This window comes from Erpetoichthys calabaricus, chromosome 7 (assembly GCF_900747795.2).
Source record: "Erpetoichthys calabaricus chromosome 7, fErpCal1.3, whole genome shotgun sequence".
Classification (NCBI taxonomy): Eukaryota; Metazoa; Chordata; class Cladistia; order Polypteriformes; family Polypteridae; genus Erpetoichthys; species Erpetoichthys calabaricus.
This window is the reverse complement of record NC_041400.2, coordinates 26,568,291-26,688,298: the sequence shown is the minus strand read 5'-3', so window position 1 is coordinate 26,688,298 and position 120,008 is coordinate 26,568,291. Positions and strand designations below refer to the sequence as shown.

Genomic DNA, 120,008 nt, shown 5'->3' with positions numbered 1-120,008 from the left:
GGCCACAGGACCGAGGTTGGGAAACACTGATCTACATTACAGACAAAATGATGAAGTCTACAAGTGGTACGCAGAAACAGCAGTTTCTTAAAGTGGGCCTTCAAATCAACCCGGACACTTAGACAGACTGGGGGCCATTATGGGAAGATCTCTGTTGTAGCACAGACGTGTATACGGCTAAGCCTGAAGTTTGAGAAGCAGAATTATTAAGGGATTTCAAGAATGCACAGTAAGCCATATGATCTTTGATTCAAGGCTCTAGCAGCATTTTCTACCTACATCAACAGATTTACAATTTTTAATTTATAAAGGAATGGCAGAAATCCTGCCAGGAGTCCATAAAGACCTGGAAGGACCAAATTCAGTCCCTTGTTCTATCCATCCACTGCATCATTCAAATCATTTTCACAAGGCGCTAAACCCATTAAAACAAATCCCTATACATGAGATAGGTGCAAGAAATGAACCCAGTCCTGCACGGGATGCCAATTCCATTGCTGGGCACTTTGCCACTCAACATTACCTGCACATCTTTTTGGATGTGAGATCAGAGCCACTGGAAGAACAATGGATTGTGGGGGATTGGTGGACAGCATATAATTCTCAGTATTTTCAATTCACAACAAATATTCTCAGGATTAGTTCACACTGATACAGATATCTGAAAATGCCATTTTCATTTGAAGAGTTCTCTATCTATATTAGCAATTTCAGAGCATTTCCTTAAAGTTTATAATCCATACTGAAACACCAAAAATGAGTAAATGTTTCGTTTTGGGCCTACCCAGTTGACCAGCCAAGTGCAGCATTTGTTTATAAACAAAATAAATTCAAATGCAAAACAACAAACAAACCAAACTGACTTCTTTGTGTGGACAGACAATGGCGCACAACTGCCTTTAAAGGCTACAAACAATATAAGTATTTGTCAGAATTCAGTTTGAGTCAAATCAAAGCAGACTGCGCACTACGCTGTCAATATTCGTGTTTCTAAAACAGCAAAAATGAATTCTAATGTAGGAGAAGGAGCCAACAGGAATGATCGCGTCATTGTTTCACCAACTGATGGAAATCTGCAGGTGTTTAGATAAACACAATAGGCAAACTTTGTGCTAAATTAAATACTTTTAATAATATTAGTTAAAAAGAGGTGCAACATAGTAGTATCCATTTCATAAACAATAGAAAATCCAAAAGGTAAGAAATATTAGCAATAGTAAGAGATCCAAAACCTGTGACTTTGTTAAAAATATCATTATTCCTTAATAAAGATGTATAAAATGCGTTCTGTTAATATGAACAAATTTTAATCCTGTGCAACCGGTTATAAAGAGTTCAAGTAAAACATGATTTTTTCCCCCCCCTTTAACAAGAATGTGCATAAACTTTAAAAGTATGCCGATGTCTTGTGAAGACTGGAGCAGCACACAAGCTGAACCAAATCAACATCACTAAAACGTTACGCTTTAAAAACAGAAACGATCCGTCAACAAGTGTGCATTAGATCTAACAAGATTTTACATGTGTAAACATTATTTCAGGTGATTTAAAAAGTGAAGAGCATTAAAAATGTATCCGCATTGTGTTCTTTTATATAAAACAGTATACAAACAACAAAAAACATCCATTTGTGTGACTGTAAATATACTAATAAATATTTCATTTGGCCAGGTATTTTAAATGGCTTCCCCCCAGTGAAGGATGCAGGCAGCTGCTGTAGTCTTGTGAGGCTTCTGAAGTGTCAAAAGTGCAAGGGTCAGGTATCCCTTAAAACAAAAAAAACAAAAATAAAGATTTTTAGGATTCATTGTTTTTGTCACCAGCACAGTAATAATGCAGTAACTACATATACAAACATTAATTAAAATGGACTATAAAAGTACAAATGAAAGCAAAAAGATAATGAAAAGGTTAGAGCAAGAAGGGCTATAGCATGAATACTGTGAGAAAAGACCTAAGATGGCATGAAAAGCACCAGGCACTTTGCTATAATGGCAGCACCAGTAACAAATCTTCTACATTAAGGAGGCAGAAATAGAAGGCAGAGCCCCACTACATCACCTGTGTAAACCGACTGGTGTGGAGATGCTTCCCTAACGGAGCCCAGCAGATGTTAACAGCTTCATAGCCCACAGGTAAAAATGTCGAGCTTCCTGGTGTAACACTGAACGCTAGAATAATATTTCTGGTTGGAAGGGTGGTGTCCAACGTCTCATATGATGGAATGTTCTTTCTTTAGATACATCTCGTCATAAATCACCAGTATAGATGACATGACGACTCTAGTGGTGAAATGGGCCTTTTTTTAGCCACCCACTATAGGGTCCTGGAGTCTGCTATATAGCCATTGTCAAACCTCAATGCTATGAATTGGCATCGTGACTTCTGTGCATCTACAGAATTTACCAAATTCAGGGAGACTGGCTGAATTCTCTGAATGCTGAAACTTCAAATTAAGAAAGGTGGTGTTCAGGGACAATATGTATGACTGGAGGCTTACATGTCACTGTTTTAACTGCAACCCTGTAAGTCTCCGCATAAACAAGACCACCCACATTTCCTGAAGTCAACAATCTGTTCCTTTCTTCTGCAGATTTTGAAGGACAGATTGTTGTTATTACACTGTTGTCTTTTCATTGTTGATAACCAGATTACTAGTGCTGTGTCCTCTGGAGAGACACCAGTAAAGTTCACGTCAGGTATGGCAACACAGTCACATATACAGTAAACAAAGGAAACGGCATAGGGCTGGGATGCTCCTGTGTCCAGAGTGAGATTCTTACCTACACATTACCTAAACCTGACGGTCCGAGGTGAACTCCTCAATCCAGTTACACTTTGTGTTGACCACAATTAGAGCCCTGAAATGCACTCACAATTACTAAATTATGGTGTTGGATTCAGATTCTTAGCTACGGTCCACAAACTGCTTTCACATATCAGTATTCCTTCCATCAAAGCTGTTTGTGAACGGATGGCTTTGTATTTCAGTTTTGTACAACAGGTAAACAGATATGGGTCTAATGTGTCTGGTATACTGGAGATCAACACTGCAAAGCACTCCTGATGTTCAGCATAAATGATGAGCAGTAATTCAGATATGGGACTGTAGACATCTTTGGCACTGAAACAATTGTGGTTGCCTCAAAGCAGCTGGCGACTGTCGCCTGTACCAGGGACATATTTGACGTTTTTCAGTGGACTAGAGTATGCCACGACTATATAGCAAGTGACTGTCATCCGGATTTGCAGATTTGTCTTTTTATTCACTTCTGAGATTTTCCATATCTTATCTTAAAAATGCTGATATCTGTCTTGGATTACACAGAATTTTGAAAAGTTTTAACTTTCAAAACAGTTAAATGAGTCTTTGAACACAGCTAAATGTTACACCATGTGCATTTTTTCTTTATAGCTATAAACAAGACAGACCTGAGGAAGCATGGAAGTGTTTAGGTAGTGGAGTTTTTAACCAGATTGTTTAATGGAATCTTGGAAAGTGAGAGGTTGTCTGAGGAGTGGAGAAGAAGTGTACTGGTGCCGATATTTAAGAATAAGGGGATGTGCAGGACTGTAGTAACTACAGGGGGATAAAACTGATGAACCACAGCATGAAGTTATGGGAAAGAGTAGTGGAAGCTAGGTTAAGAAGTGAGGTGATGATTAGTGAGCAGCAGTATGGTTTCATGCCAAGAAAGAGCACCACAGATGTGATGTTTGCTCTGAGGGTGTTGATGGGAGAAGTTTAGAGAAGGCCAAAAGGAGTTGCATTGTGTCTTTGTGGACCTGGAGAAAGCATATGACAGGGTGCCTCGAGAGGAGTTGTGGTATTGTACGAGGAAGTCGGGAGTGGCAGAGAAGTATGTAAGAGTTGTACAGGATATGTACGAGGGCAGTGTGACTGTGGTGAGGTCTGCAGTAGCAGTGACGGATGCATTCAAGGTGTAGGTGGGATTACATCAGGGATCGGCTCTGAGCTCTTTCTTATTTGCAATGGTGATGGACAGGTTGACAGACAAGATTAGACAGGAGTCCCCGTGGACTATGATGTTTGCTGATGACATTGTGATCTGTAGTGATAGTAGGGAGCAGGTTGAGGAGACCCTGGAGAGGTGGAGATATGCTCTAGAGGGGAGAGGAATGAAGGTCAGTAGGAACAAGACAGAATACATGTGTGTAAATGAGAGGGAGGTCAGTGGAATGGTGAGGATGCAAGGAGTAGAGTTGGTGAAGGTGGATGAGTTTAAATACTTGGAATCAACAGTACAGAGTAATGGGGATTGTGGAAGAGAGGTGAAAAAGAGAGTGCAGGCAGGGTGGAATGAGTGTCAGGAGTAATTTGTGACAGACGGGCATCAGCAAGAGTGAAAGGGAAGGTCTACAGGACGGTAGTGAGACCAGCTATTTTATATGGGTTGGAGACGGTGGCACTGACCAGAAAGCAGGAGACAGAGCTGGAGGATGGATAGGATTAGAGAGTCAGAGAGGCGAGATTGTGTTGGTTTGGACATGTTCAGAGGAGAGATGCTCAGTATATTTGGAGAAGGATGCTAAGGATAGAGCTGCCAGGCAAGAGAAAAAGAGGTATGCCCAAGAGAAGGTTTATGGATGTGGTGAGAGAGGACATGCAGGTGATGGGTATAACAAGACAAGATGCAGAGGACAGAAAGGTATGGAAGAAGATGATCCGCTGTGGCAACCCCTAATGGGAGCAGCTGAAAGAAGAAGAAGAAGGAGGCAGTTTATGTAACCAGCAGAGACTGCTACTCTGAACATATTCCAGACTATGTGATCAAAACAGCCCTACAATATTATATGGCACATTCTCGCCACATTTCATTGTTATTACTGTTGATTTGACTTGTTTAAATGCAGTAATAACAAAGATGTATAGCCTCATTCACAACAGTAGAGGATTGCCTTACAATTTTTATTATTCCTGTAGCAGCCCACTTCAACAGCCAAGGACAGTGTTAGAGGAACTTTAAAGTCACAATGCTTATGGGCAACTTCAGAACACAGCAAGAAAGAAAAAAATGGGAAGTTAAACTCATGTTAAAATTTAACACATTACAACATGGTTTTAATAGAGACATGGGTCTTATGGCCAGATATGAGGATTGTTTGCATCTCCCAGACTGACATGGACAACCTGTCTACATACCCACATTGTATTGAAAAATTCATCAGAAACTTCAAAAGACTTTGTTGGACAGTTTTCTTATCCAAAGATCTTGTTCTCCTCTCTTGCTTAATGAATCTTACCCTGAAGAGGTCTATTAATATTTTACATTTAAGAAGTCTACTTAAAGGCTTTCCAATGTTGTATCTGTCCTGGTGTCTAGATAAACACAGGGAACTCCAGAAGAAGGGGCCTGAGTTGCCTCGAAAACTTGCATATTGTAATCTTTTTAGTCAGCCAATAAAAGACGTCATTTTACTTGACTTCTCGCTACACTCGTAATGGCTAACATGGTACAACACCGTAGTACTATACTTATTTGTATAAATGATTTCATAATTATTAGTAAAAATGTAATTCAAAATACACCCTGCTCTGTTAAACAAAATATTTATTGATTAAGGTTTGAGGAAACACTTGTAGCTGAGCCATAAGGCAAAGCTCTGAATTTACCGGTCGATCTATGTTCCTACCCTCACCTATGGTCATGAGCTATGGGTAGTGACCGAAAGAACGAGATCGCGAATACAAGCGGCTGAAATGAGTTTCCTCCGCAGGGTGTCTGGGCTCTCCCTTAAAGATAGGGTGAGAAACTCAGTCATCCGGGAGGGGCTCAGAGTAGAGCCGCTGCTCCTCCGCATCGAGAGGAGTCAGATGAGGTGGCTCGGGCATCTGATCAGGATGCCTCCTGGACGCCTCCCTGGTGAGGTGTTCCGGGCACGTCCAACCGGGAGAAGGCCCCGGGGAAGACCCAGGACACGCTGGAGGGGACTATGTCTCCCGGCTGGCCTGGGAACGCCTCGGGATTCTCCCGGAAGAGCTAGAAGAAGTGGCCGGGGAGAGGGAAGTCTGGGCATCTCTGCTCAAGCTGCTGCCCCCGTGACCCGACCTCGGATAAGCGGAAGAGAATGGATGGATGGATGGATGGATGGAAACACTTGTAAGACTTGTGGCAGTTGTTTACCACTCACCTTCACGTCACTCTGAATACCCCTGACTTAGATCAGATGCAAGACCTTTCAAATTTTCAGGAGACAACATAACAAAGCCAATAAAGTAGTAAATAAGCAGTGAAGAAAAAGAAATAGAGGCTTGACTTGAAAGTAAGACAGAAAGCAAAGACAGGAGGAAAAACAGTGATGTAGCATCATGAAAATGTTTAGAAATAGACATGCAACAAGTTAAATCCAATTAAATTAGTGAAGGGCTACTTCAGTGCGTCTCTTCAAATGATATCACCAGATATACACTGATGTGGCCCTTCACTGACTCTTACGAATGTCAACTGCTACTTTAGAACACTGTATTGGAGCATCATATCAATTACCAGAATAGGTTCATAGGCTCGACACAGTTAGTTTCAAACCACAAACCTGTCAATGTTATACAACGATCATTTGGTTTCTAAAGACTTTTACAAAAATAATTCAGGATTCATTTGAGTTTTTTTGTTTGTTTTTTTAGAAATTAATGATGGCAAAAAATAGGAGAACAGTTGGACAAACCATTTGTATGATATGAATGAAAAGATGGCCCAAAGTTCATCGAATCTAAACACCAGTATCAATACATTCTAAGAGATGCATTTTACACTTACAAAATCAGGCATATACCTTTTTGCTTAGAGGACAGAGCAGGACCGAGGCTCCCGGAAAGGGTTGCTCCCTGCAGGCACTCCAACCAGTAAAGCATCTTTGCAGGCATTCTGAATGCAGTACTGCTGTAGCTCTAAAGCTGCTTGAGACACCTACAGCAAAAGTAGAAGAATTCAAGGATGGGAAAAAAATGTAATTAGAATAAAGGAGCTAGACGTTAGTTTCTCTTATAACTTCATTTTATTTCAGGTACTGTACCAGCATAGATAATCAGCTATTGTTTATGATAAAAACAAACTGAGTACTTAATCAAAATGCAGTACAAAAAAGCATGTTTTGAACTAGAAATAATAACTAAAACACCAACTCATATTGCTCCTCTCATTAGATTAAGCAGCTCCGTACTTCCAAGATCCTCCTATATTGCAGAACCCCTCACACCAACATGCAGGTTGAGCTCAGCAATCATGAGAACGGCCATCACTTCAGCTAGAGATGGACCGACGGGCAAATTCTGGGTTGGTATCCACCATCAAACTATCCCAAATCAAATTTGTCAATTCCAAATACTGGTATTGAGTATTTCCTAATATTTTACAAGTGGTGTATGAGAGACTTATTTTTTTACTTTTTAGTACACTTTTTAACTTAATATAAGTGTGGTTTTTAAAAAGTATTTTTTTATATATATTATTTTCAACTTTTTAGTCTTGGGTTTGTTTTAGTATAATTTTGTAATCAATATTTTAACACTTCCTTTAATATTTCTATCCATTACTAGGGCCATCTATTGGTGAAATCTTTAACTATTCTTCATATGAAAATTTCATTTCTTAATTATCATGGATTAATTGATCAATTAGTAAAACTGATTATTGATTCATGTATTGTCATCGGAAAGTGAGTAAGTGTGCAAAATTTCAAGTCATTTGGACAATAGGAAGTGGGTTAAATATCGATTACAAGATTTGTACCAGACAACAAACAGTTAAAAGAAGCGCAGTAATAAAAATCACATACTTTTAAAATAAAGTAAATGATTTTACTTCAATATTTTAGACCATTGACAATAAGCTTAGTTTCAAACAAAGTAAAATATAGTCAAACATATTATATTTCTTACATTTACACTGTACTCGTTTAGCACATGCTTTTATCAAAAGAGATTTACAAAGAAGGCCAACATATTCAATTCACTATCAATTTAGGGACTGCTTTGAAACAAGTTACAAGACTAAGTTATAAAAATTGACCAAAACAAATAAAAATGCTCTAGACTTTATAAATAAGCAACTCAAACCAATTAAAGGAAAAGACTAATTAATCCTCCCTTAACTACAAAAAGAAAAAAAACTAGGATCAAGAGCTTTAGCAAAACACAAATGTTATGATTTTGTTCTTTTTTTATTTTCTTTTGGTAATTTCTACAGCTTTTATGGTGGGTTTTTCTGAAATCATTTCACATCTCACTGTGCTGCCACTTTCTGGAAACTTTTAACTCTTAAGTTTTTTAGGGATATCTGAAAAAAAATACTTTTGTGCAACAAAGTTTCAACTACGCTTATATCCCTTCTCTTGGTCCCTCTAATACTTCTCACTGCCTGTCATCATTGTTCCAAAAAGAAAGGCTCAATATATCCAGGCTGAAGGCAAAACTGAACACCTTACTCGGTAACTGCATTAGTTTGGCCTCAAGAGAAAGAGACATACCAGCATTAAAAATGCAGGGCAGAAATCAATAATTAACTAGCCAAAAGAAAGCCTTTTTACAATAGCCACTTCAGTTTATGAATTTAGACCTGTGTAATAAGAGTATAAGTTTAATATGTCACTGTACTCTGTGCAAATATATTTTATAAATCTGCCGTTTTCTACTCACATGCACAGTTAATAATAATTCATTCATTACATTTATATAGCGCTTTTCTCAGTACTCAAAGCGCTATCCACACAGGGAGAAACCGGGAAGCGAACCCACAATCTTCCACAGTCTCCTTACTGCAAAGTAGCAGCACTACAACTGCGCCACCTGTGAGGACCCAGAGCCAGATTTAGCACAGGGGTTCAGCATTTAGAACTGCTAGGCAAGCCTTATAATATAAGACAAGACAGACAGACAGACACAGCTGGGATACAGGCAGTCAGACTGAGGACTGTTGTATACTATTTTTGTCTGTCAAAGTCAGCATGAAACTGTATCCTCTTTTGCCATGCTTGGAATTGCATGATTCACCTAAGTGGGGGCCTACACATGAAGAAAGAGTATAAAGCTTTGGAACATTGCCCGGCACACCTTTGAAGCCAACGGACAGATGGGAGATAAAATCATTCTATGCTGAAAATCCTTCCACTGTAACGGCAAAAATGGCAGACTCTACACATTGGGCCCCCACTCCCAAACTGGGTTTTTGCCATTGGCTTCCTTCGTCTGTTATGTAGTGTAAGCTGTCATTAAACAAAGCTAAGTTATTTCTCCTATGTGTTTTCTTACTGCCATATCACTAAGGGAGGGGTATCACCTTTTTATATTATTATATCTATATAGTTTCGGGTTATGTAACACGCCACAATTACAAAAGAACTCATTCCAAGGGAGATAACACTCTCTGCTGGATACATCCTGACTGAAAAATTATGGTTTGAATTATTGAGTGACAATACTGACCCTATAAACCTATACAGAGTAGTCCAAAAGAACATACCTAAAATATCAAATGATCTAGAATATTTCATCATAGATTAGTACCAGATTCCTCCCAGTGTATTCTATGATATTCCTCAACATTACAGAAAATAATTCAAAAGAATGTGAACACAGTAGCATTAGCAGATACAAGAGAACCAATAAACTTTACACCTATATTTTTGACAGTAAAATTAATATTAAAACCTTTAAAGCTTTTGGTTTGTAATAAATACATTAAAAGGTCTGCAGTTTTCCTATTTAAAACAAAAATGAAGATGCATATATTGTTATTAGCAGAGCCAATTATTCTTGGGTATTCCTAGTATTCATACATTAATAGATTTGTCTAGCCTGTTTCAAAATATATAGTAATAATAATAATGCATTTGCAGACAAATACTGTAACTTTAATATTACATAAATATAACAAGTCAGAATCAAATAACAGCAAAACTGATATGTGGATAGTTAGGCAAATCACATGTAAATGTAAACTATGAAACAACAGATATTTTGTAACCAAAAGTTCATCACTAGGGTGACCATGAAAGATGGAGATTATAGCCTAAAAAAGGACTCAGTGATGACTCTGCCAACATTAGTTGACAAACCTGCATAAGGCAAGCTGTATTTTTTCATCTCAGTTAGTGAGGTGTAAAACCTGGATCCTACCACTTACATATCACATAAGAAGATTCCACTTATTTGCTTCCAAAGATCCATTAATTCACATTTAAGAATCTTCATTTTAATTTCAGCCTTAAAAAATTCCAGCCTGCATTATGATCACGTATTTATTTTCCCAGTCCACTTCATCCAGTATGCATGAGCAAGGCTGGAAGTGTCCGGCATCAAGGTAGGAACCAATGCTGGACAGAAGGGTTAACTGTTTTTACGAGTGACATGTTGCAAAGTGGACCTGCTGCCTGCTCTAAGCCAGTAAACACCTGATACTCTACTGTAGGTAAGCTACTGTATATTTCCCCCTAACTATTGCATCTTTACATACCTACATTTCTCTGAAAACAATTTCTTAATTTATTTATACCACTTTAATTTTATACAAGACTATTAAGACCATCTGTTTTTTCAGATGATATAAAAAGGTGCCTTTGAAGCTCACGTATATTTGATGAAAAGGCTGTACAGAAAGTGTGTGTAATATCTACAAGAAATTGCTCACTTTGACATATTTACTTTAAGATACACAACTTGTGTCTACTGTTTCCCAAACCTTCTCAACTTGTCCTATAGTCTTACTCTTTTGATGTTACCCATGTTGCAACTTTTTAGTAGTTTCAATATGAATTGTAGACATAATTATTTTAGTTTAGGCTTCTTATAAAGTCTAATACATCCTTCCATTTCCTAGCCTGCTTATTTACGGTAGGGTCATGGGGAAGATGGAACCTATCCCAGCAAGCATTGGCTGCAAGGTAGGAACAATTCCTGGACAGGACACCAGCCTATCAAAGGGTGAGCGCACACATACACACAGACCAATTTAGCATACAGATTTGTTTTACTGTTATTAACATTGTATACCACATAAAATCTTTTTTTTTTCTAGGAGATATAATTTAATATTTCATTAATCACCTTAATTGGCTCCTTGTAATAAATTAATTCTGCCTCTGTTTAATTGCTTTTATTTCTCTTTTTAAATTATTTTACTTTTCATAATATACATTTTTATATTTTACATATTGATATAAAAGGAATGTACATAACAAAGGAACACACATTCATCTTTCACGCTAAATACAGTACATCTGCTGAAGGAGAAGTACAACTGATATGTGGAAAGTTAGGAAAATCACATGTAAATGTGTACCATGACACAACACCACCTTTGTGATCAGGAGTTTATTGCTGGTAGTAACCATGAAAGATAAAGATTATATTCTAGAAATAACTGAACTTGCTGATACATTTCCTGTCATGCACTAACCAAACCTGCATACGCCAAATGATATTCTTTTGCGCCTCAGTTTGTGAGACTACAAAATAAATACATCTTTCAGTTGCAGAACCCTTTGAAATTACCTGGATTTCTGCATTGACTGCTAATAAAACATGGTCTTATCTCCATCTATCTCACAATTATAGACAATATTATCTGACTAAACTAATAAAACACAAACAGTTGTATGCTTCATGTCTTTAATGAGCACATTGACTAATCTTCCGCAGTGAAGGCTGAACAAAGTATGTGAACCCTTGATTTTAATAACTTCTAGATCCTCCTTTACCAAAAACAACTTCGACCAAATGTTTACTGTAGCTGCTTATAAGACTTGCACAATGTGAATGGTGAGTTCTGGACCATTCCTCCCTACAAACCTGTTTTACTTCAGTACTTTCTGGGTTGTCTTGATTGCACAGTCCCCTTCAGGTCACGCCACAGCATCTCAATCAGGGTAAGATTTGGCCATTCCAAAACACATATCTCTTCAGCAATTCTTTAGCAGATCTGCTTGTGTTTTGGGTCATTGTCTTGTTCCATCACTCAACCTCTGCTGCCCTTACATTCACCAGTAAAATGTATTGATACATTTTTAAATTCATTATTTCCTCAATGATTGCAAAACGTCCAGGCCCTGAGGCAACAAAGCAGTCCCCAACCACATTGCTTCTTTCACCATGCTTCGCAGTTGGGATGAGATTTTAGCGTCAGTGCCATTTTCCTCCAAACACAGTGCTGTGTATTTGTGACAAAAGGTTCATACAAAGTTTTCCCAGAAGCACTGTTTAATATCTATGTGGTCTTGGACAAAGCTGGAATGTGCTGTAATTTTTATTTATTTATATTTTTATGACAGCAGTGGTTTCCATCAAGGTGTACTTTTGTGAAAACCATTCGTGTTCAGTGTTTTCCTGATAGTGGACACATGAACAAAGACTTCTGCATTCTGTAAATTTTCCAGGAGGTCTTTTGCTGTTACCCTTAGGTTCATTTGTACATCTTTCAATATTACCCTTTGTGCTCTTGGAGTAATCTTTACAGGAAACCCATTCGTAGGGAGAGTAGTTGGAGTCATGCATTTTCTCCATTTGTTGACTATTTGTCTTACTGTGGATGGATGAATACCAAGGTCCATAGAGAAGGTTTTGTAGCCTTTTCCTAGCTTCATACATCTCTATGTATCTTATAAGACCCTGTGACAGTTGTTTGGATTGAAGCACGGTTTACATCTTTTTTGAGAAGAACAGACTTGTCAGTAACGACGTTTGAGGCCTGTGGGCAACCCACACTTCCAATCATCTCTTTAATTAAAACACCTTTCTCTAATTAGCTTTCTGAGAAAATATGTAACAGTTTCACCTATCAACAATAAATACACCTGTATAATTTTCAATAGGTTAAATCACAAATCCGAACCCATTCTGGCGAGGTTCTACAGATGTGTTTCTTTAATGTGGGAAGTGACATCCTTCACATCATCTATAACTCTATGATGGCCAGTGCGATTAAGCTGTGGTGTGCTGGGCTGGTAACATCGGTTCAAGAGAGGCTCACCAAATCAACAAGCACTCTGGACCCCCTGGATGTCGTAGCAAAGGAGAGAATTAAAACAAAACTGAGTATAATTGTGAACAATGCTGCTCATTGTCCAGTTATTCAACAGAAGTGTGTCAAACATTACTGGGACTCCTTTATTCCAACAGCTATATGTCTGCATAATGCCTCACTATGACTTTGACATACAAGTCAGAACTTTTCTTTGTTTTTAATTTTCTTGCTTTACAGTCATTCTGGCATGTGTCCAGACCAAAGTGTGTGTTTATTTCTTTATCTATTTAACCATAGTCATCTTGTTACATAATGTCCCAAGTGATCCCTGCGTGGATCTTATATGTTCTTATCATGTTGGTGTTGTTAAGTTAGCCCTAGATGTGTGTTTGAGTGTGTGCGTGTGTTCATCCTGAGATGGGCTGGCAGTAGGCACTGTGCCCTGGGATTGTTCCTTCCTTGCACCCAAAGCTTGCTGGGATAGGCAGCAGCTTCTCCATGACCCTGCACTTGATGAGCAAGTTAAGAGAATGGAAGGATGTTATAAAACACAATTACGGTTTCATATGGTGCTTTTCATAGTATTACACATCCTTTAAACATAACAAATACATAATATATTAGAAAGCAAAAATGCAAGTAAATCAGACTGGTCAGTAATACTTCAGCTAGAACTCCTACCACTTATGGAGCACAATGCCGACAGATATGATTCTAATAAAAAATATAAATAAGCTCATAATACCCATGCACTGAATTCACAGCCTGTACAGACTATAGTTAATGCCTCTGCTCCCCCTCCCTCTCCTGATTTCCAGCAAAAAATGAACTTTCAGCGGCAATTAACGATAAGGTCCGTTTGTCTCTGCAGTTGCCTGATTAACATACCATCTTTTTCATTTTAGAGAAGTAACCCTTTGTGCTAAATTGGCAAAATGACAGCTGTAAGCATTCATCAAAACCCAATGACCACCAAGAGCCAAAAGGCTGGCTCAAAGAAACTCGAGTTTCCTTCCTGAAAATATTTCAAAACATGTCACAGAGTTATTATAGCCCTGTTGCCACCTATTATTGTCTTTGTCTGTTTTTAGAATCTTGGTGTACTTTAAATAGAAACACAGAAAAACACCAAGTTGTTAAAATGCTGTTCAGAAGCTTGGATATGTTCCCTTTTTAGAGTAAAAGACTGCTGCAAAAATTATGTTTCCCCGATTCTCAAATATACTAAGTCAATTTAAGGATAAATGATAGTTACCACATTCAGGCTTTTCAAAAAAAGGAATATCTAACACAAAGTGTTAAAACAAAAGAATACAGTAATCTTCTTCTTCATTTGGCTGCTCCTGTTAGGGGTTGCCACAGTGGATCATCTTGTTTCATATCTTCCTGTCCTCTACATCTTGTTCTGTCACACCCATCACCTGCATGTCCCCTCTCACCACATCCATAAACCTTTTCTTAGGCCTTCCTCTTACTGGGCAGCTCTATCTTTACCATCCAAACCAACGCAATCTCGCCTCTCTGACTTTGTCTCCCAACCATCCAACCTGAGCTGACCCTCTAATGTACTCATTTCTAATCCTATCCATCCTCGTCACACCAAATGCAAATCTTAGCATCTTTGTCTCTGCCACCTCCAGCTCTGTCTCCTGCTTTCTGGTCAGTGCCACCGTCTCCAACCCATATACCATAGCTGGTCTCACTACCTATAGACCTTCCCTTTCACTCTTGCTGATATCCGTCTTTCACAAATTACTCCTGACACTCTTCTCCACCCATTCCACCTTGCCTGCACTCTCTTTTTCACCTCTCTTCCACAATCCCCATATTTGTTGATCCCAAGTATTTAAACTCATCCACCTTCGCCAACTCTAGTCCCTGCATCCTCACCATTCCTCTGACCTCCCTCTCATTTATAAACGTTTCCTGTCTTGTTCTTACTGACCTTCATTCCTCTCCTTCTAGAGCATATCTCCACCTCTCCAGGGTCTCCTCAACCTGCTCCCTACTCTCGCTACAGAACACAATGTCATCAGCAAATATCATAGTCCAAGGGGACTCCTGTCAACCTGTCCATCACCATTGCAAATAAGAAAGGGCTCAGAGCTGATCCCTGACGTAATCTCACCTCCACCTTGAATGTATCCGTTGCTCCTACTGCAGACCTCACCACTGTCACACTTCCCTCATACATATCCTGTACAACTCTTACATACTTCTCTGCTACTCCAGACTTCCTCATACAATACCACAACTCCTCTCGAGGTACCCTGTCATAAACTTTCTCCAGGTCCACAAAGATGCAATGCAACTCTTTCTGGCCTTCTCTATACTTCTCCATCAACATCCTCAGAGCAAACATGACATCTGTTGTTCTCTTTCTTGGTATAAAACCATACTGCTGCTCACTAATCATTAACTCCCTTCTTAACCTAGCTTCCACTACTCTTTTCCATAACTTCATGCTGTGGCTCATCAATTTTATCCCCCTGTAGTTACTGCAGTCCTGCATATCCCCCTTATTCTTAAATATCGGCACCAGTACACCACTTCTCCACTCCTCAAACATCCTCTTACTTTCCAAGATTCCATTTAACAATCTGGTTAAAAACTCCACTGCCATCTCTCCTAAACACCTGCATGCTTCCAAAGGTATGTCATCTGGACCAACGGCCTTTCCATTCTTCATTTTCTTTATAGCTGTCATTACTTCCTCCTTGCTAAACCATTGCACTTCCTGATTCACTATCTACACATTGTCCAACCTTCTCACTCACTCACTCACTCACTCACTCACTCATGGTACTTTTTCCATCTTCTCAACACACCTTCCTTGCTTGTGAAAACGTTTCCATCTTTATCCTTTATCACCCTAACCTGCTGCACATCTTTCCCAGCTCGGTCCCTCTGTCTAGCCAATCGGTACAGGTCCTTTTCTCCCTCCTTAGTGTCCAACCTCTCATACAACTCATCATACACCTTTTCTTTAGCCTGTGCCACCTCTCTCTTCACCTTGCGCCTTATCTCCTTGTACTCTTGTCTACTTTCTCCATCTCTCTGACTATCCCACTTTTTCGCCATCCTCTTCCTCTGTATACTCTCCTGTACTTCCCCATTCTACCACCAGGTTTCCTTTTCCTCCTTCCTCTGTCTAGATGTCATGCCAAGCACACATCTTGCTGTCACCACTACTACTATTGCTGTAGTTGCCCAGCTGTCTGATAACTCTTCACTGCCACCCAGTGCCTGTCTCACCTCCTCCCCAAACTCAACCTTGCAGTCTTCCTTTTTCAACTTCCATCATTTGATCCTTGACTCTGCCCTCACTCTCCTCCTCTTCTTCTTGATCTCCAATGCCATTCTATAGACCACCATCCTATGCTGTCTAACTTTCCCCTGCTACCACTTTGCAGTCTTCAATCTCCTTCAGATTGATTCTTCTGCATAGGATGTAATCTACCTGTGTGCATCTTCCTCCACTCTTGTATGTCACCCTATGTTCCTTCCTCTTCTTAACATATGCATTCACTACAGCCATGCCCATCCTTTTTGCAAAATCCACTATCCTCTGACCTTCTTCATTCCTCTCCTTGACACCATGCCTATCCATCACCTCCTCATCTCCTCTGTTCCCTTCACCAACATGTCCATTGAAATCCACTCCAATCACCACTTTCTGTCCCTTGGGTATACTGTCCATCACTTCATCCAACTCACTCCAGAAATCTTCTCTCTCATCCATCACACACCCAACTTACGGTGCATATGCACTAACAACATTCATCATCATACCTCCAATTTCCAGCTTCATAATCGTTGCTCTGCCTGACACTCTTTTCACCTCCAAAACACTCTTGACATACTATTCCTTCAGAATAACCCCTACCCCATTTCTCCTCCAATCCACACCATGATAGAAGAATTTGAATCCACCTCCGATCCACCTGACCAGTAAAAAAAATACAGTAATACTGGGATAAAATTAAATAAAAAACTAGGCAAAGTAAAAAGTTTTGTGAAATGTAACAATAAAGAAATTAAAACAAAGATGCAAGAATAAATAAATGTGTCATGAAATCTTTTTTGATTTTTTTCTTTACGTATTTAATTATTTCTTAATTTATTTCAAATAACTGTCATTTTCACCCTAGTGAGTACTGTTTTTTGATTGGTGAATATCTTTCAGTGTAAGATATCTTTTTAATGGATTTCACCTTGGATCCTAGTCAATAATGGAAAGCAATTATTTCACTCTCTGTCTAACAGTTGCAGTTTGATGGGTTTGAAACTTTTCTTGCTATAAATTGGTGGAGACTGAACATGCACTCTTAGATTTTACAATCCAACTCCTTTGTCTTTTTTTTTTTACTATTCTGAATTGCGGCTTTGCAGTTAGTAAATGATATAGTGCATTAAAATGGTTTATGTTGCTTTGAATGATTCCCTGCATGAAAATAAATAGCTTGAAGTTTATTTTATAAATTTGACAAAAAGTAGTATGGTTCAACAGTTACAGTGTTAAACTATAAACCCCAAAATAGGTCCAGTTCTTCTGTGAAATCCACACTGCACAAACCCTTGGCCTCCATATTTTAGCATGAAGGAAGGGTAAACCCATGAAATATTATTTTTACAAAAACTAGGGGGCTTTGCTCGCCAACCCCCATGGTCTGTGCTACACGCCAGCCACTTCACATCTCTGCTGCTCACATATGTGGATTTCACTTTCACCAAACAACAAATCTTTGAATTCTTGCAGATACACCACTTCATTGGGAAGAAACACTACTTTTCCCTGATGGCAACACAAATTAGACGATCTACAAGTCTCCGACTTAAAGTATAAATCCGAACAATATATTCAATCTCTTTTCACTGTTCCGTTATTTTACAGAGTAATAATTTCCGTTAGTAAAGTTCGCATTAGCGCTAACAATAATTTTTTTTGAGACTTCTGAATTTTAGTGCTTTCATTTTCTCTAACCTCCTCTGCATGTGTATCGCGCCAACGTTTTTGAATTCTTTACGAAGTTCTACTTTGTCATCTACTCTTTGTGTTTTATTTTTGGCCACGGGCATGGTTAAATCTCTTGGCACAAAGTCTCGTCTCACAGGACATGAAAGTATCTCTCTGAAAAAGTCTTGTCTCATCCCAGGAGAGAGATAATAGAAAGACAATCCAGTTACTGTGTTTTGCTTCAAAGCTAGAGAAACTTCTAAGGGTTTCTGTATATTTTATATTAGCTAAGAAAGAGAACAATTACAGTTAAAACCCAAGAACATTACCTGGTCCAACTTAATATGTGAATTTATCCAATAATGTTAACTTGGCCAAGTAACATGCTAAAAATGTCTTTGCAAGCAGTGACATTTACAGGAACTGTGTATTAATTTTTTAAAGGCAGTGTGGTGTAGTAGTTAAGGCTTTGGACTTCCAAGTTTAAACCTGTGGTTTTGGGTTCAAATCCTGCTACTGACACTGTGTCATTTCACCTGTCTGTGCTCCAACTTGAAAAACAAAAGTAATGGAACCAATTGTGTCTCAAATGTAAAGAATTAGGCAAATAAACGTAAAAGTGATATTACTAAATTGTCAAGAGTAACAACTACTACAGGGATAGCAACAACTTTGACTAGTTCCCTGAGTCTTACCTAAACATGAATACTTAATGATCGTAACATTTCAGCTCTACTGGAAAGTGAATATGAAATATTAAACTTTTTTTAAACATAACAATCCGTTGTTTAAATGACATGCTGTTTTCATTTATACATTAATTACCTCCAACATCGGACATATTTAGTCTTTTTTCTCTTACAGCCAGTTAATCGTTTTAAAATTATTAATCTAAGTACAAAGATTTGCAAGTACTGTATGTAAAATTTCACTTCACATGAATGCAATTTAGTTATCCAGAGCAACACGAAATTATAGGCGCCTGGAAACGTCCCATTTACATGCTTTTCACTTACATGTTGTATTTTCTTAAATTATTAACGACAACACAGAAATGTCTTTTACCACAAGTACTAGGAGGGTTTTGTTAGTTGCGTACCAGGTGTGTTAATTTTATTTATAATATATATATTATACCTAAGGAATCAAAATGTTGTTGTATATTTGTGCTTAGCATTGTCGAAATATATTTTACTTTTATTATACACAGAGACCTCGCTTACTGCCAGGATGGGAGAGGTCCGTACGTTTTTGGTGGAAACCTGAACCATATGGGGAAAACACAGGGTGCGGCTCGATGGAGGATGTGATTAAAATAGTTTGGTTCTTTTTTTGGTAAGCCACATCTCGATTAACATATTAAGACTAAAGGAGATTTTGGACCACCCTTGGGGTCCCCGCGGTCCATTCACGTTCACAAAAACGCTGAAGGGTCGCCACTACATGTAATACTTTTCACTCTTGGGCATTTGTATATACGAAGTGTATGTCGACTCTGAGAATTCCTCACGGTTTTTCTTTTCTTTTTTCATTAATTGTAACAGAAACTGTGTTAGAAATACGCTTAAGGATGCGGACGAGAAGCAATTAATCATACCTTGAACTAACTGAAGTCCAACGTGTTTGTTGCTTTTGTGAAAGGTCATCCATATGGTCTAGAGATATTCCAGGCAAAAAGAAACGACAAACAAGGGAAGCTAGTAGAAAATGTCAACACCCACCGCGGTCTTCCTCCGAATATCAAATTAGCCCAATATGAAGATATAACGGTCCGAGGAAACTCCACATTCACGGCTTTTAGCACTCAAGATACGGCAGCATTCTGATTTTTTTTTTTTTTCTATCAACATACACCTCATCTTCCCATCCGTGTAATTCAGTCGGTTTACAAACTGAGCAAATGAAAACAAGCCGACAGCGCTTGTTGCGTGACCGAAGGACTCGACTGTCTCGGACAAGTGGCTGCAGCGGCCTCTTGGAGACGAGCGTCCTTCTTGAGCGCATTCCCGCCAGTGCAGTGCGCGCGCGCGCGCCGACAGACACAAGACGCGGAGCGCATCATCCGCTTCTCTATCGTCCCGGTCACAAGCGCAATTGTGCATTCCAGCTACCCAAACACTGGTCCACGGTCCACTGTCCACGAACTGTTACCTTAATTCGCTCCACACTCGCTTCCAGCTTTAGTTGCTCCACCAGACGCCGCATTGAGCTCAGGTTCGAATTGGACGACATCTTTCCTCCGGAGAGTCGTAATACGGTCAGGCACTCAGAAGGGAAAAGTTCTAAGAGGAAACTGCAGCGGGAAGAGGGAAGGCGGCTCCTCAGCTCGGCCAGCCGGTAAATTCCTGCGTGATTTCACTGCACCATCTACAGGCGCGGGGTGGCTATGTTTTACTTGTTTTGTTTATTTATTTATTTATTTACACTCATTTCCGAGAATACACGCCATGTCCCTTTTGGGCGATGTGTGGAGCTCCAGAATAGCGAACTCTCCCACGGACTGCGGTTTGCCAAATTCCTGTCTTTAACTAAATGTCTGATTAGTGTGATTGTTTATATGGAACATTCATTTTAACGCACCACTATACAAATAATCTAATATTTGAATGGGTTCGTGAATTAAGGAACTGGACCCAGTTTGAGCTTGTATTGTCTTCGCCTCTCTCTTTTTATTATACCGGTTAAGCCTTGACTTGTGTCGCTTCTTCTTTGTGTCAAAGTTTCCTTACGTAGTGTGCCTTCAGAAAGTATTCAAACCTTTTCTCACTTTTTATATATTTGGCTATGTTGCAGCCTTATGCTAAAATCATTTATATTGATTTTTTTCCCTCATCAAACAACACCCAATAGCCCAGAGTGACTAAATGAAAGCAAGACTTTAGGAATTTTATTAAAAATAAAAAATAAGTGAAATATCACCTTGATGCAAGTGTTCAGACCCTTTTCTATGAAACTTCATATCTGGCTTAAATGCACCCAGTTCTGTTGATCATCTTTGAGATGTGTCTACACACGTCCACCTGTGGTAAATTCAGTTTGATTGGAGATGATTAGGAAAGTCACATAACTGTCTATAGAATATGTTGACAATGTGTATCTGGACAAAAAAAAACAAGCCATTGTGTCAAAGTAAATTGTCTGCCGAGCTTAAAGACAGGATTGTGTCAAGGCACATATATAGGGAAGGCTTCAAAAAAATTCTGCAGCATTGAAGGTTTACTAGAGTAAAAAAAACTCCATAATGCTTAAACTGAATAAGTTTGGAACAACTACATCTCTTCTAACCTGAGCAATCATTGGGGAAGGATCTTCACAAGAGAGGTGATTTAAAACCTGATGACCACTATGGATGAGCTCCAGAGAATTTGTGTAGAGATGCGAGAAACTTTGAGAAGGACAACCACCACTGCAGCACCGCACTAATCTGGGCTTTATGTCAAGGTGGGCTGATGACATGTAAAAACTGCTTGGAGTTTTCAAAAAGACACCTAAAAGACTCCCAGACTAGAGAAACAAGATTCTCTGGTCTGATGTAGGCAAGATTGAACAGTTTGCCCTCAATTCTAAGTAAGACATCTGAAGGAAAATCAGGTGTAATACCAAGCATGGTGGTGAAAGCATCATGATGTGTGGTTGTTTTCAGCAGTAGGGACTAGAAGACTACTCAGGGTTAAAGCTGAATAGAGCAAAATACAAAGATATCCTTATTAAAAACCTGCTGAAGCACACACTGGACCTCAGACTGGGTCCAAGGTCCAGCATCCAACAGGACAAAGACCCTACACACAAAGAAAAGACCACACAGGAGTGGCTTAGGTTCATCTATGGGAATATTTTGAGTGGTCTAGCCGAAGCCCAGACTTGAATCCAATCAAATATCTCTGGAAAGACTTGGAAATAGCTGTCCACTTACAGTCTGCTTCCAACATGACAGAGCTTGAGAGGATCTGCAGAGAAGAATGTCAAAAAATCCCCAAATCCTGGTGTGTAAAGCATGTCATGTCAAACAACCAAGAAGACTCCAGGTCGTAATCACTGCTAAAGGGGCTTCAATGAGTAAATCAGTGGTTCTCAAACTGTAGGGCGGGCCCCCCTAAGGGGCCATGAAGATGTGAAAAAAAGAAAACAAAAATCGAAAATATGAAAAATACATCTATTGAAACCAAAACAAATTAACTTAAACTACATTCTGATACTAGAAAAATAAATATAGAGTTAGATAAATGTCGATAAAAGTTAAGTAGGTATAATAAAATATGCATCTATGATATATCATTAATTAAAAAAGAACAAATTGGTATTAGTGGGCTCCTTTCAAAAAAACCTTAGGGGGCCGCGATTAAAACTGTTATGAAAACTCGGGTCGCAAATACTTAAGAGGTTGAGAAACGCTGGAGTAAATGATCTGAATACTTGTGTTGATGTGATATCTCAGTTTTTTATTTTTGATAAATTTGGAAAAAGTTCTTATATCCTGTTTTGCTTTGTCATTCTGGAGTTTTGAGTGTTGTTTGATGAGGAAAAAAATTATTTAAATGATTTTAGCACAAGACTGCAACATAATTAAATGTGTAAAAACCTAAGAGATCTGAATACTTTCTGAAGGCACATCCAAAGCACTGCACTTAACTTTCTCAAACCTATTTTATCCAAGTTAGGAGAAAGAAAGACAGCAGAAACTGGCCCTGGACAGGACACCAGTTCATCACAGGGCCCACTAATGTTCATGCTGGGCCAACCTGGAATTGCCAATTAATCTATTCTGTACATTTTCATATATCAGAGGAAAACCCCTGCTATCTTTAGACATCCTTGAACATCATTCAACCACTATCAGAATTATGTTCTTTTGTGTGTTAGGATGTGAGCCTGACTACATGGTAAGTCAAATGACTAATGTATTATTCATGTTATTTAACAATATTAAAGGAATGCTTGACCCAAAAAAATATTTATGTTATTTGCATCATGTGTTTTGTAGTGATGACCAAGAAAAAATGTTAATGCAATGTTTTCATGGAGAACGGACATAGAAATGTTTAATGATTGAATGACAATCTATGGTGTTCACCACTGAACCACAAATAACTATCCAAAATGTCATTTTACTTGTGTTGCATATTCCACATGTAAGTTATCCAGTCGTATTCCCAAGATCTGCAAAACATGCACATTTATTTGTTAAATTAATGTTAAATAAATGGTCCAGTGTCAGACTTAAACATGAAACACAATTTGCATGACCAACTAATAAGGAGGACAGGCAGATCTTGAATGGAAAAGCTCAATCCCTTGCAAAACTATTCTTTCTGGGTAGAGTATTCCATTAATGCCTTTTTTGGTCATTGAGACTATCATTATGAGGTTTGAAATATATTTGTCTCAGGATTATGTTTTATGAAAGCTACAAAACAAAATGGGATGCAGAAGATGACATAACAGCTCTGGGGCTTCACTGCAGTTTCTAGTTCTCCAAATAGTAGTCATTATCTATGAAGCCCAAGAAGAATCGGCAGGATGAAATATGTTTGTTATCTTCAGGTCCTCATTGGAGATGAACACTTGCCTAGATGTTGGGATATACAAGCATCACTGCAAATTATAATAATCAAAGTGGAAACACCACCATGCAATGGTATTCATGTCATTTTTGACCTTTTCCCTAAATGGACTCCAGCCAATACTGTAGCTGCTTCAGTGAAATCAACATAGTTTTTTAAATCACCTTCAACACTGGCCGAGGATGACTAACAGAACAAACTTATTTAGCTAGCCTACTTGCAATCAGGCAGATTCTAGAATTCTGTAGCATAAATGTTGATATGGTGATGGTGGTGATTTTACGTAGCAGGAAAGTGCTGAGTTTGCCACTTAACTGTTCTGTATTTATATAAATGATAAATGTGGATTTTCACATTGTTCTGTTTATATTATGTACATACTGAGATATACAGATTTGCGTGGCTTAGTTGATTATCCACTGCTGAATAAGCACAAGATATGCACAGGAACACTCCCAGGATCTTGGCAGTCTCTGTGCCAACTATAATGCATCAACCACATGCAAACATATTACTTGACCCTGCAGACAGAGCTCATTTAACTTTACAAATAGTACACCTTACATACTACTGTATGTTATGAAGATCAGCTGTTCTCAATGTTCATCCTCAGGGCCCCCTGTGGCTACAGGTTTTTGTCCCAACGCATTTCTTTTCTTAACTGGACTTCTACCTTAATTAAGCAAGCCAATAGTTTCAGGTTTCTGTGTTCTTTTACAATTAAAAATTGATTATGCTATGTTTTTAATGAATGAAGAAGGAATTTGCATGGGTTAGATGGTTAAGTATGATTCTTTTTCCTTTACATTTTAATTTTTAATGTTCTGTTTATTTAGACAAGTTTGTAAAACTGAAGTAGCTGCTTTTTTATGTCATTTGTGCTAGTGTCTGCTATGCTTAGCATTGTCTGTGTTCAGATAGAGTGTGCAAATTAAGAAAGTAAATTCCACTGAAAAAGTGAATTAAAAAAGCAAAGTAAGCATTTAAAAAAACAGAAAAAAATACAAACGTGTTCAATTTCCTAAAAGTGTAAATCTGACACTACAACACTTTTTCTAGTTCCAAGTAAAAAGAAAACAAAAATGAGGTCAATTAATTTCTCAGTGAGATTAATTAAAGGTAACAATGGTTGACTGATTGAGAAACTGATTGAACAAAAACCTGCAGCCACAGAGGGTAGGAATTAGAAGCATAACCTTCATCTACCTTATCGATTTCATCTTCTAAATCTGCTTTTTCCAAGCCTAGGGTTGTATGGGAAGTTTGAGCCTATCCCAGCAAACATTGGGCCATAAGGCAGGAACAGTCACTGGACAGGGTCCCAGTCCTTCCCACTTCACTCTCAAAACAGGCTTAATCTACGGTAGTTCAGAATCCCAAGTTAACCAAACCATCATATGTCTGGGATGTGGGAGGAAAGCCAGAATACTACAAAAGAAAACCAATACAGACAAAGAGAGGCTGTGCAAACTGCATACAGACAATTTCTAGGCTATAGGATTCAAGCCCAGGATGCTGAATCTGTTAGGCTGCAGCAATATCCTTTGTGCCACCCCATGATGTTCATTTATTTGTGTTGTGGGGTACAAAATCTGTAGATTTTGTTCTGTATTTTCATTATATTTTGCTCAAAACAACAACAGATTAACTACATTCAGGACAAATCAAAGCATATCCTCTTCCTAGTTGTACCTTACTCTTAAAACAGTCATTCCAACAAAAAAAGGAAGACATGCTGGTGCCTAAGGATATTGATTAGTTTATAACCTGAGAATCAGGGACAAAAGTAGCTACATTATTTTACAGCCTGGGAAAGGAAGACATGCCGATACCTCAGGTAACATCAAAAAAGTTTTATTGTTTGGGAAAACGGACAGTGAATTCATTCATCATATTGACAGCCAGCCAATCAGAATATCTAGCAATCACATCTTGCAAAACCCCCCGGTAGAATTGTATAATAGAGTCTGAAGAGCGACATAGGAGGGAGGAAGAAGAAGGGACGAAGATGTCAGGAGAAGGCAACAGAGTGATGTCAGAAGAGGGCGCCAGCAACAAACAACAATGAGTGCTAGATCACAAGTCGTCTGCGACATTCAACCTTGTCTTCTTTAACTTTTTGTAAGCTTTTTCTAAAGATATATATATATCCAGACTTTACTATCAGTCCTATTTTCTATTATTCTTTGTTCCACTGGTATTATTATTATTATTCCTGTAATAAATATCATGCTGCTTTTAACTTTCTATGCTTTGTCTTCATATCTATAGAGTGATTGAAGTAATAAGGTAGATTTCTTTGAGCACCTGGTGCAGCTGGAGGTTTGCCATTACCTCTGTGCTGCGAGGTTTATTAAGGCTGAGGGTGAGAGCTCCATCTAATAGTAGGGAACAGGATGTAAAGTAAGGCATTCTTGGATGATAAATGGCCTATAGTCAAGGATGCTGAGCCTTTGTATGTTTAGATGTATTCTTGGAGAGCAAAAGTAATATTTATCGTTAAAACGATGCATGATGTTTGTGCCAATAATAAGTCTCTTGAAGTGCTGAGAGACTGGCATGCTGTGTTATTCCTAAGGCACTTGTGTGGTTTAAAGTGCTAGGTTAACCAGCTGTGTGTGTGTCATTCAATGGGCACTGTTGAGTTTCTGTGTGTATGAGTATAGCTATGTGTTACTCATAAGGTGCAACAGTAGATCAACTCGGTAAAGAATCTGATGAGTACACTTGTCCCTAGGTAATGGGTAAGTAGAGGGCAATATCACGCTAATACAATTTGTTATCAAAACAGAAGCTAATAAACAGTAAGCAGCATTAATACGTGAACATGGCAATCAAGCTTACTTTGGATTGAAAACAAGTCAAAATGTTACTTGGGTGTGATATTTGTATATATCTATTAATAGCAAACTATTCACTGAGAACCTATAGTATTTCTGGTGTGAATTCTAAAATAGGAAAGTTGCAAGGCAACACTGCAAAGTTACAGCACAGCAGAGACAAGAAACTGTTTTTTTAGGATATAGGCTAGCTATGATATAAGAAGATATACCATATTTAAGATCACCCATGAGAGCAGTTAAGACGTTCACTTCACTGAGATGCCCTTATAAGGCAACGTCTGAGAAAGTAAGAAAGGAAAAGCTATGTATTATATTACTGGCAAGAAAAAAATGCTCCTGAAGACAAAAGGGTACAGTACACCCACGGACAGCAAACTGGCACTCATCCAAAAAATAACTAAAAAGAGGAGAATAAAGCAAGGCCGACTGTAAAACATGCTAGTCTCACAGCTTGATTTATTATCAACAGAAATAGGAAAAATCTTCAACAAGGATGGATAAGAAGGCTAAGAAATGGATGGATAGAATAACAACGTAAGAAAAGCTTCCTGAGAATAGGCGATTCAGACCAAAATATCTTAACAATCCATCCATTTTCGGAATCCGCGTAAACCGATTTAGGGTCATAGAACAGGAGCCTTGGGTGACATTGGCACGAGCCAGGAAGAGTCCACTGCAGAGCATACTTGTACAAACAATAATAATTAATTACATTTATATAGCGCTTTTCTCAGTACTCAAAGCGCTATCCACACAGGGAGGAACCAGGAAGCGAACCCACAATCTTCCACAGTCTCCTTACTGCAAAGCAGCAGCACTACCACTGTGCCACCCACACTTACTCACAGCAGGCCACTGTAGAGTTACCAATTATCCTACCAAACGCACATCTTTGGAATGAAGGCCTCACAGCCATTGGGAGAACAGGCAAACTCAACACAGACAGTAATTAGGTGAAGACACTTAAATGTTCTAAAGGTGACCCAAAAGTCTTTATATTGAATTAGTACCCTGTCTTGGACTGAATTTTTAATGTATAATAAAGTTCCTGTTATTTTGATATGCTGTGTTTTAAATTTACAAATTAACTGAACAAAATAACTTTTTACACTAATTGTGCACAATGCAGGCTGTTTTTGAAATATATTTTTCAATTCCTACTAACTACAGTATGCACAAAGAGGTTACACCTGACGTGTACTACATACACTGTGGCCACTAGGGGACATCGCAGGGCCCCAAACCCCAGATACTGTACAGTTACTCTAACTACAGTTCTGGGTTCATATAGCCATTTTAATTTTACAAAATATCCTTAACCAGCTTTCTTCTTGTTTGTAATAGTCTGGAGTGTGTACATATGTACAGTATGTGTATATACAGTATATAAAAATAAATAAAAAACACTGCTTGGCAGTTGTTGTATCTTTGTTTATTTCATTGGATCTGCGTAACAGTGCCTTATGTTTTTGTAGTTTTCTGCTGAAAACAAATGTCCCTGTGGGATAATAAAGTCTACCCAACCTAATCTAACCTTCTTCCACAAAACAACCTATTTCTTATTACTTGAGTTGAGCTTTGTCCACCTCCTCTCCTGAATCCAACTCCGAAATGCTGGTAATAACAGCTTCCAGGTCAGGAGGAACCACCACAAGAATGAGGACTCACTTCCCAATGACTCTCCTTGGCAGCACCCATCGAACCCAACATCGCAGCCCCACAGAGCCAGAACTCCCATGCTGCCCAGCAGGTATCCAAACAGGGACTTGCCAGAGCAGATGCTGCCCTCCATTGTACAAGGAGTCCAAATGTCTGGCCTCCCAACTGGAAAAGGGAACACTACCCATCCCAACTGGGATGATCCCAAAGTTTCCATCAATTATATTGGCCTCCCATCCATTCTAGCTGGGGCACCAGTCTGACTACATTTTCTGTCCAGCTGGCTGAGACAATCCTTAGTGCTAACCTCCCATTTAGGTAAGAGAACAGGGGTCCACCCCCAACTGGAAGCCCATCCATCCATTAAAACACATCTACAACAGGTAACTATGAATCCTAATGTTTCAAATGGACAATTCTGTCTACAACTACAACTTTCCAAATATCTTTAAAGTACAGTACATTTGTCCAAAGTTTCTTACTTTATAAAAATTAATTTGTACATGTCAGCCATCCTGATAGTTTATAAGAGACCAGTTGTACAATTGTAGCTATGATTTTTTGTAATGCTTTACATTTTTGCTAATAAATTATTATCTCCCTCACACTCAGAGATGTTCTTCTCTCGCAGCAGAACAGACTTCTAATTTCTTCTAAGAAAAAGCAAAAAATATTGAGTGACTATGGAAGGTAAAAAAAATTTATACATTAAGCATAAATAAAGCCATAAAAGTAATTAACAACTTCTGAAGCATTAGATTTAGCATAATTTTGACATGACAAACTAATAAGATATGTCAAGCAAATAGTTAAAATAAAGATCTTAGATTTATTGCATTTTCTAGTTAAAGTTTGAAGGAAAATTACCAATATTAAGAAAGGAAGGATAGGACAGGAAAAGAATGACGTGCAGAAACTACCTGAGGACAGAAGAAGGGGGGACCAGGAGCATCTGTGTTCAAGGCTGGGAAGCTGAGGAACGATACCACTGACTTAATATAAAAAAATGGTTCTGGTAGGCACGTAAGAAGCCAGCTGGAACAGTGAGTCAGCAGAAACAGCAAAAGGAAGATGATGTAATGTATGGAAAGTAAAATTAGTGTATTCATGTATTAGCATAAATAAATATAGACAAATATATAAGCATTAACCTTAGTGTAGATACTAATGCAAGTCAGGACTGCCAAGTAAATGATTACATAAAACCACATGCCATATTTCTTTTTAACTAAAGCTTAGCTTTAAGCCACCGTTATAAAATAGTTTGAAAGGCCTAGGAAAGGAAGTGACACAAGAAAGTCCAAAGATGGAAAAAGGAAAACATCCACCCGGCCGAAGACTAATCAAAAATAAGCAAAACAGAAACTAGAGATGAACAATGGACAGTAAAGACGGGTGCAGAATGAGCTAATTGAACGAGGTCAGAGTGATCAGAAATGATATATACAGTTTGGGGTTCTGACTGTTCGGGGCTCAGCTCAATTATGGCCGTATTGGGTTGAGTCCGTGTTATTATTATTGTTATTTTATTGCAATAAAACTATAGACTCTGTTTGCCTACCCTGAGTCTCCTAATAGCCTTCATTTCAGGTAAAAAGCCTTGTGGGTTACAATTTTTCGCCACGACATGACCTGGTGAACTTGTTATTGAGGAACATTTGGAAAGAGCCAGGAGGAGGACAGAAAGAACACTGAACAATACTGACAGAGTACAGTATATTTGTTAGTTTAAGCAATTTGAACCTTTGTAATTCAATGACTTTAAAAGACACAAAAATAACACGTTTAAATGATTTGTGCGGGGCCCTACAGTTGTCAGGAGAGAAAATTACATCTAATCTGTTCAGTTATATTTTTTCCTGCCTGACACCTAAGTAAGTAAGTCCAAGTCTAAGTACGTACACGGTTCTTGAGGCTGATCCTCCAATTAGCTGTGAACCACCATATCTCACTGAGATTGCAGAGGTGGTGAACCAGCTGAGGGGAGGAAAGGCTGCAGTGATCTATGGTATCCAGGGTGAACTTCTCCAGGCTGGTGGTAAGGCTGCCCTCCTGGCATTGCAAGCAATCTTGCTTCCATTTGGGAGACTGGCATCATCCCAACTGACTGGAAACCGACTTGTCGTCACTATCTGGAAAGGGAAGGGCAATCACCTGGATTGCAGCAACTACAGGGGGATAACACTGCTCTCGGTGCCGGGTAAGGTCCTTGCTAGGGTCGTCCTCATAGGATCCGTGATCACTTGCTCACCTACCAGCGACCGAACAGTCTGGTTTTATGCCTAAGAGAGTCTACATTGACTGCATCCTGGCACTGAGGGGTTCTCATGGAACGCAAATGCGAATATCGCAGAGTTTCTTTGCAGCCTTTGTTGATTTTTGCAAAGCGTTCAACTCAGTTGAACGAGCTGCCCTGTGTGACATCCTGAAGTTTCGCGGGATCCCCTCAAGGTTGCTGGATATCATGGCTGGGCCTGTACACTGGTACTGTGAGTGCTGTGCAGAGTGGGAGGCAGGACCTCTGCTTTTTCCCATTGATTCTGGGGTTCGTCAGCGGTGTGGTTTCTGCTCCTACTCTGTTTCAATGCTTGTGTGGACTGGGTGTTGGGCAAGGTTGTGGGGCCCAGCGGCTGTGGGGCATCTGTTGGTGAAGAAAGGCTCGCAGATCTTGACTTTGCTGATGATGCTGTGATCTTTGCTGAGTCAATGGAGGCTCTGATCGGGGCACTCGAGAGACTGAGCGAGGAGTTGGGAGTGTCTGGGCTTGTGAGTGTCCAGGATAAAAACCAAGATCCAGACCTATTAATGATCTCTTAGGCACAGCCATCAGCAGTGTGTCTGTCTGCGGAGAGAGTATTGACCTTGTCGAGAGGTTTACTTACCTTGGCAGTGACATTCATGTCTCTGGTGACTATTCCTATGAAGTCAGTAGATGGATTGGGAGCTCATGGGGTCGCTGGAAAGGGGTGTGTAGCGTTCCCGATATCTATGCAAAAGGACGAAGGTCCAAGTCTTTAGAGTCCTGGTGCTTCCTGTCTTGCTATATGGTTGCGAGACATGGATGCTAACCAGTGACCTGAGACGAAGACTGGACTCCTTTGGTACTGTGTCTCTCCGGAAAATCCTTGGGTACCGTTGGTTGACTTTGTGTCGAATGAACGGTTTGCTCATGGAGTCCCGAATGAGGCACATTACCTGCACTGTGAGGGAGCGTCAGTTACGGCACTATGGCCATGTGTTGCGTTTCCCCGAGGGTGATCCAGCTCGTAAGATCCTCATTGTTGGAGACCTGAGTGGCTGGACCAGGCTAAGGTGTCGCCCACGTAACACCTGGCTGCGACACATTTAGGGTCATTTCCGGAGGGTGGGACTGGACCGCGTGTCTGCCTGGGGGGTTGCAAACTGGGATCCCCGAGTTGTTTCAATTGTGTAGTGAGTGCAGCATGCTCCCCAACTTGACTTGACTTGACACCTAAGAGGTTCCATTGATTTTTGTAATATATGAAAATTGGCAGAATTAATTTTTGTCACTAACCATATTTCAAACAAATCAACACATATCATTCATTTATGTAACAACAACAGGCTACCCATAGGATTTATTTATTTATATACGGTAATTTGACAATAATATTATTTGAATTGGTGAAGTTGTATGTGGTTGAATGATAGTGTTACGGAAAGGATGTAAAATGATGAAGCATATAATGTTATATAAACTTGATTATTTAACAACATTATAAATTACGAGCTGTGTAAGCCTGTGCTGTAAAAAGCCCGGGGGTCCTAGAAACTATTGAAATCATCCGAGAAAAAATTGAAATGTAGAGATGTCAGGTAATTGAAAGGAACTACTCCGGGCGTCTCTCTCCTAGGAGGATTCATTTTGCTGATGTGCTCACCTCGCTTGTGTTTTTAGTGGCTGAGCAAGTGTCTCTTTCTTCTGAGTTTTCATTTTGCTGATGTGCTCATCTCGTTTTGTGTATCAGCGGCTAAGAAAGTTTGTCTCTTTTGTCGGCAGATTCACTTTAGCGACACAGGTCACTTTCTTTGAGCTTCATGCTGTAGCCTCGCATTTCTGGGCCAGACAGACAGACACACTTCAATGTGTAGATATTTATATATAAGACAAAAGGTGTACGGGTCTTTGCATAAATCATGGGCGTTAAACATTCACTATAGGAAAACCTGCTAAGAAATCACCAATGAAAATGGTTTGCGTGGTGCATCACCAACACTCCAGCAGGCTGCAGAGAGAACAGTTTTGATTTAGTCATCCTCTTGGAGCCGTGTGCTCAACTAGAACCTACATTATAGAGACCACCACGCAGAACTCATGTGATTGCTCTTTTAGAACACGGATGGATGGATTGACAGATGACTGATGCCTCATTGAAGTATACAATAAAATGAGATTTTCTCTTCACTTTATTGTCCTGCTGCCTGGAATTGCCAAAGTGGCAACAATAAAAAAAGCTTATGTAGGACATCCTTGTGTAGAAACTTTCCATAATTTTCAGCCAATTTCAATTCCAAGTTCATGTTTTATAAATCCAGACTTTTGCGTAAGAATAGTTTACTCATGTTTTTGAGCATGTTTTTGAAGGCCCTGAAAACTGGCATGGTTTATTAATTTTCTTTGTTAGAATTATTTATGAACACTTTGAAATTACTTTTTTTCTATTAAGGTTTTATCTGTTGCATGCCCTCGATCGTTTTAAAATAATATGGACATATGCGCACATAATTTTCTGTTATTAAAGTAAGGTTAGTCGACAAACAAATATTTCAGGTTAGAATGTAGCATTGTAGGATGTAAAATAAGGAGTTGCAAATTTTCAAATAGCATTGAATGTGATGTACAAAGCAGCAGCATAACTTATAAGAAATTGAACACAAATGTCATTTTACATTACTTAAAGAATTAAAACATAGTGAATTCCTGATTAATTAAACCGTTTAAGAGAAGACACAAACTATTTCACGAGGCAAAGAGTTCAATCCATTGTAACAAACAACTGCAAAAAATCCCCTACTGTAGTATAGTTTTAGGAAGTATATATTAACAAAAAATTCTTTTAAACCATCTCGGAATTAAAATTGAACTTTAAAAAAATATGTACATAGTACTAAAATAAAGATGTCAGAATCACAGCCATAAATTTAGTTTAGCAAGATGTGGCACATTTATGGAACTGATGTAACTTAATGACGCTCTTGTCTGAAAACAGCATGCAGACCGTAAGAGCACATCGGGCTGAAATAATGGACGAGTCAGTCTATAAAACTGATACCAAATGCAGCCATGTTAAAGATATTAAGGACACACATCCATTCATTGAAAATAAGTGAACAGATTAGTACAATATCTTAAAAACAAAACAGAAAAACAGTGAATAAGTTTTACTTCTGAGGGAGCCCAGTAATACGCTTCCAAAGTCAAAGAGGCTGGTCATTCAAATTGCTGCCATCACCGTCAAGTCAAGCTCTCCATAGGAGATATTGTCCTGTAACCTCAACACTCTTTTATTTATTGTAGCAAAACAAGCACCTGGTAAAGTTCTGTGAAGGACCACACGTCTTTCATAGATCATCTGGCATTTAGAATGAAAGAAGTAATAAATGCTTATTAAGACAGTCGCATTTAAACCACATCAACCAAGCACACATTGTTTGAAAGAGTGATCCTGAAACTGTAGCAGGAGACCTCAAAAACACATCAGAAACATCCACATATGTTTTATAGAGTATTACAAATGGTGGCTGTGATGGAGCACGTCGTTTAAACAAATACCATATACTGTATGCTTCAAGATATTTTAAAAAGGTGAGCGTCCAAGACTGTATTGCAATGCAGTGCTCCACTAAAGTGTGAATTCACTCACCCTAATTCTTCAGTGGACCAAACCCATACACGTGTACTATATAAGTATACTGTATAAGTTAAGTCAGTAAATCAACATTCGCAGGCAAGGCATTTTATAACCTAAAGCCATACATGTAAGTAAAGCGGTACAACATGTCCACATCTGCATCAACACTGCACAAAAATAACAAAAAGCTTAAACATCTATGTATTTTTGAAAAGAGAAAATACCTTTAGATCATCTACATTCAATTACAGAGGGTGTCCCAAAATTCACACAAGAAGTAGTTTTGATAGAGAACACAGGTTTTTAATTAAAAATTGTAAATTTTTAATTGATTCATAAAGTATACAGTATAGGGTTATGTATGGAATAGCATATCGGGTAAATGACCTCCACAGCTTTGCTGGCACATACGCACTCTTTTGTCGAAATTTTCCATGACCGTTTTGCATAAATGTGGCTGAATTTCATTGATACAGCGCTCAATTTCCTCCTTCAAGAAGTGGGTGGTCGTGGGCTTGATGGCATAAACCTTAGACTTCAAACAATCACTCGTGGATTTTCTGAAACCCAAATGCAACATTTTTTACGATTAACGAAGCCATCAAGATGAAAATGAGCCTCATCACTGAAGATGATTTTGTTTGAAAAATCGGTATTCACTTGTTGTTGTTCCAAAATACATTCAACAAACTCTCTTCGCCGTGTGTGGTCAGTAGGCTTCAGTTCTTGACTCAGTTGAACTTTGTAAGCATGAAGATGCAAATCTTTCATGAGAATACGTTGTAGAGAGCTTTTTGAAATGTTCAGTTCTTGACCACGGTGCCGAATTGATGTTCTTGTACTCTCATGAACTGCTTCGATGTTTTGTGTTGATTGACTTGTTGAAGGACGGACAGAGTGTCTAAGATCACTAATTGATCCAGTCTCCCTGAATTTTTTAATTAATCTCTTCACAGTTGATGAAGTTAAATCACTATTCCGACCATATTTTGCACGAAAATGGCGAACTGTAGCTGCCAAACCTTCATTATTTTTAAAATTTTGCTCAACAATGAAAACGCATTGTTCTTTCGTGTAGCACTCCATTTTTAATAACCCTGAACTATGAGCTGTCATGCTGTCTTTTTTTTTGTTGGCAACACTTTACTGCACAAATGGCACCAAATTCAAATCTTGCGTGAACTTTGGGACACCCTCTAGTATAAATGCTGCATAGCAAAAAACAGTATTTTGAATTCTTAAAAACTGAAATTACTTTGGATCCCAGCAATAGCGTTCTCTTGCATTTGCGGTCAATACCTTGTATAAAAATGATCCCTTAAATAAGTTTTATAATGCATTTATTTTTTGGTATTCATACTAATGCCTGAGCATCAGCTACTTTTGCTACTGCTGGCAATGGTACACCACACAACTATAAAATGCTGGTTTTCATTTATTAAAAATACAATTATATAAATGATTATGACATTCAAGTGTACAGGCAACATCAATTTAAAGTCAATGATTTACATTACTTCTGCTTTTTTATATTAATGCTGTAAAAACTGGTAATCTTCAAAATATCCAGTTGAAAGAAGATGCTAAAAAATAAATAAAAATCAGACACTCTTGCCAGCCATGCCCATCAATTTATGGCACACATGGCAAAAATGCTTCACTGTATTAATAGTTCACGCATGAGTAACAAGCCCACCGTGACTCTTCTTGTTTTCAGGCATACTGCTAAACAACACGCCTAAAAGAGGGGCATCACACTGCATCGGTGGCACGCACTGTCTGTCACACTCAACTGTTGAACAAGTTTGTTGCTTAAATAATAAAATCAGGCATCTCTGCTGATCTTGAACTTCCCCTATCCCTCCACCCTCAAAACAGAATTTGCAGAACTTGACCCTAAAATACTAAACCGTATCTTTAACTAAAATAACTGTTTGCAGATACACTCACACATCTTCTGCAGGTAAAGTCTGTGTAAAAATGATAGAACGTATTTGGGTAAAACCAACCTTAAAATTCTAATTCTGTAACTTACACGACAGGCTGATGTTTAGCCTGACAGTATGCCTTGAAGATTTTGCACAGTAGTCCTCCCTCTGTTCCACTCACCTTTGCTCTGCTCAAGTATGTTAACATTTATTTCATCAGCTGAATAGGAAACGCAAGATAACTATTGCATAAATTCTTCATAAATCCCTAACTGATGAGTTTATAAACTTAATTAAGAAATCAGCTGCAACAAAAAGCCAGTACTATTGTAAATTTAAAAATAATGATTAAAAATATCTAATGGCTATTTATTATGTAATATAACTTACTATCTAGATATTTAATTTTTGAACTCTACCGCAGAGCACCCCAACATCTGATCGTTTTGTTTTACCATTTTCTACTATAAAACAAATGACTGGCTCGAGTCAAATTGTTTGCCCTCCTTTCACTTTAAGAAATAGACAGCAATGTGCGCTCTGCTTTTTCAAAAAGTCATCAGAGATCAGTTTGTTTGTCATATAAATGGAAAGGCATTCCTTCTCTAGAACTTTCCTTCATTTGTGTTATAAACCCACATACTAAACTGCCATCTTAAGTATGAAATGTAGCCTGGTAGTTACAACTGGGGCAGCACGGTGGCACAGTGGGTAGCGCTGCTGCCTCGCAGTTAGGAGACTCAGGTTCGCTTCCCGGGTCCTCCCTGCGCGGAGTTTGCATGTTCTCTCCGTGTCTGCGTGGGTTTCCTCCCACAGTCCAAAGACATGCAGGTTAGGTGGTATGCTTGGTTTGTGGGTGTGTTTGTGTGTGTCTTACGGTGGGTTGGCACCCTGCCCGGGATTGGTTTCCTGCCTTGTGCCCTGTGTTGGCTGGGATTGGCTCCAGCAGACCCCCGTGACCCTGTGTTCGGATTCAGCGGGTTGGAAAATGGATGGATGGATGGATAGTTACAACTGCAAGGCAGGAACAACCCTTGGATGGATCATCAGTGCTCTGCTAGTCACACTCACTCACAGACTCGTACTCTCCGATTTACAGTTGCTAATTAAAGTGAAACTTGAATTTATCAGATTTTGCAAGAAACCAGATTACTATGGAGGAATATTCTGGATAAATGAAATAAATAAGCAAAAAAATAAATGTTTAGTGAAATATGACAATAAATAAAATAAAAATTCATGAACCAAGTTACCCAAACTATTCCATAACATTTCAGGAATTATTTATCACTCCTTCAGATCATAAAATAGGTCATTAAGACCACAATTGCATATAATCAATTGCAGAATTACGGTATTTGAAGGTTCCCTTTGGCTCAAAAACTAATCAGCACATCATCATCTCGTAACAGGCTTAAGTTTCAACTTTGGTATTTTTATGTCTAGCCGTTTTAGCTCTAGACCGTTCTCAAGAAACTGTGACATACAGATACACACACACACACCCCATCATCAAGAAATTGATATTTTCAGTATCAGGGGACCCTAAAACATCGAGATCTGTCAAAATCCAGAGATCAAAATTTTTTATTAATTTGAAGCTCCCCATAGACGATTATGGTGGGGGCAGGCGCAAAGAAAAGCAACAAAAAACATAGTTCATGACACATTTAATTGTTTATGCTCACGTATCACTCTTTTTACTTATTGTCATGCTTTGCTATACATTTTTTTTGCATATTTTTTTAGTTATATATTTAATTTTGTCCGAAATATTCATGTATAGGTTAATGGGGGAAAATCCATACAGACGTAGGACAAGTCTGCAAACTCCAAATAAAGCAGTGCTTTGGGCTGACCTCAAACTCAGGGGCCGTGAGGCAGAAGCATTAACAACCCTGACATCAAGTCAACCCCTTTCTCTTGTATGAATCTGCGGAAAACATGTCCTAATTCCTGCATTTGCAAGATATACTAGAGTTCAACTCACAGAAAAGTCAAAAACAGTTGGTTAAGTAGGGGATGACTTTATAATTAGTAGCTGTCCATTTCTATTAAAGGGTATCCTCTTTAATAAAACCCGTGTGCGTCCAGTGTCCGTGTGTGTGTGTGTCTTCTGGTGAAGTACACATGCGCGGGGCACGGTGCAATGCTTCAAAGGCCACCCGACGCGTCACACAAGACAGAGAGGGCGGGACCTATAAAATATCACGCGGCCGATCCAATCAGATTTCGGTAAATGAGGTAAGACCTAAAACATAACGCACGAAAAATCCAATCGGGTACTGAGATGCGGAGACCAGCTTCCCCATTGTTGTGCAAGTGTTCACTCTGAGGATGTCAGGTATGCGATTAAGAAAGCTTGGCCCTGTAAAGTGTCAGTTGTTGAAGGGGTTTTCCTAAATATACGAATTTTCATGATATTACAATACGATGACTATTAAAAGTATATTTATTTTCGCGCACATTATGTCGGTTGCAGGGGAGAATCTGCAGATTGCCCACTGTTGTGACAAAAAATTAAACGCATATTACGGACAGCAAAGCCAGTGTTACTGTCAAAGAATATTACAGGCATTATACGGAAAAAATTTACTGAGGTAAAAGGTCCCTTGCCATTTAATATAGACTGTTCCTACTGATGTTTATGGACTACTGTTCTAGCGCCCGCTATTGTAACGGGCTTAATGTCTAGTTTTTGTAATAAAAGCCAGCAATCAACACTGAGATCCACCTCTGGTGTCCAAGATTTACTCACATGCATAATATAATAATCGGCTAAACCCTTCTTTAATATGATACAATCTAAACACCTGGCAAAGAAACACTTTTTATCATAAACAGCAAAACCTTTCCAAAGGATCTAAAAAAAACCAACAAACACACAAACAAATCTGCTCGATTCTCTTTTTCACTTTAACACTTCTGACTGGATATCAGTGCTGTTAATTTAAACATCCAATGCAAATGCTCTTGGTGTAAATTAAATTAAACCTCCCTTGTATGTTATTTTTGCCTCCTTTTCGTAACCACTGCATGGTAAACCGTATCTTTGTATTTCATGTTTTCTGCATCAGTAAATTCAAGACTGACAATGTTTGGGTTAGAATGAGTAAAAACTTCTCAACATCACTTTTTTTTAAGGTGGCTATTGTTCTAACAATTTCCAAACAGTATTACTGTTGGAAGGGCGGTTTAAATAGGTTTATTGAAACTGTCATTCAATAATAAATAATAATAAAGAATATATTATATATATATAAAAATATATAATAAAGATGGAAACGTACTCACAAGCGAGGAAAGGGTGTTGAGCAGATGGAAAGAGTACTTTGAGAGGCTGATGAATGAAGAGAACGAGAGAGAGAAGAGGTTGGATGATGTGGAGACAGTGCAACGGATTAGCAAGGAGGAAGTAAGGACAGCTATGAAGAGGATGAAGAATGGAAAGGCTGTTGGTTTAGATGACATACCTGTGGAAGCATGGAGGTGTTCAGGAGAGATGGCAGTGGAGTTTTTAACCAGATTTTTAATGGAATCTTGGAAAGTGAGAGGATGCCTGAGGAGTGGAGAAGTGGTGTACTGGTGCCGATATTTAAGAATAAGGGGATGTGCATGACTGTAGTAACTACAGGGGGATAAAATTGATGAGCCACAGCATGAAGTTATGGAAAACAGTAGTGGATACTAGGTTAAGAAGTGAGGTGATGATTAGTGAGCAGCAGTATGGTTTCATGCCAAGCAAAAGCACCAGAGATGCAATGTTTGCTCTGAGGGTGTTGATGGGAGAAGTTTACAGAAGGCCAGAAGAAGTTACATTGCATCTTTGTGGACCTGGAGAAAGCATATGACAGGGTACCTCGAGAGGAGCTGTGGTATTGTATGAAGAAATCGGGAGTGGCAGAGAAGTACGTAAGAGTTGTACAGGATATGTACGAGGGAAGTGTGACAGTGGTGAGGTCTGTGGTAGGAGTGACGGATGGATTCAAGTTGGAGGTGGGATTACATCAGGATCGGCTCTGAGCCCTTTCTTATTTGCAATGGTAATGGACAGGTTGACAGACGAGATTAGACAGGAGTCCCCGTGGCCTATGATGTTTGCTAATGACATTGTGATCTGTAGTGAGTATAGGGAGCATGTTGAGGAGACCCTCAAGAGGTGGAGATATGCTCTGGAGAGGAGAGGAATGAAGGCCAGTAGGAACAAGAAAGAATACATGTGTGTAAATAAGAGGGAGGTCAGAGGAATAGTGAGGATGTAGGGAGTAGAGCTGGCGAAAGTGGATGAGTTTAAATACTTGGGACCAACAGTACAGATTAATGGGGGTTGTGGAAGAAAGGTGAAGAAGAGAGTGCAGCAGGGTGGAATGGGTGGAGAAGAGTGTCAGGAGGTGATTTGTGACAGACGGGTATCCGCAAGAGTGAAAGGGAAGGTCTACAGGTTATATGGGTTGGAGGTGGTGCACTGACCAGAAAGCAGGAGACAGAGCTGGAGGTGGCAGAGTTAAAGATGCTAAGATTTGCATTGGATGTGACGAGGATGAACAGGATTAGAAATGAGGACATTAGAGGGGCAGCTCAAGTTGAACGGTTGGGAGACAAAGTCAGAGAGGCGAGGCCTAAGAAAAGGTTTATGGATGTAGTGAGAGGGGACATGCAGGTGATGGGTGTGACAGAACAAGATGTAGAGGACAGAAGCTATGGAAGAAGATGATCCGCTGTGGCAAACCCCTAACGGGAGCAGCAGAAAGAAGAAAAAGAAGAAGATTTAAATTGTCATTCAAGCGGAGCCGATTTATATTCCACCATAACAGTGCAAGTTGCATGCACCAGGACACGTCTCTCACCATTTACAAGTTGGAAAGCCAGTGGTATTCAGTTGGTGACTTATTAAGGCACGATATTACATTTTGACATACTGTACATTTAGTATGTCATACATTACATTTAGATTTTGCATGATGTAAATATTCTACTCATTTTTCAATTACCTTGCATACAGTATACTGTATGTGCATATACTTATATATATTTTATTCTATATGAAAGAGATTGATTACAATATTTCCTAGGTAGCCCGATATGTATCAGTCTCCTGCCTACTGAAGAACACAGAATCTTTTACTCCCAAAACAGAAAACATCCTCCTCCTTCCCCCCAAACTTTTTGTTTTTTTCTTTCTTTTTTGTGTATTTGTTGTAATGTGCATTTCCTATAATAGCAATATTAAGTTAACCCCGAACTCCACATGTCAATAAAGAACTTTGTTTAATTTAAAAAGCCGCATGCTGTTTTTATTGATCCAGTGTATAGTTATATTATATATATATATATATATATATATGCATGCATGCCAAGGACAATTGTGCAGGCCAATGTGAAATATACACGGTAGAAATGTATTTATTAAAGATGTTTTATAATTTAAGTACAATTGTATGTGTATGTCTCTGCCGACACAAAAACAGTAACAGAAGATGGATGTTAGTGTTTAAGCCTTCAATGCCCTGCCTGGGATTGGTTCCTGCCTTGCGCCCTGTGTTGGCTTATTATATCAAAATATTCTTACTTTATATTAACATTTATAGTGTTACCCACATCACTGAGTTTGAGTTACTGGATTCAGACAACTGGTAACTGGCTGAATGTATAGTGTTGAATTGATCTACAGCAGTGTTTCCCAAACTCGGTCCTGTGACCCCCTGTGGCTGCAGGTTTTTGTTCCAACCAGCTTCTGTTTTTAATTGAACTCCTGGGCTAATTAAGTGAACTGATATTTCTGTTTTGATAAGTTCTGTGTTTAGGGAACAATATAGAAATTAGAAAACTAAGTTTGCTAAAAAAAAAAAAAAATTAAATGTAACAAGCAGTTATATAGGAATAATGTATTTTATTTCTTTTTAACAGTATTTTCATCTTGATTTTCATTCTACTTTTCTAGGTCTTCTAATTGTTTAATTAATCCATTGTTTACTAATTAGTGGGTCTGACTCTAAAGTAGTTGCAGCCTTTGATTATTCAGTGTTGTCTGCTCTGCTCATTTTAAATTGTCATTATTAAGATACAACAAAGGGGGAAAAACTGCACAGAGAAAGGGCAAAGTATAATGAAATCAACAAAAGAGAGTTAAGCATTTAAATCTATAGCAAAAGCAGAAATATTTCTAAATGTCTGATAAATGCAAATCATGCTGCTGTGCTTTTCTGAATGTCGAATAAAAGAAAAAAAAATACCAGCTAATTAAATGAGATCAGTGCTATCAGGTGTTGTCACTGATTAGGAATCCGATTGGAACAAAAAACCTGCAGCCACAGGGGATCACCAGGACCAAGTTTGGGAAACACTGATCTATAGTGTATAAATGACGATCAGGTAGTTAAGAAAGATGGCAAAAATTACACAAAGGAAACAGGGGTAAATGCAAGGTGTTTTGAAAAGTATGAATACTTAGGTTCTTCTTCTTTACATTTTTACAGAGACTGCAAAATAACAACTCAGTTGTGCTCATTAAGAGGAGAGGGTTCTCAAATGGTCTACAACAGATATATATAGAATATCCTTTTACTGTTTCAGGTCACATGCTCATCAAGCAAACTTTCTTTATTTCCCCACCTTAAACATTCTGAGTAAAGGATCTTCAAGAATGAAGATTCAGCAAAAAAAAAAAAAAAAAATCTTTCTCATAAATGTATTATAATACAGTATAAAAAAAAGTAAGTAATGTTAGGAGAAGCATTTGTGTTGTGTGTAAGTTATCTGCTGTCTCTATATTTACTGTGAACTTCAGAGTTAAAAGTTTATTATATAATTGCATTGCTGGGTCATTAAAAAATAACCAAAAAGAAAATACCGCATGTAAAATTCTGTTAAGTGTCCATTCGAAAAGGTTTCAGGTAGGCTCAATACCAATTTTTTTACAATACTCAAGGGCGAGTAAGATACAAGAGGTTACTGCGTTCTGTGCAGATTCCTGAGTCAAGTCACTCCACATGTGCATATACTCCCTTATAATTTAATTATGAAAATAATCTGTATAGATAAGCATTATCAACAAATATATGTATATATATTTTATGTCGCAAAATCCCACCCCCCCCCCCACCCCAAATTGTTGTTTATGTTCAGTCATCAATGAAGGTTAACCTTCCTGGACCCTCATTTTTCATCCACCTTCTGTATCTTTTCCATCGTGGGTCCATAGCCATCTTCATTTTCATTTCTTCTTCCTGTTCCTGTTTATACACCTGCATTAAACAGAAAACAAGACATCCATGATTCTTATAAACTGCACAATGTGATAAGTTAAGAGTGTGTGGGCATATTACATCATTTTAATTATTCAAAACGAAACTTCAAGTTTTAGTAGCTAGAAATTCTAAAAATGTTCAGTTATCGTTGTGAGCATTACATGTTAAATTACCTTTGGAAATTGTTTTACAAGAGTTTACATGGAAAAAAAACTTTTTATTTAAAACACTTTACAAGAGGGTTGGAAGGTTTGGGGGAAGGTACCCCTCAAACATCAAAGCAGCTGCAAGAATTCCATGTGGATGAGTGGGAAAAACTTCCTCAAAGCTGATGTCTGAAATTGCTATTTGAGGGGGCAATGACAACTATTAGGGAAAAGAGGTGGACTTTTTTTTGAACACATACGCCAAGTCACATTTTCATTGCCCCCAACACATCACCTTCATTTAAACAGTATAATTTGATGAAGATCAACTCTTGATATATCCACATTCATGAAAAAGAGAAAACATTAAGAGATATGCTTACTTTCTCACAAAACAAAAACTGGGTCAAAAGTTCATGGAAACTATTTGTGATATTGATCTTATTTTTGTATATTTTGTGGCACTAGAAGTCTATACTTCTCACAGCATTTGCCAAGTCTATCTATGATAACCCATCTACACAGTACATGTTAGCATACACTATCTATAACATCAATGGCACAGATGAGAATAACCCATGTAATGGTAAGAGACTGTCTTATACTCATCAAAGCTATATAAAACTGAATCATGAAGGAAATTATGTAAGACAAAAAGAAACCCAAAACAGCCCTCTTTAAGACTAATATGTACAGTACAACAAAGATTAACTGAATAAACAGTCTAAGACAGGTGTGGGCAGATTCAGTCCTGGAGGGCGCAGTGCTTGCAGGTTTTTGTTCCAACCCAGTTGCTTAATTAAAAAACAATCCTTGTCAATTATTTAATTGCATGGCTTGCTAGTGCTTTAACTCTACCATGTCAGGTCATTCTCATATCCTAGATTTATTTTCCTTTCTAAGGATATCATCCAAATGATTTGAAGTCTAAAACAGATGAGTAATTCTCAGTGCTTCACTTTCCTTCCAAGTATTTAATTAAACCAAATAGTGCGTGATAAATACACACAGGTGTAAATGAAAACAAGCTAAAGGGAGAAATACTGGTCTCTTTTGTCATTTGCATGGTATTGCTAATTAGGAGCAACTAAAAACCAAGAATACAGCTGTTTATAAGACTAAAATAAGCAATACGGGTTCAAAATCTTAACGAGCGAGACAACTAAAGTGACGCTGAAGTGTTACTTGAGCAATTAAGGGCTTCTTATTAAGCAATTGGGTTGGAGCAAAAACCTGCAGCCACTGCGGCCCTCCAGGACTGAATCTGCCCACCCCTGGTCTAAGACTTAAGTGGACAAAAGCAAAATAAGGCCACAATGTAAAATAAACCAACACATTTTGGACTACAATATTGTAATTGTTGGGATTTCAAACTTGGCTATGATGAAGTGAAGCCTTCCATCTTGTTCTCATCAGATTTGCTATTACATGCAGCTTTTCAAAGTGAAATGGAAATGCAGAATGCATTCAAATTCCAAAGTTTAATATTCCCCTTACATTTCATCAAACATTTTCAGAGTAAAATATTGTGCTGCTCTGCTTATTCCTGAGACCTTGCACACATGAATCAAATCTGAGAATTCAACACAACAGAATAATCTTCTGCAAGGCCAGTTGTTACGACCTACTCTAGACTTTTGTTTTTATACTCTAATTTGGTGTTTACCTTAATGGGGTCCTGCCCTAATTACCCATTTAAGTTGCTTGTTAATTTACTCACCTGGGTTATGGGTGGGGTGTAGGTTTATAAATTAAGCTGCTTTGGGTTTTAGGTCAGAGAGAGGTATAGACAGTTAGGGTTGGATATTAAAGAAATATAATTGTAAGCTAGCCATCTAAGTAATAAATGCAAATAGTTTGTATCTAGCTGTAAACTTTGTGAAGTTAGGCAGCTATATTAATGTGGTTCTCCTGCCTTGGTTGTTTTGTGTAATTTTCTCCATATTTTGTGTGTTATTTTTGCCAATAAATGGAGTCTGTTTTTATTTAGCTGGTTTAGTTTTTTTTTGTATTTTGTCTCCCTCTCTCTCTCACTTGTGTGCGGCCTATTTATATATCCCTAGACTTTTTGGTAGGCCGTAACACCAATGCATTACACTGGCCAAACACATTTCTTTATTCCCCACCTCAGTAGAAAAAGAAGCACATAACATTTACCTCAAAGTTCTCCTTGATCCAGAGCTGTCGCTCAAGAAAAGACTCTTTTTTGTGGTCTTCGAGGCTGTCAAACTGAGATGAAGACATACGCATATTCTTTCGAATAAGATAAAGTTTCTCTTCCTCACCATATTCCTCTCTCTTAATGCTAAATCGGTAAATCCAGCCACAATACCAAATAACATAGGAACAAAGAAAATAGGGCGAGAGAATGATCTGACAAAGTAAGATATCAGTTATGTTGGGCTTCTGATAACCCCCTTTAATATCAATCTTGTTCTTGATGATATCTCGGATGACCTCCTCCTCTTCCTCACGAATCTCTTCTTTTGATCTCTTGTTCTTTCCTTTCTCCTTAGTTTTATTCAACAAGCCCTGCTTCTTTGCCAGCTCAGTGGCCTGAATTCGATATTTGGGCACCGTAGCCAGGTAGTTGATGGCTTCGTTGTAACTGCTCCACCAACTGAAATACTGAAATAAACATATATTAGCATTGCATAATACAATTCAAACCCAGCAAATGCAAAGTGTCATTAATATTCAGAAATATATCTTTCAATTGTCTAATACCTCTATAAAACCACTTTTTTTGTCCCTTTGAGGAATTTGGTTGGCTTTACAACTGCTACTATAAAATAAATGGAGCCTACCACGAGCAGCACTGACCCTTATAAGCTAGCAAGACCACAAGTTGCGATGCATGTAGATGCTGACACAAAGCCACATTGATGTTATATGAAAACAAACAGGACAGAAAGCCAAAGGAGTCTCTGCTTCATTACAAGCAAAGGCAAATGGTGAATACACCAAACAAAGACTCTGCACATCTACCGCAGAAATGAACTTTGTATCCTAGTCATAAGAAAGGGTACATAAAATACAAGTCAAAAATGAAGGGATCCATGTAGAAACTATAGATTTTACAATAAAAATCAGTTAGAGGTGATGCAAAGGAAATCAAATCTGGGACTCTGGGTTACTGTGGAAGACCAGTATTAAGATACATAATGAGAAATGAAAAGGTATAAGGTGAACATATTTGTTATTTTTATATATATTTTATTCATTTTAATTAGAAAACAGATAATATTCCTTACAGTCAAGACAAATTTCACAAATCAAAGCAATATTCAACCCCCACCCAAATGTGAACATATTTGGTTTGAAGAGATAATGTGGACAGAAATGCACACTGTGACAAAGTAAAATGAACAGCTCAGAATAAAGCATTACTTGCCTTTGGAACGCTGCTGAAAAGGCAAGTATTTATAAATGACTGTCAGACAAGTTACAATGGTGGAAACAGCAACAAATCTCGGAGGACAATCAGGTGGGCGAGGTAAAGGTTATTATTGTCAAAGACATCTGAATGTTAACCCAGAAAAAAATGTCAGAATTAAGACTAGAAAACAGAAGAGTGTGAAGGCTGCAGTCTCGCTGGCTGATGAGGCATAACAGAAATAATTCTGAAGGGAGCTATTAATTTAATCTCAGGTATGCAACTCATATAAATGAACTAATGAGAGAGAACAAATTTGCTAACACGTGCATTCAGAATAGAACAAACTCCGCAGACATTAAAAGGAATACCCCACCCAAAAATTTGTATTTTTTGTATGTTACTTACCCCATGTGGTTTACAAAGACGGTCAAAAAAATTAAATCTCATGAAGAGCAGGGATAACAATGCTTCTGAAAGAACCTGAGTCTAGGATGACCAATGCTCAACAACAGCAAACATAAAAAATGTCAAGTTTCTCATGCCACATCATCCAGTTGTATGCTCACACAGTGCATGCATTTTTTTTTGCTAATGCATGAGTTAACTGAAAAAATTATTTTCCACTTCCTTCTCATGGGCATTGGACAGACTAATAAGAGGTAACACAGAATAGACTTCTCTGAGTAATTATTATAGTGCCCCATGTCTCTGGAGGGCACATTTTTTTAAACTATAGAACGTACGACAATGGCCTTTCTGATCATAAAAAGTAACTCCTCACTACTCTACGTGTGTCATATTCATCTGCTCCAAATACAACCACCCCCTACACACATGCTCCTTATGGATATGTCTCTGTGCAAAGTGTAAAGAATCTTTACAATGTCAAAACTGGAGTGGATAAAGTTTAAGGTGAAGTAACTCCATTATGAAGATTGCCCACAAGCACACTATCTATTGGGATAGAAAAAAAAAAGATCAACTAAGTGCCAAGACAATCTAAGGCTTGTCCGCTTTTGTTCATAGTAAAATCATCTTTTAAAATTGCATGTTCTTTATGGCAGAATTCTCCAACTCTGGTGATCAGGACTTCTTAGCATTTTTTTTAATGTAGGGTGGGCCTCTGGTGAATCCAGAATGTCTTATGCCAGCTAGCATTTTAGAAGGGCAGAGAGTTACAGACAGAGAGTCTTTTAGGGTTTTGCATGATGAACAAGAAATCTCCTTGTATCAGGAAGACAGAAAAATCAAGGATGTTCAGAATACGGGACTTTTATATCCATTATGTGGTGAAAAACCTCTGTGGAAGGAGGAAGCAGGGATTTGGCACAAGAGCAATCAAAGAACATGTGTTCGTATTGCACATTTCCAGTCTAAAAGCCAAGTGCAAGGAGTCTCAAAAGTGTACAGTGCAAAATTCTATATTTCAATAACATGAAGTTGAGCAAGAAAGAAATAAGGGGGTTACTCATGTCTGAAATATGGACATTAGAGGTAACAGTGGGCAAGCTTACCAAAATTAACAAATTCAAAGAGGAAACAACTTGAAGAAAAGGACCCAATGTCATATTAGAATAAAAGAGACAAAGAGAGCAAATAGTGCCATATTGAGACGTGTTACACAGCAGAGGGATGAAGCATAAAGCCTGAACAAGAGAACTTTTGAAAGAGGATACCTGCATTCTTAAACACAGATTTATAAACTAACGAACAAGAAATGGTCACTTGTTTTTTAAAGCATGGCTCCATTAATATGCCAAGTAAATGTATTTTTAACAGAAAATGTAAACATTCAAACCACATTGCAGGGCATTTTCACTTTCCTACAGAAACTAAACTTTCATTACCACTCACTTGTCCAACATTCACATGCATTCAGAAATTATTATGCGTAAGTAAGGATTTAAAAATTCACTCCATTTTAGAGTTATGTCTGTTTCATAACAAAATGTGGAAAAACGTATGTGATTTGAATACTTTCTGAAAGTACTGCAGTTAAGACATTACCTGAAAAACAGATATGGCACACACAGTCACCAGAATGACTACTCGGACATCCACTTTAGGTGTGAGTCTTCTGCGATAATAGTGATAATAGTGGCTATAATACTCCTCAGGATGATCAAGCATGTAATCGTAATCTTTTCGAGACTCTTCATCCTGACAAAAATAATACAAGAATAAATGTTACTTATTACAAAATAAACTGTAACATAATTCAAAGACCAGTTCTACGCCAGACTGCAGTCCATCATTGAGAAGTACCCAGAGAGAAATGTTAACATCCTGATGGAGGACTTCAATGCTAAGATCAGAAAAGACAACACTGGGTACGAAGACATCATGGCAGGCCGTGGACTATGGGACATGAACAAGAATGGCGAGAGGCTAACAGACCTGTGTAAAATGAACCACTATGTCATTGGTAGCAGCGTTGTTCCCCATAAGAACAACCACAAAGCTATTTGAGTATCACCAGACTACATAATTGAGAATTAGATTGATCACATCTGCATCAGTGCAACATTCAGAAGATCAATGCAGGATGTGATAGTAAAGAGAGGAGCGGACATGGCTTCAGATCACCACCCTGTTGTAGCCAAGCTAGAGCTGGAGCTTAAGCTGAAGAAGAACTGGATGACAGCACACACAGCATGACATAAGTATAACACAGCACTCTTGACAGAGACTACCAAGCCACTCTCTGAAGAAGAGTGGAGTACCTTGGAGAGTAAATGCAAAGAGATAAAGGACACAGTGATGTCAACATGCCAGGAAGTGCTTGGCCCCAAGAAGTACCAGCACAAGGAGTGGATCTCAGTGGATAGCCTGTGCAAGATCAACAACAGCCTGACAAGAGCAGAGAAGGACAGAAAGTGCCAACAGTGTACACAGAAGCAGATAGGTGAGCAAAGAAGAGTATCAGAACAGACAAGCGAAAATGTGTAAAGAACCTGGCAACAGAAGCAGAACAAGCAGCAAGAGAGGGCAAGATGAAAGAACTGTACACCACCACCAAGAACCTGGGAGGAAAGTACAGCAAACCAGAGCATCCTGTGAGGGACAAAGAGGTGGGTGATGAGCAACAGAAGAATAGATGGGTGGAACACTTTATGGAACTTCTGAATAGGCCAACACCACAAAACCCACCAGACATCAAACTAGCTGACGTGAACCTGCCCACAGATTGTAATGCACCAATTACATAAGACATTAGGAAGGCTATCAAACAACTGAGAAACAGAAAGGCAGCAGGAGCAGATAACATTCCCACAGAGGCACTGAAGTCAGACACAGAGACCATAGTGGAGATGCTTCTGTCACTCTTCAAGAAGATCTGTGAAGAGGAACAAGTGCTAGCAGACTGGAAATTGGGGTACCCTATTAAGATTCCAAAGAAAGGTGACCTTTGCAACTGTTCCAATTATAGAGGGATTACACTGCTGTCAGTATCAGGAAAAGTGTTCAACAGAGTTCTTTTGAACAGGATGAGAGACCAAGTTGACACCAAACTTCAAGATCTGCAAGCTGGTTTTTGCAAGGATCGATCAATCGGTGTGAATCATCGTTGAGCAGTCAATAGAGGGGAACTCGTCCCTCTCCATCAACTTTGTTGACTATGGGAAAGCCTTTGACAACGTGGACAGGGAGAACCTGTGGAAGCTTCTCAAACATTATAGCATGCCAGCAAAGATCATCATCATCAGAAGCTCGTAGGAGGGACTGAACTACAAAGTGGTCCACAGCAGGCACCTCATAGAGGCATTTAAAGTGAGGACCGGCATCAGACAAGGCTGTCTACACTTGCCAGTTCTCTTTCTATTGGCGATTGACTGGATCATGAAAACCACCACAGCGCAGAAAAGACAGGGGATACAGTAGGCATCTTGGACGCAATTGGACGATTTGGACTTTTCTGACAACTTAGCATTGTCTCAAACCCAACAGCAGATGCAGGGGAAGACTAACAACATAGCGGCCACCTATGTGCAAGTGGGGTTTAGCATACACTAGGGAAAGAAGCAAGAGCCTCAACATAAACGCAGTCAGCACCAAACCAGACATGCTGGGTGGTGAAGCATTAGAGGAAGAGGATTCCTTTACTTACGTGGGCAGTGTCATTGACAAGCAGGGCGGAATAGACGCCGACATCAGATCATGAATCAGGAAAGCACGAGCAGCATTCATGCAACCACTCAACACCAACATCAGAGACATGGGAGAACCATGTCAACCAAAGAACACCTTGGTGCCGGGAGTTGCAGGCAGGTATCAAGACCATGGGGATGACCTGAGAGAGAAGTTCAGGACAGAGATGCTTGGCGCTCACTTGTCGGAGGCCTATGCCCCAGGAGGGGTAGTACACATAAGTAAGTAGTACCGATAGAACTACATTGACAGGATAAGTGCCTCACTCAGGAAGAAACGACACATCAGTTGTGGACACTAGCAACTTCATCCTTCACAATCTTATTCCCTACTCGCTAACTCACAATTACATACTTAAGAAAAGGAAAATAATTCACGATTTTTTAACTGTTAACTCTAAATTGGCCCTGGATTAATATTGGAATGTGCATGTGTGTGTTCTGCCATGGACTTGCACCTCACCCAGAGCAGATCCCACTAATTCATCCATTGTAACTAGCATCCCTCTTCTTGCAAACTAAAGAAATATGTGAGTAAATGCATTGATAAAAATCAAAAGACGCAAGTAATTATATGGCACAAAAACTGAAATCACAAAAGACCTCCTGCCTTTAAAATAAACTGTCAGCCACACATTATAAGAGTTACGTCACCTTCATATCTAACCCAGATACTTCTCAAAAACTGTAATGGCCAACACTTCAGCTACACGACTTGCTACTTGATCCATTTTAACATAACAAATGAGCATATCCAAGCCCTACATATAAGGGTTTTGAATTTGTCCTTATGAATATTTAATTACACTTTCAATTACTTGTAAGTTTCTAGTTTACAATTTTTATGGTTAGAAATTTTTTCTGTTTGATTTACTTGCAGTAAATGAAATGGCAACGAAATGGAAGTTTCAATTATTATTCTACTTAAAAATTACCAGAACTTCACTTGCAAACTGGAAGGGCACTAGTCTGTGTTTGAGCTTGGTTCTGTTAGGCTTATTATATTATCTTACTTACTGTGAATATGAACAATAATTTAGAAAACATTTGCACACTTGGGGAAAAAAAATCTAATTTACCAAGAGTTTATATTTTCTTGTCACTCTACTGACCCTTAACTTCCATGAATGAATTCTGTTCCTTTTTAATCACATCTGACGCACTACTATAACAAAGATATAACGTTATATCATAAAAGTATCATTTCAACTATAAACACGTAACAACATTGAAGAGATGTAATGATCTGGCTTCAACCCCATAGTATAACACATAAAAAACAACAAATATATTAAAATTTTGAAGTCCCGTTTATTACAGAACAGAAACAAATCAAGGAGGTAAGATTAATTTAACAACTCACGGGAAAACCGGTAACTCCAATTGCCGGACCATCTAAAACAAAAATGCTCTAATCGGCCAATCAAATTTACAGTGGCATTTACGGATATGTCGTGAAGGATGAAGAAAGACTTCCAATAACTTCGCGCCAAATCAACCATTTCTGTATCTGTTTTTTTCCCTCAAATGGTTTGGAGAAAGGATCAGTTGCTAAAGGAAGGACCAATTCTGGAACGGGACGCCAACATTATCTCAAGGCATATTCAAAAATAGATCGAACTGCATACAGAACAGTAAATGCCGACCACTGGGAGAACACGAGACATCCTACATAAACTAAGTTATCATTAACTTTTCTGAAAGTGTACGTAATTTTTAAAGCCACTAAACAAATCCGTCCGGGCCCACCTGTAAACCACTTTACCTTCAGTGTCTCGTATGCAGTAGCTACTAGAAGAAACTTGCTGTGAGCACCTTCCGCCGTTTCCCCAGCCAGACCAGGGTCCCCCGCTCGGAACCTGTCCGGGTGATACTTTCTGGCGAGCTGACGGTAAGAGCGTGCTATCTCCGATTTGGAGGCGTCCCGAGGAACGCCAAGAACTTCATAGCAATCCTGAGTTCCGCAATAAAGACCCTCGATTAGTGCGATTGCAGAAGGGAGAAAAGAGCTAGCGAAAAACAGATAAATGAAAACCGGTCTGCTCTTCAGACGCATGAACACCGTGGGTACAGCCATGTCAGCACTCCGTCACGCCTCCTTGACGTCCATAAAAGGCGCCCGACATATTCCGATGGCTTCTGGGAAATGTAGTACTCGATTGGTGAAGAATACACGTACAGTGAAACATCTGCCATAATAATCTAGCAGAGACTCTAGCTGCTGAGTTTCATTGACGAGCCAATCAAATGGGCTGTTCTGCTGACCCCCTGAATTGCGGAGTTGCGAAGGTCTGAAGCAGGAACCTTCTAAAATCTGGGCTACTTTTGCGTTGTGCGCATGTGCACAGTATTCACGCGTCAATCCAAGAGTACCTGTAACAATCAACGGACTCCTTCTCCAAGAGTGGGTGCGAGTTCGTTCATAGCGCCATTAAAACGTGAAATGTTTCACTCTTAACGTGGAATTGAGTTTCGCACGTTTAAGGGTGTACGTGATATCCTCCTAATTCCACCCTTTTGATGTTTACGTATATGACATATATTTTAGATATATTATGTAGATGTTAGATTTTAAGTATGAGGCTATGCTGTCTTTGTCTTTATACTTTAGTCACTCAGCTTGTCTGTAGACTGGTGCTGAACTCAAGTAGTCTTGACTGACACAGACCAAGGAGTCGTTGGGGGGTAAGGCTTCTGGGGCTTTATCTTTTGGCATCTGACATGTAGCCACTGATCTTCTGTAGGCCAGCTGTGAGTTCTCCCGTTTCAAAAACTCTAGGGGACCCCCTCCCGGTCAGCAGGGAGCTGAGGCTAAGTTCCCAATAAGTGCTGAAGCTACTGACGCCCCTGGCATAGATTTGTGTTGATTTATTTTCTTAAATGTTTCCCACATCTCTCTTGGACCTGATGGACACCATACATAGTTTTGGTGAACAAAGATGCTGCACTCTGAATACCTTTCCTGAAAAGTACTTCACCAGATATCAGTAATGGCTGCTATTTATTAGATAGTTCAACCATAAGATGATTGGTAATGGCAGTCCTTTTATACACTGTATACAGTCTTCTGTTGACTGATCTGCCTTTTGCCATTCTGTAGTAGAACAAAGCCTGACCATGTGCAGCCGTCACTTCTTACTGATACACAGGCAAAGACAAAACCCATTTTTGTCTGTGATAGGGAATGTGGGGTAAATCCTGTCATTGTCATTACAAGCAGCTTCACTTCTCTCATTGACTATTTCCTCCTTGGAGAAACTGTTGCTAAATTCTTCATTAAATGTGCCACAGAAAACCTTCATCTAGTATGATTCTATGTCACAATGCATGGCTGCTACTTTCCCAAGCAATTGTTACTCTTCTCTATCCATCCATTAATTATCCAACCTGCTATATCCTAACACAGGGTCAACAGGGGTCTGCTGGAGCCAATCCCAGCCACCACCGGGCACAAGGCAGGAACAAATCCCTGGGCAGGGCGCCAGCCCACTGCAGGGCACAGGTACCCACACACCAAGCACAGACTAGGGACAATTTAGGATAGTTTAGAAATAATTCTTGTAGAAACTGGATTGATGCTTTGGGTGCAACTATTTTTTGCAACAGGATTTGCTTAGGCAATTTTTCATTTTTTTAAATGACTTAAAGAACACAGTTCAAGTACCTAATATAGGAGTAACCTATTTCTACAACTAGGCCCCTGGTAAGTTAAATGACAAATTACAGTCACAAAAGAGAGTTAGTGGTAAGGACTGAAAATGAAACTTTGAGATCATTCTGGCTGCAGACCTCAAGTAATCTGTGACACCATTCAGAGGCTTGTGACTGGAGATGGATGTGACATACTGAAGCTTTGGAACGTCCACCTTCCAAGTGTTAAATGGAAGTGACCTTGATGTTCAATTCTCGTAAACACCTTTCACGTTTTGTTATTGGGATCATTATTTGATCCTTTGTTGAAATTGTGTACCCCTTCTTTTTCATTAGGTTCCTTTGCTTCATCTGTGTTAGAACATATGCACGCCATTCTTTTTTTTTTTTATTATGCTTAGTTGACACATGCCAATCATCTGTGGAACATGTGTCAACGGAAATGTTATGCTCTGCGGTCCAGCAACATATTGTACACTCCTCTCCACATAACCCTGAACTGGATTAAACAGGTTGGAGAATAACATGTTATTCTTTCCGCTTAAACATTTTTCATTTATTCATTGTGTTGTACCTGCAGCCTGTACAACTCCCTCCTAGATTAACTGGATTTAATAATGGAAGAAGAGCACTACTTAATGTTTCACTCTGAAGTAACTTAAAAATCTAGATGGTCAAATGAAAGAAATGATAGGAAATGTTAAAATGCAGAAAGAAGTAAGATTTTTGAAAAAAAAAAGCCCAGATATAGTTTTTAAATTTCAAAAAGGACTATTGAATACTGTAGATATTGCTCAGTAAATTGTGAACCAATTGTGTGAGTATTAAACAATAGCTTGCTACAAAGTGTGGGAATTAATTTCATGATAAAGGAACCTTAGAAATGGAAACACCTAGAAATGGAACACTATTCCCAGTTTTGCTTTTAATACTATAATTACTGTCACTTCTATTATTATTATTAGTATTATTATTATTAATAATAATAATATATGCTTTAATTATTATTATAGGTAATGATCAACAAAAATTAAGTTGTGGATTTTTGGGGTGTTGAACCTCACCTGATATTAAGTGTATCAAATCAGCTTTGTGTGTGCTTTTGGCAACTTGACTGGGCAAACGGAAAGGGAAATGTCTCAGTGACTCAGATTGTGCTCAAGGGGCTATAACATGGTTTAGGAATACAGAAAACAGAATCCTTCAGCCTTCATTTTTTAACTTTATTTAAGAAAACAATTTCTTGTGCCATACTGGGATTAAAACTGTTACATTTTTACCAAATAACTTCTCTGTCTTTGAAAAAATGCATTCACCAAGGATGGATGTTATTGGAAAAGAAAGATAGATTTTGAAAGACAGTACAGATACGGATATCCAGCTGCTCTTTATGAATTTGGTGTGTCATCTTTTCACACACAGAGAAAACTTTGTGCTCCACTAATGTAGAGGACTGGATAGTATTAATAAAGCTAGGAGTGTAAATAGTTGGTATACAGTAATTAGGTTAGGTTAGTCTTCATTTTCTCTCTTAAGAAGAATGTGTCTTGGCTCTCTGGTACATTAGGTATTATCTCTGAATTTTACGTGCACTGTGTCCCAGTTCAACCCATATCTGGCTGAACTTGTATATGCATATATCAAAGATTGTGGGTTCTTTCCCATTTCTAATCCCATTTCCCATCGGGATTAATAAAGTATCTATCTATCTATCTATCTATCTATCTATCTTCTTTCTTCTGACCACGTTGCGATTCCAGAGAGCTGGCCGAATCAGGGCTCTCAAATGAAAATGCCATTAACAGACATTTCAACATAAACCCAGCCTATGCAGGCTTAAAAAGAAGGACACCTAAATAATAAAAAGGACTTTATGACCAACACCCTCCAAACTCCACCTTATTGACCCCCCCCTTGCACCCCCACCCTCTCATTTGCTATATATCTACTTTGATTCCTGTATGTTGTGGGGCCCTTACCTGTCCAGGATGCCTCTATAGTGGAAGGACTTGGGGAGAAAGCATATTCAAGGACTTACAGTGCATCCGGAAAGTATTCACAGCGCATCACTTTTTCCACATTTTGTTATGTTACAGCCTTATTCCAAAATGATTAAATTCATTTTTTTCCTCAGAATTCTACACACAACACCTCATAATGACAACATGAAAAAAGTTTACTTGAGGTTTTTGCAAATTTATTAAAAATAAAAAAATTGAGAAAGCACATGTACATAAGTATTCACAGCCTTTGCTCAATACTTTGTCGATGCACCTTTGGCATCAATTACAGCCTCAAGTCTTGTTGAATATGATGCCACAAGCTTGGCACACCTATCCTTGGCCAGTTTCACCCATTCCTCTTTGCAGCACCTCTCAAGCTCCATCAGGTTGGATGGGAAGCGTCGGTGCACAGCCATTTTAAGATCTCTCCAGAGATGTTCAATCGAATTCAAGTCTGGGCTCTGGCTGGGCCACTCAAGGACATTCACAGAGTTGTCCTGAAGCCACTCCTTTGATATCTTGGCTGTATGCTTAGGGTCGTTGTCCTGCTGAAAGATGAACCGTCGCCCCAGTCTGAGGTCAAGAGCGCTCTGGAGCAGGTTTTCATCCAGGACGTCTCTGTACATTGCTGCAGTCATCTTTCCCTTTATCCTGACTAGTCTCCCAGTCCCTGCCACTGAAAAACATCCCCACAGCATGATGCTGCCACCACCATGCTTCACTGTGGGGATGGTGCTTGGTTTCCTCCAAACGTGACGCCTGGCATTCACACCAAAGAGTTCAATCTTTGTCTCATCAGACCAGAGAATTTTCTCCTTCAGATGCCTTTTGGCAAACTCCAGGTGGGCTGCCATGTGCCTTTTACTAAGGAGTGACTTCCGTCTGGCCACTCTACCATACAAGCCTGATTGGTGGATTGCTGCAGAGATGGTTGTCCTTCTGGAAGGTTCTCCTCTCTCCACAGAGGACCTCTGGAGCTCTGACAGAGTGACCATCGGGTTCTTGGTCACCTCCCTGGCTAAGGCCCTTCTCCCCCGATTGCTCAGTTTAGATGGCCGGCCAGCTCTAGGAAGAGTCCTGGTGGTTTCAAACTTCTTCCACTTACGGATGATGGAGGCCACTGTGCTTATTGGGACCTTCAAAGCAGCAGAAATTTTTCTGTAACCTTCCCCAGATTTGTGCCTAGAGACAATCCTGTCTTGGAGGTCTACAGACAATTCCTTTGACTTCATGCTTGGTTTGTGCTCTGACATGACCTGTCAACTGTGGGACCTTATATAGACAGGTGTGCCTTTCCAAATCATGTCCAACCAACTGAATTTACCACAGGTGGACTCCAATTAAGCTGCAGAAACATCTCAAGGATGATCAGGGGAAACAGGATGCACCTGAGCTCAATTTTGAGCTTCATGGCAAAGGCTGTGAATACTTATGTACATGTGCTTTCTCAATTTTTTTATCTATATATATAATTCTCTAAGCCGCCGCCAGAGCAGGCAAGACACCCATGAAAGCACGCAGGAAGGAGCCACGCCCACCAACTCTAAGACCATTGGATACGACGAAAACTTGCAGAGCCACACCTACCAACTCAGACGCGACGCCTCGGAAAACACGCCGTCATTTCTATTTGTCTGTGCTACAGTCCACATGCAGCTCTGAGCCAAGTTGACTTTTCAGTTACGACGCACGACCGCGTGCAACATCGCAAACTGTTTTACACGCTACATACAGCAATTCGCATCCGCGACAAACATGCGTCTTCTTAGATGGTCCTGGAGGAACACGGAAAACGTTTCCCCGCCCACCAACACTCCTTATTCCCTGGCCCGCGTCCACCCTCGCTCTCTAGGCATTCCCACTGCCTGCTCATGTGCCCGGACGCAACAACTTACCGACCACCATGTAAGTCGCTTTCGTCTGTGCTAGGAGTCCACATGCACCTCTGAGCCACATTGACTTTTCATTATTCTTTTCGGTTATGACGCATGCCTGGAAGGACCGGAAGAGGGATTACCCCTCCTCTGGACCACGAGAGGGCAGTCACCCTGGTTGGTATGGGGACCACGGGAACAGAGCATGGAAGCTCAACCCTATAGGGGCCCATGGTCACCGCCAGGGGACGCCCTGATGCCTGAAAAGCCCTGGACGTCAGCACTTCCGCCACACCCGGAGGTGCTGACGGAAGAAAAAACCAGGGACACGCAGAATGCTTCCGGGTGCTCCTGCAGCACTTCCGCCACACCAGAAGCTCATTGGGAGGCACCTGGAGCATGTGCGGGTGGACATAAAAGGGGCCGCCTCCCTCCATTCGTCAGCTGGACTCGGGTGGAGGTGGATGTAGCTCGGAGGAGAGGAGTGGAGGCGGTGAATGAAGGCATTGGAAGAGGCCTGGACTGAGGGTGCGTGGTGCAGAGGCACTGGGTTGTGCAGTACTTTGTAAATAGTTAAATATGTACAATAAACGTGTGTGTGGTTTTGAACCATCAGAGTCTGCCTGTCTGTGTCCTGGCTGGTTTCCACAATATATATATATATATAAACATAATAAAATAATAAAACAGAACTGCTAGACTGGAGGTAAGATGGCGATTTTAAAGGACCGAAGAAGAAGTTACGTCATCATGGCCGGAACCGGAAGAGACATCATCTAAAGCGCTAGAACCAGAAGTGACGTCATCCAAGGTGCTGGAACCTGGTGGGATTTCCTAGGAATGATCTGCAAGGAACTGAAAAAGACACACCCTGTCACCCCCTGGTCTGATATTATCACTACTCAAGCCCTTTAGCTGTCTCCTATTCACATGTGTGTTACAGTACATGTATATATATATAGTTTTCCCAGGGTATTCATGCATTCAGTTAAAAGCAGGAATTTGACTTTTGCATATGAGGGAAGCAGTGGTCCATGTTAAATTTCTTTCTTCTGGAAGGGGTCTAAATACATTCTGAAGGTACTGTACTTTATATATAGATATACAGTATAAGTTAAGTTAAGTCAAGTGAAGAGTCTTTATTGTCATATTATACATACACAGTGTTTCAGCATACAGTGGCACTGAGAATCTTCCCCAGGACCACAGTGTAACATATACACAAACAGTACATATATAACTTAACACAGGACCAATGAAAGACAAGGAAAAAAAAAATTATACCATAATGTACTTTACTAAACTATACTATACTAATAGATACATGAAAAAATAACAGGTAAATAAATAGATAATGATAAATTTAAATACACTAGATAGTAATAAATAATTTAATGAAAATAACTAATAATATAGTAGCAGATGCCCTATATATAGATAAACTACTAGGAACAGATCTGGGGGGAGTGAGGCAGCACAGAGTTCAGAGTCTAGATGGACAAAGGGATAGAAGGTGTTGCAGTACCTGGTACTACTGATTTGAATGTTATGGTATGGTACCTTCTGCCAAATGGAAGGAGGATAAGGAGACTGTGGGAGTGATGGGAGCATTGTCAACTATGCTGAAGGTTTTACAGATACGACGCCCAATAATTATGCCCTTAATAGAGCAGAGAGGTCCCAAAGATCTTTTCTGCTGTATGTATCATATGTTGTAAAAACTTTTGGTCAGAGACACTTCAGTTTCCAAACCAGACAGTCATGCAGCTGGTCAGAACACTTCTGATGGTGCCCCTATAGAATGTGGTAAGAATTAATTTACAGGGAAGGGCATTTAGGACTAAAGTCAGGAAGCACTGTATTATCCAAGGAGTCATGTAGTTGAAACAGAAAGCTGAAGAAAATGGAGACACTGCTGTGCCTTCTTGGCTATGGAGGTGGTGATAATTGTCTAGGTGATATCAGCTGCAAGGTGCACACCAAAGAATCTGTTGCTCTTGCCCAATTCAGCTACAGAGACCTTGATGTGGAGTGGGGTGTGGGTAGCATGGGACTTCCTGAAGTCAACAATTATCTTTTTCTTCTTGTCCATTTAAAGACAGAGTGTTGCACTTGCTCCAGTTCACCTGTCACTGTATCTTCTTTCTATAAGGTGACTCATCCCCATTGCTGACAAGAACCACCACCATTGTGTTATCAGCAAACGTAATGATGGCGTTAGAGCTGTATGCAGCCATATAGTTGTGGGTTAGCAGAGTGAACAGACATGGGCTACGTTCACTGGGGACTGGTGCCAGTGCTCAGTGTGATTGAGCTGAAAGTGATGTTTTCATTTTGGACTGTCTGGAATTTCTGTGTTAGGAAGTATTGAAGACTATCAGACTCGACTTCCCTATGAGCATCTCTGGGATGATAGTGTTGAGTACTGAACTGAATAGATAGATAGATAGATAGATAGATAGATAGATAGATAGATAGATAGATAGATAGATAGATAGATAGATAGATAGATAGATAGATAGATAGATAGATAGATAGATACTTTATTAATCCCAGGGGGAAATTCACATATTCCAGCAGCAAAAATATTAAAGAGTAATAAAAAATGCAGATAAAAAAAACAGACAATAACTTGAATAATGTTCAACGTTTACCCCCTCTGGTGGAATTGAAGAGTCGCATAGTTTGGGGGAGGAATGATCTTCTCAGTCTGTCAGTGGAGCAGGACAGTGACAGCAGTCTGTCACTGAAACTGCTCCTCTGTCTGGAGATGACACTGTTTAATGGATGTAGTGGATTCTCCATAATTGATAGGAGCCTGCTGAGTGCCCGTTGCTCTGCTACGGATGTCAGACCGTCCAGCTCTATGCCAACAATAGAGCCTGCCTTCCTCACCAGTTTGTCCAGGCGTGAGGCATCCTTCTTCTTAATGCTGCCTCTCCAGCACACCACTGCGTAGAAGAGGGCACTCACCACAACCATCTGATAGAACATCTGCAGCATCTTACTGCAGATGTTGAAGGATGCCAGTCTTCTAAGGAAGTACAGGCGGCTCTGTCCTTTCTTGCACAGAGAATCAGTATTGGCAGTCCAGTCTAATTTATCGTCCAGCTGCACTCCTAGGTATTTATAGGTCTGCACCCTCTGCACACAGTCACCTCTGATGATCACGGGGTCCATGAGGGGCCTGGGTCTCCTAAAATCCACCACCAGTTCCTTGGTTTTGCTGGTGTTCAGTTGTGAATACACACACACATATATATATACTTGGGGGCTTTTTCCCCCTGCTTGCTTTTTTCGCCCCCCACCTGGGGCACGCTACGCGCCAGCCACTTTGCATCTCTGCCACTCGCGTTGTGAAGGAGGGGTGGTCTGAACACAAGCTAAGGAGATGCGGTCTGAACAGCTGCTCTCACCTAGCTACGTGTTCTGCTTGTTGGGCTGCGCGTCGATCATTTAAAAGCCTGTACAGCAACTGTCCTTTTGTCTCACTGCCTTGTCTCGTGGGACGTCAAAGTGTCTTTCTGAGAAGATCACGTCTCGACCCAAGATTTTTTTATTATAATAGAGAGATGTATACAGTATATAGAAGTGAAGGTCTGTGATACTGTTTGATATTTATAGCTAGTAATCCACAAAGGAAGAAAATGAGTCGTGTATCTTAAAATAGTTTTTTATTCTTAAATTGTTGAAGATCTACCAGGTGTCATCATGAGAGGACAATGATTAGACATACAAGAATCAAAGGAAATATGTAGCAAATGAGGGGAGGGGGTAGGTGGGTATAAGAGGTGTGGATTAGTAAGGTGGGTGCTTCTTAAAGTCTTTTTTCATTATTTGGATGTTCTTGTTTTTAAGTCTGCATACAGTATACTGGATTCATCTCCAAATGTTTTTTTATGGCGTTTTCTTTTGATAGCCATGAAGAACATCACAGTCTCTGAAATAAACACTTACTAATTCAACCGGATTCACGTTTAACAGGGCAAATACTAAGAGTGCCATTGAGCTGGATGAATCGTGGCTATAAAATGAAAATGCCATTAACAGACATTTGGACATGAACCCAGCATATGCAGGCTTAAAAAGAAGAACATCCAAGTAGTGAAAGACTTCACCCTCTGAACCGCCCCTTAACCTTACTAATCCACCCTTCTTACCACCCTCTTCCTCATTTGCTATATGTTGCCTTTGATTCTTGTACTGTATGTCTAATCATTTTCCTCTGATGAAGACACCTGATAGATGTTGAAAGCTCGGGAATAAAAGACAATACACACACACACACAATTAGAGAGGTGCGTCTATTAAATAACGTGACTGATTAAATAACTCACATTTATTTATATGTATTACAAATTTAATGCTTGTCTCCTTCAATATATTCCCCATTTACACTAATATATTGCTGCAGTCTTGTTCTCCACTGGTCGAAGGCATGGAGCAAATCAATTTCTGTCAGCAGTTTTAACACATCCGCCGTTTTCTTCTTTAAGCATCAACTGACTCAAAACGTGTTCATTTAAGCACTGATTTAACTTTTGGGAATAGATAAAAGTCGCACGGTGCTAAATCGGGAAAACATGGCGGATGTTCAAGTGTAGTAATGTGCTTGTTGGTCAAAAACTGCTTTACAGTAAGTGCTGTGTGAGCAGGCGCATGGTCTTGGTGAAGAATGAAACCATTTTCCCACAGTTGCGGCCGTTTTTTTCTGACTTTTTCTCTCAGCTTTATCAAAACTTCCTTATAATAATACTGGTTAACTGTTGGGCCTTCTGGAACCCATTCTTCCAAAATTACACCCTTGATATCGAAAAACACAATGAGCATGGCTTCGAATTTTGACTTGCTTTGACGAGCTTTTTTCATTCTTGGTGATGATGGTGTTTTCCAGTGCATTGACTGTCTTTTGGTTTCAGGATCATGCTGGAAGATCCAGGTTTCGTCACAGGTGATTACTTTATGAAACACAACATTCCTTGCGACGTTCTTTTTGCTCTGGTGTGAGAACCCTTGGGACAATCTTTGCACAAACTTTCTTCATGTTAAGATCCTCATGCAAAATTTTCCATGCAGTGTCTTTGTCAATGTTCACGGATTCAGCTATCATTTGAACACTGAGTCGGCGGTCTTTTCGAACAATGTGACTGATTTTTTCTACATTTTCTTCGGTTCTTGAAGTGCAAGGTCGTCCAGGGCGTTCATCATCTTCGACATTCTCACGTCTCTCGCTGAATGTTTTGTGCCACTCAAACACTCGCGCACGAGACAGGCAGTCATTCCCATAAGCTGCAGTAAGCATTTGAAAACATGGACCCCGTGATTATCTGAGGTGACTGTGTGCAGAGGGTGCAGACCTATAAATGCCTGGGAGTGCAGCTGGATGATAAACTGGACTGGACTGCCAATATCGATGCTCTGTGCAAGAGAGGACAGAGCCGACTATACTTCCTTAGAAGGCTGGCGTCCTTCAACATCTGCAATAAGATGCTACAGATGTTCTATCAAACGGTTGTGGCGAGCGCCCTCTTCTATGCGGTGGTGTGCTGGGGAGGCAGCATTAAGAAGAGGGACGCCTCACGCCTGGACAAACTGGTGAGGAAGGCAGACTCTATTGTAGGCACGGAGCTGGACAGTTTGACATCTGTGGCAGAGCGACGGGCGCTGAGCAGGCTCCTGTCAGTCATGGAGAATCCACTGCATCCACTGAGCAGGATCATCTCCAGACAGAAGAGCAGCTTCAGCGACAGACTGCTGTCACTGTCCTACTCCACTGACAGACTGAGAAGATCGTTCCTCCACCACACTGTGACTCTTCAATACCACCCCTATGGGGTAAACGTTAACATTATTCAAAGTTACTGTCTGTATACCTGCATTGTTATCACTCTTTAATTTAATATTTTCTTTATCAGTATGCTGCTGCTGGAGTATGTGAATTTCCCCTTGGGATTAATTATCTATCTATCTATCTATCTAAACCTAGCATTTTTTCGGCACACTACAGAAAACACAACCAAACTAAATGGTGACTCACAATCAACTGAACGTAGTAAGAGTGTTGCTGATTGTCATGTTCAAGGTCACCACGCATGCAGTTATAACCGGTTCTGACTGCATTGTTTACTAAGTGGAATCACAGTCTCATTATTTAATAGACACATCCATCTCTCTCTCTCTCTCTATATATATATATATATATATATACACATATACTACATCTTATGTACACATTTTATTTATTTATTTTCCTCTGCTGTTCTGATTGACCATGCAAAAAAGCATTTCATGGTACTAAGTACACATGACAATAAACTACACATAATATAACTTGCCTATGCTTACGGGGAAAAAAAGCCATCAATGTATACCCAGACATTCGAATGGCATTGTGGGTTATCGCGTTGAAACGGAAGTGGAGTGGCCGACAGCACGCGAGAGACAGAGAGGGGGAGAGAGAGAGGTGGGGGAGTCAGGCGCCATTTTATTGGAACAGAATTGTGGAGCTGAAGGGTTTATTGAAAGAAGGCCGAGAAAGAGTTACTATTTGACAGACTCGAGGAGACAAAAGTCTGTTCACAAGTTCACACAAGGAACGGGTTACGGGAGGAGATGGCGGTGGATAGGAGAGACGATAAAGGTATTGTTTTGTCTGTATGTGTGCGCGCATGCACACTTGCCACTGATGAAATGCAATTTAGGACGATAGAAAGCTACGTTTTGCATGTCACGACCAATGTAATGTTAGTGGTTTCTTATTTCAAAATGGGGCCTCGGTGTGATTAAGAACGTCAGCGATCACGGCGAGTATTTATTTTCGCTTGTACGGATAACGCTGAGAGGTTTTGTTTTTTGGGTCAACGCTGCAGTACACAGACACAGCCTAGGCCGATGATCGAGCCACCAAGTGAGCGCATTCTGTTTTTCTCGACTGCCTGCAGGCAGGCTCAGACTTTAAAATGGAGCTCGGCGGATGTGCTGGTGGTCCACCTAAGATTTGCAAAACTGCTGTACATATTTCTGCACCTTTGTATTTATGTTATCCGTCCATTTTTTGTTTTTACATTTCTGGACCTTTAGGTTCTGTTTGCATGCACATACGTGCAAAACGCTGCAGTAAGTGCTGTCGTCAGTTCGGTCGTAAAGGTTCGAGTATCCGTTTAGTTTTACTCTTTGCAGGGATCTCAATTTGGCCGAAAAAAAATAAACTCGTACTTTTGTGTAGTTTTTGAACAGTTGCTAGTCTGCAGTTGAGCTCTTTGTTTTAAAGTAGCAGTTAATGACATTTGATGTGTTTTACATTATCAACAGATTGATGTCTGTCAAACTGGCGTCGAAGGTATTTATTTTGACTGTAAATATTAAGCAGTTTTCTAATATCATGGGGTGGTGGTAGAGGTGAAATTAACATTCGTAGAAATTTTGAAGTGTATTTTATATGAACCGATTTTCAGCCCCAGGTTTTGTGAAGAATGATTTCCTGTTTCTTTGTCGCCCATCTAGTTTGCTGTTTACCTCGGCCTTTTCCTTGCTGAATTAATCATGTGATTATGTTAATTTCAGTACACGAGTTTGCTTGATCCGTCTCCATTCTTCTTGTCTGTTTATAACGACATAATCCTCATACTTTAGTAGAATTCACCCGATTTCCGGGTATTATGTTGATTTTCAGAATATTATTCGCATGCTGTTCCTTTGTTTAAAATGTGTCTCCTATCTGAAAAGTGACGCACTGGTCCTGGTGAAATTCTAAATTTGAATGTGCACAAAATGACTTGGTAATTTTTCTTCTTTAGCCCAAGTGTTCTGGAGAATTCAGACGCTTCGTAGGCCTCTTGTACTGTATATCAATTTTTTAACGTGCTATGGTTTAAAAGGTCATTTTTGTCAGAAGTACATTTACAGTTGGGTAAAGGTTAAATAAACACCTTTGTGGACAGATGTTGTACATACAGTTTTCTTTTCAACCCCAGTCCCCCCCAGACACACACACGGCACACTTGCAGGTAATGAGCATTAAACCATTTTCTTTAAATGTTTAAGAAAGGCAACTCACTTGTGATTGTATATGGCATCAATGGGAAGTTTCTTATGAATGTCCCTTGAAGTGATCAGTCCCAATGGCACAATTTAAGGAAGAAGATATTAATGCTGTTCATTTCCCATGGGGATTTAACAATCACCTTCTAATTAATGGCTATGTCTATTTTATGTACTTTGTTGTAAAGGCAGATAATGTCAAATTCCGTTACATTGAAATGTAATGGCAATAAAGCTCTATCTCAGTTTATTGTGTTTCATGTTACTTTCAGGTTGGTGTTGTGGGAGAAGTGTGAAGACACATGATATGCTTGATCCATGTAAAACACAAGTACAAATTAGGTCTGTCTTGTTACATTAAATAAAAGGAAACCTAATTGCATTGAGTTTGTATACCATTACATACAGATCGGCGACAAAATATTTTTTCTGTCTGTCTTGCTGCCCAGATTAGTTAAACTGTGATGGAACAATGACCTTTCTCCTTGCTCATTAATAATAACCAACAGTGATGTCAGCCTGATATGGCATTGTTATGGTTTCATTTTATTTGGAGCAGTACATTTCATACCAAAAAAGTCACTTTTCTCCTGAAATGGCCAGGTGCCATATAAAAGGGTTAAACTCAGAAAATTTCCACATTGCATGAATGTGGAATGGAATTATTAAAGAAAAAAATAAATAACCTCAACATCAAAAATGTAGAACTTGTCATTTAACAATATTGTAATACATTGATTTGCTCCAGAAATCTGTTGTTAATTAAAGCAAATTGTCAAAAAAAAAAAACCAAAACTAACTTCCTTGTTAGCAGCTGCTTACAGTGGGGTGTCAATGGGCCTTCAGAATTAATGTGAATCAAAAGCCTTAAAGGAGTACTTTACCCAAAAGTTTTTTTTTTATTCAGTACCCCATGTTATTTGTATTAATGGGGGGAGAAAAAATTGTAATCTTCTTTTTTTAATGGAGAACAGATATAACCGTTTATAATTCGGTGGGCTTTGATGCTACCAAATGGGTTTTCACAATACCAAAATTTCAAACTTAGATAGGATACTAAGAAAAGTAGGCTGTAGAGTCAGTAACATGAAAAATGAGTGTTGAAGTAATTTTAAAATCAATACTTTGCTATTTCAATACTTTTGATAACCCTAACCATCAGCATATTTTGGGGAATGAAGTGAGTTAGACTGCTAGACTTTTAAGGCTCTCTTCTTTTAGTACCCCATTGGATGAAAGCTGCCGGAGAGAATTGTTTTAATTTACAAGTAATGGTTCACTTAATAGAAGTTCTCCCAACAAATGAACATGAATATGGGGAGAAAACAATGGAAAAATGAAATTTTGTGAGTAAAAAAGAAAGTTGACTTTGATTGTGGCGGGGGAAAAGTTCTTTTCAATGCTATGTATTAAATCCTTTTTGTGGAATTTTGGTAGTAATGATCATGTGTGACCTCAGAGCAGACATGTACAGAATATGAATGCTTAACTCTTTTCACGTATAGGTCTGTCTTGTTTATAGCTTCTTCTTTCTCCTGCTCCTGTTAGGGGTTGCCACAGCAGATCATCTTTCATATCTTTCTGTCCTCTGTATCTTGTTCTGTCACACCCATCACCTGCATGTCCTCTCTCACCACATCCATAAACCTTCGCTTAGGCCTTCCTTTTTTTCTCTTGCCTGGCAGCTCTATCCTTAGCATCCTTCTCCCAATATACTCAGCATCTCTCCTCTGCACATGTCAAAACCAACGCAATCTCGCCTCTCTGACTTTGTCCGACCGTCTAACTTGATCTGACCCTCTAATGTTCTCATTTCTAATCCTGTCCATCCTTGTCACACCCAGTGCAAATCTTAACATCTTTAACCCTGCCACCTCCAGCTCTGTCTCCTGCTTTCTGGTCAGAGCCACCATCTCCAACCCATATAACATAGCTGGTCTCACTACCGTCCTGTAGACCTTCCCTTTCACTCTTGCTGATACAACCAATCCACCCTGCATGCACTCTCTTTTTCACCTCTTTCTTCCACAATCCCTATTACTGTGTACTGTTGATCCCAAGTATTTAAACTCATCCACCTTTGCCAACTACTCATTGCATCCTCACCATTCCACTGACCTCCCTCTAATTTACACACATGTATTCTGTCTTGTTCCTACTGACCTTCATTCCTCTCCTCTCTAGAACATATCTCCACACAATGCAACCCCTTCTCTAAACTTCTCCATCAACACCCTCAGAGCAAGCATCGCATCTCTGGTGCTCTTTTCTTGGCATGAAACCATACTGCTGCTCACTAATCCGTACTTCTAAAATTTTTATTTTTATACTGTATTAAGGATTTGTTCTGTGTATTGTATTGTATTGACCCCTTTCTTTTGACACCCACTGCACGCCCAACCTACCTGGAAAGGGGTCTCTCTTTGAACTGCCTTTCCCAAGGTTTCTTCCATTTTTTCCCTACAAGGTTTTTTTTTGGGAGGGGGGGGGTCCTTGTCTTCTTAGAGAGTCAAGGCTGGGGGGCTGTCAAGAGGCAGGGCCTGTTAAAGCCCATTGCGGCACTTCTTGTGTGATTTTGGGCTATACAAAAATAAATTGTATTGTATAATCATCACCTAGCTTCCACTACTCTTTCCCATAACTTCATGCTGTGGCTGTTCAATTTTATCCCCCAGTAGTTACTACAGTCCTGCACATCCCCTTATTCTTAAATATCGGCACCAGTACACTTCTTCTCCACTCCTCAGGCAACATCTCACTTTCCAAGATTCCATTAAACAATCTGGTTAAAATCTCCACTGCCATCTCTCCTAAACACTTCCATGCTTCCTCAGGTCTGTCTTTTTTATAGCTATAAAGAAAAAATGTGCATGGTGTAACATTTAGCTGTGTTCAAAGACTCGTTTAACTGTTTTGAAAGTTAAAACTTTTCAAAATTCTGTGTAATCCAAGACAGATATCAGCATTTTTTTATATATAAAATATCAGATTGATTACAATTTTTAGTGATTTACTTATGACATTATTTAATGGCATTTTACTATCACATATTTGATAGCAGAGCCTATGTAGTTTTCATTCATTGGTCAAGTGGCCTTTTTTCAAATGAAAAGCGCAGTACTGTGTGAGGGGGGCTTACTGTTTGTTTGACAACTTTCATTTTCCAGGGTTATTTATTTCACAATATTTTACCAACAAAATACACGTGAGCATATGACTGGTGACTTGATATGTGGGTTATTAGACACACCAGTAGACCCACGATTCTGGAAAGAATCGCAAATCCAAGAATGGCAATCACTTTCTGTACCCTCCGATATTTGGAGGGAAGAAAAATCATGGAGGGTGGGTGCGTCCTGGGAGAGTTTTCATATAATTAAATAAATATATTTGTACTAATGCGGTTTCTTTTTGGAGCCGTGACGTGTTTCAGAAGCGTATTGTAGGCACCTGCATTCATTGTTTATATCCATGCGGTCTTGTTTCTGTTTTTCTATGGCTGTGTCGTTAGCTAGAAGTCGTTTGCTGACGGCGGCGGATTCGTGTGCTGAAGTGACCATGGCGGCGGATCCGGGCATGGAGGGCTACATTACTAAACGAAGGTGGTATATGCGGTGGTGTGGGCGGTCGCGTTCGGGTGGCAATTCTCCAAAGAATCGCAAATGCAAGAATGGCAATCACTTTCTATTCCCTCCGATCTGTGGAGGAATGAAAAATGATGGAGGGTGTGAGCGTCCTGGTAAAGTTTTCATTTAATTAAATAAACATATTTGTACTAAAGCGGTTTCTTTTTGGAGCTGTGACTCATCTGGTTCTGGTGTTTCAGAAGCGCGTAGGCGCCTTCGTTTATTGTTTTTATCCATGCATTCTCGCTTTTGGCAGCGGTGGTAGTGTGTACGGCTTGCCTGTTGCCTCTGGCATCTGTGCATATATACTGTACAACCTGGCATGCACGCTTTACCTCAGGTTTAGTTCACAAGTCGTAGCCATACGGGCTCATTTTTGTATTTCTAATCGTTGAGCTGTTTCTTTTTGGAGCCGTGACTCCTTTGCCTGTGCTGTTTCAGAAGCGCGTTGTGGGCGCCTTAGTTCATTGTTTTTATCCATACGGGCTCGTTTTTGTATTTCCGTTAGTTGAGCTCTTTCATTTTGGAGCCGTGACGTCTTTGTTTCTGGTGTTTCTGAAGCGCGTTGTAGGAGCCTCTGTTTATTGTTTTTATCCATGCGGTCTTGTTTTTGTTTTTCTGTGGCTGTGTCATTAGGTAGAAGTCGTTTCCTGTTAGGAATCATAATTCAACGTACTTTTAATACTGAATTACCGTTATGTGATTCAAATATGCCACACTGACTGCTGGCACAGTGGATTAGAGCAAGTTTAGTTTACAGGTTGTGTTGTTTGGGCACCACCTACCGACTCTGGGAAGCCGCTGGGTTTGACTCTGGGGCACTGAGGCGCTCTGCGCCTGCGCCTCGGTGCGTCCTGCGTCTGTGCATATAATTATACAACTGTCGTTTAGTAATATAGATGAGATTTTTTTCATAAATATTTTTGATTGTGTTTGTTGTTCTCCAGTGGTAGTCACTAATTGGTTCCACTCTATCAGACTATGTTTTGTACTTTGTGAAAACGGAAGATAAAAATTTTTTCTCAGCCTTCACTACAAAGTACAAAGAGTATGTAACACATGAAAAATTAATTATTCCTTTAAACAATTTTTGAAAAAGCACCCAATGAAAAGTAGAAATCTATGTCGAATCCTGCCTGTGAGTGCACAAGGAGTTGATAGGATTTTGCCCTCATGACAGTATGTGGGAGTCTGTTTTATGGTTAGGCGAGGATGTGGAGAAAAGATTATTATAGTAAAAGCAACTGTTCTTTGGGCAAAGTTGAAACCCAAAATTTAATCAGTAGTTAAGGTTGCACAACTTGTCTCTTTTAAAAAAAAAAAAAAAAAAACTTGCAGATTATTTTTAAATACTACTTTTTGAAATGTACAAAATTTGTACAGAACTCTTTATTTGAGATATCCCAAATGGAAGCTGAACGTTTCTGAGAAATCTTTGTAAAGGATAATTGTACCAAATTTCAAAGAAGTGACTCTACTGGGAGCCAAGTTGTTTCACTTGGGTAGTCAGACAGATAGATAGGCATAACAGTGACAATTGATGCTTTTGTATTTCATGCAGATGGGCCCCGTTTGGTATTTGTGTGGACCCTGCAATGGATGGTGCCTTGTCCATATTTGTTTTCTTGCTCTGTTGAATTGTTTTCAGTACTCTGAATTGCAGGGAAAATGACAAAAAAAGTATCTATCTATCTAAATAGTGTATATTTGAGTAATATTAATGACCTAGCTAACTTCTGAGTAAAATGTTCACAAATTTGCAAACCATGATCAATTCTGTATACCGGCAAGAAACGTAAAAAAGTTCATAGAAAAAATAAAGGTGCATTACTCAGATTGCATAATCCACATTTCATTTATCCAGTTCTAAGCTCAAATTGAGCAAACTGTATTCTTTTTTTTTTTTTTTACTAATATATGAAAAAAATGAGTGGAGTATTAATTTTGTTCAAAATTAGAATTTTTTTTAGAATAAATTAGCATTTTTGTTGTGGTTACAGGGCAAATTCCGTTAGAACAAATTGCATGGGAATGAAAAAATAATTTGTTATTAACATGCATTCATTATAATGGAATGGGAACATAGTATGGTCTTTCGGCACATACAGTTGACAAAGCTGACTGTGGAATGCCAAACTTGATGGCAATGTCTGTGTTCTACTTGGTAGTATCAGTGGCAGCAAGAAATTATTTTTTCTGGAAAGTAAATTGCTTTAGTTACATAAACATTTCTCCTCTATTTCTATAGGGTATGGTCAGTATTATTAGACTTCAAGGTCTAATAACCTTGGGGGGGTTAGGGGTCCCTCTTGGTGTCTGGAGCATGCACCCCTTTAGTCACCAATGTGGCACTCCTCGTTGTCCATAATGCAGACTTTCCTGAGTGAGCACCCCTTGATTTACATAAACAGCACCCCTCCATGTCCAAACTGTGCCCCCCCCTTAACTTTGTTGCCTAATAGATTGACAGGTGTAGAATTTCACGGGGATCTGAATTTTTCACTACACCAGCTCTTTGTGGCTGCTGTCTATTCTTTTGATCTTTATAAGATTATTGTGTGCAGTTGTTCATAGGGTAAAATCTTCATGAATTTATGAATCTCTTTGGAAAATTTTTGACTAGAATAAACATGAGGGAAGCTCATCAGTCAGCACTTTTGCTGAAAGGTGAGCCAACAATTAATCCTCTCTCTGATCTAAGTGAAGTCGATCCATACCTCAAGAAACCTGGAAATAAGTGACAGAGGCGAGCTGCTAACCTTCAGAGCTTTACAAGTACAGTACACCTGAATTTGTTTGACAGTCTTCTTGCACGGAGATACACCTACAGTGTCTGGTCTGCAGTAGTCCTTCTCAAGCTGCACAGCAGCTGCACAAGTGTGACACTTGTAGAGTAAACCAAATGGCATAAATGTAAGCTGTAATTAGGGTTTTTTTGTTGTTGTTTTTTTTTTTTAACATTAGTTTGGTAGGAAGTTGGCCAGTACCAAAAAAAAAAGATTTAATATGTGGATTCCTTTAAAATGGAGTTTCTTTTAACAGTAACAGAATTTGAGCTGTATTTTGTAGCTGACAGTAAACTTATTGCATCTTATTTCTATTAAGCTTGTTTCATTTTGATCTTGGAAAACATAAACAGTTCTTAAGGGTCTTGGAAGTCTTCAATACAGCTCTACTTTTTGTAGCTTGTTTGTATAATGGTCAAGCATAGGAGTGTCGCATAAAATTTTACATACGTGCTATATGTCACCTACTTGGGTACTAATTTGGTACTAAAGTTCCTAAAACATAGCAGTACCAGCTTTTTATCAGTATTGGTGCTGCACTCGTGGGTGACTGCAATTAGAGAAATTACTTTGGAAGACAAAATAGACGTGAGAAAAAGTAAGAAAGAACTAAATCTAAAAATATATCCCTGTGATACTGATACAGCACTGCATCAACACATGTCAAAAAGACTGCAGAGGTCATATCTGGAAAAGCTTTTGTGTTCACACATGCATATTTCAGCACCTGAGTGCAGGAATCATACTTGTTTTAAAAAGCAAAACACACACAAGGGGTTGAGTTATTGCCACTTTTATCCCATTATGGAATTACATCAGGAAAAATGTGTGTGTGGTTTAAGAGTGAAATTACTTATCAAATGAGGTATGAATCATTTAACTTGTATTGTCACACATTTACAACCAGAGATGAAAAGGTAATGAGATGAATTGCTTTAAAATAGTGTCCTACACAGCCATGTGTTAATACGAAAATAAAATGTATTTAGTGCTTATGTGCTTCAAACGACAAGGCACATCTCCCTATTAATACAACATTTACTGTTTTAGAAGAGACACATAATCAACAAAACACGCAGTTAGCTGGACAAATAAAACGGCATATATCACTAAATGCAAATATGCAATTACTAGATTTTTGTCATTTGTTTGGCTTTTAAAGTCATACTGTTGTTCATTAGTATAAACCTGAAGTGAAAGCATATGCTATATATTTGATTGGTACATTGATGAATGTATTTCTGTCTCACAGTTGCTCATTTGAGTACAGGTAATTATAAGTAGTCCACTTCATTCACTTTTGTTGTGTTTAGGACTGTCAAGCAAATATCACTATTTGAATATAATTCAAATCTTTGTGAAAACATTCTTATTCGAAAACACATTGACATTTGTAAAATGTTTTTTTTTTTTAATTGTCATTTATAAAACAATTATTTTTCTACTTCACTGCTCTACTTTTTGGTTAGCAGGTGTACTATCAACAAATTTTAAGCACTTCTCGAGCACCCTAAAAGTATCACTTTGCTTCTGATTCTGTTCAGTTTCACTTTTGAATGTGAGATGCTCGATCTTGCAATTTGAGTACACATTTGTATTATTTTGTAGCAGTACTCCAGTGTTTTTTTCCTTTTTGGCTCTGCATCAACAAGTTAATGTAACACAAGCAATGAAAGGTAACCGTTTATTTTCATATTTGCATATACGAGTATTGCTGTATCAGCCATGTCTGTGGGAACATTGTGAGCAAGTGGCATCAATAAATATGTTCATTTTCTTGCTCTGTCCACAGTGTGTCATCACACATTTTTTCCCCTCATCAAATTGATTCTGGCTGTGTATTTTGTATTTTAGTTTGTGTGCAATAATTGATGCCTTTCCAAGTGCATTTGTATCAATTTTTGTACCTAACTGAAATTATCAGGTGCAGCTTTTTTATGATTTATGTATTTTCCCGAATCACATGAAGTAAAAGCATTGTGAGTGATCATGTTTGATATTTTTTTGGTGTTTTTTTTTTTTCCTAATTGTCAGCAGAAGAGAGACAGCAATTCACATTTTGGCAACAGGATTCAATAATGTATATAATAGTGACAAGATTTATTGAGGTATAAAAGATATGCAAATATAGGAAAGTCCGAATCAGGAGACAGTGCGCAATTCACACTAATGTTAAATGGCATTTAACAGTATAAAGGGGATTTTTTTTTGTTTTTAAAACATAATAAAAAATTTTAAAAAATCAAGTTTTGCTTTGGCTTTTTATTTCGAAGCACTGACTTAAAATGTTTTTTAACTTAACATGTTTATGCAGTATATTTTGAGTGACAATGTCATGTGATGCTATGTCAATAATATGTCTGAGTAACTCATGGAAATGAATAAGATTTTCTTTAGTAATGTGCTTACTTTGTGTTTAACATTCAGAATAACGTGAATCAGGGAATTGGATACATTTTTGACTTCAGGTTTACTCAGATGCCCATCCAATGATGTTTCAGTGGAAAAAAAAAGTCAAATTCTTTTCCAAGTGACTGAAAGTGTACCAACATGTTATCTTTCAGATGGTGAACTTAATGTCCTTGATGATATCTTGACTGAAGCACCCGACCAAGATGATGAATTATACAATCCAGAAAGTGAACATGACATGAACGAGAAAAAAGGCAAGTTTGCATAAATGTGTTTTTGGTGACAAGGTGGCAGTGTGAACCACTTTAGACAAACGTAGAGTGTATGCGTTCTTAACTGACTGTGGTATACTTGTACTAATCGAGTGCCAATTTAATTTCTATTTGGATTCCTTATACAGTGGGGCAAAAAAGTATTTAGTCAGCCACCAATTGTGCAAGTTCTCCCACTTAAAAAGATGAGAGGACTGTAATTTTCATCATAGGTATACCTCAACTATGAGAGACAAAATGAGAAAAAAAATCCAGAAAATCACATTGTCTGATTTTAAAGAATTTATTTGCAAGTTATGGTGGAAAATAAATATTTGGTCACCTACAAACAAGCAAGATTTCTGGCTCTCACAGACCTGTAACTTCTTCTACAAGAGGCTCCTCTGTCCTCCACTCGTTACCTGTATTAATGGCACCTGTTTGATCTCGTTATCAATATAAAAGACACCTGTCCACAACATCAAACAGTCACACTCCAAACTCCACTATGGCCAAGACCAAAGAGCTGTCAAAGGACACCAGAAACAAAATTGTAGACCTGCACCAGGCTGGGAAGACTGAATCTGCAATAGGTAAGCAGCTTGGTGTGAAGAAATCAACTGTGGGAGCAATTATTAGAAAATGGAAGACATACAAGACCATTGATAATCTCCCTCGATCTGGGGCACCATGCAAGATCTCACCCCGTGGGGTCAAAATGATCACAAGAACAGTGAGCAAAAATCCCAGAACCACACGGGGGGGCCCTAGTGAATGACCTGCAGAGAGCTGGGACCAAAGTAACAAAGGCTACCATCAGTTACACACTACGCCGCCAGGGACTCAAATCCTGCAGTGCCAGACGTGTCCTCCTGCTTAAGCCAATACATGTGCAGACCCGTCTGAAGTTTGCTAGAGAGCATTTGGATGATCCAGAAGAGGATTGGGAGAATGTCATATGGTCAGATGAAACCAAAATAGAACTTTTTGGTAAAAACTCTACTCGTCGTGTTTGGAGGAGAAAGAATGCTGAGTTGCATCCAAAGAACACCATACCTACTGTAAAGCATGGGGGTGGAAACATCATGCTTTGGGGCTGTTTTTCTGCAAAGGGACCAGGACGACTGATCCGTGTAAAGGAAAGAATGAATGGTGCCATGTATCATCAGATTTTGAGTGAAAACCTCCTTTCATCAGCAAGGGCATTGAAGATGAAACATGGCTGGGTCACAAACACACCGCCCGGGTAACGAAGGAGTGGCTTTGTAAGAAGCATTTCAAGGTCCTGGAGTGGCCTAGCTAGTCTCCAGATCTCAACCCCATAGAAAATCTTTGGAGGGAGTTGAAAGTCCGTGTTGCCCAGCGACAGCCCCAAAACATCACTGCTCTAGAGGAGATCTGCATGGAGGAATGGGCCAAAATACCAGCAACAGTGTGTGAAAACCTTGTGAAGACTTACAGAAAATGTTTGACCTCTGTCATTGCCAACAAAGGGTATATAACAAAGTATTGAGATGAATTTTTGTTATTGACCAAATACTTTTTTTCCTCCATAATTTGCAAATAAATTCTTCAAAAATCGGACAAGGTGATTTTCTGGATTTTTTTTCTCATTTTGTGTCTCATAGTTGAGGTATACCTATGATGAAAATTACAGGCCTCTCTCATCTTTTTAAGTGGGAGAACCTGCACAATTGGTGGCTGACTAAATACTTTTTGCCCCACTGAATTTAAGACTATAGCATCTGTTAAAGTTAATTTTCTCTTATTTAATTAATATTGTTTTGTAGACTTCCTTGAAGGGAAAGTACACCCTTTTTGAGGTGTGAGTTCATTATGATAATTGTATAAAATGGGGATATTCTGAACCCATTTATGTTTAGTTCAATGATAATTGCCTTATTCTGCTAATTTTCAAAGTGTCTCAGATTAGCTGCAAAGTTCATTCATTAGCCACGCTATCGGCATTATATCAGAATTTGCCATCACACTTAAAAGTTTTTTTTTTTTTTTTTTAAATAATGCTCTCATCACGATGGATCTTGGACCTTTCAGTTTATCTGTCTGCAAATGATGCATTAATAATTCGTAGTTTTTGGGCAAGAAAAATTATTTAATTTTTAAATCTATTTTCTGAAAATTCAAGTTAAATTACTTTTTTTTTTGCCCAGACATATTAGTATATTTATTTCCATATTTGGCAAATTTCCACATTGTCAAGAGTGGTAAATATCCCTTTTTATTTTACTGGCATTTCTGGTTTACTTAAGTGATACAGCTGGATTATCAGTGTAGAGAAATTATATTGAAAATTATTGTGACATGCCTTGCTTTCAGAATATCTGCACAGTAAATTGTGGACGATTTGCTTCTTATTTTTTTTCATAGCAATATTTTTCTGTATGATAGAATAAATTTGGAGTATTCAGGTTATTGGTATGGGGGTTTTAACAGTTGTTGGTTCATTTGAAGCTTATTTTACCAGGGTAATGAACCGTAATAGGTACATGTCATTTATGCATTATTTGAAATCTTAGATTCTGATTTTTCTGAAGTTATTTTGCAAAGGCATTTTCTAGCATACTTAGAGTTTATCATGGTGATCAGTAATCAGATGCACTGTTTGTATTATGTGATCTATGTGTAGGGCTAAAACTAATAACTGTTTCGCTAATTGAGCTCATCAGTCAATTGTTGTGATTAATTGGGTTTTTTTAAACATCAAATGTTTGTGCAACCCTGTATACATTTTTTTCCCTAAATTATTTTTATTACTTGCACAATACTGTCCTACGTAACACTAGTACAGGTATACTGTAAAATTACATTTGCCAGAAAAGTGAATTAGCAGCACTTCTTGTAACTAGCTATAAGGTATACAGTGGGTATGGAAAGTATTCAGACCCCCTTCAATTTTTCACTCTTTGTTATATTGCAGCCATTTGCTAAAATCATTTAAATTAATTTTTTTCCTCATTAATGTACACACAGCACCCCATATTGACAGACAAAAAAAAGAATTTTTGAAATTGTTGCAGATTTATTAAAAAAGAAAAACTGAAATATCACATGGTCCTAAGTATTCAGACCCTTTGCTCAGTATTTAGTAGAAGCACCCTTTTGAGCTAATACAGCCATGAGTCTTCTTGGGAAAGATGCAACAAGTTTTTCACACCTGGATTTGGGGATCCTCTGCCATTCCTCCTTGCAGATCCTCTCCAGTTCTGTCAGGTTGGATGGTAAACATTGGTGGACAGCCATTTTTAGGTCTCTCCAGAGATGCTCAATTGGGTTTAAGTCAGGGCTCTGGCTGGGCCATTCAAGAACAGTCACAGAGTTGTTGTGAAGCCACTCCTTCGTTATTTTAGCTGTGTGCTTAGGGTCATTGTCTTGTTGGAAGGTAAACCTTCCTCCCAGTCTGAGGTCCTTATCACTCTGGAGAAGGTTTTTGTCCAGGATATCCCTGTACTTGGCCGCATTCATCTTTCCCTCGATTGCAACCAGTCATCCTGTCCTATAAAATATCACGCAGCCGATCCAATCAGATTTCGGTAAATGAGGTAAGACCTAAAACATAAAACACGAAAAATCCAATCGGGTACTGAGATGCGGAGACCAGCTTCCCCATTGTTGTGCAAGTGTTCACTCTGAGGATGTCAGATTTGCAATTAAGAAAGCTTGGCCCGGTAAAGTGTCAGTCATTGAAGGGGTTTTCCTAAATATACGAATTTTCATGATATTACAATACGTTGACTATTAAAAGTAGATTTATTTTCGCGCACATTACGTCAGTTGCAGGGGAGAATCTGCAGATTGCCCACTGTTGTGACAGAAAATTAAACGCATATTACGGACAGCAAAGCCAGTATTACTGTCAGATAATATTACAGGCATTATACAGAAAAAAATTACTGGAGGTAAAAGGTCCCTTGCCATTTAATATAGACTGTTCCTACTGATGTTTATGGACTACTGTTCTAGCGCCCGCTATTGTAACGGGCTTAATGTCTAGTTTTTGTAATAAAAGCCAGCAATCAACACTGAGATCCACCTCTGGTGTCCAAGATTTACTCACATGCATAATATAATAATCAGCTAAACCCTTCTTTAATATGATACAATCTAAACACCTGGCAAAGAAACACTTTTTATCATAAACAGCAAAACCTTTCCAAAGGATCTAAAAAAAACAAACAAACACACAAACAAATCTGCTCGATTCTCTTTTTCACTTTAACACTTCTGACTGGATATCAGTGCTGTTAATTTAAACATCCAATGCAAATGCTCTTGGTGTAAATTAAATTAAACCTCCCTTGTATGTTATTTTTGCCTCCTTTTTGTAACCACTGCATGGTAAACCATATCTTTGTATTTCATGTTTTCTGCATCAGTAAATTCAAGACTGACAATGTTTGGGTTAGAATGAGTAAAAACTTCTCAACATCACTTTTTTTTAAGGTGGCTATTGTTCTAACAATTTCCAAACAGTTTTACTGTTGGAAGGGCGGATTAAATAGGTTTATTGAAACTGTCATTCAATAATAAATAATAATAAAGAATATATTATATACAGTGGGTACGGAAAGTATTCAGACCCCCTTCAATTTTTCACGCTTTGTCATATTGCAGCCATTTGCTAAAATCATTTAAATTAATTTTTTCCCTCATTAATGTACACACAACACCCCATATTGACAGACAAAAAAAAAATTTTGAAATTGTTGCAGATTTATTAAAAAAGAAAAACTGAAATATCACATGGTCCTAAGTATTCAGACCCTTTGCTCAGTATTTAGTAGAAGCACCCTTTTGAGCTAATACAGCCATGAGTCTTCTTGGGAAAGATGCAACAAGTGTTTCACACCTGGATTTGGGGATCCTCTGCTATTCCTCCTTGCGGATCCTCTCCAGTTCTGTCAGGTTGGATGGTAAACGTTGGTGGACAGCCATTTTTAGGTCTCTCCAGAGATGCCCAATTGGGTTTAAGTCAGGGCTCTGGCTGGGCCATTCAAGAACAGTCACAGAGTTGTTGTGAAGCCACTCCTTCGTTGTTTTAGCTGTGTGCTTAGGGTCATTGTCTTGTTGGAAGGTAAACCTTCAGCCCAGTCTGAGGTCCTTAGCACTCTGGAGAAGGTTTTTGTCTAGGATATCCCTGTACTTGCCCGCATTCATCTTTCCCTCAATTGCAACCAGTCGTCCTGTCCCTGCAGCTGAAAAACACCCCCACAGCATGATGCTGCCACCGCCATGCTTCACTGTGGGGACTGTATTGGACAAGTGATGAGCAGTGCCTGGTTGTCTCCACACATACCGCTTAGAATTAAGGCCAAAAAGTTCTATCTTGGTCTCATCAGACCAGAGAATCTTATTTCTCACCATCTCAGAGTCCTTCAGGTGTCTTTTAGCAAACTGCATGCGGGCTGTCATGTATCTTGCACTGAGGAGAGGCTTCCGACAGGCCACTCTGCCATAAAGCCCTGACTGGTGGAGGGCTACAGTGATGGTTGACTTTCTACAACTTTCTCCCATCTCCTGACTGCATCTCTGGAGCTCAGCCAAAGTGATCTTTGGGTTCTTCTTTACCTCTCTCACCAAGGCTCTTCTCCCCCGGTAGCTCAGCTTGGCCGGACGTCCAGCTCTAGGAAGGGTTCTGGTCGTCCCAAACGTCTTCCATTTAAGGATTATGGAGGCCACTGTGCTCTTGGGAACCTTAAGTGCAGCAGAAATTTTTTTGTAATCTTGGCCAGATCTGTGCCTTGCCACAATTCTGTCTCTGAGCTTTTCAGGCAGTTCCTTTGACCTCATGATTCTCATTTGCTCTGACATGCATTGTGAGCTGTAAGGTCTTATATAGACAGGTGTGTGGCATTCCTAATCAAGTCCAATCAGTATAATCAAACACAGCTGGACTCAAATGAAGGTGATCTCAAGGATGATCAGAAGAAATGGAAAGCACCTGAGTTAAATATGAGTGTCGCAGCAAAGGGTCTGAATACTTAGGACCATGTGATATTTCAGTTTTTCTTTTTTAATAAATCTGCAACAATTTCAAAAATTCTTTTTTTTGTCTGTCAATATGGAGTGCTGTGTGTACATTAATGAGGAAAAAAATTAATTTAAATGATTTTAGCAAATGGCTGCAATATAACAAAGTGAAAAATTGAAGGGGGTCCGAATACTTTCCATACCCACTGTAGCTTAACACTTTCTAGGCAGTTCTGGGCATCAAGGTAGACTCTCTAAACATCTATAAATGTTGCCTAGAGTGAATTGTTTCATTTCATCTGGCAGATAACAGTAAAAACTATGAGCTGGCAATTCATAGCTCTTTTTACTTAGATCATGGCATTAATTATTGGTTCTTACTATTATCAAAGGAAATACTACACAAGTTATTTGGCATAGTGGTGTTGACTTGAATTCTACCCTATCAGGTAAGGGTGTTAAGATAACAGAGGAAAGTGTCATTAATCAAGTACTGCTGGATTATCCCTAGGTGTGACTGAGACATGCTGATAGTTTTATTTAGTGTTGTTCCCAAATTACAGTTGTGCTATGCAACAATTTTGTTTTTATGCTAGGGGGCTTTGCCCCCTGCTTGCTTCGCTCGCCAACCCCCGGGCCTACACTACGGCTAGCCTCTTTGCAGTTCTGCCAATTGTGAATGGGGATGCGGATGTATTTAAACAGATTTTTATTTTTATGGGAATTGTTACACATGCATAATAGAATTAACTTTTTTACATTACAGTGAGTAAACATATTAAAAAATAGTAAAACGTAATAATTTGAAAGCAAGTTATGTTTCATGATGGCTTTGAGATCAACACACAAATCTATTATAAAAAAAAAAAATCCTGGGAGAGACAGACTAGGGAGACGAGACGTGATCTTCACTAAAAGATTACGGAAGACACTTAAAATGCCCGCGAGACGAAAGAGATTGGCCACGGAGCGTCTCACAGGGACCTTAAACATGAGACTTTGTGCCAAGAGATTGACTTGGGACCATCTTGCTGGGAATTAGAACATGAGATTCTTGCAAGACACGCCCTACTTACAGCCAATATCAAATAAGACCACGGGCAGCAAAACACTCAGTCGTGTAAAGGCTTGAGCACACACAGATCCAGGGCTCTCAAAGCATATAAAGCGTTTAAGGACAATACATTATAGATGAAACGTCGACGACTAAGCAAAGAAGAAAGAGCAGCACGGAAAAAGACTCCAAAAGAAAAAGAATAAAGAATGCTAAAAAGAAAAAAAATAATCTAGGTGCAAATTCAGAAAATAAGGAAAGTAATAATCAGCCCGGAACAAGTGGAATTGAAAAAAAGCGTGTACAATTGGCCTCAGAATTAAAAGACAAAGTAGAACTTCACAAAGACGTTCAAAAATGTTGGCGCTGTACACATGCAGAGCAAGTCAGAGATTATGAAAGCAGTGGAATTCGAAAGGCTAAAAAAAAAAAAAGGCACGATATACGTGGAGAAAGTTAAAGAATATGAAAGCAGGAAAATTTAAAGTATAAAAAAAAAGAAAGTAAAGATCGCAGTAGCGCAAACAAACGGAAATTATTACTCGAAAAAAGGGAAAATAATCACCACGGACCAGGTGTCATTGGGGGGGAAAAAAAAAGTAGGACAAAGCGAGGTCAGAAATGAAAGACAAAAAGTACAAAACAAAGTAAAACATCATAAAGAGGTTAAAAAACAAGGGGGCCAAACACATGCAGAGCAGGTTATAGATAATGAAAACAGTGGAATTCAAAAGACTCAGAAAAAACGTAGGTGTGAAACACATGCAGAGCAAGATACATAATATGAAAGCAGAAAAAAACAAAAGTGTCAAAACAAAGAAAGTAAACATTGCATTAGCGCAAACAAAGAGAAATTATTACTCGGAGAAATAACGAAAAGGCGAATAGATATCGAATATATGGACATAGGTAATATGTCAGAAGTATGTAAATATTGTAAGGCTTTGAAGTCAGAGAATTTCAAAAATGGGGTTTACCTCACATGCATGTATTGGTTACTTTGCAAAAAATTATTAGCTGCTGGTGATGTAGATTGTTTTGTCTGTGCTGAAATTCCAAACAGAGAAAACCTATCCTGAATTATGGTACAAAGTCATTAAACACATGTCTCACGGATCTTATTTAAAAGATTCAGCATGTTGGGACTTGAAGATTCCAAATATTGTTTTTACCGAAGTTCTGAAATAAAAGTGAAACTAATGAAATAGCAACAATTCAAAGAAAAAAAAATCTTAAAAGTGTGTACCCGGAAAACCAAACGCCGGAGTTGGTGAGCGAAGTGAGCAGGGGGTGAAGCCCCCTAGTACTTTTTAATCTTACACTTCTACTGTAAGACTTCTGTAAAAACAATTTTTTGAATTAAATTTTCATCAATATCACATTGATTCTGTGTTTGGATTTTCATTGTGACAACTCAACGTACAACTGCCCGTGATTAAATTTTGTTTCTTTCTCTCTATTAAATAAAACAACTTTTTTGAATGTTTGGCTCTGAGATTTGTTAATTATCTTTGCAAAAGCTATTCTAATGGGAAACTTAACATATCAATATGAATGGCATATCAAGATCTCCTTTGTTGTCTAAAGTTATCCACGGAAGATTTACTACATTACCTTTCTTGGATACGTCCTCCTTTCTACAGTAATTCATGTGGTGGAAGACCGGATGGTGTTAATGGTTGTAGGTATTCTTTGGGATATTGTAAGTTGATGTTTTCATGTTCTTCACGATCACCACCAACTGTTAAAGCATAGTCTATTGATACACATTTAACCAATTTTCTGTGTAACCGATCTACATTTTTGGTGTTAATTCGTTTGACTTCATTGTTTCTCGGTTCTCGGTGCTAGGATTGCCAGTGTACTCATTTTTTCTGTTGATAACCCTTCGTGATGACATTCTTCAATAAGATTTGGACATACAAGTCTTCTTTAATTGGGAACTTAAAGTGAGGAAAACGTTAAAATGTAAGAGCTGAGAGAGCAGGAACTGTGTCTGTCAAAAGCATTCACATGAATGAGAGGTGAGAGTACCGTGTGCGTGGTTGAAAATGTGATTAACATTACTGTTGGTCAGTAAAAATATGTAAGGAAATCATCTCTCTTATTATATAAAAAAAAAGTCCTGAGATGACTTTTTAGCCTGGGGTGAGATGTGACTTTTTCAGGGAGATACTTTCAAGTCCCACAAGACTTTGTGCCAAGAGATTTAACCGGGGCCGGAAATAAAAGACAAAGAATAGACGACAAAGTAGAACGTCGTAAAGAGGTTCAAAAACGTCCGCGAGAATTAAAATTTGTTGTTTGGTAAAAGTGAAATCCACATACACAAGCGGCAGAGATGCGAAGTGGCTGGCACGTAGCGTAGGCCAGAGGGTTGGCAAGTGAAGCGAGCAGGGGGCAAAGACCCCTAGTAATTAATTAACAACAAATTATTGACAACTATTTTAATCATCTGTTATTGGTAATTACTTTCTGTAACCCTGCCTATGTCTGTACATTAGCACAGTTAAGGTAAAAGGATTTTTCTCCTGTCCTCCATAGATTGGTGTCCAGAAATATTAATTGCTTTTATTTTTTTTTCTAATACAGGACCAAAGAGAAAAAATGACCGAAGTGAAAATAACGAGAGCAAAAGGCCAAGATCGTCAAGTCATTCCACCAGAATGACTGTTCGTCGGTCTTCAGCAGGTAGTAGCAAAAAGCCTGTGAATTCAAAAAGTAGGCATACTTCAGATTACAAGAATGAGGATTACCACTATGAGAGAAACAAAGACAGCATTGAAAGGAAAAACCGTTCTGCAAGAGGAAGCAGCTCCAGGGATGTTCATAAGACTCATCATGAGAAGACTGTGAGTAAAATTGTTTGTTAGGAGATGCCTAATATTTTTGCCTACTGTAGAAGAGGAACCTGTTAAATTGTTCAACATGTACATTGAACACATTTAACTAAGTAAAGGCTGCTGGACAGTATAATTGCCGATGCATACAGTATGTGTGGTGAAAGTATATTAAGTATGAGGAAGTGAATTGATAATTTTATTGAGTGTTAGGAGACAAGACTCTTCATTATTGAATGAGAGAGGAAGATCTTCAATTCATTAGCACCTGTTTAAGTTATGCTGATTCATCTGGAAATATTAAATATTTTTATGTTTGCTTTGTACATTTTTAGCATATGACTGGATAATGAACATGGGGATTATCCAATACAAGTTATGTAATCATTTTTTCTGTCTTCCACGGTTTTTACATTGTTTACCATGGTACAACACAGGTCACCATTATGTTCACATTATTTAAATGCTTCTCTAATTCTACATGAAAACACACAATAAGAATTTTTTTCTTGGCCATCACTACAAACTACATGAGATACAATATCTCTCAAAAGTGAGTACACCCCTCACATTTTTGTAAATATTTTATATCTTTTCATGGGACAACATTGAAGATATGACACTTTGATACAATGTAAAGTAGTCGGTGTACAGCTTGTATAATAGTGTAAATTTGCTGTCCCCTCAAAATAACTCGACACACAGCCATTAATGACTAAACCGCTGGCAACAAAAGTGAGTACACCCCTAAGTGAAAAATGTCCAAATTGTGGCCACCATTATTTTCCAGCACTGCTTTAACTCTCTTGGGCATGGAGTTCACTAGAGCTTCACAGGTTGCCACTGGAATCCTCTTCCACTCCTCCATGACGACATCACAGAGCTGGTGGATGTTAGGGACCTTGCGCTCCTCCACTTCCGTTTGAGAATGCCCCACAGATGCTCAATAGTGTTTAGATCTGGAGACATGCTTGGACAATCTAGCATCTTTACCCTCAGTTTCTTTAGCAAGGCAGTGGTCGTCTTGAAGGTGTTTGGGGTCGTTATGTTGGAATACTGCCCTGCGGCCCAGCTTCCGAAGGGAGGGGATCATGCTCTGCTTCAGCATGTCACAGTACTTGTTCGCATTCATGGTTCCCTCAATGAACTATAGCTCCCCAGTGCTGGCAGCACACATGCAGCCCCAAACCATGACACTCCCACCACCATGCTTAACTGTAGGCAAGACACACTTGTCTTTGTACTCCTCACTTGGTTGCTGCCACACACGCTTGACACCATCTGACCCAAATAAGTTTATCTTGGTCTCATCAGATCACAGGACATGGTTCCAGTAATCCATGTCCTTAGTCTGCTTGTCTTCAGCAAACTGTTTGCAGACTTTCTTGTGCATCATCTTTAGAAGAGGCTTTCTTCTGGGACGACAGCCATTTAGACCAATTTGATGCAGTGTGTGGCGTATGGTCTGAGCACTGACAGGCTGACCCCCCCACTCCTTCAACCTCGGCAGCAATGCTGGCAGCACTCATACGTCTATTTTCAAAAGACAACCTCTGGATATGACGCTGAGCACGTGCACTCACCTTCTTTGGTCGACCATGGCAAGGTCTGTTCTGAGTGGAACTTGTCCTGTTAAACCACTGTATGGTCCTGGCCACCGTGCTGCAGCTCAGTTTCAGGGTGTTGTCAATCTTCTTATAACCTAGGCCATCTTTATGTAGAACGATTCTTTTTTTTCAGATCCTCAGAGTTCTTTGCCTTGAGGTGCCATGTTGAACTTCCAGTGACCAGTATGAGAGCGTGTGAGAGCGGTAACACCAAATTTAACACACCTGCTCCCCTTTCACACCTTGAGACCTTGTAACACTAATGAGTCACATGACACCGGGGAGGGAAAATGGCTAATTGGGCACAATTTGGACATTTTTCACTTAGGGGTGTACTCACTTTTGTTTCCATTAATGGCTGTTTGAGTTATTTTGAGGGGACAGCAAATTTATACTGTTATACAAGCTGTACACTGACTACTTCACATTGTATCAAAGTGTCATATCTTCAGAGTTCCATCCATCCATCCATTTTCCAACCTGCTGAATCCAAACACAGGGTCATGGAGGTCTGCTGGAGCCAATCCCAGCCAACACAGGGCACAAGGCAGGAACCAATCCTGGGCAGGGTGCCAATCCACCGCAGGACACACACAAACACACCCACACACCAAGCACACACTAGGGCCAATTTAGAATTGCCAATCCATCTAACCTGCATGTCTTTGGACTGTGGGAGGAAACTGGAATACCCAGAGGAAACCCACACAGACATGGGGAGAACATGCAAACTCCACGCAGGGAGGACCCGGGAAGCGAACCCAGGTCTCCCAACTGCGAGGCAGCAGCGCTACCCACTGCGCCACCGTGCTTCACTATCTTCAGAGTTGTCCCATGAAAAGATGTAATGAAATATTTACAAAAACGTGAGGGGTGTACTCACTTTTGTGAGATACTATATGTAACTAACAAGAAAGGTAATGTTTCCTTCTAGTTGATGCATAGGTTGTTCTAGCTGGGTTGAGCTGTCCACTTGCCATTTCTGACAACGTGACTAGCCATGCATTGTCTGCTTAGCTTTTTTTTGTTTAAAAAAGCGGTCAGATGCTTTATAGTGGCCATGAAGTGTAACCGCTCATTAAAATAAATGGAGCAACTGTAGTAGATGGCAGGAGTTAAATATAGCAACTGTGACAAGAAGAAAAGGGTACACATGCTTGCAAAATAGTCAAGTCTATTCCAAGTGAAATTTCTTGAGGTGAATTTGTAAAGATTTGGAAGCGTAATATAGTAGCAGGTGTCTAAAGACATAGATTATTAGAGCTTGTATTCCCCCAAAAGTTGCATAAAGCAAAATTAGTACAGTATGAGCTGCGTAAGATACTTTGTTTACCAGTGTAAAATGCCTGTGATTTAAAAAAAAAAAAAAAAAAAAGCAATGGTGAAACCGATGAAAAAATTGGTGGTAATTTAACTTTGCAATTACCACCTTATTTTGGATGGAAAGTAGCTTATTTCATAGCCCATCCAGCTTTTCTGAGTGTTTCACTGGCTGGTCTCATTAAAACAAACTTTCATATTTATTTCTTTCATATTTATTATTAAAACTACTATAGTAGTTACAGATTTACACACTTAATCTCCCAGTATCACTTACAATTTATTCACTAGCCGCTAATGGTGGCACATTTCATTAAATGCTCTTGATGTTCTATTCTTGACCCTGTCATTTTATATCTTTATTCCCACAAGTTTGAATAGGGTAAGTTCCTGCAAATCTTTTATTCTAGACCTGGACAATGAGAGGTCATTATTTTTGTAATATTTTGACCATTTCTGAAATTAAGTGCAGTATGGTACTTCCCCCCCCCCCCCCCCCCCCCAAATGATAGTTTGAAAAATGGTCTCTAAAACTTTTAATAGATTTTCCTTTACATGTAAAAAAAAAAAAAAATGTTCCCCTAAAATACTTCATGCCCTACAATAAAATAATTATTTGAGGCTTTCATGATTTTCAATAAGAATTTTGAAAGTTTTTTTTTAATTTTAATATTCTTATCCCACTCTTTTCACCATCTTATGTTTTCAGCTTTTATTGCTATGGCGATACTAGTTAAATAACCAGAGTTAGAGAAAACTGCCATAAGTTTAATCACTTGTCTACTCTCAATTATGATTGACTATATGGTCAATAGTACTTTTTTTTTCCCCTGGGTGAAATTTAGCTTTTTACAGAAACTCAAGAAATATAAGAAACAGTAATAATAACCCTTCCGACACGCACAAGATTTACCAAAAGGAAAAAAGATGGGGGTGGCAGGGAGGAGGGGTTCCAAATCTGACTGATCTTCAAGTCAGAAAAGTGAGGCATAATAAAGGCATATTACAATAGGCATTACAGTACACTAGTAGTTTCTTGACAATTTGTTGGCTGGAAGAATTCTATTGGTAGTATGTCAAGAGTTGTCTTTTGAGAGTACATCGTATAACTGAACCTGCCTACTTAACCTGTTTGGATGAGCCTGTCCTGAAGTGGTTACCGACCCAGCACACAACATCATAGAAAATTGCACAGGTTCTCACACAATTCTAGAATTTGTAAAGGATGTCAGTATTCACATGAAAGGAACACAGTCCCCTAAGATAAGAGTCTGCTCTGCCTTTTCTCGCTGTAAAAAGTTTGTTACTAGACCAGTGTAGCAAGTCACTGATTTGGACCCCCAGCTACTGCAAAGTACCACCTCTTTATCTTCAGCCTTGAATAGTGACTTGATGTAGAGTATCAAGACCAGCTTTTTGATGGTCGTCTTAATTTGTGATGTGAGGGCCACTTGTGTGCAATCATTAGGTAAAGAGGCAAAGATATCTCTCTATTATAATAAAAAAAAAAAATCCTGGAGGGAAACAGTAGGGCGTCGAGTCGTGATCTTAACATTACGATCACAGAAGACAGTTAAAAGACCTGCGAGGACCTTAAACATGAGACATTGTGCCAAGACATTGACCCAGGACCATCTCGCAATGACGTAGAACATGAGATTCTTGCAAGACACGCCCTACTTGCAATCAATATCAAATAAGACAACGGGGGCAGCAAAACATTCAGTCTTGTGAAGGATTTGAGCATGCACAGATCCAAGGTCTCAGCGCATATAAAGTGTATAAGGACAGTAAGTTATAAATAAAATGTTGACTAAGCGAAGAAGAAAGCAGTGCGGAGAAGAGAGACTCAGTAGCGTTGGAGAGAAAAAGAGCAAAAAAGAAAAAATAATCGAGGTGCAAATTCAGAAAATAAGGAAAGTAATTATCAGCCTGTAACAAGTGGAATTGAAACAAAGCATGTCTAATTGGGCTCAGAATTAAGACAGTAAAAGACAAAATCGAACTTCATAAACACGTTCACGCTATACACATACAGAGCAGATTATGAAAGCAGTGGAATTCGAAAGGCTCAAAAAAAAACGTATGTGCAATACAAATGTGGAGAAAGTTAAAGAATATGAAAGTAGAAAAATTAGAAAGTATATAAAAAAAAGAAAGTAAAGATTGCAGTAACCCAAACAAATGGAAATTATTCGAAAAAGGGAAAATAATCACCACGGACTTGGTGTCATTGAAAAAAAGCAGGACAAAGCGAGGTCAGAAATAAAAGACAGAGTAAAAAACAAATTAAAACGCCATAAATTGGTTACAAAACAAAGGGGCCAGACACATGCAGAGCAGGTTAGAGATAATGAAAACTGGAATTCAGAAGACTCAAAAAAAAAAAAAAAAAAAAAAAAATGTAGGTGCGAAACGCATGCAGAGCAAGATACAGAATATGAAAGCAGAAAAAAAGGACTGTCAAAAAAAGAAAACATCGCATTAGTGCAAAAAAGAGAAATTATTACTCGGAGAAATAACTAAAAGGCGAATAAAGATCGCATATATGGACACAGGTGATATGTCAGAAGTATGTAAATATTGTAAAGCTTTGAAGTTTAAGTCGGAGAATTTCAAAAACGTGTTTTACCTCACGTGCATTTATTGGTTGCTTTGCAAAAAAAATTAATTGAATTATGGTACAAAGTCGTTAAACACATGTCTCACTGACCTCATTTAAAAGACTCAGCATATTGGAACTTAAAAGATTCCAGATATTGTTTTTACATAAGTTCTGAAATAAAAGTGAAACTAATGAAATAGCAACAATTCAAAGAAAAAAAAAATCTTAAAAGTGTGTATCTGGAAAACCAAACATGGAGGTTGGCAAGCGAAGCCCCCTAGTTTAATGGAGAAAAAGTCTGCTAGGTTTGCTTCAGTTTTTATGCTAAAAAATAAAACTTCTCTAGCTTTTACAGAGCTTGTGTTAAAATATTTCCATAGCTATTGTCCATTTTTATTTTTTGCACAATGTGTTTCTATTAGTGTACCATGCGAGACAATAAACGAGTTAATAATTGTGAAGGATATTCGGAGTATGTCATTTTCAAATGTTACTACCATAGCACACGAACCATTGACATTTTTCTCTGTTCTGTTGATTTTTACCCTTAAACAATTTATCTTACAATTTCCTTGCTTCTCTTTTATACTTTTCAAATTTAGAAGCAGCGACGCACCAGTGATGGAAGCGGAAAAGCAAGCCATTCTTCTAAAGAAGAAGGAAACTCTGAGTATGGCTCTGATCAAGAGACAAGGAGCTCTGCATCTTCTGAACATAACTCTGATGAAGAAATGGAAGAGGAGGAGGAGGAGGAAGAGGAGGAGGAGGAGGGAGCTGAAGATGAAAAATTGGAAGAGGAGGAGGAAGAGGAGGAGGTGGAGGAGGAGGAAGGAGAGGAGGAGGAGGATGAGGAAGAAGAAGAGGAGGAAGAGGAGGAGGAATATGAACAAGAAGATGCAGATCAACGGGAAGGCAATGAACAGAATGATTATGACACTCGAAGTGAGGCCAGTGACTCTGAGTCTGAGTCTGTGTCTTTTTCAGAAGGTGAATCAGTTCAGTCTGGATCAGGATCTGAGGTTTCAGGTATTTTTGGTTTTCTTTTAATAGTTTTAATTAACCATTTTCACACAGTGTTTTGCTGTCTTGTGCTTTGTCACATTCAGGCATCACTATTCATCTTTGCTGATTGTTTGGTTAGTCACACCATTTTGAATGTGGATTACACTTAAGTGATCTCATCACAAAAAAATACTGTGATTTTTTTTTTTTTTCCTTAAAATATAACTTATGCCCCTAAGTGGTAGATCTCATACAGTCTGTTTATTTGCAGCTGTGTTACCAAATTATTTTAATGACTGCTGTCTGCTTATGGGAGCAGGCATTAATCATATGTTGTTAGTTTTTCACTATGGCTTGGTTGCTACCTGGATATGTCAGTTGTATGCATAGAAAAGGAATGGAAACCTTCAAGTAATGTAGTTTTTCTAAGTATTTCAGAACAGTCCTTTCCATTTAACAGAAGTGGACAGTCCAACACAAGGGAAATAAATGTTTTCCAATTTACTGTTCAGATAAGGAGAAAAAAGAGAAGAAGCGGGCTAGAGGGATTTCTCCAATCGTTTTTGATAGAAGTGGAAGCTCAGCTTCAGAATCATATGCAGGTATTAAAGATCCCACACCCAACAGTTTTTACTGTCTATCCCTTTTCTCATGATTCTGAAGGAAAGTCCAGACTCCCTTTTATGGCTGCAAATGCCTCTTGCTTTCTGGTATTTAATGACCAGTTGAAGTGGCATATTTGCATGTGTGATCTCTCCATCTAAAATAGACTTCATGGGTTATTGTAGGATGCAGTATAGGTTTTGTATTAATATATTTTATATCTGAAAATGTTCATTTGAAAATTGAATTCAACAAATCCCTTAACTTGTTCTACAGAACATTTTTTCATCAGCTGGTTTTCCAGGGCTGTATTATATATTACCATGTATTACTAGTCTGATTGTGTTCTTGTGACACCTGTTGACTACCTCATAAAGTCTAAATTTCATACAACATAAGTTTTTGTCAAAAATTTTAAGTGCACATTCGAAATGTTTCCATTTAAGCTGTGTGTTCTGTTTTTAAAATGGAGTATAAAATAGAAAACAATTAGATTTGTTAATTTAAAAACAACAGTTAATTGCTTCCAGTAAAACTGTTATTTTTACTTAGAAACTGCTGGTAATTGTTAGGCTCTGATGTCTAGTGTTTTTGTTTCTCTGTAGGTTCTGAAAAGAAGCATGAAAAACTTTCATCTTCTGTTAGAGCTGTTCGTAAAGGTTGGTAGCAGTTACTATTAAAAACTATAAACTCTAAAAAGAATTGTCATTTGTGACTCTGCTTTAGTTTATTTTTTTATTTTTTTTCTAAATCACAATTTTGGTCATTGATTAGAATTAGGAAAATTTACATGTATAGTGTTTTCTGATTGTTTACCAGTGGATATGAATAGTAGGAATGTAGTATGGCTGATTTATTGATAATGAAGGATTGTCATTTTTTGGGCTGGAGACGATACAGTGGTTCAAAAGAAGAAAATTTTAATGTGAGACAGAGTATGGGAGAGGCAAAAAAGTATATGCTGACCAACATTCTCCTGGTCCAGGTTCCTTTTTTTATGCAAGTAGGAAGCCTGCTGCAAATGAATGTTGGAAGCATACATCTGCTCTGATGTTCAATGCATTGGTTTCCTCTTCATTTGCCTGGATGTAAAAAGTCATCACTACTTTAAAAGTTATTGGCTATATGTTTTTGCTACTAAACAATTAAAAAACCTTAACTGAAGATATTGCTTGCATAGTAGAAATATGATTGTACAGTAATCCTTCGCTATATCGCGCTTCGCCTTTCGCGGCTTCACTCCATCACGGATTTTATATGTAAGCATATTTAAATACATATCGCGGATTTTTTGCTGGTTCGCGGATTTCTGCGGACAATGGGTCTTTTAATTTCTGGTACATGCTTCCTCAGTTGGTTTGCCCAGTTGATTTCATACAAGGGACGCTATTGGCAGATGGCTGAGAAGCTACCCAACTTACTTTCTCTCTCTCTCTCTCTCTCTCTCTTGCGCTGACGTAGGGGGGTGTGAGCAGGGGGGCTGTACGCACACCTAGACAATACGGACGCTCGTCTAAAAATGCTGAAAGATTATCTTCACGTTGCTATCTTTTATGCAGCTGCAGCTGCTTCCTGAAACGACATGCTGAATGGTGCTTCGCATACTTAAAAGCACGAAGGGCACGTATTGATTTTTTTATCTGTCTCTCTCTATCTCTCTCTCTGCTCCTGACCGAGGGGGTGGGGGGTGTGAGCTGCCGCCTTCAACAGCTTTGTGCCGCGCAGTGCTTCGCATACTTAAAAGCCAAACAGACCTATTGATTTGTTTGCTCCTTTGAAGAGGAAGATATGTTTGCATTCTTTTAATTGTGAGACAGAACTGTCATCTCTGTCTTGTCATGGAGCACAGTTTAAACTTTTGAAAAAGAGACAAATGTTTGTTTGCAGTGTTTGAATAACGTTCCTGTCTCTCTACAACCTCCTGTGTTTCTGCGCAAATCTGTGACCCAAGCATGACAATATAAAAATAACCATATAAACATATGGTTTCTACTTCGCGGATTTTCTTATTTCGCGGGTGGCTCTGGAACGCAACCCCCGCGATGGAGGAGGGATTACTGTAATGATACTGTACGCATTGTGTTAAGTGTTCATCTTTTCCTAGTTGCAAAGATTCTAGCAGACGCTGTGGGATGATGGGGTTCTGTTATTGTGAATTTTGCCTAATAATCTGAACACTTTGGCTATGGTCTGGCAGAATGTCTCATTTTGTATGATAGATCTGAATTTAAAATTATGGAAATTTCAATCTCTTGCTCAAATTCAGGGTTATTCACTTTCTTTTACTCCTTGCTGCTTCCTATGTTTTATAACTTCTAAACTAGACAGATTTGTAGTTTGTTAGTAGTTCTTATATTTGATTCCTTATATAGAGGTTCTAACTGTGCTACCCGTCTTAAGATGGGTTGAAATCTAAGTAAGTAATCAACATAATAGCAAGTAGGTGGGTACACAGATGCACAGGCACTCACCTTCTCTTTTCTGTGGAACTCTGAACACTTGTGCTACTATCTTTGAGACAAATACAACTATCAGTTTTACATCTGTGTTTTAATGACATTGTCTCTGCATTCACTCTGTCTGTGTCAATGATACTTGCCAATAAATAAAATAGTATTGAAAGGTACAGTAAAAGCATCTGTTATCCGGTACTAAATAATTACAGCATGCATCCTCTCCATGACTATGTTTGGAAAATAACAATTGGAATATAAACTTGGACATGTGTGCATTAACAACTTATTGTTATAGTTGGAGTTGATGGGCATTACTTATTTGGGGTAGCTTCCTTAGTCATTTTATTCTAGCTGAACTTTTTTCACTAAATTTTGTTTTCAGTTGCTTTTGTTAATTTATTGATTTACACAGGATACAAAACTCACTTTGCATATCACTTGTTTGCTTTTCAGATCAAACTAGTAAGCTAAAGTATATTCTTCGTGATGCAAGATTTTTCCTCATTAAGAGCAACAACCATGAAAATGTGTCCTTGGCAAAAGCAAAGGTATTTAGTAATGTCAAGTGATTGGTTATGCTAAATAGTACTTTTAAATGTAAAGACAATACAGTGATGTTTTTGAACAGTGTACTGAGTTGTACATTTGACGGGTTGGGGACAATGAGGATTAAAGTTACTTTTTCATTTAGTTTTGTGAAGGAGGCTTCTTTTAGTTGTTCTAACATCTAGCTCCTTTGGAAGTCCAACTCTGATTCAGTTATCTACTCATTTTTTCCACTTGCTGTATTAGATCTGGTTGTAATTTAATTTTATTTCTACATTTTATTAAAGCAGGTTTGCTTACTGTAGGAATTCCATGTGTAATGCACAGATTCCATAAATGTTACTAGGCTTGTTATGATGCCAAAATTTCAAACTTCGATATGAGACAAAGAAAATTATTGAAATTCAACACCATTTTCGATACCCAGTGTGATATACAGTATATAATGTACCTCATTAAAAAATGTATTTAAATAAATTTGCACTCTATATGCCTAAACATTTTTACATTGATAAAAACAAATAAAAAATATTAGTTACTTGCAAATGCTTCAAATAGTGCAGTATTTTGCAAAAGATTAAAGTTATGTACTCGAGTTTAAATCCTGTAATGAAAATAAGTACTGTTATGGAGATAGCACAATAAAATGTTACAAATGCCATTAAATGTTAATTGAGCAAGTATTGTCAACTTTTGTAAACAGTTTACATAAAAATAAAACGTGTTTAAATAAACATTCTCGTTTAAACAATAATGTGGTCTTTAGTAAACAATTGTTCAAACGTAACACACAGCACTTCGCAAAAAACCAAACTGTGCACATAGCATTTTTCTGTAAATAAACTGATGTCTTTGTAACTTTTTTTTTTTTTTTTTATTACAATAAAGTCAACATGCTTTTCCGTGAGGCCATGGTGTGCTTTTGTTGGGCTGCAAATGAGCCCTGATGTGCTAAATAAATACAATGTGAAGCACAGCTGGAAGTATATGAGCACTGTGTCTCGGATTAGCGCGAATATATCGCTCCTGCAAGTGATCTGTGGTTCTTAGCATGATGAGAGAAGTCACAAAATCAACCGGAATGTTCAAGCAAATTATAGACAAAAAACCTTATCTAAATCCATTAAGTGGTTCTCTCATGAAAAGCAGACAGACAGATGTTGGATTATATATAGATATAGATAGAGATGTGCAGAAAAATTTTAAAATCTCACGTCATAAAAGAACGTAATGTGCTACGGCAGCACACTTCAGGGCGAGGGTTTAAAAATCAAGTGGGTGTTGGAGCCCTAGTCTTAAAGAGCATTGCCCTGAATGAACAGTGCAGAGTAAGACTATTCTGCAGATAAAATATAATTGCTGTCCACTTTCTTGAGACAGTAAACTGGCTACAAAAAACATTTTAACGTGTAGAAAAAAATAAACACCTCCACCCTCCTTCAAACAAAACAGTTCACAGGTTAATACTTATTAATGTGTCTGCAATTTAGAAATAAGATCCCACTCAATTCTTTGTATTGACTCACATTTTGGTCCTTTAAGTGTTTAACTAAATTGGTTGTGTTAATGTCTTTAGCTGATTTTGTGTGGCAGCAAATCTTGCATACAGAATTAAGTTTCTTGTGATTTTTTTTCTGTCCCCATTTGGTACAAAGCCGAAATAGGTCTAGATACCAGTCCAGCTACCATCTTAGACAGTTGAAGGTGTTGATGACGACTTTGATGCCGCTGTAATTTCTGTCTTGTTAACACTTGAGTGGGTGGTGCAAATGGGGCTGTGACTCGAGCCATGGTGAACTGAAAGTGAATTTGTAATGTGGGCTGTAGAATCTATGCTGTGTCAATTGAAGATGCTACGAGTATTGAAGTATATTTAATTATCTTAAAATCAATACTGATATTTTGATACTTGTGATAGCCCTAGAGCATACAGAGCTAATTGTATAATTCTTGATGATCTGTTCAGTTAAAAACAAGTTAAACTGTATTTGTTAGCATCCTTTCTTTGAAAACTAGTAATTAAATTGTCTAAGCTGTTTTGGTATCGGCATGATGAATTTCTAAATTCAACCTTTTTTTTTTTTCTTTTTTTTTGGGGGGGGGTGGGGTTTCCTTTTTGTAGGGAGTCTGGTCTACATTGCCAGTAAATGAGAAAAAACTAAATGCAGCATTTAGATCAGCCAGAAGTGTCATTTTGATATTTTCAGTGAGAGAAAGTGGAATGTTTCAAGGTAAGATGTCAATTTAATCAATGAACTTTATTTTTTTTTTGAAGTTTTATTTTAATAACCTCTCCCTCCATTCTCCATTTCAAGGTTTTGCTAGGCTTTCGTCAGAATCTCATCATGGGGGATCACCGATACACTGGGTTTTGCCACAAGGAATGAATGCAAAAATGCTTGGTGGGGTATTCAGGATTGACTGGATTTGCAGGTAGAGAATTACTTTTATGATTATATTTTGGTAAGTCAGTTTGCTGATTCCTTCACACAGCTCATATAAATGTTTTGTTTTAAAAGATATTTTCATTTTGTGTGAATATTTGTGTCTTTACCTAATTACAGAAGAGAGTTACCTTTTACAAAATCTGCACATCTTTCAAATCCATGGAATGAACATAAACCTGTGAAGATTGGACGAGATGGCCAGGTGAGAGTCCTTTAGTTAGCTATTCATAATGTTTGAGTAATAAGGTTTTGAATTTTTTGCTGTCTGAAACCATTCTTTCAAACCATTCTTCATAAAACATTTAAGTGCATTTTCAAGTTCATCTGTTAATGCTTTATTTATTTGTTGATAGCTATACAAAACTAACAAAACACATGACAATTTCCTGTTGACTCTTGACTTGTACAATATGTTGTAATATCACAAAGGATTTGTCTTTTAAAACCTCTTTAGCTACTATTTTCAATATATTTTTATTACTGAAAAAATTTAAAAGGTCTTTGTTTCATGGTGTACATTTTTATCTAAGCTTATTCATATTAATAAAAAAAATTACAATTATGAAGTTGTATTCCAAATTATGGAAGAGTAGTGGTTACACCTACTGCCTCCCAGTTCTGCAGACTTGGTTATAATTGTTGCCACAGGCTTGTTTTAAATTGAACGGCTCTGCCTGCCTGTCTTTCTGTCTCTCTCTGGGTTCTGTGGTTTCCCCGTTTCATTCTAAACATGTGTATGTTAGATAAATCATCCCATTTTGACTGTGATTGAATGTCCGGTTTTAGACTGGTGTGCTTTCTTGGGTCTTCCCCTGTTTGAAGGAGCTGAGGGAAAACCACATATTAACACCTTCGTTATCATGTTTATATGTTTTTAGAAATATAAGGTGTCATATCTAGTACATTTTAATATAATGTTATATACACACTGTAGGTAGAATATTATATGATACTGCTAGTAAAGCAATAAGACTCCAATATCATTGGTTTGATGATTTTAAGTACTTTTACTAAGTACAGTTTGAGTCCGTAATTCTACCACCATTTTAGTTAAAGTATAATTTCAGGTTAGTTAAGCAACATGTGTTACTCAGTATGCAAGACTGCATCTATCTCTGTTGGTCAAACATCAGGTTTTTTTTTTTTTTTTTTTTTTTTAACAAATCTCTTATTCTTTGATACTAGAAGGAAGTCAGTTAATAGGGTGTAGGCGGTGTCTTAAAATGGATTGATAGGTATTGTTACTCTTTTAATAGCATATTGGATAATACATTGTTCTTATATGTTGTAGTATTTACCTGTGGATCTTTAGTCTTCAGTTAAAGTGTCAGGTACTGTCAACACCTATAGTTATTCTTTTTTGGTATCATCTTCCAAAGCAAGCAGAACATCTTTCTTAATCTTTGCCAGTTTTTTTTTTTTTTGCCTAAAATGTGCTATAGTAGCAGGATTAAACATACATTGATTTGTCTGAAGATGAAATGAAGCATAATGAATAGCATGTTTTGAAAGGTTCTGCTTTTATTGTATAACCATCACATTCTATAGTTGACTGATATGTTTTCATTTGTGAATTCCATGCAGATACTGATATTTTATTATGATTCTTTGTCTTTATTTAAAGGAGATAGAACCAGAATGTGGAACACAACTTTGCCTTTTGTTTCCTCCTGATGAAAATATTGACTTGTATCAGGTGATTCACAAAATGCGTCACAAGAGGAGGATGCATTCTCAGCCACGATCAAGGGGACGTCCAACTCGCAGAGAACCTGGTCGGGATGTGGGAAGGTTAGAAACGTTCTTTGGACTGCTAGTAGGCACTCTTGTTGGAGTAACATGATGGAACTCTTTATGATTCATCATCCCAGTGCTGTCTTCAGAAGAAGAGAAGGAATGAAATCCTCAAATCAAGCTGCACAGACGACATGTAGCTTCATTGGGGATTACACAGCAGTGATTTAATTTTGAATTTTATTTTTATTTTTATTTTTTTTTTTAAAGAAAACCTGAATTCAGGAAGGAGATCTTGTATGTAAGTGGTACAATTTCTAAGTTGATTGAGGATTTAAGCAAGGTTGGCTACAGTTATAGGAAATTACCCTTTCTTCCCCCAGAAATTTTAAGCAGGTGTAAGCAGTGCATGTTGTTTCCTTTACTAGATATATTTTGCCACTTTAGAACCTTTGTTTTAATATCTTGCAAAAGCCTTTTCTTTCAGGTGTATCCCTGTGGATAAACCTTATCAAATATGGGACTTTTATAAAGAAGCCATAATAATTTTACAGAAGATGATGCCTCACTTTTCAGGGGGAGAATAATATAAAAAAAATATTTTTCCAAGAGGAGCATTTTTGCGGGACCTTCTGAATTTTGTCTTCATGGTGCATTTGACCAATGAAAAAAATCATTTACTAACCCAAAGTAAAGTAAAATAAAAGTAGCCGAGAAAAGAATGCAGATGTCCTCCTGCTGAGCTGCTGGAAAAAGATAGGCCAGTTTGAAAAGGTGAATCTGAGGCTACTGGGAAACTCGGCAGCAAACCAAAGCCGGGCTCATTCTGTGTCTGTTTGCAGTCTTTCTTGTTGTCTGCAGCAGTGCAGAAGTATGGACCACTTTATGATTTCAGATATCAACTTCTTTTATGTGCTGCTTTATCCGAACTGTGTGTTCGCGGCATTGTGTTGGAAATAAAAGGGTGTTTTTAAGATTGTTCCCAAAGTAAAGATAAAAAGAAAAGAGAGCAATATGGCAATGAACTGAAATATGAATGCTGTTTTAAAGCATTCTCCATGCCTGCATAGAAGGAAATTTAATGGTTTATGCTACCCGCTTCTCAAAAGGACTTTGGATATTTTGTGTTGTCAGAAGCCCATGTTAAAGTTTCCAGTTATGGTAGGTAGGAAAAAAAAATCCTTGGAGTTTCCCATTCCTTGATCTAAAGGACTTTACACATATAAGGTAGCAGGACCCCTGGCAGCTTTTTTTCCCCATCCCCTCCTCCTATTAAGGCTTATATGGACTGAGAACCCAGCTGAAGGTGTGAGCCATGGGGATACACGGTGCTGTTTATAAATGGAATTGCCCTTGCTTTTTGTTTGCAATGGACTGTTTAAAAAAAAAAAAAAAAAAAAAACAAACAAAAAAAAAAAACAAAACCAATGCTGCCAACACTGCCTGCCAGGCTCTCCTTTATGTTCTTGGCTTTAGAACGTAAAATCTTTAGTTGGACTTTTTATATGAACTTTACTGTCATAATTAATGCCATCGTTTACAGTCTCAAAACTACAAGAAAAGCGGTATGTCACTACTTTAACCAGATTTTTTGAACTTGATTTAAGTTAAGTTAAACTTTTTTTTGTTAATGAGTTAGTCTTTTTGTAAAACAAGCTGATAACTAAAGTGTTTAAGTACAATACTTGATTATAGTAGGTTTAGACACAAAAAAAGATGTGACACTTGTATTGATTGTGTGAGTATTCAGAAATGGGATGTTTGTGGAGTACGGTGGTGTCAATCTAGAGAGAATATGGTGAGTGATGTTATATGGATTTGCATACTGTATATGTGTGCATGTACGTGAATGTATATAAAAATGAGGGAGAGAGAAGATACTTTAGTGAAAGTTTAAAACTAAATACTTTAAGAATTGTGAGGCAATCATGCATTTTTATTTTTTTTACATAATAGGCTGTATGCCTTATCTTGTCATAATTTGTTTTTATTACAGTGTCATTTTATGCATTTCTAAATGTCCTTTTTAGCTTTAGATAGTATTTATTCTGCTCCACTTCTCATCATTAACAAGGCTCTTAGAATAGGTTTTCTATAAAATTGTCTTGTAAAATGTATTTTAGCCCGAGCCCTTCTCTTCATAAAACTTAATACCTTTAAGCCATGGGTGCTGTTAAAAGATAAAAAGAAAAATCTCATAAAGGGTTCATCACTTCACAACACATTTCCTTTATTGAAATTAATATTTGATTTTTTTTGGGTTAAAAATGATTTAATTCTTGTGTTGAAGTACACTTGTTGATATTCTGTATTCATTAAAATGTGTTAAATCTATTGTTGTTTAATAAATTATTTAATTTACATAGGCGTCGGCCAGAGGAGTATGACATGCACAGCAGAAAAAGGCCAAGGATTGACTATCAACCAGAATTTCCTCAGAGACCAGGTGGTTATATAGATCTGAATAGTTTAATTAAAAGTTAAAGATTTAGTTGAAAACTTGTAATAATCTAGAGTAGAAAGAGTGATCTGAAAATGTTCTGGTCTCGAAAAACAATTTGGGTCATTAAGGTTCATAATGGGGACTGAGGCCATCATTTGTATTAGTGCCATTTACCAAGTTTGAATATATTGTAGCAGTGTATAGGAAAGACTTTTTTTGCATATTTGTAGCTGATTTGAAAATATTTTTGGTTATGCCATAATCTGAACTAGAACTAAATTATTGTTCCCTTCTACTGATGTTTTTGTTAGCAAAGTAATTTTTTATCAAAAGCTTGACTCATTTTTCTGAGTTGGGGCAAATACACATACTGCTAATTCTAAAACCTAAGACCTTTTCACTGATTAACTAACTTGGTTGACTTTTGGTAAGTTGTTGCAAATATGTTCCAAATCAAACACGTTTTAGTCTAAAAAAGGGTTATGGATAATTATCATTCAGAAAGGATTACATTCCAAAATACAAAGGTTTGTTTGAGGAAAAAAAAAAAAAAAAAAGTTACATGTATTATCAAGTTTAAAAGCTCCTCAGTGTTTAAGTGATGTTTTTTCCTCCACTTTTGGCCTATCCCCTAATGTGGATATGGAAGGCTTCGCCACTCCTGTCCTTTCTGTATATTAATTCCTTCCACAACTATCCTCTTGATAGTTGTTTGTGTACTTTTTTTTCTTATGTGTAGACATATTAAAATCTTCTTGTGGACTTAGGAATTTCAATACTACTATAGCAAGCTCTTCTTCACTATCATTAACATTTTGTTAATTGTTTGTACTATCATGTAGTCAGACAAAGCAAACGCTTTCATTAAACAACTTAACTGCATATAACTATATCTGCCTGTATACATTTCTGCCCTTCACAATATTCTTAGAAAGGTTTACATAGGAGTGTAAATGTGAGCAAAATTTAATAAAGCAATTTAAACAAAGAACCAATCCTAAATTGTACATCAAACAAATGTTAAATGCTTAATTATCTTTTACTATTTCTTCTGATTTGCAAACCTTTGGCAGTTGGTTCCTACTTTTTCTGTAATTCTAGCAAAATTATAGATCGGTAATGCAGCCAGTACTATTGATCTTAATTTTTAAAATTTGTAAATAGGCATGACTGTGACCAAATCCAGTTCTTGCTGGTGTTTATTAATTTTTAAGAGCAGCTTTATTGAAAAAATAAACTTTGCCTTGTCAGAGAGGTAAAATTGATTTAAGCGTTCAGAGAAAAACCAATAATGTGAAAACAGAAGAACAGGCAACCTGACTGGAAATCCCACCTATGTAAAAAGTGATCCATGATTATATTTTCTGTCTTTGGAGCATTGTATTTGGTCACTGTGGCTGAAACACACATGATAAGAGAGTGGTCCTGTACTCTTACAGTTTCCTCTAAACTGTTTTATGAATAGTAGGGAATGTTTAGAGGAAAATAACATTTCGGAGATGCATGATCTGAATATCTTGTTTTTAGTAGTGGTACATGTGGGAAGCAAGTTTCTCTCATTGTAGCTCTTCTCATAGTGATCACACACTTCAACTCCATCTTTAGCTGTTTTTTTGGTGAGACAAAATTTTTTTTTTTTTTTTAAATCTTGGTGAGTTATTATGTTAATTGATGTGTATTTATGGCACAAGCAGCATCCCAGTCCATAAAAGTGGATGGATGAATATTTTACTATGCAGGGCTGTCTTTAACAAAAAAACAATCAAAAACAAAACATAGGCATGATTGAATATGATTATTTATTATTTGCCTGATGCCTTTATTCAAGGCAACTTACATTTGAGATGTAGTTGGTTGCATTTCTTTTGTTTTTCCTATTGGGACACAGGTAAGCAAAGTGACTTACTTATGGTCACACTGTCAGTAGTGGGATTTGACCCTCAACCACAGGGTTTGAAATCCATTGTATCCAACTATGCCAATGGGCTGTTGAAGGTAATTGAAAAGCCTTAGTATAAAGAAAATTTTCTGAAGCTTTAAAGGGAACTGATTTGCTCTCTTAAAGGAGAGTCTGTGTTGAACAGATTTCATCTTTCACCCACTCATTCCTTTAAAGGCAGCTTTCTATCAGATGCAGTACACAGTGAAAGTTGAAATAACTAGGACATGGGATCTGCAGTGGAAAATGCCCTTGAAGAATATAAAGAAAATTCAATCTCCCTTTCCTAAAAAATAGTACACTGTAACTATGGGAAGACACTATTTTGTCCAGGTCCATGGGAAAGAAGCTGTTAAGAGACAGTATTTATTTTAAATTTGCAGATATTTTGTCATGATTTTTATTTACCAACTTCACCAACACCACGCAGACGTATAGCAGATATGCACATGTCAAGTGTTTGAAAGAGGAGCAGTACTGCAGTTGTTTGAATATATCAACAGGTACCCACCAGTGTTATTTATGTAGGGCTGCAAGGCGTCAGTTGTGTATCATTAGGTAAGAGGCATGCCCTTTTTATATAGTGGGTCGAGGGAAAATACCGGTCATCAATGCCCATTCTTAGTTCGTCATTCAGTATATTTAAAAAGAGATTGAAGCGGCTGTGTATATGTACTGATTACTGAATATCTGTGCAGCAGTGTCAAAGTTGTTGCAAACCTTAATTTTAGGGTGTACTCACACTGACAATTTTATTCCACGATTGAGCACGTTTGTTCATATGTAACCCCGTGAAGTCTAGTTCGTTTGACCAGTGTGATCACTTTGTGCCAGGCCAACCGTACTGTTCCCTAGGCCCACTCTAAACAGGTGGCCCTGAGCACGGTTCAGTAGCATTCAGGAACTGTGTGATAGCTAAACGTGCCCAAAGCATGGTAAACAGACATGATATCAATGATGCTGCATGTCAGTGCAATTCTCATTTCATTCAATATCTTTAGAGTTAAAAATAGGTTTTTATTCTCACCTTACACATGACCGTGAGTTGTAGTTGGCCAGAAAAACTGCAAATTCCTCCCTTAACATCATTTGTTGCCATAAAAATCTTCTTGTACATGAAGCACGATTAACAGCAAGTTGCTACGCTGCAAACTCAATATATCCGTAAGAAGGTAGCGTGTTATCCTGCCCTACTCGACAGCAAAACAACCACAAAAATTTTTTTTTGGGTTTACATGAAGTCTCTTGCTCATGATGTAAATGTGCTTGGGTCCAGAACATTAAGTGCACTCCAGTGGTTGGTGCAGTTGTGCTTGGACATACATTACATTATTAAAATGAGTGGCCCATTCAAGAGGGTTGTCAGAATGGTGTTTTAAGTGCTCAGTCATTTTTGAAACAGTAGTGTCATTTTGCTGATGTCTTTGGAGTAAAATTGTTTTCATTTTTCTTTCAGCAATTGCCCAACTATAATTAACTGCTTTACTGCTTTTCCTTTAAAATAACCATACTCCAGAGACAAGAAACTGGTCTAAATCATGAACATTCTTTAGGTGCTTTGTCTATGATAATTTTACTTGTGATTACCTGTGATTTTTGACAGTAGTTTGGTTGATGTAGTAAACAGTGCATCTGACATGAATAGCCTTGTCCTTTACATTATGGTTATAGAGGACCCCACCTTCTGAAATGATTGGTACCAAGGCAGATTGCCTGCCCAGCTACTTAAAAAGAAGTTTCTCATCTAATCCTCGAATATAAAAATACACTTGCAGCCTGCATGTATACCTCCAGACAACCCTGCAATTAAAACCTACCACTAATGTGCAGTAAAAATTTTCTTACTAGGGTGTTAGGCCATGGTGGGCCCCAAAACAATACACTTTGGTGGCAAAGCAAATGTTTCAAACTGTGTGTGAGGAAAATGATGGTCATTCTTTTTTCCCCAGTGGTATTTGTAGTCACATTTCCTAGAGCTGCTTTTCTTTTTTGCATTAGTGCACACACAAATCAGAATTGATGGATTAGCACAGCAATGGTTATCCATAGCTGCTGATGTCTTTGTTTGACTTTCATGAAATATCCTATTGTTGTTCTTGGTGACAGTGAAGCTCCTCCTAAGACGTGCCTCAACAATCACTAACATTACTGTGCAATTACTTATGTGTAAGTGAATATTAATTGCTTAATTAACACAATTAAAAGACCTATATAGAAGCAGGTGTTACCTGGTATTTTTTATTAACATTTTGGCTTATGGTTTATTGAACATAAAGTATACTAAAATAAATAACATGCTCTTGAAATATACATTTTTAAGCTAATAAGTGTACCAAAAAATTTATTCACAATATTCATACAGTAAACTAAAGTGTTTGGCGTATTTTAAGTCACAGTTCTAATAAAATGTTTGTTTTATCAAAAAGATACAAGTCTAACATGCTTAACGACTTCATATGTAAAATCGACACATTTGGCTTATAAGCTAACAAGCCTATTGTTATACTAAGCAGTGAGTACAATTTCTTTGTTTTTTTTAATTAGAAATGTGAGCTGCCGTCATAAACACAACTCCCTTTTAATTCCCACACTCCATCAGGGAGTGTCCATTTTGATTACAGGACAAAATGAAAAGGCCTGGGCTTGTTCTCTTTTAATTTCTACTGAAGAACAACCTCCCTTTTCTTACACTCCAACCTTAGCTGGACAACATACATATCTGCCATTCCTCTCCATGCACAGGATATCTGCTCAGACCCCCATTTTTCAGTGAATTCCTTTCTTTAATGTAAAAGCCAATACTCCTATCTTCACACTCTACCTGTCTTCACACTCTAAAGTTGGATTGTCTACTCCGTTGACCGGAAGTTCCAGCAGCAAAATGATGAGCAATTCCTCTAGTATCTTAATACTTCCGAGAAACTTAGACAAGCAGATAGCGGAAAATTGTTTTTTTGAGATTGGCTAATTTACTGATCACAGATTGAGTCATTTATGGTCAAAATCAGCAGCTGATTTATTTATCATCACTGGAGAAGATCCATTTTAATGTGATAAGTAGCACATATTGAGTTTTGTATAAAAAAATGGAGTGAAGAAAAATAAACACTGCAAGTGAAAGTTATGAAAAAGATGATACATAGTTGATGAATTGAGCTCCATTTAGGCAAGTATATAAGAGGATTGTGTATATAGCTGGTTTGCTGAATGTGAATTATTAGTTGCAGGTATTCCTGCATTCACTTTTGAACTGATTGTGCACATGTGTGTGTGTTTGTGTGCTGTGAATTAATCCTCTAAATAGTTAATAGTGGTGAATTTAAATATTCATTCACTTGAAGCAATTTAACAGTGTGAAGGTTGAGTTTTCTCAAGTACTATGGCAGGTTTTCAGTATTTCCTAATCATAATAATACATAGTCTCAAGTTTTAACATCTTTCTAAGATATAGCTAGTTTAAATTGTTCCTAATTGGTTGTAAAGATGAAATATTAGTATAAACCAGTGTTAAGTAGTCAGAACTACCTATTTTAGAAACTAAATCTTGACTGAAGATGAATTGATTAAATAAGTCTTAAAAAGTATTAAAATGTTCTAATTGATTAAATAAAAGTCTTAAAAAGTATTAATGTTCTATGTTCAGAGAAATTTCAATGTTTCGAAAAAAGTGTCAAGTTCAATAGGCAGCTGGATCCTTACGAGAGAAACAAATATCCATTGAGTTTGATTTCACTAGTAATTGTTGGTAAGGTAGCAGACATGTTCCGGAATTCAAAACTAAATGTATGTACTGCTTTAAGGTATTTTGCAAACTTAATAGAAGCAGGACTCATTTTAGACTGAACTGCTTGTATACCTTTAAATTAAAAGAAAAAAAAAAACTTTTAGAAATGTTTATCGTGTTGAATTACTAATCTGTAAAAATGTATTTTACAGATCTTTCAACCATAAAACTAGTGTTAATTATTGTTTAATTTATCATCTAAGATGAAGCAACCTGTAACCAATAATTTTCTAAGTTGTGTTTCAGTATCATTTGGGGCTAGCTAATTAAAATAACACATTGCCGTATTTAATATTTTAATACAGCACTTGAATACATTCACAGGATTTTTTGTATATGTACAACCTTTAAATATCTGGTTTGCTTTTTGTAATGCTTACTTGTAGTCACATATTCCCTTTCAGGGTTTCATACAGATTGATTTGTTTTTTGAACAAGAGGCTGTTTTAGAAATACCTACATTTTGTATTTGAAAAGCTTTTGAATGCTAGTATTCATAATAATAGATAGGTATGCCAGTAAATTAGGCAAAATATAATTTGGTTATGTCCTATTTAAAGCACCACCCATCCCCTAGTTCATCAAAATATTAATTTTAAAATCTCCACTTTCCACTACTGTAACAGTTCTAAATATGTTAAATATTTACCTCAATGTTTAATACTAAAAATTGATTTGGAGTTTGTACAGCAGAGATGCATAAAACATAATTTTCAAAGAAAAAAGAATTAATTAGGGGTGTGAATTTTGAAAGCTCAGTCCATTTTCATTAATAAAAATGTTTGTATACCTGAAATTATGCTGCCAAAGGAAACAGATATTTTTTTTTTGTTTTGTTTGCAAACTCACTGTGTGCTATTCCAAATCTTTACAGTTTGTCATGGCACAAATTAATATGGCATGCACAAGGCCCCATACCAATCAACACCAAATCCATATTTAGCTTTGGTACGGAAGAAATGTTTTATATTTAGTCATGTTATTTGAAACATACTGAATTTCTTAAAAAGACCATAAAAGATAAGTGGTGAAGTGATAGCTGGTTTTCAAATCTCAAAAGATATTCGTAGATTTTCTGTAAAATATTAACTTTTTCCTGCAACTGTTGATGTTAATATCTTGCTAATCTTTTTGCACCATATCAGCTGTAACTTAACACTGCTAGCTCGTCCACTGACAACCAATCAAAACCAAGTTCACCTTATCTGCTGATAATGTAGGTTGGTCAAGAGTTGTGAACTGGCTCCATTTGCTGAGAGGAATTATGCTGAAACAAAGCCTTGCTAGCCAAAATAACAAAAATTTAAATAAATATGCATTTTAATTGTTTAAGCTAAATATAAGCTAATTTTATGTAAAAGTAACCTAAATACTATAGGACATATTAGTTATGTTGCATCAGTCTCTGCATTAATACATTATAGCTAGTAGTCAGTGACAGTACACTGGTAAAGTATAGGCATTGTTTGTGACCTTTCAAGGTATGTTTTTTTTTTTTTTTTAAAGCTATAACACAATACATGAGCAGGAAATTAACAATCGTAAAAGATAATTTGCATAAGCAGCTGTAGGGGGTTCTTCTATGCAGTGACTATAAGACTGATGAGTACCCTTTATGTGGGCAAGCAGATATCTGCTGGACAGCCACCTTTTGAGAAATGGCACATCAGGCCCCTAGTTCTTTCCAGTGAAGTCATACCTGTGGTCTTTCAGCAATTTTTAAACATTAACTAGATAACCAAGTGCTTCCTTAGAAATACTGGCCTAACTTTTAATACAACATTCAGCTGTCCATGTACAAAATTAATCCAAAAGAAAGTATTTTGTCTCGTTATACATTTAAGTATAAAGTACTGTGTGCTGACACATCCACTCCTACTGGGACAGTTTATAGTCACAACTCTGACTAATATATGAATGGAAATTGACATGGATGGTCTAAGAACATGGATAAAAAAAACTGTAATAGTCCTTAATATTTGCTGATGTGGGAATATTTTAAATTTAAACGAGTTCCTGTTTTTTGGAATACATTTTATACTGATATACTACTGTTACTATTAATAAAAGTTTAAAATAACTATTATATTTGGTAAAATGCATTGGTCAACTGATTGTCTCAGCCCTAAATATAATGATGATTCCAGGATGAGTAGGAAATGAAGGTCCAAATATCAGTTACACAACACCACTAAATTTAGCTTAGTATATTTACCATAATTCCATAATTTGTTTATATTGTTGTAACATGTTGAATGTAGTTATTTAAGGTTATCTTGTATTAATGTGAAAGGATATTAATAACATAAGTTGACTATGATAAATGTACATTGTTTTAACATGTGAAGCTGTTAGTTATTACTTTAATCTTTGTCTTCTACTTTATTAAGGTAGGTGTCCTCTGTGTCTAACTTTTTTTCCCCCTTCCCCCTGTTCTTGACATTTTTAGATACACTTTTAACAAGTAACTTCATTCCCAACAGACGATTTTCTGGAGTTAGACGTGATGTGTTTCTTAATGGGGTAAGTTATTTAGAAGATTTTGAAATGTTAATATTAATAATGAAAACTTGATATACTATGGGACCTTGTTTAATGCCTCTTTTGGTTAACGTTCTTGAATTGATCAATTTAAATTTTATTTTTTTTTAAAGTACCAGCAACAGCATTCAGATTATAATAGTATCATAATGTTTATATCGAATTTCATTGCGTAGAATAGAGAAATAAACTTTGATTAATACCTTCCTTCTTGGTTGTACAAGCAACCCTCATGTGTTTAACAATGAGGTCAGTATGCACTTCCTTTTTTTCTAGTGAAGTACACAAACCCTTTCCCTAAAAGAATACATCTTTTTGAATATGTAATAAGACCCATCACACAAGAGCATTAGTAATAAAAATAGTAATGACGGGGTGGGGGGATACTCTACAATTGAAGCAAGAGGAATGAAGAAGCAGATAAAGGGTGCCTCACCACATTTTGAGCTGACTCATTTCATGAACGTTGTAAGTCTTAACTGGTGTATATTGTTTAGTGTTAGCCTGTGTGCTTGGAAAACAGTTTGTGGGTTAATGCAGGAGAAAGTAAGAAAACCCTGCCGAGCCTACCCTTTCCTTTTTAGAGTCTTCCCTGCTGGCCACCCCTAACTGGAGCAGCAGCAGTTGATAAACCGGGCTCACTGGTGAGTGGCTGTCTATTTTATTAATTTATTTGCATGTTTTATATATTTGCACTAGCTTTATTTTGTGGTAATCAGTGTTGCGATAGGTAGTTTTTGCTGTTTTTATATAGTCTATTAAAGCTTTTTTCCTGGGGGAAAGAGTGTTAGGCATTAGCTTAATGCTTTTTGGTTAACGCTCTAATCACTGGAACCAATTAACTGCGCTAACCAAGGTCCCATAGTACTCACTCAAAATAGACTGAATTTTACTGAAAGTTTTGGAAGTTGAATTTGCATATATCAAGATGCAGTCACACTCCATCATTTCTGTAGATTGGCAATCTACATTCTAAGATTAGAAGAGAGAAAAAGCTTAGTACAACCCTGCCAACCCAGATAACTATTAGGTCCGAATTACCTGGAAAGACTTCAATCATGACATGTCAGGCAGTCTTAAAATATGACTGAACACTAAGAAAGGATCGATAAAATAAGTGGAATTATGGTTCAGCAGATAAGTACAGTCATTCAGTTCAAAATGTTTATTGCTTTTTTTATTTCTTAAAAAGTATCTGCAGCTTTGTATCCTTTCAAGGCTGTATGCAGGAAAATCTGCACCTTCTATATTCCAGAATATATGTAGCCAAAATATTTACAGCGAGAGAAAATTATAACAAATATCCCTTGAGATTTAATGTTCTAATCGTAATATTTTATACAGTGATTTTATAATACCAAAAAAGATACCTATTACAGTAGTCAACTATAATGATTAAAGCAACTTGTTTTGTATGTTTTCAAAATTTGTGCTGTATACGTTTAAAATGAATTTGTTTTTCTCTTCTAGTCTTACAATGATTATATGCGTGAATTCCATCATAACATTGGACCACCGCCACCTTGGCAGGGAATGGCAAGTAGTTCCTTTTTGTATCAGTTTAAGTCCCCAGATAATTGTTGAATTGATAATGCAGCGTGCTTTCACATCATATTTTATTTTTACTTTTTTAATCTCACAATTGAATGAATGTTGATAGAATATTGATTACCTTAATTAAATATAACTTAGATACAAGTTTACAGCTTAGCATATGATGGGAAATTGCACTATATTTACAAGACCAGTGTTTTCTCAATGTTTATTTCTGCTATGGACATATAGTGAGTTGTTTCTTTGAGCACACACTCAGAGCTATGGAGATGACAGAATATTAAACCAGGTCAGTACTGGTAATCTTTTTCATTCTGTGTTTGGTGTCTGTTTCTAATGTCATATTCCCCATTCAACTGTATAGACAATATGCTGAACCTCCACTTGTCTCCATTAATGAGAATTTAGTCATCCGCGTGCATTTGCTGCCATTTCCTTACAAGCACTGCTGCGTTTTTTTAAACATTTTTTTTCTGGTTTTAAGGTTTTTTTTTTTTTAGTTCTAGTTTTTTAATTTTGATTTTATTTTATAGTTTTTCACTCTTTGTTTTTGTTTTATTTAATATTTTTTTCAGCAATGGTATGTTGTTGAAATAAACCCTGAATGGAATTGCGTATTTAAGAATTCAGAATTACGAGTGCTACCAAGCAGTTTGGTAAGACAGTAGGACTTTAGGGACTTTCAGAACTAGACTCGATATTATTTTAGAACAATTAAGTGGTTAGGATGGGTGAGCTTTGTTGGGCTGAATGGCCTGTTCTTGTCTAGATTGTTAATGTTCTAATGATGAGCTCCCATGAACAGCCTAGTGATGTCACAATATTGTGGCATTCTAAATATACTGTGGTAAGATTTTTGCAGTCTGACCATTTGCTATTGATGAAGCATTTAAAATAGACATTCATCACAATAGTGTTAGGTCCTCACTCTGTGGTATCGGAACACCCACTTTGAAACATTAGTGCTAATAACCCAATAAAAACTAAATTCATACATGTAATGTCCGCTTGGTTGATTGCGTGCTGCACATCTGCTTAATCTGTCGCTGCAATAGTGTTGTCAACAAACAAGCAATAGTTGTGCAAAATAAGGATGAAATTGCTGAAATTCCTTATGTGGTAAAGGAAGATAACTTTTTTTTCCCCCCTTCAGCCTAAGTGTGGGGTTGACTATTTAAGCTTGAGCAATTTTCAGTGGCTCAGATTTTCAAACATGTTTCATGTTTTATACACTGTTTCCTTAAAATTTGATGAAAGCTGCTGCCATTCGCTGACAGCAGGGCATCTGTGACTGATGGTCACTTAATGGCCAATGAAAGCTACAGAAAGAGTCATTGGAAAATGATGAGGCTTTGGTATTCTCTCTCTGTTCTAGAAGGAAAAACTGGCTAATGGCTGAAATGACCAGTGAAATCCACAGATTCTGAAGCCAGCAGTGAGGGGTACTTGCACATGTGCACAAATACAGATCAGTTCTTGTCTCTAAACTAATATTACCACTGTGCAGTTTTAAATAATATTTAATACCAGTAACGGCGCACTACATGATAACGTGCAGTGAATACACTTGAGCATTCATAGTATTCATCCTTTTTCTCTGTACGTTTAGCATTCATTTACTCAGAGGTTGATGTGCTTGCTGCTTCCTGAGCAGCTCTTCTTTTCTCCACCCTAGCGGCCCGCTGCTTCTCTTCTTTCGTTGGCATAGTTTTTGTGTTGCAATTACTTAGTACGTTTTCTTTAATTTTTCACTTAATCTGGCACTTAAGTCTTCAATCTGCCTCAAGAATGATTAGCGAAGGTGGTAGGGAATGAGAACAGCGCCCGTACACATGCGTCGCACGGCTGCCCTGCCGCGCTACCGAGAGTTGATTCTACAATAAAATGCAATAAAAAGAGTAATAAAATAATCACCCCGAAAGCGGATAGTAGACATCACGTAGTGTATGTGTACCAAATTTCAAGTCAATAGGTGAAACGGTTTGCGAGCTACAGGTGATTTAAAATCCTGGACAGACAAATGAACAGCCACGGTAGCATATTAAAGAAGAAGAAATGTATTGGTGGCTTCATGCTAGCATGTACATTGTGCACAAAGACTGGTGGTGTGTGGTGAAAATTAAAATTGCAAAAATTACATCAGTTTTCTTCTTATTTTCATTAAGTTTTAGTTTTCAGACATTTTTTAATTTACTTTTAGTTAACAAAATAGGGGCGGCACAGTAGCGCAGTGGGTAGCGCTGCTGCCTTGCAGTTAGGAGACCCGCTTCTCGGGTCCTCCCTGCGTGGAGTTTGCATGTTCTCCCCGTATCTGCGTGGGTTTCCTCCCACAGTCCAAAGACATGCAGGTTAGGTGCATTGGTGATTCTAAATTGTCCCTAGGGTGTGTGGGTGTTTGTGCCCTGCGGTGGGCTAGCGCCCTGCCCAGTGTTTGTTTCCTGCCTTGCACCCTGTGTTGGCTGGGATTGGCACCAGCAGACTCCCGTGACCCTATAGTTAGGATATGGCAGGTTGGATGATGGATGGATAGTTAACAAAATAATTACTTTTTTAAATTAATGACATGTTTCATTTTAATTTTCGTTGACAAGAATAATACTGGCTGTAGCAGTATCCTAAGTTTATGCAGGAGGCTTTGAAGTAAAGTGCCAGTCATATGAGGATTATTCTTGTTTGTGTGAGAACAGAGGTGCAGGTTCTAGTGATGTGGCAGGATTTTGTATGATCGATGGCAATGGTCCTTCAGTCTCAACTTTGCTTTAACTTCACAGGAAAACTGTGTATTTGTAAGTGTATTTGGGCTTAAATTTGAATATGAGGGATGAACACAGGCAAACACCTTTCTTCATTGTGTTTTGTGTGTACTAACTAAATGCCCAAACCACCTCAGTTAGCTCCTCTTGAATATGCAGAAGTAGCTCCTTTACTTTGAAGCGTCCATGTATTGCTGAACTTCTCTCCATATTAGAGTGAGCCCAGCAGCCTTGTGTGGGAACCTAATTTCATCTGCTTTTTCTTGCACACTCATTCTCCCAGTCACCTCCCTGTGATTGTTACAATTGATGAGGATAGTAGTGTAGATTAACTAGTAAATTGAAAGCATTGTCTGAGACTTCTGCTCCACCACCAAGATGTCAGGTACAGCATCTATAAAATGATGCTGTTGAACCTGTTCTTTGTTCAGTTTCACCTGGGGTATTTGAACTCCTCCATTTGTGGTAGCTGCTTCACCCATTACATTGAGAAAATAATCCACACAATTCCGTGACAAGTCTGTGACAACAGATTTGGAAGTACAAATTGTCATCCCAGTGGAGTCTTGTTCAGTGTGAACTGTTCCAGTGCACAGCAGGGGTCATAGTCTGATGAGACTAAACAGACAAACTTGTTAACAGCAGAGTTGCAACCTGTATGTTGCCAAACTGGAAGCTCTCCATTAACATTGGTTGTGTCCTGATATTCTACCTGAAATTCATAATGATGAAGAGAGAAAGTGCTCATCAGCTGAAGTCTAAACGCCATACTGCCATAAGTATGCATGTCTGCAGGACTAACATCTTAGTTTAACTAGGTTGGAGTTTTATTGGTTCAATTCTTGTTTTATTAGTTTTACTTCCTTGATGCTCTTCAAAATCAATGTAGAAAGTAATTTAGTATTCAAGTTTTTCCTATTTTATCTGCTTCATTTACACACTGATACTTCCTTGAAATAAAGAAAAAAAATCTTGCTTCATGAGGTGTGATTTTGATTAATCCAGCTTAACAATGAGATGATGGCCTCTGTCTTTTGCACTGTGAAGGGTGATATATGAAATAAGTATCTGCAAATCAAATAATGAAAACCAATGTTAAACCCATCCCTATTTCATGATTTTCTTACATATGAGATCTAGATGGAAAGCTAAGCCAACGTGCAATATAGTATTGAACCGGTACTAAAACTTTGACTTAAGCATCAATACCAGCTTTTGGACCTAAGTAATGGCATTGAAGCAAATAACGGACTATTCCACATGCACTAACTCCCCAGTCTCACATCAGCTTCATCACTTCCCCATGCAGCCTTGCTGCACTCTGCAAGTCAATACATGTAGATTTGGGGGTTCGCCTTGTAATCTCCCACGTGTCTGTATTAATATACATTAAACAGTGGGATGTAACATGAGGAGATTAGTGTTTCATGAACCCCTCAGGCGAATCAAGGTGGATGTAATACAAATACTTCATCATTAAAGGGTGGTGGGGAAGGGAGTGGTTTGGTAACTTAAGTTGTAAACATGCTAGTAAACAACTGAGCATCATTCCACTACTGAAACTTGCGAATTGCTGGTACTGTAATGCTTAAAAAAAAAAAAAAGAAAAAAAAAGTTTCCCTCCCAGTACTGGTGTACCAGGTAACTCAAAAATCAAGAAGTAGGGCCAGCTTGAAGATTGTGTGTAAAAATGCAAACACCAAGTTAATGGTAAAGCACAGCTGTCAATGGGGGCTTTAGTTTTAACTTCTTACTCATGAGCAGTGAGAGACAGAACCCAAGTAAAATAACCACAAATAATAATTTTGTATTAGAAAAATGCCCAGATTAAAGTCGTATGACATGTTTATCCCTTACAGTTTCAATTTAAAGTTGAATATACAGGAATCAGGGTAAACCTGGGCTGTGTTTGTTTAGGTAATGCCCACTGTTATTCTTCAGATAAGTCTGAAATGTCCAAATGTGAATTTCTACAAAGATTGTCAAAAATTGTTTTTAAATATAATAAGTAATTATAAGTTATTTATTAAGTAAGTGAGTAATCTAAGAAATCTAAATGTGTTTTTATTTCAGCCACCATATCCAGGAATGGAACAACCACCACATCATCCTTACTACCAACATCACCAGCCGCCTCCTCAAACACATCCTCCTTATTCTGGACACCATCCAGTACCACATGATGCAAGATACAGAGATAAGCGAGTGGTAAGTGTGCCTTTGGGCTTATCAAACAATATTTTTGTACACAAATCAGTTATTTATTATTTCTCTCTCTCTCTTGCAGTAGAATAACTTTGCTTGTCATATAGTAAACTTCATTTTTTATTTTTTTGATTTTATTACAATCAAATAGCATTCCATACAAATAACTTAAGTTTTACCAAAAAGGTTTGAAACAAATCAACCCCCACCCTCTCATTTCATTTCTGGGTAATGGTTTTTATGTCTCCACTATCATTTTTTTTCATTATTGTGTTGCCAGCAAATGAAAACCATTTTGATATATACAGGACACAGGGTAGAGGTCTAGGCCATGATTGAGAAATTACAGTTAAGATTGTATTACAGTTGCAAAAGCACTGCATGCCTCTACTCTTACACTCCTTTTGGCAAACACTGAATTTACTAAAAGTGGTTAGAGCTTCAGCAGCATGGTGCCAGCACTCTGCATTTAAGCTGGACACCCCGATATATGTATGGAGTTTGAACATTTCCCCAGAACGAGTGTTCCTGCTACTTCACCCATAAGCTTGTTTATTAGGTTAAATTGAGTTCAAATTAGATGTGTATACACTAGTGGGTCCCGTGTTGGACTGGTGCCATGTTTTCTGTCTTTTGCCCAGTGCTGCTGAGAGAGGCCCCAGTCTGCCATGACACTTGATTAATTTGAGTAGGTGTGAGAATCTTCTGCATTGCTGGCAGTAAGTCAGACTTGTTTCCGGTGTGGATTTTAAGCATCTCAAGAGTCTTAGTTATGAGTGAGGGAATTAGAGAGCAGGAGATCAATAGGTGGATTGAAGTAGCACCTACAGTTATATGGATGTTGTACCTGGCAGTCATGGTGAAGAGAGCACTGAGCCGAAAGGCAAAGCTCTCGATTTTCCTGTTGATGTTCCTACCCTCACCTGTGGCTTCATGGCCATGGGTGTCTGGGCTCAGCCTTTGGGTTAGCTTGAAGGGTGAAAATGAAATAAAGACTTTTGGGAGACTTTTCAAGAGAGAGGATTTCTTCTAACTCATGTTTTTATTATTCCAGCATGACTATGACATGAGAGTTGACGATTTTCTAAGGCGTACTCAGGCTGTGGTGAGTGGACGCAGGAGTCGTCCCAGAGAAAGGGAAAGAGATCGAGAACGTGACCGACCACGTGACACACGTAGAGACAGAGAGCGTGACAGAGGCCGAGAAAGGGACCGGGACAGAGAACGAGAACGAGTACGGGACAGAGAGCGTGAAAAGGAGCGGGGTCGGTATCGAAGATAATCACCTGCAAAATTTGGAAGAATTTGTTTACACTAGTGAGACCTTACTTTGAAGTTACCCTTTTAAAAATAAAAGTGAAGTAATGTTTTTGTTCTCATGTTACAATGTGTATGATAATTTGCCCATGTATGTCTAATGCATGCAGTATAACAAAAACTGGAGGAGGTAACCAAAAAGAGAAATCTGGATCTTTTGTTTTAAATGTGGTAAAGAATGGTTGAGGTGAATAAAATGTATGTAAATATTTTTTATATTGTTAATTTTAATCATTTTTCTAGTTAAGTGTTTTTCTCTTTAATTTAGTTTTGTCCATACTGAAAACAGCAGAATGCTCCCATTTATTCAAACACATCTTTGATGATAGTAATTGCACACCTTTAAGTTTAAATTTTGCTGCTAGTCAAAGATGTACCTGTACAGTATGACAAAGGCAGTGTTGTAGAAAGCTTTTTTAAGTTGTAGTTATCTATGATTTTGCCAGTGTTAAATTAAAATATTAACACACTATTGCCATATTGCCCAGTTAATAGCGGCCTCAGTTTTGTCAGATAATTGGTACATAACTTTAGCCCCAAACACGTATACAGCGTCTTGCAGAGTTGTGCTTTAGCAAGAAAAATAATTGAAGTATCTTTTTAGTGATACGTTTTGTACCTAAATAAAAAGCAAAAGAGTCTGTTGGCCTATGTGTGCTTTTTTTTTTTTCCCTTTCAAAGAAACAAAGAAGACGGGCGTGCGTTTAAGATGAGGTATGTAATACTCGCTGATCATGGCACCTGAGAGCGGCGATGTGGACATGTCACTGTACCCCATACACATAACATTAACAATCCCATAAACATAACTCTATTTTAGTCACCACTACTGGGTATATAACAAACAAAATGATCATATTTAGGTATTCATTTGATCTTTATGGTTTGTCAAGGCTGTAGGTCCAGGTTACTTCTGGGCACACCCGTGTATTGTTCGTGCTAAAGCCAGTGAGTCCCTGATGTGGAGTAGTGAGGACGTGATGGGCTGTAACAGTGCTTAAATGGATCGGCTCTGTGCAGGAGTCTTTGTTTCAGTGTGTGTGTGTGTGTGTGTTAAGCTTAGGGTGTACAAAAGTATGCCAGTCTGTAACAAACTTGTTATCGAGTCCTACACCTCGCTCTGAGAATGTCATCTAATGCAAACCAACAGTTAAGATGTTAAAGCTGTAGGAGCAACATATCCCATATTTGTGTAACTGGGCTCGTTCATCAGGCACTTCACACAAGTCGTCACCACTGGGTCTCTGGGGCACAAACTCTGCTCTACACCCCACATGGAGTTTTCAGAAGAGGTTGAGTCAGTGGAGAGCTCCTTCAGCTCCAAAGACTTTAGGTGGTGTGGCAGATGCTGGGCATCAGCATTCATTTATATTTCACCTTTCTGCTGTGCTCCACCATCTGGAATAGGTAAAGTAAGGGTTTTGCATATTTGGACAAATGCTTGGATTACATATAACAAGTAATTTAATCAAAAGGACTTTTTAGCATTGGATTCATTTTTTTTTTAATTACTCTGGCAGGTGCTCTGTGTCACACTCCCTCTTTCCCTTTTGTATATTAGTTTTTCTTTTTGTGAGGTTACCAACTTGGGGTTGTTAGTAACCAAAGGCGTAATGAAACAGAGAGACACCATTGTAAAGGGTCTTACGTTTCAGATGGTCATTTTAGTGCATGTTTAAGGGATTCACATCTGTGGTGTTCTTTGGGCTGAAGGTGGCCACATAGGTCTGGTTGTGCAGTGCAGGGGCTTCATGTATTAGAAGGAATTAATGCCATACAGAGTATTTGTGTATAGTTAATGTGCACAGATGTTCCACAATTATGAATAAAAGAATCATATTTAGATACAAATGTTTGGGTACCCTCGATTAAAATGTCTGTTACTGTGAGTAGTTCAGCGAGCAGAAGA

At 38.2% G+C, this 120,008-nt stretch overlaps 3 protein-coding genes across 7 annotated transcripts; 1 reads left to right on the top strand and 2 right to left on the bottom strand.

The window, feature by feature from the left end:
* Positions 1-1,106: 1,106 nt before the first annotated feature.
* gng10 (guanine nucleotide binding protein (G protein), gamma 10) lies at positions 1,107-20,269 on the bottom strand. 2 transcript variants are annotated; one of them, XM_028804911.2, is made up of 3 exons: positions 20,086-20,269; positions 6,796-6,929; positions 1,107-1,766 (listed from the first exon to the last, which is right to left on the bottom strand). In XM_028804911.2, the coding sequence occupies exons 1-2, from the start codon at positions 20,164-20,166 to the stop codon at positions 6,804-6,806; spliced, it is 207 nt and encodes a 68-aa protein (XP_028660744.1). In that variant the 5' UTR covers positions 20,167-20,269; the 3' UTR covers positions 1,107-1,766; positions 6,796-6,803. The 2 variants fall into 2 exon arrangements, with proteins under 2 accessions (XP_028660744.1, XP_051785451.1); XM_051929491.1 differs by having other exon boundaries at positions 6,780-6,929; positions 20,086-20,258.
* Positions 20,270-42,401: 22,132 nt separating this feature from the next.
* On the bottom strand, positions 42,402-52,828 carry dnajc25 (DnaJ (Hsp40) homolog, subfamily C, member 25). The gene is made up of 4 exons (XM_028804909.2): positions 52,484-52,828; positions 48,578-48,730; positions 45,349-45,819; positions 42,402-43,042 (listed from the first exon to the last, which is right to left on the bottom strand). The coding sequence occupies exons 1-4, from the start codon at positions 52,793-52,795 to the stop codon at positions 42,920-42,922; spliced, it is 1,059 nt and encodes a 352-aa protein (XP_028660742.1). The 5' UTR covers positions 52,796-52,828; the 3' UTR covers positions 42,402-42,919.
* Positions 52,829-64,689: 11,861 nt separating this feature from the next.
* On the top strand, positions 64,690-118,740 carry ythdc1 (YTH N6-methyladenosine RNA binding protein C1). 4 transcript variants are annotated; one of them, XM_051929423.1, is made up of 17 exons: positions 64,691-64,886; positions 75,263-75,364; positions 84,996-85,255; positions 91,378-91,801; positions 92,290-92,379; positions 92,986-93,039; positions 95,290-95,384; positions 97,505-97,613; positions 97,698-97,815; positions 97,947-98,031; positions 99,454-99,620; positions 101,930-102,009; positions 110,179-110,252; positions 110,855-110,914; positions 111,741-111,806; positions 116,651-116,785; positions 117,837-118,740. In XM_051929423.1, the coding sequence occupies exons 1-17, from the start codon at positions 64,859-64,861 to the stop codon at positions 118,062-118,064; spliced, it is 2,175 nt and encodes a 724-aa protein (XP_051785383.1). In that variant the 5' UTR covers positions 64,691-64,858; the 3' UTR covers positions 118,065-118,740. The 4 variants fall into 4 exon arrangements, with proteins under 4 accessions (XP_051785384.1, XP_051785383.1, XP_051785385.1 ...); XM_051929424.1 differs by lacking the exon at positions 110,855-110,914 and having other exon boundaries at positions 64,690-64,886; XM_051929425.1 differs by lacking the exon at positions 92,290-92,379.
* Positions 118,741-120,008: the final 1,268 nt, after the last annotated feature.

Bases quoted from the DNA above. Each gene is read 5' to 3' on its own strand.
- ythdc1 (XM_051929423.1), top strand. From the start codon at position 64,859: ATGGCGGTGGATAGGAGAGACGATAAAG. The intron at 75,365-84,995 runs GCAAGTTTGCAT...TTTCTAATACAG, and splicing joins TGACATGAACGAGAAAAAAG to GACCAAAGAGAAAAAATGAC. The intron at 93,040-95,289 runs GTTGGTAGCAGT...TTTGCTTTTCAG, and splicing joins TGTTAGAGCTGTTCGTAAAG to ATCAAACTAGTAAGCTAAAG.
- dnajc25 (XM_028804909.2), bottom strand. From the start codon at position 52,795: ATGGCTGTACCCACGGTGTTCATGCGTCTGAAGAGCAGACCGGTTTTC. The intron at 48,731-52,483 runs GTAAAGTGGTTT...TATTTTTGTCAG, and splicing joins CTGCATACGAGACACTGAAG to GATGAAGAGTCTCGAAAAGA. The intron at 43,043-45,348 runs GTAAATGTTATG...TGTTTAATGCAG, and splicing joins GGATCAAGGAGAACTTTGAG to GTGTATAAACAGGAACAGGA.
- gng10 (XM_028804911.2), bottom strand. From the start codon at position 20,166: ATGTCGTCCAATTCGAACCTGAGCTCAATGCGGCGTCTGGTGGAGCAA. The intron at 6,930-20,085 runs GTAACAGTTCGT...CTTTTGCTGTAG, and splicing joins CGAGTGTGGAGCGAATTAAG to GTGTCTCAAGCAGCTTTAGA.